Source organism: Bidens hawaiensis, unplaced genomic scaffold (assembly GCF_021521415.1).
Source record: "Bidens hawaiensis isolate Kalapana, Puna unplaced genomic scaffold, B.hawaiensis_p1.1 tig00017353_1, whole genome shotgun sequence".
Lineage (NCBI taxonomy): Eukaryota > Viridiplantae > Streptophyta > Magnoliopsida > Asterales > Asteraceae > Bidens > Bidens hawaiensis.
Window position 1 is genome coordinate 337,175 of NW_027492628.1, and position 143,245 is coordinate 480,419.

A 143,245-nucleotide genomic window follows, 5' to 3' on the forward strand; every position below is an offset into this window, starting at 1 on the left:
TGAAAATTTAGATTGACAATTATGGAACATAAGAATAAATATGGTAACCAATATCACCAATATTATTATTATTGGCCTAAATCCTAGTAGGTGTGGAGAACTTTTTTCTGTGACAGACTAACAAAAATAAGTGTAAAAGTTACATAAATGGGGTGGTTCGGTTATGGCGGATTTGAAACTAACATTAACCAAAACCGATCCATATTTGGCGGTTTTCAAAAATTCATTAAACCGACTCATCAGTTATATCGGTTATCGGTTAAAATCGGTTTTTTTATGTCGGTTATGGTTCGGTTTGCGGTTATGACAGTTAATTTGCTCACCCCTAATATAAATGCACACTTTCTCGATGTGTGATTAATGCAAAAACCAGAAAATAGTTACCAAATAGCCAAGATCTTATCTTTCAAGGAAACATCAATGAATATTTAAAGCATTTTTGTACAACGTCACTAGTTTACAAGAAAGTAGATAAGAAATAAACTATCTTTAGTTTTAAGCCCAAAAGTTCGGCGTAGGTAATGATAGTGATTTTACTTATACATTTAACCAAAAAAGTGTAGAAAAATACAGACTATAATGTGTATTAAAGATAGGGGTGTTCTTCGGGTTCGTTTCTCGGGTTTCGGGTTTTTCGGGTTTCAAAGTTTTAAATCTTGACTCGAAACCTAAATCGAAACATAATAGTTGTAATGACAGCAATTGATTAGGACCATATTTTGATAAAATTAGTTGCTAAGACTAAACCTATTATACCTAAAAATATATTTAATTTCAAAACTAAAAGTTTATTCGGGCTATTCGGGTCGACCCGAAACTTATAAATAAAACCCGAGAACTAACCCGAATTACTTCGGTTCGGGTTCGGGTTCAGGTTAGTCTTTTCTCGGGTTTCGAGTTTCAGGTTAGTTCGGGTTCGGATACGTGTTTTCTCGGGTTGGGTTTCGGGTTTCGAGTAAAAGTGAAGGCCCTAATTAAAGATAACAAACCCTTTGTTTAAGTTTCCTTCTAGAAGGACAATGGCCAAGAGATTGTTGGTCAATATTTACATAAGAGATTAAAAAAACTAAACAATACTTTAAATGATCAAATTGTAGCTCACAACAGACACACATATCATAAACATTTGTTCAAAACTATGATTATACTTGTCTTAATTATAGTACATTCTGTTGATGATGATTGAGTTCTAAAGAAGAAAATTATGAACATTTGGCAAATTCCAAATCACAAGGGTGAGATAATAGGAATGGTAGTTTATAAATGTTTACAAAGACGGGGCATTTATAAGGTTTTACGATAATTACATATAATACTTCATCAAACGATGGAGCAATGATATTAAAAAAAATGGTTAAGGTCCCCATGCTACTGTGGTCAAAGATGGTTTGAACCATTATGTCGACTCGATAAGTACAACTTGATATGCGGCAACTTGTTATGGTATTTAAGATCATCTTATTCCTGGTATCAATGTTTTCAAGAGAGTGTTGGTATCAATGTTTTTCAAGAGAGTGTTGAGAAAAAAAAACGATTGCAAAAAGAAATCGTGTCTCGACGTTTATACTCGGTGGAATTCGACATTTCTAATGTTGGAGACGTTGATTATTTATGAAAGCACATTTGATAGGTATACTTTTGTTTTTAGTATTCTATATGTTTTTTTATTGATAATCTATATGTTGTCTTAACATGCTTTTTTTATGGACTTCAAGATGTAGATTTCAATTAAAGATCTTACTTCCATTTAGAAATTGAAGACGATGAGGGGAGTTCGAGAAAGATAAGAAAGAGCGATATTGTTTTGGGGGCACTTAATGCATTGGGTTGGACTTGGGAGAAAGCAATAAATTTAAATTTATTTTTATTTTCATGTTGATATGTTTTTTAATAGGTCATTTGTGAAGTATTTGACAAACTTTTATCATGTGACTAAGAAAATTTCAAGGTCTAAGTATGTGACCGACTAATCTCTTGTTTGGTGAGCTTTGCATAATGCAAGCCATCAGAGCAAAGATGTCTTTAAAATAGTGATGATAATAAGAACAAGATGACCAAGTTGACGTAAACAAAGTTCGATAAATATTAAGGGGTTGTTTGGTAGTCTCTTAATGGTCATTAAGAGACTACCTTTTAATGGTTCATAACTTCTTATTGGTTAAGAGGTAGTCTTAAGTCTGAATTATTAAGAGGTCACCATTAAGAGGTAGTCTCTTACTGACCATTAAGAGGCTACCAAACAACCCCTAAGCCAATATGGATTTGATACTGTTGTTGGTAATTCTAGACCATGTTCACAAGTTGGTAAATATGAAAGGGTCTAAGTTGATAAGTTGGTCAATTTGGTTTAGTTCTTTAATTGTAATATGATTATTATGGTAATGTCTTGATCACCAAGTTAGGGTCAGATTGTAAATACAGGGTGTGGTTAGATGCTTTCGACATGTGATCAATAGAGAATTATCGTAACAAATTTTTGAGTCAGTTTTCTCTTGTATTATTAAAGTGCTTGATCGATCATGTGCCTTGAACTGTATGTGACTTTAGTTTTGGACTCATAGAATAAAAGGTTTTATCTTAGTGATTGTTTAGGGTTAATGCATGGTGAAGACATCGAGGAAGTTGAGAAATTTATGAAGCTAATTGAAAAAAACATTGGTTGAGTTCTTCAATAATTATAAGTTTAAACACAAACATAAAAGGTTCGGTTTAGTTAAACTCGATTAACGAAGACACATTAACCATAACAATAACCGAATAGTTGCTTAACAAGGTTCACTTAACCACCGGTTTTGTTCGGTTATAGTTAACTTTGGTAAATTTTCAAGTTTGAGTCGAAAAATTTAACCTACTAACCTGACACATGGGAACCGAAACATATTAATGATTTTCGAGGGACAAAATGTAGTGTGGAGGACGGTGGACTTATAGCCAGGAATTTTTTTTTCAGCGTAGAAAATGTTAACTTATATTATTGGTTGGGTTAGCAGAAAAATACTTATTAGTCACTACCGACCAAGCACTGATTGGCTAGTGGAATCCAGGTGGCATAAACATTATTTTTTGAATGATCAAAAATAAATGGACGGTGGCAAGTGAGAGTGATGAGGTTTAACATATGTACAAAATCAATCATCATCACGAACTCAAAATAATAAGAATTCTGAATATGCAATTATATGTTACATCATTAATAATCGCATATAAATTGCTTTCTCCTCTTCTCATTTCCACCACACCAACACCTCTATAACTCTCACACTAAGCTTTTAAAGAGTAATTTTAAAGAGTTAAGTAATGGGCAAAGACGTTGAGGTTGGTGGCCATGACTACGGCGCAAGAGACTACCAAGACCCTCCACCGGCTGACCTATTTGACGCCGAGGAGCTAACCAAATGGTCCTTTTATCGAGCCATCATTGCTGAATTCTTCGCCACCCTTCTCTTCCTTTAAATCACTGTCTTGACTGTTATTGGCTACAAGACACAAACTGACCCCACCCACAGCTCTGACCAATGTGGTGGTGTTGGCATCCTTGGCATCGCTTGGGCGTTTGGTGGGATGATTTTTATGCTCGTCTATTGCACTGCAGGCATCTCAGGTAAATTATAACTTTCCACTTTCAATATTTAACTACGTATTTTAATTTGATAATAATAACGTTCAAATGTTCAATTAGTGGATATGTTGTGACGATAAATTCAATTTGCAGGAGGACACATTAACCCTGCGGTGACATTTGGGTTGTTTTTGGCTAGGAAGTTGACGCTCCCCAGGGCGTTCATGTACATCGTGGCTCAATGCTTGGGTGCCATTTGTGGGTGCGGTCTGGTTAAAGCTTTCCAAAAGACTTACTACAATACTTATGGAGGTGGTGCCAATGAGCTTGCGGATGGCTACAGTAAAGGCACTGGCTTGGGTGCTGAAATCATCGGCACATTTGTCCTTGTATACACCGTATTCTCAGCCACCGATCCCAAAAGAAATGCACGTGATTCCCATGTCCCGGTAAGTACTCATATGATACGTTATATCTTATTTTCGTATGTGTATTTATATATGTTTTGATATTATAAGGTTTTGGCACCTCTTCCTATTGGATTTGCCGTATTCATGGTTCACTTGGCCACCATCCCGATCACTGGCACTGGAATTAACCCGGCTCGTATTTTTGGTGCAGCCGTTATGTACGGAAAAGACAAAGCTTGGGATGATCAAGTAAGTTTGATCATTTATATCATGTCTAGACCATCTTGATAAGTAAGTTCAAATATGCTAACCGTGTTAACGTTTGTGTAGTGGTTATTTTGGGTGGGACCGATGATCGGAGCCGCCATCGCCGCCTTCCACCACCAATACGTACTAAGAGCAAGTGCAACTAAAGGTCTTGGATCCTTCTCGAGCAATGCTTAAGCTATGAGTGCTTTTGGAAGAAATTGCATAAATTTGTCTTGTTTTATGAGTGTGAATTGTGGTCTTGTGGCACTTGGTTTTTTTAACGTGTCCAAAAGACTTTACTTTTAAGTCCTTTGGCCTTTTTTTTTCTGAATTTCATTTTTGAAGAAACACTAATCGACCCCGGGCTGATTACGGATAATCTGGGGGTTAAATAGATGTTTCCCACGAGGGGTTAGATCCGGCGAAGATGGTTCTTCTGATAACCTGCAAAACAGACACCGTGAGCTCGTCACTGAGAAGGGGGGGGGGGTGCCTCCTTGTGACCACCCTCCGGCGTGAGAATCAGACTAGATTGCTCTTGAATATGAGTGTATATTAAGAGAATGACTAGAGCAGATATCAGGTAATATATCAAGATATGAGATATGAGATAATGTAAGATAATGTCCATACCATTCCAAGGTGTTGGAGTATTTATAGCCGAAGGTAGGTTTCCAAGAAGGTACAGCCGGCTGAATAGTATTCCTGTTCTGCCAACTGTGGGCTACGCACATGCCATGCTGGCAGTTGGTGGGTAGGCAGCGGCTGATAGGGACCAGGCCGGCTGTGTACTATTCCTTTTCCACCAACTGCAGGCTATGCACGTGCTACGACAGGTTGGTGAGTAGGCAGCGGCTAATAGTGACAGGGGTTGGTGAGTAGGCAGCGGCTGATAGTGACCAGGCCGGCTGTGTACTATTCCTTTGTCACAGTGAGCTGTCGCAGCTTTGGTCAGACCTTTTGTCCATACCTCGTCAGGTACAGTACAAAAGGTCCTCCAGTAGCGTACGGACTGGCTCATTTGGGCGGGAGTGTTCCCGGCTTGCTCACTCCTTCTTCAGGTGACATTACTGAATTATTTAAGAGTTAAGTGCCTTGTGCGTGTAGCCTTGCTGCGCAGGTAGCCTTCACTGATGGCTTGTATCCGCAGCTGCGGGGACAGGCGGGGTACTTCACCATTGGGAGGCTTTTCCTGCGGGAACAGCTTGCGTACTGCGCGTAAGGACGTTACGTCTCTGAGCATGGTGGGTCCTGCGGATCCAGTTGGTTTCTGCGCAGACGTCCCTCTTCAAGGTGAGTTGCGAGTTTAGCCTTTGCGCAGACGTCCCTGTTGAAGGTGAGTCTTGCGGGTTCAACTGCGCAGACGTCCCTCTTTGAGGTGAGTCTTGCGGGTCCAACTGGGCTCTGCTGGGACCTACCTCTTCAAGTCCCCCCAGTCCAATGTTCTTCTCATGAATTGTTAATAAGTGAGGTGAACTTTTGGACTTAAGCAAAGGGTTTTGAAAAGGGTTTAGTTTTAAGGTTTTCCGTGGGGATTCTTCCCGCGGAAGTCCTAATGTCACGTGCAGAAATTCCCGACTTTTCTGCTTGATCTTTGGGTATGATGCGGGTAGGTCTGTAACCTCCTCGCAAGTCAGGAGCGTTGAGTTCCACTTGTGTAGATTCTCCATGAGGTTTTGGTAGTTTTGAACATAGTGATCAATTATGTTAAAACAACCAATTCCATCTTGGAGCTTCAATCTAGTTCTCGACGTTCCCGCTAAGCGGGGATGTTATTCCCGTTTCCGCAAGTATGGCCCAGAAGATCCTTCTTGGTTTCAATTCCCTGCGGAGTTCTAGGTATGTGAAGGGTTTCGCCTTGACACTGTACCCGCACTCGTCTTATAGTTACTTTACTTCCAATGTATTCCTGGCTTCAATTCCCTGCGGGTGCTAAGTATGTGAAGGGTTTTGCCTTAACACTGTACTCGCACCTGTCTTGTAGTTACTTGGTTGCCAAGGTAAGGGGTATAGTCCCGCTTACTTTTGAATCTTTTTGAATCTTTTTGAAATTCGAAGAGTTGGCGAAAGGATAAGAACAGTCCAAACTGTTGAAACGTCGTCCGACGGTTTCTTCTGACAGTGTCAGGACGTGCAGGAAGTTATGGCGACGTGACAGTATATGGTCATTCCAAACGCTTTTTCAGGCGCGTGGGCGCGAGTTTTCGGGCGCGTGGCCGCGAAGTTTACGGCACGCGTCCTGTCAACAGCTGTTGCCAGCTTGCTTTTTCCACGTGTCATAGTTTCATTTGACCTGCGTTTTCCTCTCTCCTCCGCATTAAATTCATCGCATTCATTGCGATGAGTATATAAAGGGGGAGAGGGTGCAGCTTAATCCACACTTTCACTTCTCTCTTCTTCTTCTAAACGATTTCCGGCGAATACTCTATCGTTTCCGTCAAGCATTCTCCTGAAATCGTTCTTCTTTACATCCCAAACATGTCTTCTCATGATCCTGAGGTTACTGTCGAGGAGTCCGATGCATACCTCGAGAATCTGTCGTCCACGTCGGACAAGGATGACAAGAGTACTGCTGGCGAGTGCCAGTGTGCTCTTCCGGTCGACCTCTATCAGTACGTCGTCAGGAAGTTCATGCTCGAGCCTTTCGAGCCTGAGTTTCCTGCATCTCATCAGACGGTGTACGATGCCCCCAAGGGCAAGATAGGGGTGTACGCTGCATTCTTCGTCTATGGGAATCTCAGGTTCCCATTGACGAAGTTTGTATACCGTGTTCTGGAGAGACACGGTGTGCATCTGACTGAGGTACACCCAATGGCGATCGCCAAGATCCGTCATTTCGAGTGGGTGTGTCTCATTCTGGGTGTGGAGCCCCATGTTGACCGCCTGATGACCTTCTATTCCTGGAGGTGCATCCAGGGGTGGTATACCATGGTCAATCGGATCAAGGGTTTGAAGATCTGCACAACCGAGCGCAGTCTTCGATCTTGGAAGCGGGAGTTCTTCTATATCTCCGCTCGCGTCATCCCCATAGCGATGACGTTCAAGAACGGGAGAGCTCTCCCGAACCTTCACGCCTTCAATTACCAGGAGGCGGAATGGTTCTCCAAGGTTTCCCGGATCCAGTCTCCGGTTTACCGCTTTGCGGAGTCCGGGATGGTGATGCTCGGGATGAGCCGGGTGTGGAAGGAGGCGTCACAGATTCCCATCGTCCTCGAATACGGTTTGAACTCTGTCCCTTACGGTATGCTTCATATTATCCGTTAATTTAGGGTTTTTGTTCTAACCGTTTTTTCTTTTTGTTTTCAGAGGGAAACGACTTGCAGTCTCTCCTGCAGCCGCGGGAGAGTGATGGTCCCGCTAGGATGGGTACTCGTGCTCTAGATGAGAACGAGTTGCCCATCCTTGAGCAAACGGCGGATCGGTTCGTGGAGGTCTACCCGCCGGGCCACCCGATTCTAAGCGCCACGCGGCCAGGTAAGGAGTTATTTAACCCTCGACCTGTCAATGCTCAAACCTCTGCTGGAATTCCTCTAATCTTGTCATCTTCTGATGAGGAATCCGCAGATGGTCCATTCTTCGCGAGGAAAAAGAAGGCTGCCGGCGGGAAGGGCAAGGCGAAGGTTGCTTCCACTGCCGATCAGGAGAATCGGTCAGAGTCGGAGACCGAGAGTGAAGAGGTGGCGGGGAACCCTGGTGGTGATGAGACCACTGTTCCGGAGGTTGAGACAGCTGTCACCTCCGGGCAGCCTAGTACAACGACGGTGACCGGCGTGAAGAGGCCGGCTCCATCGGGTTCGTCCCCGCCTATTCGCACCTTTAAGCTCAAGAGGACTCGTAAGTACTTCCTTTATCTTAACTGCATAACTTTCCGCCACTATACTTATATATCTTCTTTGTGCATGCGTGGATGCTTCCGCATTCCAGGGTGGAGCGGGGAGGAGCACCTCCGGACCCATGATGGTAGGTTTGGTCAACCTACCTGAGGCGATGACCCAGGCGACTGCGCCTGCTTCAGTTGTTGGTTCAGTTGCTCACCCGGTTGAGCCAACTGTTCCAACTGTGACGACGTCTCCGCCGGCTGTCAGTGCCATATTCACTGATTCCTTCACTGAGCCGGCGGTGAGTGTTTCTGTGTATTCTTCCACAGCCACGGCCGCGGTTGTGAGTTCACCTCCGTTGGTTTCTACCACGGCGGCCTCCGCTATGCCTCCTCCGGCGCCGGCGACTACGGCCGGTCCTTCAGGTATGTCCGGGGTTGGGGCGTCAAGCCAATCTCTGCCTCCTTCCCATCTGCCTGACCTCTTGGATGGATATCCGTTAGGTTCGGGTGATGGGTTTGGCGGCTACAGGCCTGTCGTCGACCCTACAGGTGCGTAGGGTTATTTTGGCCTTTTATTATTTATATATTTTTTTTTCTTATCATCTTTTCCTAACTGCTTTTTGCTTTTACAGTGTCGGATTCCAATGAAGTGTATGTTCCACGATGGAACATCCGCCGAGGAACAACCCTTCGGACGCCTGTAGAATGCGTCGAGTGGGCGCGCCACGCCGCCCCAAGGGGGGCGCTGGGGGAAGCAATGTCAAGCTACCAGGAGGGTAGGTTGACAAATAAGCTCCGGATTCTCCTAGCCCGGATGCAGCCGCGCGTCGAGCTGCTTTGTCGTGAAAACGACAAGTTAAAGGCAGCTCGGATCCAAGAAGTAGCTCAGGCGCGGGCTGTCCGAGAGGAGAACAGGAGGCTCTCTGCTGTTGCTGCGGAGAAGGAGAAGGCCTTCAAGGCCCTTGAGGTTGAAGTTCAGGCCCGTCTCGAGGCCCGTTCCAAGGCTGCCCAAGCTGTTAACGAACAGCTTCGGTTGGCTAAGGAAACCGCTCGGAACGCAACTGAGAGGGCCACCAGGGCTGAAGCTGTTGCTGAGCCTCTACGCACCGAGAATGAGGAGCTCAAAGCCAAATTAGAGAGGCTCCAACAGGCTCATGACGCCTTGGCCATGGAAGACGCCAAGAAGCTTCAAGAAATCTTGGACCAGAGGGGTATGCTTGACCATACTGAGCGTAAGCTAAAGGGCGTTGAAGAGGCTGCTGCTAAGGAAGTGTTGCTTGCCAACCTTAACAAAAGTGAAGCCGAACGCGCCCGTAACCAAGCTCAAGCTGCCCTCCAGGAGGCTCTGGTTACCAAGGAATGGCTTCTACGAGAAGCGTTGTCGCAGGTAAGCTTAGCTTCATAATGTCTTCACGCTTTTCTTTATACTTAGAAAAGGTTTTGATACTTGTATTTTGTTTTGTAGGTTGTGCATCGGGTCTTCACGGACACATCAAATGACGATGCCATGAGCGCAGCCCTCAACACTTCTCATGAGGATGGGGAAAAGGCCGGCTTCCTGCTTGGTCTAGGGTTCGTTGAGAAGGGCATCCCGCCTTCCAACTTCCCTTTATATGATGTGGATACTGAAGCTGCTTATGACCAAGCAGTGAACCAGTATGCTGCCTTCCCGCATCCTGTGGTGGAGAAGGTGAACGAAGTTGCTGCTGCTGATGATGGGTTAACCATTCTCAAGACCTTCCTTGAACCGCCACAGCCAACTGATGGTGCGGGTACAAGTGGGTTTGGAGGGAGGGGTCCTGAAGCTTGAACCTTTAGATCCCTTCCCACTGTTAGGATAGGTTTATGTTTTTGTATAGATTTACACTCTTGTAGGCGGGTAGATACCCAGCCATTCTTGTAATACTTGAATATTTATGGAATGTAAATATTTTGTGCGGGTAGGACCGTCACTCTTGCTTTATAAACGTTGTACGACTTGCTCATGCATATTATAGTTTAATTTGGCACTTGTTTTGCCGCATAAACAATGTATGATTCGCTTGTGCATACTTTAGTTTAACTTAGCAATTTCTTAAGTACTTTGAATAAGTTAACCTATCAACGTGGCAGATAATAGGTTAAAGTTTTGCTTCCTCTTTCGTGATTGTGCGGGTAAGACCGTCACTTGCACTTAGTAGGATGGCTAAACTTTACCTACATCTGACCTGCGTGGAGGTTTTCCTCATTTTTTCCTTGAAGATATTTTCTAAGTGTTCTGAATAAGTTAACCGTTCGACGCGCGGTTGTCAATAGGTTAAAGTTCAGTTCCCTCTCATGATTTTTGCGGTTAGGCCCGGCACTTTCATTTAGTGGGATGACCGAAACTCACCTATGACTGACCTGCGTGAAGGTTTGCCGTTTTTTGTGTTTATGCGGGTTTTGCCGCCTTCCACACGCAACGATTTCTTCACACTTATTTATGCGGTGAAAACCGGCATATCAGTGTTTTGAATAAATGAACCGTTCGACGCGCGGTTGTCAATAGGTTAGTTCGGTATCCTCTATCATGATTTGTGCGGTTAGGACCGGCACTTTCATTTAGTAGGATGATCAAACTTTACTTATGACTGACCTGCGTGAAGGCTTTCCTTATAATTTCTTTAAAAATTTGTCGTTTTGTGTTTATGCGGGTTTTGCCGCCTTCCACATGCAACGACTTGTTTTCCCACTTATGTATGCGGTGAAGACCGGCATATCAGTATGGAAAGTTCATTAAGTATAAATGTAAGACCATCAGCGTCAATGTGATAAGGAGAATCATTTCCATTAGAAGTGGCTCTGGGCCTTTTCTTTTACAAGTTTGGAATTGATCTACATGCAGACTGTGTAATTGAGCTCCCTTCCATGTTCTTGGGTGTGTCATCAAGCCTTTCGAGCCGATATGCACTTGGTTCGGAATCTCGTTGTTTACGCAGTATGTAGTCTCCGACATTGAAGCTGCAGTTTTATTCGTGTTTTCCCCAACTGGGGTTCTACACGCATTAGCCTGCTCAGCGTTCATTACGCCACGAGGTGCGTGAGCGTCCCATCTCTGACAAATGCTTCGACGATATCCTTCAAGTCTACGCATTCCTCGGTGTTGTGGCCTCTTGTCCTGTGGAAGTCACAGAATTTGCTCTGATCAGCGTTGTGACGCTCTCGGATTATTGGAGCCTTTGGCCATGGGAGTCTCTCGGTGTCGAATATCTCGGTGACGCTTTTGGTGAGTGGCGTCCATCTGGAGTTCCGGTTTGACGACGGCATGTTATCCTTTCCGCATAACCGAGGGTGCGAGCCGGATGAGGTGTCAAAGTTTACCCTTGACTGCCAAATGCCTAGCTTCCTCTTTTTGTTTAGTCGGGCGGTAAGGACATTGTTTTCTCTTGTTTTCTGGGTGTAGAGGTTTGTGATCTGGGGAAGATCTCTACCCAGTTGCTTTTCCGTTTCCGCGAAGCGTTTAGCTGCTGTTATGATGGCATCCCATGTGGATGGCATGCCATCTTTACCCGTTAAGGTGCGGATGAGCTCTGGGTCTTTTGTGCCCTGGATGAAAGCAGCGCGAACAAGATCTTCGCTAATACTACCCAGACTTAGCTTCTTTGAGTTGAAATGAGTGATGAAGTCTAGCAAAGATTCATCTTCCTCTCGAATGCAATTGAGGATTGTCCATTACTCTTCGGTATACTTTCTTTGTTGGCTGAAGTGTTGGCTAAACTTCTGTTGGAAGTCTGCCCAATCGTAGATGTGGTGGACCGGTAGACGGTCGAAACCATGCTCTGGCTGCTCCAACCAGCGTCATCTGGAACATATAACACCACGTGGGTTCCGTCCAGTTGCTGACGGTTGCCCCCGCTATGAATCTGTTCAAATGATCGTCTGGGTCGGATATACCATCATAAGTGCCGATGTTGGACATCTGTTTGGCACTTCTTGGGGCGATTGCTTCCGCAATGTCCCTTGCAAACTTGGAGGTTCCCGCATTTGCAGCGGTTGGTCTGAAGGTTTTAGAGAAGTCACGTGGGTTTCCACCCGCGTTTTTTGGTTTGAAGGTTTCTCCAAAATTCCTTCTCGGTTGGAAGTCCGTGTCCTTACGCTTCCCTTTCGCCTTATGGCGAGGGTTTACGTCGGTGTCGGATTCCTCCGAATCATCGTCCAAGTATTCGCACTCATTGCTCATGTTGAGCTGTTGAGTGCTTCCGAATTCGTCAGCCTGTTGGAGTGAACGTATGCGTTCATTCAACTCAGCTTGGAATTCCCTTTGACGTTTTTCCGCCCACGCTTTAACTTGTTCAAGTGTTTGGCGGGGGTGCCTCGTCTGTTGTCTTTCCACCTGAATATCAATGAATCCCAGGGGAGGATTGTTTACTGTACTTGCCCCGACTCGGGTAACCGGGGTAGTGTTCGTAAAATTTACTGCACTTGCCCCGGCTTGGGTAACCGGGGTAGTGTTCGTAAAGTGTGTGTATTCGCCGGTGTTACCCCCAGTAGCTGGGGTTGTGGTTACCGGGGTTTCTTGGTTACTCCCTGGCCTGGGGACCGGAGTAACGTTAACTATCTTTTCGGAGGTTTTGAAAAAACTGAGAGAATTAGTTCTAGCTTTTATGCACGGATGGCGCCAATGAAGAAACACTAATAGACCCCGGGCTGATTACGGATAATCTGGGGGTTAAATAGATGTTTCCCACGAGGGGTTAGATCCGGCGAAAATGGTTCTTCTGATAACCAGCAAAACAGACACCGTGAGCTCGTCACTGAGAATGGGGGGGTGCCTCCTTGTGACCACCCTCCGGCGTGAGAATCAGACTAGATTGCTCTTGAATATGAGTGTATATTAAGAGAATGACTAGAGCAGATATCAGGTAATATATCAAGATATGAGATATGAGATAATGTAAGATAATGTCCATACCATTCCAAGGTGTTGGAGTATTTATAGCCGAATGTAGGTTTCCAAGAAGGTACAGCCGGCTGAATAGTATTCCTGTTCTGCCAACTGTGGGCTACGCACATGCCATGCTGGCAGTTGGTGGGTAGGCAGCGGCTGATAGGGACCAGGCCGGCTGTGTACTATTCCTTTTCCACCAACTGCAGGCTATGCACGTGCTACGACAGGTTGGTGAGTAGGCAGCGGATAATAGTGACAGGGGTTGGTGAGTAGGCAGCGGCTGATAGTGACCAGGCCGGCTGTGTACTATTCCTTTGTCACAGTGAGCTGTCGCTGCTTTGGTCAGACCTTTTGTCCATACCTCGTCAAGTACAGTACAAAAGGTCCTCCAGTAGCGTACGGACTGGCTCATTTGGGCGGGAGTATTCCCGGCTTTGGGCGGGAGTGTTCCCGGCTTGCTCACTCCTTCTTCAGGTGACATTACTGAATTATTTAAGAGTTAAGTGCCTTGTGCGTGTAGCCTTGCTGCGCAGGTAGCCTTCCCTGATGGCTTGTATCCGCAGCTGCGGGGACAGGCGGGGTACTTCACCATTGGGAGGCTTTTCCTGCGGGAACAGCTTGCGTACTGCGCGTAAGGACGTCACGTCTCTGAGCATGGTGGGTCCTGCGGATCCAGTTGGTTTCTGCGCAGACGTCCCTCTTCAAGGCGAGTTGCGAGTTTAGCCTTTGCGCAGACGTCCCTGTTGAAGGTGAGTCTTGCGGGTTCAACTGCGCAGACGTCCCTCTTTGAGGTGAGTCTTGCGGGTCCCACTGGGCTCTGCTGGGACATACCTCTTCAATTTTCATTATCTTCTGTTTGTTGTATATAAGGATGAGTGTTTTTCCAACCCTCAAGTAAGGGTGAATAAATAAATAAAATCAAATTTGATACTTTTGCAGTTTTGTTTAAACATTTTAGTTATGTATACATGCTAACTTTTTAGATGAGTTTGATCAACTACATCAAGAAGACAATGACTAAAAGATTAATGCAAAAACCACAAATAGTTACAAAATAGATAAAATTGATTTGTTGATCCTACCTTCAAAGGAAATATGACTTATTTCAGGCCATTGTTCCTTTCCCGATCATCGATAAAGATTATAAAAATGCCTCCAAGGCTACACACATGCTCACTCAACTACCATGTAATCAACACATTGATCTTTACAAACTCTAATATAGTTATATTCTATGTGTTCTAAGACCACACGTAGTGGCTTAGTTGTGTGAGGAAAACGAGCTCTACAGTTTTAGACTATGAAATACGGAAAACAATTCCCTTTACATTGCATGAAATACGGTAAAAAACAATTTGAACGTTACCCTAGTGATTTTAGTCTAGATCCGCCACAGTGATTATGAGCATTCAAATCTAAGGCCGGTAGTTGTGGAGAGGCGCCAAAAGCCACCTCACCCTTTTTTAAAACCTAAGCTACCGTCAAAGCAAAACACCACCATTACCAATGTCGGTGCCTAATGCTCTACCCTTCTTTTAGTAGGTGAGGTTCACTCTTCTCCATCAATCATACGCAAACACGTAAAACACACTCACATTAATTTTTATTTTAGCTTTATTCAAATTTTAGTTAAATCACAACATATGAGTTAAAATTTAATCACAAACATTATATTGGCTTGACGCTTTAACTAGCATTTGCAAGTGAACAAACAACAAATTGCCTAATAAAGTGACAAATTCTTGTGATTGTATTATGGTGGACGGTGGTCTTAAAACTATGAAGTGAAAGATAATGTTAATAAATAATAATTACTTATTAATTAGATGATTGGTTGGGTTAGCAAAACAATTCTCAGTTACCAACTCTAAGCACTGATTGGCTAGTGGAATCCAGGTGGCATAAAGATTAGTTGTTGGATGATCGAAAATGAATGGACGGTTTAACATGTGTACAAACTCAATATGCAATTATTTGTTACATAATTAATAATCGCATATAAATTGCTTTCTCCTCTTCTCAATATCCACTACTCAAATACTTCAATCACTCTAACACTAAGCTTAAGAAGAGTAATTAAGTAATGGGCAAAGACGTTGAGGTTGGCAGCCATGACTACGGCGCCAGAGACTACCAAGACCCTCCACCGGCTGACCTATTTGATGCCGAGGAGCTAACCAAATGGTCCTTTTATCGAGCCATCATTGCTGAATTCATCGCCACACTTCTCTTCCTTTACATCACTGTCTTGACTGTTATTGGTTACAAGTCACAAACCGACCCTGCCCACAGCTCTGACCAATGTGGTGGTGTTGGCATCCTTGGCATCGCTTGGGCCTTTGGTGGCATGATCTTCGTGCTCGTCTATTGCACCGCTGGCATCTCAGGTCAATAACTAAATTATTCATAATAATGAAAAGACGTAAAGTATTTATTTATATTGGTTAACTATTTATAGGAGTACAATGGATACAATAACCATGCATATCGTTTATGGTAATGATATTTCAGAAAACCCTAGTTTATGTATATTCGTTGGATTAAAATGTCCCCTACATTTAACTAATTAATTTGATACTAAGGTTCTAACGGATATATTGTGACGATAAATTCACTTTGCAGGAGGACACATTAACCCTGCGGTGACATTTGGGTTGTTTTTGGCTAGGAAGGTGACGCTCCCTAGGGCGTTCATGTACATCGTGGCTTAATGCTTGGGTGCCATTTGTGAGTGCAGTCTGGTTAAAGCTTTCCAGAAGACTTACTACAATACTTATGGAGGTGGTGCCAACGAGCTTGCAGATGGATATAGTAAAGGCACAGGCTTGGGTGCTGAAATCATCGGCACATTCGTCCTCGTTTGTCTTCTCGGCCACAGACCCCAAGAGAAATGCACGCGATTCCCATGTCCCCGTAAGTACTGCTAATCACACTTCATTATAATTTATACACACATACACACATTTACATAAGAATAACTATGTATTAAGGAAAATGCACACTTAATTAATTAACTCAATACTCAACTATATATAGGGACACAATAAGAGTAACTATAAAGTAAAATGATATAACTATATCTTCTAACTCTAAAAATAATATAAAGAAAAAATATTAATATTTTACATCCAACGGTATATAATTGTTTTGATTTAAGGTTTTGGCACCTCTCCCTATTGGATTTGCTGTATTTATGGTTCACTTGGCCACTATCCCAATCACCGGCACCGGAATCAACCCAGCTCGTAGTTTTGGTGCAGCAGTGATGTACGGAAAAGACAAAGCCTGGGACGATCAAGTAAGTTTTGTTTTTTATATCATGTAAGACTTTTCTTGATCAAGTCTGTCTTAATATACTGACTTTGTGAACTTGGTGTAGTGGTTATTCTGGGTAGGACCGATGATTGGAGCCGCTATCGCAGCCTTGTACCATCAATATGTATTGAGAGCAGGCGTAGCCAAAGGTCTTGGTTCCTTCAGTAGCAACGCTTAAGCTTTGAGTGCTTTAAAAAATAAAAAAAAATTGTACAAATTTGTTAAGATGTCTTTGTTTGATGTGTGTGAATTATGTATGGTCTTGGGGCACTTGTTTTTATAACGTGTCCAAAAGACTTTACTTTTTAATCTCTCTTGTTTGTTGTAATTGATGAATGAGGATTATAAATGTCATCTTTGATGCTTTCACTTCTAAATTATATACATTAGGGTGCTCACGGTATGGGTTAGTCATTTTTGAAGGAACTTATGAACCGAATCAGTAAGTTTAATTTTTGGAAAACTATATTGAACCAACTAGGTTGAGTGAGTTGTCATGACTAGCCAAAACGATACAGTTTTGGATGGTTTTTTGTTAAAAGAAAATCAAACCCTACGTTTTGAGCATTAAAATTTAATCGAAAAAGTGAAAACTATTAGGAGCATTAAAACTTTCATATGGTTCGTAATCGAAAAAACTCCCATGAGATCGCCTTATGATGAATCAGGAAAACTCTCATCTAGCTAGTTTAACATATCACCACTATAACATCATGTGAATGAATCATGCATGAACCATAATTACATCCCTATATATCACTTAAAGATACACTACTAAATCCACAAGTAAAATCACATGGCTTGACTTAATAGATATTAAAAAGAAAAATAGGTTAAGGGATTTGAAAGTATAGGCTCTTGTAGAATACTAGACAACCAAGCAAATTTGTATAATCTCTTCAAACAAACATGGAAATTACTTTAAACTTGATGCTCTCAATCCTAGGTGTTGCTCCTGAAGGACGCAAGAGCTTTGAGTGCGCCTGCTCGCAATACATACTGATGGTAGAAGGCGGCAATGGCAGATCCAATCATCGGTCCCACCCAGTATATCCACTACAAAAAGCTCACATAGTCAGCATATTTAAACTTACTTGACTAACATGGTGCAAGACATAATATTAATACTATGTAACTTACTTGATCGTCCCAAGCTTTGTCTTTCCCATATATGACGGTGGCACCAAAACTACGAGCCGGGTTGATTCCGCTACCAGAGATTGGGATTGTGGCCAAGTGAACCACGAATACAGAAAATCCGATAGGAAGAGGTGCCAAAACCTTAATCAAAACATATATAAAATTATAAATAATCATAAGAATAATATATAATGTAGAGTAAGTTGGAATACTTACGGGGACATGTGAATCTCGTGCGTTTCTCTTGGGATCAGTGGCTGAGAATACGGTGTATACAAGGACAAATGTGCCGATGATTTCAGCACCTAAGCCGGTGCCTTTGCTATATCCATCTGAGAGTGTGTTGGTACCACCACCATACGCGTTATAGTAAGTCTTTTGGAAAGATTTAGCCAAACCACACCCGCATATGGCACCCAAGCATTGAGCCACCATGTACATGAACGCCCTAGGGAGCGTCACCTTCCTAGCCAAAAACAACCCAAATGTCACTGCAGGGTTGATGTGTCCTCCTGCAAGTTCAATTTATCGTGACAACGTAACCAATAGAGCGTTAGTATCAAATTAATTAAGTCAAATGTGGGGAGGAAGTTTACTTGATTCATGAAGATATAAATTATCAAGGTTTACTGTAATAATGTTATCATAATTAGACAATATTGAATTTAAACATAAAAAGACTTAGGATATCTCATGAACTCATCAAGTATAAGTGTGTGTTATACTATATTAGTATTATTATGTTTTTTTAACTACAAGGTTAAGTTAGTCATTAGAGTTACGGCATGAACGATTAAAGTTGTCATGAATTGAAGTCGTGCGTACTTTCAAGGTGCCATACGTTTTATGTTGGTTAGATAGCGTTGATGTGAAACTACTGGGTCGGTCATTTTGTACATTTGTAATCTATTGTTCGATAGTTAGTCAAAGTGCGCTAGTATCTGTATTCTTAATTTTTGTTCGTATCAGCTTGAACGACACACACACCCACTTTAATCTACTCCTAAAATCCACCTAACGTATACTTTGTGAGACTCGAAGTCACGCTACTCTGATGGGCATAAACACATTATGCCACTAGGCAAGGAGGCCATTGGCAAACGATATGTTATGATTTAATTTGGTTTTCTTTCTTTGTTCTCATTGTAATTCTTTAAAAAGTTGGTATCTCATAATTCTATGTAAAACTAAGTTATTAGGGTTTAATATAATATCATTTTTATAATTAGACATGATTTGTTTTAATTTCTTTGTTATTTGTACTTATATAGTAGAAAATTTCATTATTCTATAAAATTAAGTTACTAACCTGATATGCCAGCGGTGCAATAGACGAGGACAAAGATCATGCCACCGAAGGCCCATGAGATTCCAAGAGGGCCAACACAACACCACCACATTGGTCGAAACCATGGGCGGGGTCAGTGTGGGATTTGTACCCAATAACAGTCAGGACACCTATGTAAAGAAAGATGAGGGTGGCGATGAATTCAGCAATGATGGCTCTGTAAAATGACCATTTGGTGAGTTCCTCGGGGTCAAAAAAGGCGGCAGGCGGAGGATCACGGTAATCTTTTGCACGGTGCCCATGGTCACCCGCCTCAACGTCGTTGCTCATTATCTATTCTTCTTGAAGCTTGCTTGTTTTCGTGAGAGATATTGGATGATGAAAATGGAAACTAAGTAGAATTACTTATATGGGTACGACGAGTGTGAAATTGATACAATAAAGAAAGAGTGTGAAGTTGAGACTATAAACGTATCAAAGTTTCGTTGATTTTGGTCAGAATCAAGTAACTCATGGATTAAATAAATCAATTATTTAATGGAGTGGTTATTTGTATAACGTGTGATGTGGATTATTTTCTTGTAAAACCGCTTATTATCAATATTAAACAACTTATAATTTTTGTCTCATTTATAAAACAAAAACGCTTTTTCTAATGAATTATATTTAAAAACATGTGTGACATAGAATTCATTTGTTACAATATTATATGTATAAATCAATTAAAGATACTATTAAAACAGGAAAAGTTAAGTTTAAAGACAAAAATAAGGTGGCTATCTTAATATGAATCAGAAATTTATCTGATTAATTAACTATGTAATTAATTAATTAATTAATCATGTGTGATAGGATGATTAAGAAAAGGAAATAATAATAAAAGTAAAAGACAAAAGAAACTATTGATTGGTAAAAACTAATGCAAATATATTAATTTTTATAATGATTAGTGTAAAATTTATATGAAATCATGTGAATGATTTAATAGTTGATGTAAACTGAAATTTTTGCCCACCTCTAATGAAGGGGTATATATAAATATATATATATATATAGAGAGAGAGAGAGGAGGGTTTAAATAAGAATAAATAGTTTTCTAAGAATAATAGGAACCAATAAATTAATTACACATGAAATAGTTTTTAATTTAAAATAAAGGGTATTTATGTAAATCTGCATATCCATATAATTTGTTTATAATATCAAATAATCGATATAATTCCTACAAATAACCGTTATCAACTTGATTCTTTTGATTATTCCATAACTGGTTCCTCTATGGCTAGTTGGCTACACTTTCTTCTTTGTGAGAGTGATTTTGATGAAAAAATTATAATAATTAAAAGAAACCCTATTTCCATAACTGGTTCCTCTATGGCTAGTTGGCTACACTTTCTTCTATTTATTAATGTCGATTGTTTCTTATTTTCATTTAATTCTCTTTATAGCGTTCAATCATATATATTTGCTTAATAAATTCAATTGTTTCTTAATACAACACAATATTTGTTTATATGCCAATTCTGAAAAAATTATATATATATATTATTTAAGAAAACTCATCTATAGATAAGAAAATCTCTAGCTCATTACAGTCACACCTATATATTATCTCACTTACTGAACCATGGTTTTCCTCTCATATATATGTTTATATGTTAAGTGACTTGAGCATCAGAGTCATCGGGGCTTCGGCCCGTAATCATCTTGCCAACAATGGTATAGTTTTAGTAAAATAAAAATAAATAATAATCAATTAGTTCATATGTCACGCGATTGAACAAACTAATGATTACAAAGAACAAAGATGAATGATTAGAAAAGTTAAAAACCAACTTATATCGTAGACTCATCATTGATTATGTAGAAGAGATTTAAGATTAATTGTGTTAACAATATTGATATTGAGATTCAATTCATTCGTTGACCACTTAACTAACCAAAGTTGAAAAATCATCACCAAAATTCTTTCGTATACTTGTGCTTTTCTCGGCTCAGAGCTAATGGACGGTACATCTTCAATATTCATTGAGTTGTTAGGCTATGCGTAGTGGATGGGTTACGAAATGAAGTGTTTTGTGTCATGTGACGCCCAGTCAACAAAGAATGAGTTTTTATTTAAGCGTTGCAGTGATGCTGTAGCCAAATATATATATATCACACACAACACAATATAATAATAATAATATTCTTGAAAAATCTATATATACCGTACACAACACAATATAATAATAATATTCTTACAAAATCTCCACCTACAAAATACCCCCCCCCCCCTATCGCCCCGTTTATCACACGGGGGGTGTTCACCTGCAAAATCACCCTGTTTGTGAGCATTTGTCGCTCCACTACAAGTGGCCTTAATGGTTTTTGAAATCTTCAAACCGTGCCTCATGTACTTTAGTTTATGTACAGAAGTAATCTTACTTAATCAAAGATTCCATCTTTTGGCTCTATGAAATGTTTATAGAGTTCAACACATAAAACCTATAAGTCTTGAAAAGTTATCATAACCAATGATTATATATACATTCTGTACCTCTTTCACCCAAAGTTATTCTTCGTGATTCAGAAGTCTTACAACAGCTCTACGTCCCCAAACTGTAAGATAACTTAAGTTTGGTGGCTTCTTGTACAAAAGTTCATATGCTGTAGTTTTGTTCCTATTATGTGGAACTCTATTTAAAAGATAACATGCTAACACAGTCTTATCTTTACCTGGCACACGCTAGCGAATTTCTTTATGGGTTAGGCCGCCGTACTCCTTCAATTTTGGAAAGCCGCGTTGCCCCACTACGGCCAACCATGTTATTTTAATCGGGCCCACGCTGACTTCAGAGTTTGGCGTGGGCGCTCCACGGGAAACCATACCGGTCGGCTGCCACTTGGCAGTCGTTGTGTCACCACAAGAGCATAACTTTCTAGTGTAACACACGTTGGGGACTAAACCCGGGTGGGCTCGAGATTCGAACTGACAACATCGCAAGGCCTAGCTCAAATCCTTTATTATCAATATTTATCCAAAGTGACACAAGTGGGGATCGAACTTGAATCTTCACTGGAGAACCCGAGCCTTCCTACCACTTTGGTCTCCACAAAGATTTTTTTTATTAACCCATTTGATGTAACTCTACCTTTTGTTAATATATTTAATAATTATCAAGAGGTTCATCTTTAGCATGTAAACAATAGACCATAAAGGTAATTACATATTTTTTTATTTTCTAGTTAGGGTGTAGGCAATTACATAATTTTTATTTTCTAGTTATGGTGTACCGTGGTAATCACGAAAATCACTATGAATCAATTCTAATCCTTTGGTTTCCTGGTTAACATCTTTAAATGTTTCTAGATATGTCATTGATAAGTCACATGTGTTGCACTTTTCATTAATAATGTCAAAACCAGGTGTCGAACTCATTTTAGACATGCATTTTAATTTAATCTTTTGTAGTGAACATGCCCTAATTTTGCATGCTACATTTTATATTTATTTTTAATTCTACTAGAATTTGTAGAAGGCATGTAAACAGATTCATTATTAAACAAGACATCCAAATTTAACTTAAACACGCCATCACATCAATAACCAAAACCCCATTACATGAATAACCAAAACCAATAAAAACACCCGCCATTTCTAGGACTGACCGACGCCTCACCTGCGCAGGTACCTGCCTAGTGTCGGTCGCACATTCAACATAGCGTTCGGACTCATGTCTTGACAAGATAAACTTGCCACTTTCCAACACAATAACAAACGATAAAGTCTTTCAAAATAAGATGCTAACAAGCAAAGCGTCTCGAAGAAAACCGCATTTTGACTCGTCCATCTTTACAAGATCGTTAATTCAAGCAAACCGTCTCGAATAGAAACATAAGATATTAATTACAAGCATTATTATGTTAGTATCAAAACTCTCTGTATCATTTACATACATTATTATGCTTTATATATGTTAGTATCAAAACTAGACATGAATGACTAAACTAACCATCAAAAACTTTTAGTGGAATTTTTCTTATCAAGTTTAACATCCATAAGATCAGCCAAGAACCCCGGTTTCGAAATCGTCACTCCTTCAACACTCGTTTCATCACTTAACATCTTAATGACTATAGACATTCGAGGCCTAAGCTTTGTGGCTTCTTGAACACATAGTAACCCAACCTTCATGAACCACACTGCTTCGTCTCTTAGCCTCTCATCGTCACCTTTCAACAACACCGGGTCCACTAGCTCCACCAAACGGTCACAATTATACATATCCCATGCCTACATGCCACAAACATATTTGCATAAATCATAAACACATTGAGCACATTAATTAAACCAAAATTTGAGCTTACCTTATCAACCAAGAAATGTTCTCCACGCTCTATATCAAACTCAACAATTGACCGTCCTGTTATTATTTCTAGAAGCAGTACCCCAAAGCTATAAACATCTGATTTTCTAGTCAAACGCCCAGTAATAGCATACTCTGGTGATAGATACCCTCTTGAAACAACATATGTTAGTGACATTTTACAAGAAACAAAAAATTAAAAGAACAAGACATTTATATTTTGGGCTTACAATGTACCCGCAACACGCGTGCTAATATGAGACGTGTCATCATGAAATAATCTTGCAAGTCCGAAATCCGCAACTTTGGGATTGAAATTGTGATCAAGAAGCACATTGCTTGCTTTGATATCTCTATGAACTATATGAGGGGTTTTCTCTTCATGAAGATATGCTAATGCTTTAGCCACTCCTAATGAAACATTCTTCCTCCTTGTCCAACTAAAACTATATCTATTTTGGTCACAACCTATACATCAAACAAACAAAAGTAGTCAATTATTAATTGTCACTACACCATAAAAAACATGTTTTACATTGGTAATTCATACCTAGAAAGCGGTATGCAAGGCTGTTGTATTCCATATAATCGTACACCAAACATCTTTTGGCTCCTTCAACGCAACACCCGTGTAGATTTACAAGATTTTCGTGTTGAACATCACATAATGCCGCGATTTCGGATATGAATTCACGTTCGCCTCTCATTGATTCGAGTTCAATGGATAGCACTTTTATCGCCACGATTGTCCCGTCATTGAGTCGACCCTGTAACTTGTCAAGACATATTAAAACTATAAGGTATAAGTAAATCGTTTGTAACAGGGAGATGATTTATACTATACACAAAGTAAAGTCATACATAAATTTCTTAAGGCTTATGGTACAACTCCGTTATGCATATGCTTTATATACTTTTTTCGTGGAGGTATCATTCATATGCCAGATAATGAATTGATTGCTTTACTTGAAATGGATAACATTATAAATAACATAAAATTTATATATATAACATAATATACAGATATTTGATGTGGATTTACAATTCTAATTAAATATTAAAACGTAAATAAATATATATGAAGTCTCGAGTGATAAACAAATCATAAAATTAGATTTTGAAAAAAAAGATAAAAAAAAGTTGTAAGTTTAGTCTAACCATCTGGTCTGGTTTAATCAGTTCACATGCCCAACCAATAAACCTGCTTTAATAAGTTCACATGTCCAACCAGTAAACTCGTTGGTATAAATGGGAAATGGTTAAATAGGCTTAACCATATCGGCTCCTTGCCCAATTCTTGGTTTGATATTCGTCTATCCAGTCCGACTGTGAAATTAGTGTTAACGAGTAAGACCATCTTTGATGAGACTTTTGAAGCCCACAAATGTAGGAGTGGAAGAGAGTGGAGGATATGGTCCATGTGGAAAGCTAGTGTGTGTGTGTGTGTGTGTGGTGTGTGTGTGGATCGTCGTCTTTTAGGTAAAAAGATAAAAGTAACTATTCTTGTGGTAGTTAGTAGTTACTAGGGCCTTTTGACCTTCTTGCTTTGTAGACACCCTAACTAATGAGTAGTGTACGACTCAATGATGTAGTGGACCTCTTCCCTTCAAGCACTCTTAGTCTCTTAAGGAGATCTCTATATAAGTTGGTCTTGGGCACCTTTCGATGGACACAAAGGACGTGATGAGGAGAGAGAATGAAAAGTTTGCCATCATGGGCACAGAAAAAAAAAACTCATTTAGTGAAACATTTCATATTTTTATTTTTTAGGTTTTCCTTATATTTTGATTTCTATCATATTTTTTTATTTTATTTCTTGACTATTGTCATTTCATATTATTGTATGTAATTACATGCATATATATTAACAAATACAAAAAAAAAATTAAAAATTGTTTGTATCAACTTAAATAAAAACATAAGTAGAAACAATAGATACAAAATCTATGCAAAAGTAATTTAATATCACCACCAGATTAATAAAATAAAAAAAATGAAAACATAAAAGCTAGATACAATCATACAATAGCAAAAGAAGATAGATATAACATAATTCACAAGAAAATAAAGCAAATAGAATATTTGAGTTGAATCTTAGAAAAATAAGTGTAAAATATCTTTATTAAAAAAATAACAACTTAATGGATGTGTCAGGATTAATTTGTTGGTAACAAAAAACCAAATTGGATTTTAGCTTTATATATAAAAAAAACAGGATTTTGACAAGTGAATCATATATAAAAATGAATTAAAGTGACCTTGTAAACAGCCCCAAATCCTCCTTCTCCAACTTTGTTCTTGGAACTGAAACCATCACTAGCAATCATCAACTCATGATATGAAAATAGGCTGAATTTTGTAGCCATTTCTCCATCTATAATATTTCACAATTTCATCATTCATAACCATAATCATTCATCTTGATTCAAGAAAAAAAAATAATATGAAACTAATGCTACTCACCTTTATCATTCTTATGGATCACCAACTTGTCATTTGAATTCGAGCGGAAACATTGCGAACATGTGAATAAAAACATCATGAATGCCTTAAGTTTATCACCAATATTTGACAGGTTATGGGAGATTAAAAATATGTTTGGAAGTGTTGTAAGAAAGACAAGATGATATAAAGGTGTCAAAGAATAGTGATTGACCCCCTGAGAAGACTTTGAATAAAGAAAAATAAAATGGTAGAACGTATTTGGCTGCAGATCATAGACCAAGCAACCAGTTGATTATGATTTAAGTATATATTTATTCATTATTTAATACAAGTTGCTTGAGTTGATACGCATTTAATTGGCATCTCCCATTATTTGACTTTTTTATTTTTTATTTTTTGAACAGCTAAGTTTTATAAAAAAAAAAAAACAAAAGCAAGAAGCAAATGGCCAGAGTATATACAAAAGTACACCCAAAATCTAGAATCAACAACATCATAACGATACTAGATTCCACCCGAAGACGTGACTGCTAGGATCGCAAAAGGGATGAAAAAACTTGCACCAATTACCTTAAGAAGGTGCAAGAAAATCCCCCACACACGGAGGCCGCGCCACCGGTTTTCACTCCGTTGTGTTTTTGATGCAGTCCCAAACCGTACCCGAGGACCCCTTTAACATAAATTACAAAATATTGAAAGTACACCAATGTTCCCAGTCGAGTGCATGCATCTTCGCCCGATTCCTGATCCAAAGAAAACTTGATGTTTTGATTTCCGCCAAAAGTTTCCCGATGTCTACCCGATAACTAGAGAATACCACGTTATTCCGCATCCTCCAAATATTCCAGCAAGATATAAGAATGATTGCCTGCACCATTTTCGTCATCGTAACCGAGCCGGGGTTATTATAATGTACCTGCAAAAGATCATGAACAGAGAAAGCATATATAGGAGGAATCAAGAGCCAACTAGAGACCATTTGCCACACCAAAGTGCTAACATAACAAGAAGTGAAGATGTGTTCCACGTTCTCATCCCGGTCGCCACATAGTGGGCAACATAAGGAGGACACACTGATGTTTCTCCTCTCAAGTGTCGTTCTTGTTGGAAGACGATCGAGATTCATTCGCCACCCGAAAATGTTTACCTTACGTGGCCACCCATTTATTCCACATGTATTTGATTGTATGACCCTGAGGTTGTTGCATGGAGTCATGAATTAATTTCTTGATTTCCTTGACTGAAAAATCACCCGAGTTACCTGACATCCACTGCCATTTATCGAGTAAACCTGTCAGGGTCGTTTGAGAAATGAGATTACTGAGCTCGGCAAGTTCCTCAATTTCCTGCGGAGTAGATGGTTGACGGTACCAACACCATTTAGGAATGTTGGAGACACTCGCGTCAGAAGCACTAAATCTATCTCGTACAGTGCAACCTTTAAACTTTTCCAACAGGAAGAGAGCTGGAAAAAGAATTTTAAACGGTACTGTAGAAGCCTACACATCAGTCCAAAACTGAGTATTGGACCCGTTACCCACAATACTTTTAGTAAGCAGGCTTAGGTTGATGTTCTTGTTACTCATTGACACTTCTTTTTTGCAAATGTTACTCCAGACACTAGAGAGGCCTTTTTTTTATGGGATGAAGTTTCCATGTTTCGGATTAAAATGAATGCTCCTTACAATCACTCTCCAAAGCCTGTTCGGTTCCGTTTTGTACCTCCACACCCATTTTGCAAGCAAGCTTGAATTAATGTCTTGGAGAGATCCCAGTCCGAGCCCCCCATCATCCACCGGTTGAGTGATAATATCCCAACGAACCCAATGCATCCTCCTCCTTCCGTCCGTGTCTCCCCATAAAAATTTACGTCTCATGCCTTCAAGTTTGTTAATGACATTCCCAGGTGCTTGATAGAGAGAAAAGTAGTAAATTGGTAAAGAGTTTAGAACCGATTTAATTAAAGTGGTTCTACCCCCAATGGATAAACTGGTAGCCTTCCACAGAGAAAGCCGCGCTTCAAAAGTATCGATAACTGGGGCCCAATTATTATACCGATTCATATTACCCCCAACCTTTAGTCCTAAATACATGAACGGAAGAGAGCCATACTTGCATCCAATTAGATCGGCCATGCTTTTATTTTCCTCCAGAGATGTCTTCACACCATAAAGGCATGACTTATTTAGGTTTATTTTAAGGCCCGACACGAGGAAAAAACAATTCATAAGTCGTCTAATATTAATTAGATCTGTCTCCTCCCATGTGCCCAAAAACATTACATCATCTGCAAATACAAGATGCGACACCTTCGGACCTCCGTTTGGAAGTGAAATCCCGTTAAAAATGCCCGCCGAAGTTGCACTATTCAAGAAGCTTGAAAGAGCTTCCATGGCCAGTATGAAGATAAATGGTGATAACGGGTCGCCTTGCCTTACCCCCTATAGCATTGGAACTCAAGAGTGGGGGACCCGTTAACCAAAACCGAGGCACGCGTTGAGGCGAATATTCCTTGAATCCAGCATCTCCATAAGGTAGGGAAGTTCATTTGTTGGAAAACCATATCAATAAAGTTCCAATTTATGGTGTCAAAAGCCTTTTCGAAGTCTATTTTGAAGAAGAAGGCACGAGATTTGGAGCGTTTGACCCAGGAGATAATTTCGTTTGCAATTAATGGTCCATCCAAGATGTTGCGATCAGATAGATACGCTGATTGCTCTTCCGATATAACAGTGCCTATAACCTTTTTCAGTCGATTGGCGAGGACCTTGGAAATAACTTTGCTGATACACCCGATAAGATTAATAGGACGGAAGTCGTTTAAGCTTTCTGGATCGTTTACTTTAGGGATTAAGGTAATGAAAGAAGAGCTACAACCTTTAGAATTTTTCCCGGTATCATGAAAGCGTAACATGATCTTGAAAAAATCATCTCCAAAGAGATCCCAATAGTGCTTTATGAAAGTGAATGTAAAACCATCAGGCCCCGGGGCTTTGTCCCCGCCACAATCCCACACCGCATTTTTAACTTCATCAAGAGAGAACGGAGATATAAGGAAAGAACCTTGCTCTCCCGATAGTTTTTTAACGTGATGACATGTGAAAGTTGGCCGTGATTAAACCGGCTCACTAAATTTGAGCTCGAAAAAATCCTTGACCTCGTTCTTCACCCGAGACGGTTCAGCACACCAAGCTCCATCAATCATGAGACCATTCAACCTGCTTTTTGCCACTCGACTATTTATAAATCCATGGAAAAAAGCTGAGTTTTCATCCCCTTCCACGGCCCATTTGACCCTTGATTTTTGTTGGAGTTTTTTCATTCGGTTGTCATTGATCGTAGCCACTATGTTTTTGTGCTCGGTGTATTCAGTTGCTTCAGCGTTAGACAAGTCGTGGGTTTCACTTAGTAGATCCAGTCTTTCTAGGGCAGCCATGGAGTTGGTAAGATTTGCATCCTCCACTTGTTTAGTTGTCTTGTTCCATTCTTTAATTGCTTCTTTAATGCATCTTAGTTTTCCAGCCAAAGCTACGTCCGGAGCGCCTACAAAAGTAAAGGAACTGACAGAGGAACGAACAACGTTGTCTAGACCAGGTTTGTGAAGCCAAGCATTAAAAAAATTAAAAGGAATGGGACCGTAATTTGAAGACGTGGTGCTCAGAAGTAGAGGACAGTGATCCGAGAGATTTTTCGGGAGAGCACGTAGAGTGGCGGTTGGCCAAAGCCCCCAAAACTTATCACATACTAGCATCTGGTCCAATTTGCTTAGCTTGTTATCCCCATCGAGCCATCTTGTGAATTTAAAACCGTTCATGATATACTCGGAGAGGTTTGTATCGTAAATGAAAGAGTTGAAATCAGCAGCCTGTGTAGAATCAAAAATGCAGTTTCTTCTTTCTTCCGCCGATCATACTTGATTAAAGTCACCGAGAAAGATCCAAACACCCTCACGTGATACTTTTAAATCTTTGAGTTGTTCCCATAAAACCCTTTTTGCCGAGCATATACATTTATCACATGAACCCGCTCACTAACCCCTTTAACTGTACCGCATATTAAAAGGAAATAGCGGTCTTTAATTGTGTCTATTCTTGAAAAAATTCCAGGGTCCCAAAGACAGGCAATCCCCCCTGACCTGCCCTCCGAGTTTACCCAATCAACCTCAATAGGCGAGTTCCCCCAGAATTTTGAGAATTTTATTTTTGTACCATCTGAAAACATGGTTTCCTGTATTGCAATGAAACCGACCCCGTGTTCTTTCTTTATATTTTTAATCCACATTGCTTTGTGAGCGTTGCCCACTCCCCTAATATTTATTGTGAGAAAATTCATTGATTCATCAAGTCATTCCCCGATCCCCTGACTAGACTTGCTAATTGATTTGAGTAGTTTTCCACATGCATACCCACAAGACTCCCTACCATAATAGTTGCATTAATTTCAGTAGCTAAGTCGTGTGCCTCGTTATTTGCCCCTGCTTCGACCTGCACTAGGCCATGATTAGAGAGGTTTTCCCTGGATTGATTATTGACATTCTGCTCAGGTAACACGATGTTGGTATTGCTTCCAACTCCATTATTTTCAAAAGGAATATTAGAATCATCAATCACATGAGGAGAAGACTGGATGGTGTTATCTCGAAGGTGCTCAGGATAAGATGGAAGAGGAAAGTCAAAACCCGTATGGTGTTTTTTTATTTAGTTTTTTAAGTAAATTCAAAGGCCTTTTTATGTTGTGTGAAAATAAGAAATAAGAAGGTTCAAAGGGAAAAACATCAAGTGTGTTACTTGAGTATCAAATGCATATATTCCGTATAGGGGTAAAAGGTTGGGTAAGTTGTCACTTCTTTGCCTAGATAAGAAAGTCGTGCTTAACTCGTTAGTGTTTTAAGTTCTTTGCATAGGACGAAAAGAAAAAGGTGGTTGTCATCTTCTTACGAAAGCTATATTTGAATCAGACTTGAAAAACTAAAAATATTCAATATTCAAATCTCAATATTGAACCAATTAGCCATCTCCCTACAATATTATGAACATTTTTTTAAAAAGTTTAGGAAACTATGGTACCTCAATGAAAAAGACGAAAATGTTATTTTTGGACTTCGTAGCTTTCTAGATGGTTAAGAAAATTGTAAGAATAATATGTTTCATAATGATCATAGTCATCTAACAAATGGTAAGATCGAGGGGCGGTCACGATGTTTCGACTAATGCTATAACTATTGGCATGATCATCCTAACAATTTCTTGTAAATGCTTAGAATGATCCATGTTTGAATCTAAGCCTAAATCTAGATCCAGATAAAACCACTCTTTACAAATAACATGTTTCTATTCTTAATAACTGTCATTTATGCATGGTTTCGACTTTTAGTTATGTAACTTCTTTTTTCATCATACGTTACTAAAATACGTAATATACTAATAAATAAACCTTTGTTTCTATGGGTTTCTAAGGCTGATGTATGTGTTTCCTTAATCATAAACGTACAAACAAATCCCCAATTATTAGTTTATTTCTCTTAGATTATCACCAATCTTAATATCTTATGTTGGGACCCGTCAACAGCCATGTAATAAATTCGTTTTAATCTTGTTTTTCCAACGGGCCATGGCAAATGGCGTATGTAATACGGTCACACACTCTAAAGTCAAATGAAAGTAAGGCCCAACACAACACATGTATTGTATTTCTTGGTTAAGCCCTTTAATTTGGATAAATTGTATATATCTTCCCTCAATTATTGCTCATTCTTTTTCTCTTCATCCACCAACTTCTTAAGTTTTCTCATTTTTCAAACGAGAATGATACCCAATTCACTGTGTTACTCATGCAGATGGCTTAGGAACAGTTGATTATATTCATGCAATCCGAACTGAATGATTTATTCGGCAAGCTTCTCGCTTAAACATTTCTTCTTTAAAACATAAATTAACTGATTCTAAACAATCCTATAGCTAGTAACTCTATTTATGCAAAACAATGAAAAGATAAACTAAAATAATAATTAAAATAAGAATTTGAAATTTAAAGTAATAATAAAAGATACTTTTCTTGGTCTTGTATAAGAGAATCATTCATGGATTCCAATTTCATTCTTTGCCATCTCAAACGTCGTACTAATAGTATTTCAAAGAGTTTAATATAATATATATTCTCATTTGTCACAAATCAAACAATGTAGCATTGGAATACTCTAGAACAACTAAAAGGTGTTATTTGTTATGTATGAGTCATGTGTTAGCATAAAAACTAAATGAAGCAAGTTAAAATATTGAGTTGATACGGCAATATGTTTTTTTATATTCTTTTTTTAAAAGTACTGTTAAAATAACTAAAAGTAACAAATAATCAAAGAAAATAACATATTATCATGTCAATTTAACATTTTGACATGCTAACCAAATTTCATGTTATATTGTAATCACATAAGATATAGAGGATAACCAACCATACTTTAAATTAACAAACTAACGTCCATATGATACTATGATGGAAAGACATGTAAATACTAAAATACCTACAAGTTGCTTCAAGAAATGCAACTGTTTCTGGGAGATTCATAAAACAATAGTATATGTTACATAGGTAAGCATAGGATTATCAACAACATATATTCCCACTTATTTATACAACTTTACATGATGATAACTAAGTTCTTCGAGTGTCTCACTAAAGTCGGTAGATATTTTATGTTGCTTTAATTACTCATTTTCATGAGGTGTGTAAATCTTGTATATCTTTTTTGTAATTGTTTTTCTTTTTTTCCCTTTTCTTTTATTTACTTTTTTTTGTTATAAAGGAAACAAACATACATAAACTTAGTGTTTTCTTTCTAGTTTGACTGAAGTTAAATAGTTATGAAAGTATATTATTATAGTTAAAAAAAATTTACCTAAAAAAGATAATCACAAATACTAATCAAAATATTTCAAGTTACTTTAAAAACATAATCACAAAAAGTAATTAATAATTTATATACGTTTTATTTACCTCATTTGATTTTTACCAAAATTAACATTTAAAAGTAATCATACAAGATTGAAACACTTAACAAAAGTTTAAGTAATTTTAAAGAAAAAAGAAACCTTAAGTGACTTTAATTAAATATTTAAAACTTGTGTTATTAACGTATCATTGAGAGAAGTATTCCCTTATATGCGTTATAAAAATCAAAAGCCAAAAGATAACTAAATATATAAAATTACTGAATCAACTAGTATTGCTACAAAAGACCTCCTGGTTGGGCGTGAGTGATCCGTAACGATGGAGAATCGGAAGAACGTCAATTCAAGATCTTTTCAAATTGTTGCACAAAAAGGCAGTTGTTAACGTCATAGCAAGAGGATATTTCTTCATATGACCGGATTCCGTCATGAGAATATGTATTGACTTTTGAGAGATTAAGCACAAGATTATTGATAGTCAAAGTATAGATAATAAGATGTGTTGAATTTTTCTACCAATGTGGCATATACCTGCCAAACCTACAAGATACCATGTCGAAGCTTCTAACCGGCATGCATTATTAATCGATGATAAAGGTTATCCTTGTCACCTACTTGTCAATGTCGGGTCATAATGTAATTTTTTGTCAACTTGAGTTAGTGCTGATATCTAAAGTTCAGGACTCCCGATATATTTCACACGACCCAGACCTCTTGGTTTCGTATACCAAAGTACTGAACCATGGTTCCATGCTCCAGAGTTATTTTGGAGAGCCGAAACTCATGATTCCACGTGACGATTTAGGGGTTAGCCTTCCAAACTGCTTCATGAAGTGACCGTATTATCAATCAAAGTACATAATATGGTTGAAGACAATACTAGAGGGACTAGTTTTGTAGTTTAGCCGTTTATGTTCTACTGAAAGACGAATAGGTCAAGTCTAAGGGGACCAAGTTGTAAATAAAAGCAGCCGCAGCCCTGTTTACTTTGATTCTATTCATTTTTTTTGTTTTTCTTTTTCATTATTATTTTTTGAATGGTAATGATCCATCGCTTTTATTTGGAATATAAATTAAAGGTCAACTCTTTTCTAATCAGCAAACGAATCTTTTAAATGAATTATTGAATAAATTTATTTCGGGATACATTTTTCTTTTGATTATGGGAAAATCTTTACCTAAGGACTAAGGCCAACACTCATAATACTCGTTTGAAGGCATGACAGTGCGGTGAGATAAAACCCGTTCAATTTAAGGATCCAACTAGTGAATGCCGCATACTTATCTGGTCTCCCATTGTGTCACCGAAACTAAATGATGGCGGGCCTGAGTTACATAGAACATAAAATCTCTTTCTTATTACTCTACCACTAGCTTATTAAAGATTAAAAAGTCAACTATCATTTGATTTTTATAATTTACAATAATTGATTAACATTATACTCATTTAAGATGATTTTGGAGATCGTAAAGATCTATTATATATTTTAAAAATTAAGCTATTGATGTCATAATATAATAAATACTTTTGTCTGGTTAATCAAACATGAAATGACACATTGATTAAGACTTTTTATTGTCATCAATAACCATTATTTTTGCCTTTTTTTCTTTTAACTTGTACCCCGAAAAATTGTATTTTTTTCATCGACAAATAACGAAGTATTACTGGGGTTGGTATTCCATTGACAAAAGGCAAAGCCTTGAGGAGCCCGCCATGGAGCCATTTACATCATTACATGTGAAATATATCAACTTCAAAATCAACCTCTAAGTTACTTTCCTTGTTAGTTTCGGTTTTTTAGTGTAATTCCTAAGCATGCATATTACCACATGCCCGTAAAATCAATAATAATTTATTCTATAATGAACTCACACTCCCTTTAAAACCAAAGGATGATGGTGATGAGGATATCAGCATTATCTACTTAAGGCAGCTAAACAATTCAACAAAATCAGTAAAAATTAATTTTAAAGCTTACCAAGATTGCATCCCGTGGATTAAATGGTATTATTACTTTTATACGCATATTGCATACATACAAAAATCAATTGGTTACAATTCTGGATTTATATGTTAGTGAAGACACAGTCACACACTATTTGAATCCCTCATTATTTTAATAACAATAAAAAAATACGAGCATTTGATACAAATGGTTCATAAAATTACTCACATGTTCATACCAACATGCCATACAGTTCCTTATTAGAGTTGTTACTAAGAAGATGTCCATATGGCCGAAACATCAAAGCAAAAATGCTAACAAATCATGGACAAAACAACTATGGTTGATGTTATTGTCGTACCATGCATGTTTCGACCATAGAAGGTAGACAAAGGTTTGAATAGAGTCGAGCAATAGGACTATCGTGTATAATATTACATATATTTAAATAAGCTTATCATCACTCAAAAATGACTAAGTTATTTATAAAAAATCTTTCATAGTCTAAACCAAAGCCTAGCATAATTGGTTGTGTAGACAATGGTTGATGTTTGTAACAACTCGGACTTTTCATAATTAATATATTTATTTAAACCTGACCCGTTTTACGTTCGATAAATTTCACCAATATAATATCGCGCTTATCAAGTAATTATTATTTTATTTGGTATTATAATCATTTAATAAGTTAAAAACAACTTTGAGATGTATTCACTTTTAACCCAAACTAAACTTTAAACCATTTCTGTTTCCCTCTTCATTTTCTAAGGACTAAAGTGCAATTTATATATATTTTAACCCCCCAAATCCGTTTACCCATGAATCAAACCCAAACCTGTGACCCGTTAATGAACCCGCATACCAAATCTTTAACTTGTGCCTTAATTCTCGTTGTTAATTTGGAAATGTCATCAGAGATATTATTCTCCTTGCCCAAATCGGCCTAACCGCATATTTTGATTAAGAAACCAGATCGTTTTTGATTCGTATTGCTTGATAAACAAGTCTGTCCTTAACCCGTTTCTTATTATATGATATAACAAACATTATATTACAATTAAACCTGCATTCACAATCTTTATTCCAGCGAAAACCATAGCCCTAACGCTAATCGTATTATATCTTTCTGTAACGATCATTTACGATACTTATTCAAAAAGATATATTTAATAAGAATATATATAAGCATTAAATGTATTTTTAGTTTAAAATAATTAATTAAAACAAATCTCTTTATATAAATATAAAGTTTTATAAATATTTAATTAAGTATTTTTTTTATGTATTTTATATAATTAAAATCATATTAGTTATGATAAAACATTAATAAGTAAAAGTGATATTAATATAATAAAGTTAAATTATAAATTAAAACAATAAATGTTTTCGTAAGATCATGCTCGATCATAAATTTCTAGTCTCTCTCTAGTTATAGCTTTGTTATACCATCCATATTCATTTCCTCAATTATTCTAACTAGGACATCTTGTCGGTATTTTCTCGAAGGGCTTGATCCATCATCAACATTTTTATCATATTGTTTTTCCCGTTCGCTCGTGTGCTAAGGTGAGTACCACATTCCCCTATTTTACTTGTTTTCCACGTTTTGGGGACATATGCGTAAATATACTTTTCATATATACTTATACACAAAATTGCAACTTTGTCTTATGTGTTAACAACTTACACCTTACTTGTTTATGTGCTTATTTGCTTTGTATGCTTTCGCATTCGGAGAGGTCCAACATAATCTCAGTCTAGTATGATTATACGCCAGTCGTTATAGCCTTGTGCTTCTCGACATCTCAGTTATACTTTATACTTGCTCATTTGTTTATTTTGTTATTCTCATATGACTTGTTGCAGCTACATATTTTTGTTATATATACTATATGTACAACTAAACTGGTGTGTTGCTCACTCAACATGCGTTGTTGACAAAACTTTATTTTATACGCATATGCAGGTTGGTGAAGACTTAGTGAAGAATTAAGCTAGAAGAATATTTTAATCAAGAAATATAAAATTTGTATTGTTGTATGAATTATGTACTTGTTTGTATTTGATTTATTTGATAATTGAATTCAATTAATAGATATTGTCATTTAAATATTTTGCATGATAGTAACCTTGAGAGCTGTGACAATCAGTTCGCGCCCCGGCATTTCCGCCGTAGTTTGGGGTGTGACAATGTTTGGACCGCGTGTTCATATTCTTCTTGTGTTCCTGGAAACCTTCTGTCACGATATGCTGATATCTTGTTCGGATAATACACTCATATCATGATTGGCAAAGACTGTATAACTATAGATATAATATTATGGGAAAAGTCCCTTGAACCGTTGAACGACAAGGCCATATGGCGTTATCTGGAAAATGAGAAGAAATATTGTGTGTTACATTCGTCTTAGTATTTGCAACATATAAATGAGGCAATGAGTTTACCAACACCTAAAAATGTGATTACTACAAAATGCAATTATCCATATGCCATTGCACATTTGCACATGAGCAAATGCAATATTATTAGTAGAGGTGAAGAGGTAGGTCCCAGCAGAGCCCAGTTGGACCCGCAAGACTCACCTTAAACAGGGACGTCTGCGCAGAGACCAACTGGATCCGCAGGACCAACCATGCTCAGAGACGTGACGTCCTTACGCGCAGTACGCAAGCTGGTCCCGCAGGAAATGCCTCCCAATGGTGAAGGACTCCGCCTGTCCCCGCAGCCTCGGATACAAGCCATTAGGGAAGGCCACCCGCGCAGCATGGCTACACGCACAAGGCACTTAGCTCTCGATCATTCAGTGTCACCTGAAGGAATGAGCCAAGCCGGGAGCAATCCCGCACAGAGGCGGGAGGGGGAATACTCCCGCCCAAATAAGCCAGTCCGTATACTAAGGATCTTTTACTGTACCTGACGAGGTATGGGCGAAAGATCTGATCAGAGATACGACAGCTCACTGATACAGTATGGCGAGCAGCATGCTCCTGTACTGTATCACTATTAGCCGCTGCCTACTCACCAACTACTGTCATACCACGTGCGTAGCCGGCAGTTGGTGGAAAGGGAATAGTACACAGCAGGCCTGGTCACTATCAGCCGCTGCCTACCCATCAACTACCAACAGGGCACGTGCGTAGGCAACTGTTGATGAACAGGAACACTGTAGCAGCCGGCCATACCTCCTTGGAAACCTACCTTCGGCTATAAATACCCCAAATGGTATGATCATCTCAACATTACATTATCACATTATCATCATAATATACCTGATATCTGCTCTAGCAATCTCTTAATATACTTTTATATTTAAAGAGCAATCTAGTCTGATTCTCACGCCGGAGGGTGGTCACAAGGAGGAACCCCCCCCCCCCTTCTCAGTGACGAGCTCACGGTGTCTGTTTTGCAGGTTATCAGAAGAACCATCTTCCAAGGGTCTAACCCCTCGTGGGAAACAGCTATCCAACCCCCAGGTTACCAGTAATCTGTCAGGGGTCCGGTTAGTGTTTCTTCATTGGCGCCATCCGTTCATAAAGCTAGAACTACAATTTTCTCCAGTTTTTTCAAACTTCTACAAAGATGGTTAGAGAAATTCCGGTAACCACAACCCCAGCTACTGGGATGAACACCGGCAACACAGTTTTTACGAACACTACCCCGGCTACCGAAGCCGGGGCAAGTGAAGTAAATTTTACGAACACTACCCCACTTACCAAAGCTGGGGCAAGTGCAGTAAATGATCGCCTACTGGGATCCACCGATACCCAGTTTGAGAAACGAAGACTCCCCCGCCAGACTCTCGATGAAGTTAAGGCATGGGCGGAGGCACGACAAAAGGAATTCCAGGCTGAGTTGGACGAACGCTTGCGTTCCGTGCAACAGGCCGACGAATTCGAGTACTGGGAGGATGACTCGGAGGAATCCGACTCCGACGCGAACCCTCGCCATAGGGCAAAAGGGAAGCGTAAGGAAACGGAATCCCAACCGAAAAGGCATTTTGGACAAGCCTTCAAACCAAAAAGCACAGGTGGAAGTCCACGAGACTTCTCTAAAACGTTCAGACCAAACGTTGCAAAGGCAGGAACGTCCAAATTTGCAAGGGACATTGCTGAAGCAATCGCCCCAAAGAGTGCCAAACAAATGCCCAACATAGGCACATATGACGGTATATCTGATCCAGACGATCATTTGAACAGGTTCATAGCAGGGGCAACCGTCAGCAATTGGACGGAACCCACGTGGTGTTACATGTTCCAATGACGCTGGTTGGGGCTGCTAGAGCATGGTTCGATCGTCTACCGGTCAACCACATCTACGACTGGGCAGACTTCCAACAGAAGTTTAGCCAACACTTCAGCCAGCAACGAAAGTATACCGAGGAGCAATGGACAATCCTCAAATGCATACGAGAAGAAGATGAATCTCTGCCAAACTTCATCACTCGCTTCAACTCAAAGAAGCTAAGTTTGGGCAATATCAGCGAAGATCTTGTTCGCGCTGCCTTCATCCAGGGCGCACATGACCCAGAGCTCATCCGCACCCTAACGGGTAAAGATGGCATGCCATCCACATGGGATGGCATCATGACAGCAGCAAAACGCTATGCGGAAACAGAGAAGCAACTGGGTAGAGATCTCCCACAGAGCACAAACCTCTACACCCAGAGGACGAGAGAAGACAACGTCCTCACCGCCCGACTAAATAAAAAACGAAAGCTAGGCATTTGGCAGTCAAGGGTAAACTTTGACACCTCATCCGGCTTGCAACATCGGTTGGGCGGAAGGGATAATGTACAGTCGCACCGGAACTCCAGATGGACGCCACTCACCAAAAGCGTCACTGAGATATTCGCCACTGAAGAGCTCCCATGGCCAAAGCCTCCAATAATCCGACATCGTCACGATGCTGATCGGAGCAAATACTGTGACTTTCACAAGACAAAGGGCCACAACACTGAAGAATGCATAGATGTAAAAGATATGGTCGAAGCATTTGTCAGAGATGGGACGCTCGCGCACCTCGTGGCGTAATAAAGGCTGAGCAGGCGAGTGCGTATAGAACCCCAGCTGGGGAAAACACGAATCAATTCCAGCTTCAAAATCGAGACTACATGCTGCGTAAAGAACGAGATCCCGAACCAGGTGCGTATCGGCTCGATGACACTCCCATCCCAACATGGAAGGGAGCTCATTTACACAGTCTGCATGTAAATCAATTCCAATTTGTAAAGAAAAGGCCAAGAGCCACTTCTAATGGAAATGATTCTCTTTAAGAACACCGAAGCTGATGATTTTACATTTATACTTTTCTGAACTAATATGCCGGTTTTCACCGCATAATTACGTCGTCATTGCATGGGAAGGCGGTCCTACCCGCACGAACCCAGCAACGTGACAAACCTTCACGCAGGTCAGTTGAAGGGGAAAAAGTTCAGCACCCAAAAATGAAAGTGCCGGTCTATCCGCATGAATCATTAAGGAAACTGAATAATAACCTATCAACAAACGCGCGTCGAACGGTTAAACTATCCAACACTGGTGACAGCATTCACATTACGTGAAGTCGTTGCGTGGGAAGGCGGTCTTACCCGCACGAACCCAATAACGTGGCAAACCTTCACGCAGGTCAGTTGAAGGAGAAGAGTTCAATTATCCCATTAAATGAAAGTGCCGGTCTATCCGCATGAATCATGAAAGGAAAATGAACACTAACCTATCGACAACCGCGCGTCGAACGGTTCAAAACAAAATTCTTAAAAAAGATGAGAAAAACCTACACGCAGGTCAGATATGGGTAAAGTTTTGCCATCCTACTAAGTGCAAGTGACGGTTCTACCCGCACAATCACGAAAGAGGAAGCAAAACTTCACACCTATCAACCACGTTCAAAGGTTAACTTATCCTCAAAAGATGTGGAAAACCTACACGCAGGTCAGATATGGGTAAAGTTTTGCCATCCTAAGTGCAAGTGACGGTTCTACCCGCACAATCACGAAAGAGGAAGCAAAACTTCACACCTACTATCAACCACGTTCAAAGGTTAACTTATCCTAAAAAGATGAGGAAAACCTACACGCAGGTCAGATATGGGTAAAGTTTTGCCATCCTACTAAGTGCAAGTGACGGTTCTACCCGCACAATCACGAAAGAGGAAGCAAAACTTCACACCTACTATCAACCACGTTCAAAGGTTAACTTATCCTCAAAAGATGAGGAAAACCTACACGCAGGTCAGATATGGGTAAAGTTTTGCCATCCTACTAAGTGCAAGTGACGGTTCTATCCGCACAATCACGAAAGAGGAAGCGAAACTTTAACCCATTATCAACCACGTTCAAAGGTTAACTTATTCTAAACACTTGGAAAATTGCTAATTTAAACTAAGTATGCAAGTCATAAGTTTATAAAGCAAGGAACCCAAGGAAGGAAATAACAATCTTAGCAAAAAGATTAATATTTCAAGAATATATTACAAGAATGGCCGGGTAACTACCCGCCTAAAAAAAAATAAAAATAAAAAAATAAAACTATACAAGTCTATCTTAGCAATGGGAAGGGATCTTCAGGATCAAGCTTCAGGGCCGCTTCCACTTGGACCCGCTCCGTCAGAAGAACGGGGTGGTTCGAGGAACGCTTTGAGGACAGCTAACCCATCATCAGCAGCAGCTACTTCGTCCACCTTCTCCACCACTGGATGCGGGAAGGCGGCGTATTGGTTCAATACTTGGTCATAAATGGCTTCGGTATCCACATCGAACAAAGGGAAGTTGGAAGGCGGGACGCCTTTCTCAACAAACCCTAGACCAAGCAGGAAGCCGGCCTTTTCCCCATCCTCATGAGAAGCGTTGAGGGCTGCGGTCATAGCATCATCGTAAGAGGTCTCTGAAAAGACCCGACGCACAACCTACAAAGAAAACACAAGTATTAGAACCTTTTCTTACAAAAGAAAAGCGTGAAGATAAAACTAAACATACCTGAGGCAACGCTTCTCGAAGAAGCCATTGGAGGGCAGCTTGAGCTTCGTTATGGGCGCGTTCGGCTTCGCTCTTGTTAAGGTTGGCAAGTAAAACTTCCTTTGCGGCAGCCTCTTCGACGCCCTTAAGTTTCCGCTCGGTGTGGTCAAGCACCCCCCTCTGGTCCAGGATTTCCTGGAGTTTCTTGGCATCTTCCATTGCCAAGGCATCATGAGCGCGTTGGAGAGCCTCTAATTTGGCCTTGAGCTCCTCATTCTCCACACGCAAAGGCTCAGCAACGGCTTCAGCCTTTGCAGCCCTCTCGGTTGCGTTTCGCGCAGTCTCCCTGGCCAGCCGAAGCTGTTCATTCACAGCTTGGGCAGCCTTGGAGCGGGCCTCGAGTCGCGCCTGAACTTCAACCTCGAGGGCCTTGAAGGCCTTCTCCTTGTCGGCGGCAGCTGCCGCCAGCTGTTGGTTCTCCTCCCGGAGAGCACGCGCCTCAGATACGTCCTTGGCGCGAGCTGCTTTCAACTTGTCGTTTTCACGACAAAGCAGCTCGACGCGCGGCTGCATCCGGGCTTGGAGAACCCGAAGCTCATTGGTTAGCCTACCCTCCTGGTAGCTAGCCATGGCTTCCCCCAACGCACCATGAGGAGCAGCGTGGCGAGCCCAGTCCACGCACTCCACAGGGGTACGAAGGGTTGTTCCTCGGCGTATGTTCCATCGCGGAACATACACTTCATTGGAATCCGACACTGCAAAAGAAACAAAGGCAGTAAGGAAAAGATGATAAAAAACATAAGGGAAAAAGAAAGGAACCCTACGCACCTGTAGGGTCAATGACAGGCCGATAGCCGCCAAACCCATCACCTGAACCTAAAGGAAATCCATCCAACAGGTCAGGCAGACGGGAAGGGGGCAAAGATCGGCGGGAAGCCCTGCGCGTACCTGATGGTCCGGCCGTAGGTGCCGGTGGCGCGGGCATGGTGGCAGCCGCCGTGGTCGCCGTTGAGGTCGCCGCCTCCTCAGCAGCAGCAGTAACCGCCGGCTCCGTGAAGGATGCGGTAAAAATCGCACTCACGGCCGGCGGTGACGTCATCTCGGCAGGAACAGTTGGCTCAAAGGAACGAGCAACTGGACCAGCGGATGCAGGTGCAGGCACCTGGGTCGACGCCTCAGGAAGGCTGACCGAGCCTACCGTCATTGGCGGGGAGGTACTCCCCTGCGCTTCACCCCGGAATGCGTCAACATCCACACCTGCACAAAGAAGAAAGTGTTAAATTTATGAAGTAATAAATCTGCAAAGACATTATGATTGTACTTACGGGTTTTCTTGACCCTGAACGTACGGACGGGCGGGGAGGAACCCGATGGAGCCGGCCTCTTGGTACCGGTCACCGTCGTCTTCGTTGGTTCTCCGGAGGTAACGGTCGTAGCCTCCGGAACAGTGGTCTTCTCACCACCGGGCTTCCCCGCCACCTCTTCACTATCTGACTCCGAGTCAGATAGAACCACCGGACCAGCCGTGGAGGCCTTTTCCTTCCCTTTCCCGCCGGCAGCAGCTTTCTTCTTACGCACCAATGGAGGAGCATCTGAGGATTCCTCAGAAGAAGACAGGTCAAGAATTCCAACAGCGGGTACAGCATTAAGGGGTTGAGGAAAGAATATCGCCTTACCTGGCCGCCGGTGGCTCAGGATCTCGTGGCCCAGCGGATAGACCTCCACAAAACGATCCGCCGTTTGCTCCAGGATGGGCAACTCGCCCTCGTCCAGAGCACGAGTACCCATCCGCGCGGGACCGTCGGTTTCCCGCGGGAACAGAAGCGACTCCAAATTATTTCCCTCTGAAAGAAAAGAAACAGTTAGAAGACAAACTTGTATCAAAAAGAAAGACAAGACATACCATAGGGAATAGAGTTCAAACCGTATTCGAGAAGGATGGGAACCTGAGACGCATCCTTCCACACCCGGCTCATCCCTAACATGACCATCCCGGACTCCGCAAACCGGTAAACCGGAGATTGGATCCGGGATATCTTCGAAAACCATTCCGCCTCCTGGTAGTTGGGGGCGTGAAGGCTCGGTATCGCTTGGCCATTTTTAAACTTCATGGCAAGGGGGATGGCGCGGGCAGAAATGTAGAAGAATTCCTGCTTCCACGCGCGAAGACTGCTCTCGGTGTCGCAAATCTTCAGACCCTTAATACGGGTCGTCAAGGTGTACCACCCTTGGATGCACCTCCAGGTATAGAAGGTCATCAGGCGGTCCACATGGGGCTCGATGCCCAAAATCCGGCACACCCACTCAAAATGGCGAATCTTGGCGATCGCCATGGGGTGCAGCTCGGTCAAATGAACACCGTGCCTCTCGAGGACACGGTAAACAAATTTTGTCAACGGGAATCTAAGATTCCCATAGACAAAAAATGCAGCATAAACCCCGATCTTGCCTCTGGAGGCATCATACACGGTCTGGTGGGATTCAGGAAACTCAGGCTCGAGATGATCGAGCATGAACTTCCTGACAACATACCGGTACTGATCGCCGGGCAGAGCACACTGGCACTCGCCAGCAGTACCCCTGTCGTCAGATATAGCTTCAGCATCACGAGAAGACATCTTGCAGAGAAAGAAGAGAACGATTTCGAGAGAATGCTCGATTGAATAAAGGAGTATTCGCCGGAAATCGCCTTAAAGATGAAGAGAAGTGAAAAGTGTGAATTGCAAATAACCCTCTACCCCTTTATATAGTAATCGCAATTAATGCGGTGAATTTAATGCGGAGGAGAGAGAAATCGAATGTGCAATGAAACTATGACACGTGGCAAAAAGCAAGCTGGCAACAGCTGTTGAAAGGACGTGTGCCAGTAATTTCGCGGCCACGCGCCCGAAAAATCGCGCCCACGCGCCTGAAAAAGCGACTGGAATGACCATGTTCTGTCACGTCACCATAACTTCCTGCACGTCCTGACACAGTCAGAAGAAACCGTCGCACGACGTTTCAGAGGTTTGGACTGTTCTGATCTTTTCACCAACTCTTCGAATTTCAAAATTCAAAATTCGAAAATATTAAAAAGTAAGCGGGAAAATACCCCTTTACCCCTTGGCAAACAAGTAACCGTAAGACGGATGCGGGTACAGTGTAAAGGCAAAACCCTTCACATACCTAGCACCCGCAGGGAATTGAAGCCAAATAAACCTTGGCAAACAAGTAACCGTAAGACGGATGCGGGTACAGTGTAAAGGCAAAACCCTTCACATACCTAGCACCCGCAGGGAATTGAAGCCAAATAAACCTTGGCAAACAAGTAACCGTAAGACGGATGCGGGTACAGTGTAAAGGCAAAACCCTTCACATACCTAGCACCCGCAGGGAATTGAAGCCAAATAAACCTTGGCAAACAAGTAACCGTAAGACGGATGCGGGTACAGTGTAAAGGCAAAACCCTTCACATACCTAGCACCCGCAGGGAATTGAAGCCAAATAAACCTTGGCAAACAAGTAACCGTAAGACGGATGCGGGTACAGTGTAAAGGCAAAACCCTTCACATACCTAGCACCCGCAGGGAATTGAAGCCAAGTACCTCGGCAACCAAGTAACTATAAGACGGCTGCGGGTACAGTGTTCAGGCAAAACCCTTCACATACCTAGCACCCGCAGGGAATTGACGCCAGGAATACCTTGGAAGTAAAGTAACCGTAAGACGAGCGCAGGTACAGTGTTAAGGCAAAACCCTTCACATACCTAGCGCTCCGCTGGGAATTGAAACCAAGAAGGATCTTCTGGGCAATGCTTGCGGAAACGGAAATAACATCCCCGCATAGCGGGAACGTCGAGAACTACGTTGTTTGAAGCTCCAGGATGGAATTGGTGGTCTTAACATAATTGATCACTATGTTCAAAACTACCAAAACCTCATGGAAAATCCATACAACTGGGACTCAATGCTCCTGACTTGCGAGGAGGTTACAGACCTACCCGCATCATACCCAAAGACCAAGCAGGAAACTCGGGCATTTCTGCAAGTGACAAGGACTTCCGCGGAAAGAATCCCCATGGAAAACCTTACAAAACCCTTTTCAAAACCCTTTGCTCAAGTCCAAAAGTTCACCTCACTTTATTAAACACTCAGGAGAAGAACATTGGACTGGGGGGACTTGAAGAGGTAGGTCCCAGCAGAGCCCAGTTGGACCCGCAAGACTCACCTTAAACAGGGACGTCTGCGCAGAGACCAACTGGATCCGCAGGACCAACCATGCTCAGAGACGTGACGTCCTTACGCGCAGTACGCAAGCTGGTCCCGCAGGAAATGCCTCCCAATGGTGAAGGACTCCGCCTGTCCCCGCAGCCTCGGATACAAGCCATTAGGGAAGGCCACCCGCGCAGCATGGCTACACGCACAAGGCACTTAGCTCTCGATCATTCAGTGTCACCTGAAGGAATGAGCCAAGCCGGGAGCAATCCCGCACAGAGGCGGGAGGGGGAATACTCCCGCCCAAATAAGCCAGTCCGTATACTGAAGGATCTTTTACTGTACCTGACGAGGTATGGGCGAAAGATCTGATCAGAGATACGACAGCTCACTGATACAGTATGGCGAGCAGCATGCTCCTGTACTGTATCACTATTAGCCGCTGCCTACTCACCAACTACTGTCATACCACGTGCGTAGCCGGCAGTTGGTGGAAAGGGAATAGTACACAGCAGGCCTGGTCACTATCAGCCGCTGCCTACCCATCAACTACCAACAGGGCACGTGCGTAGGCAACTGTTGATGAACAGGAACACTGTAGCAGCCGGCCATACCTCCTTGGAAACCTACATTCGGCTATAAATACCCCAAATGGTATGATCATCTCAACATTACATTATCACATTATCATCATAATATACCTGATATCTGCTCTAGCAATCTCTTAATATACTTTTATATTTAAAGAGCAATCTAGTCTGATTCTCACGCCGGAGGGTGGTCACAAGGAGGAACCCCCCCCCCCTTCTCAGTGACGAGCTCACGGTGTCTGTTTTGCAGGTTATCAGAAGAACCATCTTCCAAGGGTCTAACCCCTCGTGGGAAACAGCTATCCAACCCCCAGGTTACCAGTAATCTGTCAGGGGTCCGGTTAGTGTTTCTTCAAGAGGTAAGCAAACATCGAGTTGGTTCAGTTTTACTATAAACGAAACAGATTGTTGTGTATTCAAATTAACACAACGAAAGAGAGAACGAATTATGCAATAACTATTGTGATACGATTGATTCAATAGAACGATTACAATGAGAAATCAAACAATGACAAAGAAGGAGATGAGAAATAGATTCAAAGAAAGAGAGATGAGAAGACTAGAGACAACCATTTTCTAACATTTTTCATAAACCTTTACTTTCCTTCACTTTAGTCTTTATATGCGATGAGGGTTCATCAATCCCGCAGGCTTGTTCACTCGTTGGGCTTTCTTGGATTGGGCCGTCCAATTGGTCCATCACATTCATAACACAGATAACCAAAATTGGAGTTTGGTTATTTCGGTTAGTATGTCGGTTTTCGGCTCGGTTCGGTTAATAACCAAATCATAACTTGAGCTAAAATTTTATACTTAACATTACAAGCCAACCAACTTTTTACTTACAAATACATGAAATAGAGGTATAAAAGCTAGGAATGTACGCAAATATAAATGGTTCGGTTCAGTTTAGGTTAATTCGGGTAACGAGGGCACACAAACAAAACTGATAACCATTTTCGGTTAATTTAGTTTTCGGTTAGATATGCAGCCATCTACAGGCCGTTGAGCTTGAGCACAGCTTATTTTAACAATCAATTTCATCAAACAATAACTTCATCACAAAACTGGAGTTGATTTCAATTTTCAACAATTTGATCTCAGAATTGACCTTGCGTATTACTGACCAACCGTGTTTGTTATTTGTGGTAGCCCAACCCAAATGATAACGGTAACGGGCCGGCCCAATGTAATTTTATACTCAAGTTAACCTTTTTATCCTTCAAATTAAGTAACACAGATTGTAATTAAATATTTGATTATTACCAAAGGGCATGGTCGAAGGTGTGTGCACGGATCGGTTTGGGTCAGTTTTAGGTTAAAATTGAATAAAAAACCAAGTCTTTGGTTTTGAATTTTGAAAGCTGTTTGGCTTCGGTTTTGCCATCCGTGTTTGTCATGCTCTGTTTTTTTAGTTCATACACACCCCTACCAAAGGGCTTCTAGCTTCGTGGCATTTAGGTATGTACCAAGATAGTGATGTTTTCTCACGAAGTGGTAAAGAGCTTTAGTTTCATGATGGGCAAAAGTGTAAATCTATGTGTACAATTAGTAGGTGTGTGTGGGCTGACATCTAGTACACAACATAATATATTATAGATGAGAAAAGAGTCAAACACGTAATCAAGTCTAGTCGTCTAGACCATGTTTACTCATAATCACATCGATTCATTTGCGTTGTACAAATAGACCATACTTGCAACATAAGTCTCACTAGTGACAAAAGTTAAGTAATTAATTATACCAAACATATCATAATACACTCTTCTTAAGCACAATCAATTCATAAACTCTTTGGTCTTGTTTTTTTATAATTAGACGTAAAGGTATTCAGAGTCCACCCCGCTCACCAGTTTGGGACGAGGGTCCACGTTGGACAAATTCTAGGATCGAGGTGAAGGCCTGGAAGGCTTGCGGTGCGGGAACACTACCCTCACCATGCGGGACTTGCAACTTTTTTTTTTTTCATAAAGTGGATTCCCCGTGTCCACTCCGAATACCCTAACAAATGATTAATTTTCTAGAACAGGCATGACTTGTAACATAAGATAATAACTTTCTTTCACTTTCAATATACCTGTCTTTTCTTCATTCTTATCATGGATATCTTTTTATCTTATCACTATCAGCATATCCCCTAATATCAATTCATCATTATGAAACCTTCTTCATCTTTATTTATTCTCTTTATGTCATATTCTAGGTAGGCAAATCATGTGAGAGTAGCCAACATAAAGCATTCTATCATCGGCGTTTGTTGTCTCCGCCCACAATAAACAATATTTTACGTATGTGGCTAATGGCGTATGTATTTAATCGGATATTACAACTATGTATCGATCTATACTGTAAGCTTTAAAAATCCAGTTCGCACGTACATGTCCAATTGTACAAACATAACATGCTCAATGTATGATTGTTGCATCGAGTAGTCGAGGTTGACTAGGTACTTGGTGATATGACGTAACGCATTCTAGCGGGAAACGATACTTTAACCCAACAAAATCCAGTATTTTATCTATCATATATCTAAATACACAATCGAAAATAGCTTATTTGCCCTCTCAAATAGCAAATTCAAAATGTCTTAGAATTTAAAAAGATTAACTTCACTATTTTTGTTTTCCTTTTCATATTTAACACATATTATTTTGAAGGAAAAAAAACAAAATATGCAACTATATTATGTGCTACAAGAAAGTTATTATTGGGAAAACATTTGGTCCAACCAATTTTATTATTTGGGAATATAAATAATCTTGTTCCTAGTAACACTTAGAATTGGTCTTTCTACAACAGGGATCCATATGATATGATTTAGGATGGTGGAAACCACTTTACCATATGTTATTCATACCCTCTTTATAGGGTGTATGTATAGATATGGTGTGTGTTAAGAGGGTGTGTGAATAACCAAAAAGGGTGAATGAATAATCATTGCCTGTTTGATAATGTAAACAAGAAGTATGGGTCCAACTTTTTTAATGTAAACAAGAAGTATGGGTCCAACTTTTTTAGCAACTTCAATGGTACATGTTTTCCGGTACGATTCTTCTACTTTTCTTAGATATTTTCATTGCAGGGTGCGAATAAATATATAGCTTCATTTAACTTTGATTCTGATTTTCATCAATGTATTTCTAATTCGCTTACAGCCTAAATCATAATTTGTGTTCATCTTAACCGAAGTTGCCTGTCTTAATAACTAACCCCTTCTCACAATTTTATAATGCGGCTTATGAAATTAACCCTACTATAGTTAACGGCTTAACGCTACATTAGGCCATGGGCATACGCATTCAAGCCTTTTAACTTCAAGTATGTATTACATCACTTACTTTACCTATTTTCACTCCACCTCACCCTAATAAAACAGGTTTAACTTAGCTTAACACCCCCACCGCTTAATTTACTTTTAAAACAATTATTAAATTATTGTGTGTAAGTGTATAGTATTTAAAACCCTTTTAACACTTTAATCCATCTTACATTTATTGTCATTGACTCATGAAAGGAATGATGTCTCACTCGTTAACCTTGTCAAATCAACCTTAATGCATTAGGCATTAAGGTATACCCGCAACCTTCTTTTAAATATATATCAATGGTCGGCAACACATAACAACTTTTTGATTATTTTTATGTTTTCCTTTCTTGCTCTGATTATGTAAACTCTTTGTTTTAGTTTTGTTACCGAACAATTCACGTTAACTCGATGCTACAACGTCTGAGTTTTACCAACCAAATTAACATCATTTTATATATATATTTTTATCATAAGTTGCACGAGTGTTTTTCTTTATTTCCTACACTATAACGAATGTAGCCAAAACCGACCAAATTCACGTTGACTCGCCGCCACAACGTCCAAATCTTACCGACTAAATATACGCCATTTTAATCATATTTTCTTTATTTGTATAACTTATACGAGTATGTTGATCGTTTACTAATTCAATTTTTGAGTTTAGGACCAAAATCGTAATATCAACTTACCCTCCTTAAGTCCTTAGACCTACCATAGTTTTGTTATTGGTGGGATATATTGAGTACGATGATGATGATATATAACCGCTTAATATTATATTATATGATATTTTTTTAACGTAACTTTAGTGAAACCTACACACTACATACATGTTTTACGATAATGGCGATCCGTTTCTTTACGTGACCAATATCACCACCCACCCAAAGTAAACACACTCACCGATTTAATCTTCCTTCATCTTCATCACTTTATTTTCTTCCATTATATCATAACTTTTTATTTTTTAATTAATTTTTAATTCCATGGGTAACGTCGGTAGTAACACCTCCACCGGCCACCGCCGGAGACACGCCGCCGATCAAAGTCCTACACCGCCACCAACCGTTACGTATTCGCCGCAGCCTCACCTTATTACGAGTACCCGCCACCGACGCCTGGTGGGGCACCGTTGGCCGTGCAGGCGTGTGTCGGCGGGAGGTACCCTTGTGGGCCCGTGATGCATACTCCGATGCCGTATGTTGATCATCAGAAGGGGTGACTATAAGGAATGATGTTAATGTTAAGAAGGAGAGTTTGAAGGTTGAAGTTGATGGTGAAAACCCAGGGAAATTTGTTGTTGAGTTTACTTATGATGCTAATGTTGCTGGCAGGTAAATTATATAATTTGTTTAGTGTAATGGGTATGATTGATAATTCTATAATATAGAAATTTGTTGTAGTATGTTGGTAACTATGAAACATGTCTAAGACCAAGCCATGGTCGAATATTTTGATTCAAAACGTCGGGGCACACCGCTCCAGAGTTTTGGGGTTTTTTTTTGCTCCAAAAACTCTCCCAACAGAGCGTTGTGGACATTGTCCACTACGCACGGCTTAATAACATGTTTGGCTAAAGAACCATTGTCCACGCATCATTGACAAGCAAGAGCAAAGATGATCGTATGGGGCCGTATGATGTGGTTTTCCCCAAATCATACGGCCCGTATGATGTGCTTGGCTAAAAGGCTATAGAGTTGCACAAAAACCTGTTCCTCGAACCTAACCATAACTGGTTTGGACTCGATATGATAGAAACTGGTTCCGACCCGACTGAACATGTATGTTCCGAACCAGTTCATAAATTGAAACCGGTTAACCCGAACCAGCCCGGCCAAAAGCCGGTCAAACCTAGTCAAAAACCTAAACTGGTTTTGACTTTATGTTGACCAGCGTGAATTAGGTTTGACTTTGGAACCATTTTGTGCACCTCTGCTTGGCTGATACAGAAATGACTTATGTAATTATGGACAAACTCATACAACCCATGTGACCAGTTTCGCCATATCATACGGCCCATATGATGTTATTTGATAGTCTTTGGTCTGCAGACTTGATTTGACATCATACGGGCCGTATGATGTGACACACACTGGTGTACAGTTTTTGAGGTGGTATCTTTTTAGCATCACCCCTAACTTCAGATTTAATGTTTTCGTGTTATAATATTGGCAGCATTACTCTATATTTCTTTGCAAAAGAAGGTGAAGACTGCAACATGACTCCAACAAAAGACAACACGCTTCCACCGATTACAGTAACCTTCCAACAAGGTTTGGGACAAAAATTCAGACAAGAATCCGGGACCAGTATAAACCTCTCAACCTTTGACGAATCCGAGCTTACAAAAGTCAGTGAAACCGGGGTGTATCCTCTAGCAATCAAAGCAGAAGCAACACCATACACATCAGAAGACGGGACCGCAAACTCTAAATCCACTAATTCCCAAATAACACAAGCGGTGTTAGAGTAGTGAAACAAATTTTACGAGTAAATGGTATGATGTATGAATTACAAGAGATTTATGGAATTGGTAATTCAGTAGATGGGGATGATTTTGATAGTAATGATCCGGGTAAAGAATGCGTTATATGTTTATCAGAACCGCGTGACACTACAGTTTTACCGTGTCGTCACATGGTAGTACTAATTTTAATAATATCATTTTATCTATGTTTTATATGTTAGGATGTAAGATCTGTTAATGATATTAATTTGGTTTTGTTTGGTTATAGTGTTTGTGTAGTGGATGTGCTAAGGTGTTGAGGTTCCAGACGAACCGATGTCCAATATGCAGGCAGCCGGTGGAGAGGCTTTTGGAAATCAAGGTGAGCAGTGAAAGTGGAGGTGAAGATTGAAGATAAATAGATAATCATGTATAGATCATACTTATGTTAAAATGTTTGTTTTGTTTATGAAATATGTTTGTATGTTTTGAGTGGTTCAAGTATATTGTTTTTAACACTTCACGAAATGCCTCTCTAGATTTATGTATATCATGAAATGCCTCTTAAAATAAAACTCGGGCTCTAGCTAATCAAAGATTAACTTTTAGAATGAAAGAGTTAAAGAGACAAAAACAGGCGGACCAAAACCGTAATTTACTCAAATAAAATGATCATATGTTTTTTACATATTTAGTCATCCGTCAATATGTTTAACTCATTACAAACACTATAGAATTTGTACACGTATAAACCACTTACAACTTTATTACAATACATCTACAACTTGTGAGTATGTTTTTAGCATTAAGTTGTCAACTCATTTTATTCATTCATATAAACAAGTTTTTATTTTCTTGGATGACTTTTTATTCTACTTATTTTTGTCAATCATGGGATTTGAACTCTTACATGCTCTAAAACGTATAAATCTTTAATACCACAAGGACAAAAGCCTTTGGTAGATAAACAATTAAATAGATAATATTCAAGATACTTATTTTTTAGAGGTGTTATGTTAATTAACTTGGATAGGATACAAATAAATATGTGTGTATACTTATTTATTTCTGAGTATACATAAATATGGGAAAGTTAACGTGCGTACAAACTAAAAAACTGTACTAAACATGCGAATCTAATAGTTTAATTATATATATAAGTGGTGTAATTATGTAATTACATCGTAGTGTAATTACACTACTTGATTATCACAGTTAGTATGTTAATTTAATTTGTATTCGATTGAAACCATACATAAATATTCGTATCAAATAACCTGCGGGAGTCCTCTTTCGGGTTTTTAATATGATTTGGCCATTCATAAAAAAAATAATTAATGTCTAAGCGAAGGTCTCACTATAATTGCCAAATGTTATGAGAGGTAATTATTACGTCATCTAACGATATAATGATGTCTTTATGTGTTTATTTATAAGATTTTGAAAGAATTAAAATAAAGAAAACGAGTTCCCAACACGAATGAATAATAGTTGGACCATTGACATCCACTCACCATTAATTCCCATCATGTTATCAAGAACTCATTGCTTTATATTGTGGAAATGGAACTAAAACATTCATTTCTTGAGTGCGACAAAAATCAAAATAATCAAGATTTGATATATGTATACACACACTAACAAATGTTCACGCACGTTGTGATGGATATTATTGTAACGATTATCATTATATATTTAGCATGCAACCTTAGACATTCACATTAATATATGTACAAAAGCAGCCATCAATAGTTAAAGTACAAACCACTGAGTTTGTTTACAAAGTCAGTGGTTCTTCCTTATCGATTATCAAGTTTTGTTTTTATCGATTCTTGTTAAGCTTTTGATCCGATTTGGCTCTGACTGATTCGTGCATACTCTTTTGTTTTTGTTTTCTTTTTTGATTCGAAGTTTCTAGATTGCTGATTTGAATTGTTCGTTTTGGTTTATGGATTATGATGATTGATATGGATGGTACATTCTAATTTTGGATTTCTAGATCAATCAGCTACAAAGATTAAACTAGGAATGAGCTCGGTACGTACCAATATTCACCATTACCAATCTCAAACTTTTCAAAAAGTTGATACCGATAACAAAAATACTCGGTTCGATACCATAGGCAAAAATTCGATAAATACGGGTACCTGTATCAATCCCGATTTTCTTAAAAACTCGGTACCGGTTTGATACCGAGTACCATTTTCTCATCCCAAAATTAATTAAACTACAGCAATGCTAGTTTTTATGATTTTATAAAGTTTTTATGACTTGCAGTCTTGCACATGTAAGCATTCTAACTAGTCATTGCCTTCGGTATTTTAAAATTTGTTACAATTTAGGAAAAACAAATTAACCGTAAAATTTGACTCATAAAATCAAAGTCAATAATATTAGTATAACTACCGATAAATATAGTAAATTTATAAACCAAACTTAAATATAATCTTTAAACTTCTTATGGATAAGTCCATGTGACAGGACCTCTCAAAATTTGAAACATGTCATGTGATGTAAAAGGTATGGGACCATATATTGTAAGTTATACACATACACACACGTATGCGTGCAGTTGTACACAAATGTATATTTTAAGAATAAAACAAGTATAAAGAACTAAAGGTCACTGTAGGAAAATACAAGTATCAAGTTAAAAGAGACTATAGAACCCTTGTGATATTTAGTACAACAAGGTGTAACTTGTTTTAAACTAGAAACATGACAAAATCGACCCAAAGTTTAATTTTTACTAGTTTGTATTAGAGTCATCCCCACTAGTGACTACGAGTCCATCCAAATCAAGTTTCTTGTTTGTTTCCTAAACTTCTTAAGAACTAAAACTTACAATCTTTAAATCTTAAGTTTTCAATAATAAATCTAAAGTAATTATCGCCACTTCATTGCAAATTAAAAAGTAAGAACTTATCTTTTAAATAAACAGACTAAAATATTTTTTTTTTTTTCAAAACTGAATTTTATTAACATTTAACACAAACCAAATTACATCTGGATAATGGGCAAGCGAGCAACAAGCTGCGCCGCTATCCCCTTTTGGATCGCAAAGTCTATTCTACTAAATATAAAACCTTGGTTCCTCGGGCTCTGCGAGTCACTGTGGACCACCTTCTGCACCCGCTTCAATTTAAGAACTACAACTTTTAATTTATTTTTTTATTTTTTATTTTAATTTAACAGAAAAAATAATTGATGTTAGATAGTTAGATTTAAGAATCAACAAATTACAATTACAATGTGCCTTAGGCAAAAATAGAAAAGATAATGTAAGTGACAATTTAAGCAAACCACATCACCCATAAAACAAACATTTATTAATACAACTATTTGTTGTTGGCTTTGGACCCTTGACAAAATTTTATTATTGTAATATTTTTAAACATAAAAGGTCAAAAGTGCATGACTACAAGTCTACAAAGCACTTTCTAGACAAGATTTCATTAATTTTAAAAATTCAATTGTTATTTTCCGCCGATCTTTCCTTTTCTAATATCATTTTATAAGTTTTGTCTCACCGATGACGCAAATTTTTTTAGCAATTTAAGTTTATCATATTATCAATGTAGATATGTCGTCTAATAAATTACAACAAAGAGCTTCGAATCACGAATTAGAAAATCACAACTAAAATGTATTTTGAGATAAGAATGTTGGTAAACTTGAAACAATGCGATTTGGGTTTGTGTCGAATCACTTTTCAAAATACAACGAAACAACATCTAATAGATGTTATAAATCTTGTATAGGTGATGATAAGTCTGTCGAACCATGAATTTTCAGAGATATGTGATAACTAGAAATGATGTTTGCCGTTACAAAGAGTCGAGAACTTATGGTTGATGTTGCCCTTCAAGTATACATTTTTATTAAGAGTCATAATGGTTCACTGGTTCACTAGTAATTATCAACCATAAGTTCTCGGCCATTTGAACCATCATCTTTTGACCACAACCTAAAACTCCGTGACTAATTTAACTAGTTTGTCTCAACAACTAACACATGTTAGGGCATCTCCAATGGGGTGTTTTGAAACCCATGTGGAGGTGTTTTGAAATTCAACACAAGTGCATTATACCATTGGAGGTGGGTGCAAGAATTGAAATGTATTGAAAACACAAACCGGTTTTTGAAGATGAAATAATTCACTATGGAGGGAAAAGTAGGTGATGAGGTGGCAGTTTGAAACACAAACCAGTAATAACCATTGGAGTAGAAATAAAGATTTTTGTAGGTTGGTTTAAAATATGATGTGGCATGCTGAGTTGGCGGTTTGAAACATAAACCGGTAATAACTATTGGAGATGCTCTTAGTACAATTTGTTTTTGATAATTTTGGATTCCTTTCACATGAGGTCATGGGGTTACTTTGTCTGGTCGAACTGGTCGTGCATAGTAATGTTATGACCCTAAGATCTATGAATAGGCTCTTCAAAAGACTTAGTTTTTCTATTTAAAAGAGCTAGTGGTGCAGATTATATGCCCGTTAAAAATCCATTTGAGAACATATCATTTGAAACAATATCGCATTGTATTAAAATTGGTTTCAAACCAAGCCGAGTTATTTCCTTCAAAAACCAGCTTCAAATCCAAATTGGTTTGGGTAGATCCGGTTTTTAGTTTCTTTGACCAAACCTTAACTGGTTTTAAAACCAATCCAGCTTCGTTTTGTGCACCTCTAGATATCTCATGTAATTGCACTCTTTTAGGATTACCTATTTCTAAAAGAATGAGTTTTTGCATCTTTCTTTACTTTAAAGTGTATAATAGTCATTCCATGAAAAATAAAGAATAATACCAATATAACCTTCATAACAAAGATATACCACAAGTTTAGGGTGTTTACGGTTCAGCTTTCATGGTTAGTACAAACCTTGAACCAAACTGTCAAACCGTTGAACTTTTAAGCCAAACCGTTAGTAATTGTTAGGTTCTTGATTTGATTTCACGGTTTAGGCTTGTTGGAATGTGGGGTCTTCAATCCATACAAGATGCTCAAGCACTAGGCTATGCGTACTAGAGGGGCTACAAATTGGAGCAAATTGCGACACATGGCGTCCAGTAAGCAATGGGTGAGAATTTGGTTTTGGGATGTAATTGTGTAGGGAATACAAATAGTAATATATATATATATATAACACATAGTAATATAATAATAATATTATTTTCCTCCTTCCGGCGACAAAACCCTCCCGCCCCCGCCCCATTTCACCCCAATATCACCCGGAGGCGGTGTCCCCCCCCCCCCCCCAAAAAAAATCGCCCCAGTCGCCCCATCAAAATCGTCCACTACATTAATCCTTATGGTCATGTGTAATTTGGTAAACAAAAAGGTGTGGGTAGGCTTTTGAGCATTTTGATGGTGGTGTCTGCCGGGTACGAGGTGGATGTAAAATGTAATGTTGTTGGTGTCTTTCAATTATCCAAACCCATTCTCACTGCCACTTGTCTCTCAGTTTCTTCCCAATATTATATTACTATTTCTCATCATATCATATTATATATATACATATGTATAACATTCACATATTGAAGCTACAATCATTATTATTATTAATCCATGGCTACAGATAAAGAATCTCCCAGTAACATTTCAACTGATCTTCCACCTCATATTATTCACCAGGTATATATCTTCAACTGCACACACTCTCTCTCTCTTTTTAAAAATACATTACTAAATGTTGTCCACTAATCTTGGAGTTCTTGTAAATTTTCTTGATTTTGCAAAATTATCCTAAAAACTGATTCTTTTTCATTTTGATGAGTATTGTTTTTCTGCAAGATTTAATTTTATTAATAGGGGTTTTCAGATCTTTGAAGAATAACTCTTAATATGTTCATGAGATTGAATTATATGATCTGGGTTGGGTTTTTTTTTATTCTTTGGATTTTTTTTTTCTATTTCTGCAAAATTACCTGCTGTACATGTACAATGTGGTGGGGCCCTTGTAGCACTCACAATGGTACCTGAAATCTTGGAATTTGTGTTGATGCAACCTCATATGTTTCTTGGAAATTGGTGTTCTATATTTTATGATCTTTTGGATATTTAACAAAAGTCTTGAAATTTCTTCAACTTATGTCATTTGAGTCTTTACACAACTCCATGGGCTTAGGACATGGTATAGATCAAGAATTGTAAACATTGTTGTATGCTAATTTCATTGTTATACAACCTTGTTGCTTTCTTTAGTAAAAACAAGGATGAAGATAACACTATCTAGACACCACTGACGTGTCATATGACAGGGAAAAATACGTTACACGAAAAGTGACCTTTTGGGTCATAAAAGGGGCAAATCGTACAACCCATACAATGTTTTTAATTTACAAAGAAATGACTTATGTGGCAACTAACAAAGTCATACGAGTCGTATAAGTATAACCATTTTCGGCCTGTCATACAGTTGTATGATGTGACAGACTCTGGTGTACAGATTCGATTTAACATCATACGACCCGTATGATGTGAAACGCATACTGGTCTATGTTTTAGGGAGTGATTTGTCTGGCAACACCTAAAAACAAAAGGATGTACAGTAGACTTTTGAAAGTCAAACATGATACTTTTCAGTTTTCAATTTTCATACTACAAAATTCATATGGTTATTGGCATATGCTAGATTGGACAAGCTAGTGAAATAAGTGAAGTTACAACAAGTGAAATCACTGAAGTCAACACAACCAGTCAACACCTAGCACTGGAGATATCAGATATTACATTTGATACATCTACCAAAAATGATGCAAGAATAAACACACCAATAACACCACAACAAACTCCTAAAAGAGTAAACTTTTCTCCATTATGCAGCCCTACATATACATATGCAAAATATGCCGAATCGCCATCAAGTCCATCGTCATCAAGAGGAATGTCATCAATCAAAAGCCTATTAAGTTTCAAACTCAAGAGCACAACTTCAGAGATTGAAAAGGCTGCAATTTTGGCACTTGGTGACTCGCCATCAGATGTTACAAACAAGGCTAAAATGTCAAGATCATTATCTTTAACAAAACTATTTGCACTTAAATCCAAAATAACATCATCCTTACCCGTAACTCCAATCGCTCACTCGACACCAGAGTCTATGCATGCTAGAAACACCACTGAAGTAAATGCATATTTATTCAAGATTTTATGAGATCATAACTTACATTTAATAACTTATAATATCATATTTTTATAGAAAGACTGGATCCAACATCCAATGCATCGTTCACGTTCGGTTCCTGATTTGGTTAAAGATGGTGTATTCCGCATCGTTCCAACGACGCCAAAAGCTGCACAAGGAACTCATCCCACCGATAATGTGAATCCTACAACGAATGCTGGTAATTTCTGATATCCGAACTGAATAATCATGTATAATACACACACGCACTAACGCAAAGCGAAAACAAGAAAACGACAGAGAAAATAATTCTGAAAAGTCGATCATATTCTAAATGTCTAAATCGGAAAACGATTACAAAAGTTACCATTTATAGGTTTGTTCTAAATTTGGCATAATTTTTAAATTACATGATCAACTATTGGATATTGATATAAGAGTATAAGACCTAAAAACATAAAATAAAGGCGTAAGTTATGCAGTTCAATGAGAAAACGCGTGAATCTAAATGAGGAAAGATTTTACGATTTCAAAAAATGGGAAAAACGGAACGCCCTAGATGATGGAATTTTGATCTGACAGCAAGGTCTTGCTAGTTGACCATTCTGTCACTTCGTAGTTCGTACTGGGCCCTGTAACTCCACTCATAGTCCAAGTTATGTCCTTTTTTAAGTTTGGGCCTTTTATGCATTGTTTTCGCATATCAAGTTGGCCCATGTAAGAGTACGCTGACTGCTGCGTACACGCGCATTTTCTTGTTTTAAAATTTAAACAACCAATGTAAACATTCAGATGGAAATGATGACGAAGAAGAGGGTGATGATATTGAAGAACAAGAAGCTGTTTGTAGAATATGTTTGGTTGAATTAAGGGAAGGTGCTGATGATACTCTCAAAATGGAGTGTAGTTGCAAAGGAGAGTTAGCCCTGGCCCACCAAGATTGTGCCATAAAGTGGTTTAGTATTAAAGGAAACAAAACTTGTGAAGTTTGCAAGCAAGAAGTCAAGAACTTGCCTGTTACTCTTTTAAGAATTTCAAGAACTCAAAGCCGAATTCTTCGCGCAAATGGAGCTTTGCATTTGTTAGAAGTTCCTAGATACAGGTAGTTAGCACATCTATACAATACATAAAAGACATTTGAATATTTGATTAATAACTAATTTTTGTTATATATTTTTATCAGGGTATGGCAAGATGTACCGGTTCTTGTGATCGTTAGCATGCTCGCATACTTTTGTTTCTTGGAACAGCTTTTGGTTTGTCAAGAATCTTAAGTTTTAATCTTTTTTAAGATCAGCATGGATTTACACTCATGTTGTTTTGTTTTGTTTAAGGTAAGCAAAATGGGTTCTGGTGCAATTGCTATATCCCTACCTTTTTCTTGCATTTTGGGGTTACTTGCATCAATGACATCAACAACAATGGGTATTTAACTGTTTTCGGTTTTCGTCACTCACTTTATATAATTAATGAGCTTGTTAACTTATTATCTTGTTACACAATTTTTGTGTAGTGAGAAGACGGTATGCGTGGATTTACGCATCAGTTCAGTACGTTTTAGTAGTCGGTTTTGCACATGTTTTCTACTCAAAGGTAAGCGATTTCATGTGAATTTAGCGAAATACTCCATGTTTGACTTTTGAAATCATACTCGTGAAAACTGAGAACCAGTGTGTAATTTACAGCTTAAGGTGACGGGGCTGCTATCGGTTTTGCTTGCTACATTTGCGGGATTCGGTGGTGCAATGTGCTTTACTTCTATTATTTATGAATTTTTGAAATGGAGAAGAAGATGGCACAATTGGTCAAACCAACGTCAAGAGTCGACAGAACCGGCTCAAGCACCACAAGACGAGCCTCAAGAAGGTGGTTCAGCCGAGACAGTTCAGCCACATCAGCCTACATGAATCTGACCCACACGGAAGCCAAACTCGGGAACCTGGTCGACAACCTGACCCATGAGTAGAAATAGGTTGAACCCACAATGTATATGCAAATATGCAATAATATGTAGTCACTAGTCATTCCAAAATGTAATTTTGTGCACAAAAAGAAGGGCATTTTGGTAATAACCATGAGCATCTATAACACATAAAATGTTTTCAGTATAACATCACAGCAAAAATGTTTAACCAATTGCATATATCTTATCAAAAGAAACAAGTGAATCATTAATCATAACAATTTAAACTCGAGTAACCGAAAATAAAATACCTAAAACTTCTGCTATTAAGTTGGAGTAAAGTTAGTCGGGCCGGTTGACCTGGTCAACACAAGTACAAACCTCATAACTTACATGTGGAAACCACCAAATCCACCACCACCAGGAAAATTGCCTTCAAAATGAAACGTATAGCCACCGCCCCCACCAAAACCACCAGCACCAAACGGGTTAAACCCACCGCCGCCACCCATATTCATACCCTCCTCAATATCTTCACCGTTATCAAACTTTGAACGCTTTTCATCATCTCCAAGAATCTGAAATTGAAATTTAATTTAACATTTGGTCAATCCAACCCATTTTGACCCGTAACAGAAAAACCGTTTTGAACCGAAAGGATAAAGAAAGAACCTCATATGCAGCAGCTATTTCTCTGAATTTGTTCTCTGCTTCTTCTCTATTATCAACATTCTTATCCGGATGCCATTGTAAAGCAAGCTTTTTATACGCTCGTTTTATCTCTGATATCGATGCGGTTTTTGACACGCCCAAAATCTTGTACCAGTCTTTTCTTTGACTTAATTTCAAAGCTTTTTCAGCCTTCATAAGCGACTCCCGAATGCTCATATCCTTTAAAAGATGTAATATCAATAATTAGATACATACACACACACGGGATATTAATATTAAAATCAAGTTCAAACCATTTAACCACCTGAGGAGATTTTTCTGCAGCTGCTTTGATATCTGCAACAGCTCCTTCAAAATCTTCTAACAATAATTTAGCTTCACCCCTCTTAGAAAATAAATTCAAATAAGCTATAACCAAACATTTATAAATTTTTATATAATCTTGAAATTGACTGTGACATTAAAGACCTGAACCAACGCTTCAGTATGTTCTTCATCGATGGTGAGAACTTCTGTGCAAGAATCCAGGGCGTCTTTTCCTCTACCAAGTTTGACCAAAAGCTTACATAATCCAAAATGAAGATGCACGTTATGTGCCACGTGGTCAGGGTCTAATGCAAGGGCGGCCTTGTAATCCTCAACCGCAACACGCAGTTTCCCCTTCTTTTCATTCTCTTCCGCCTGCATAAAAATGTCAACTTTTGACTTCTTGACTAAAAGTCAAAGACCAAGATGTATACAAAACTTAAAAAACAAGCATACATTTTTTGTCTTTTTCAGTAAATTCTTTAATCCAAAATATGCTTTCTTTAACTCACTATGCTCTGGATCCGAACGGAGCCCTTTCTGGTAATGCCTGAGATATAAATTATTAACTTAAGTATTTCAGAATCAATTTATATTATGCTTTGTGAAAGAAATAATAAAAGGGTAGTAAATAAAACCTGATAGCAACATCATGATCGGCTAAATAATAATATGCACGACCACGAAGCAACAACGCGTCTAAATCATCCTCATTTTCTTTAAGTATAAATCCCGCTTCTGAAATGACTCCTGAATAATCTTTAGTGGCTATTAATAACTTCACTTTTAGTATCTTAGCCTGAAATTTAAACAATATATTGAATATAATGAAATATTCAAGGTGTGGATATAAAGAAACATAGAAAACAGAAATAAGTTGAAACAATTGGTTTAGACTTTAGAATGTACCTGTGAACATGCAGGAGAAAAAATAAGAACCACTTTCTCTATGAAATCCAAAGCTTTTGTATAATCGCCTGAATCAAAGAGGTTATTAGCCGAATCTAAAGCACTTCGGGCTTGATGCAATTGTGAAAGCTCCTTTTCAGCAACCGAGTTTCCAGGTTTCATTTCAAGGAACTTTTTGTAACTCTTCTCGGATTCCTCATATCTACATTAGCCAAAAACCGCCTGAATAATATAAGTTTCTAATCAGGAACTATGTGTAATTAACTAACTATCTTTAGATTTAGCTGTCCTTAAGAATGGTTTAGTGATCAATGCGACAAAAATATCATAAATTTACTGAAAGGTTAATAAAGAACCTGCATAAGTCACGAAGAGCCGAAGCTCGGCGCCAATATGCCTCTGAAAGTGACGGGTCAGCTTCTATAGCAGCATTAAGATCATTAATTGCCTCGCTGTAACGCTTCACCTTTATACTGTGTGAAACTCTTTCAAACAATGCAGCAGTATCACCTGATTTTCCATCTGCATGACCATAAACATAAGAACAATCTTCGATACATACTTCCAGTCAAACAACAAAAAACCAGATAAAGCACATATGAAAGCCGATAAAAATCAACTAAAGCAGCTCAAATGCTCAACCACTATCTTTCAACTCCCAAAACCTAAGGGGATGAAGTCTATTATAGCGATGCTCATCGGCCCGAATATCAGTTTATTCAGTTTTGAACTTTTTTAGCCCTAACCAAAAACCGAACCAAATTCATAATTTGGACACGGTTAGGAACCAAACCAAATTCACAATTCGGTTCGGTTTTTCGGGCTTTTTTGTGCATCCCTAGTGCATTAGTTCATACATAATTCCGAGGGATAGATACAAGTTTATCGCCTAATTGAATAGCCATACCTCATATGCCTATTGTCTAAACCCTAAATGCCATAATCACAAGCCCAAAATAAAATTCATAAATTATTAATTATTCTAACCTCATTCCGGCAAAAAAAATAATATATAATAATTTTAACATAAATTTAAACTAAAATGTTTCTTTTAAATCTCAAAATACAATCTTGCAAACAAAAAGCTAAACATTTATTCAATGTAAACCTAAATTTAGACAAACAAGAAACCAATATCATAACTTATAAAAACCTAACAAAACAAACCATCAAAATTAATAGCTAGCTAAATATGTCACAAGAGTAATACTCTAATTCCAAGAATTTTAGATCCCTAAAACCAACAATATCAGATCAAATTAATTGTGATCTGATCAAATTGAAATAATAATAATAATAATACCTAGGGCAGAAACAAGGGGTTGAAGAAGAAGGAGCTGACAAAGGAAGACAAAGTGGAGAATGAAGAGAGTGTAACCGAAGCCTCTCCATGCCAACAAATCCATCGAAGATATCATCTTCAATATGTTCATCATTTGATAAACTATAAAACTGTGTGTGTTTGTTTAATAAGATTTTGGAAGTGTTGTTGTTACACGTATCATTAACCAATTGTGGACTGACACGTGGAAGTTATGTGGGAAACTATTGGCTCATAGAACCCTTTGTTTGTCACTAGAGTTAAGGGTTATGTTTTGTTGATTTCTCAAACTTTTTAAACAACGATTCTTTCGTGTCAAAAATTTGTGTAAATTATTTTGTTACAAGTTAAAACTAGTTAATATGATAACCAAAGAACTCGAACATGACGAACCTGATTCTGATATGGGTTGGTTATGGGATTCGATATCATGTGCAGAATGCCCGCATAACCTGATCTGAACTACCCGCAACCGAATAATAAAAATGATTAACGCCCCTAGCATTTATAGATTTGTCTACCAACTAAATTGACTTAAATTGGTGAGATTCGGCATGCCTAATGTAGTGGGACGTATAACAAAGACGGCGATGGTGATTATATATTAAAAAAATAAGATGTGTTCGTGGTTTTCTTAGTTTTATATATTTACTTATTTATTTTTATTGAAGTTATGTTCTATTTAATCTAAAATTTCAAAAAATAAAGAAAAGAGATATTTATTGAGTTTGTTTTAAATATTTAGTATTTTTTTTTCAAATTTTTGTTTAATTTAAGTTAATTAAAAAACCCAGTTATTTCGGTTATTGGATTCGGTTAATAACCCAATCGGTTTTATATGTTAGGGTTTTAGACATCCTCGAACCGGTTATTTCCATAACCGTTTTTACCTTGTTGAATGTTGACTAATAACCGGTTCAGTTAATAAGCAATATTTTTTTTAACCGGTTAACCGCGCACCTCTAAACCACACACAAGTACACAACCCACAAATGGCCTTTGATAATATTTCACAAATATCCGATTATAACAAAGTACAAACAGTCAAACACTGCTTTTAACCCGTGATCACCCACAAAATGGCCCTTTTGCAACGAGCTAGGCCCATGCTGCATTGATGGGTTTGTTCTCTTTTGCAAAGAACCGGGCCGACATGGGTTTATTATCTTTTTAACCAACCAGTCCACCAGGCCCATGATATATAACTCATTCCTCTCTTATCTATCTATATCTATACTATATATAATGAATGAGTAAATGACCTCTTAAATTTTAAAAGGTACAAACACCATTGCATAAATTACTATCCTTAATGCATACAAATTTGAAAATGTAGGGGTACTATAGTATTTTAGACATCTTGAACGGTTAAGAATATTTAGTTTAGAAAATAATTACAATTATGATCCTTTAACTTCAACAAAACTTTGTCAATTTATGAAGTAGTTACAAATAAACCCCTTGACTTAATCCAATTATTTGACATATTCATTTAAAATTTTTATTTCTTCAATAACTTTTAATATATTATGTTTTAAAAACACCCGAATTTACCATTGCAACGTGCTTAATTTTGTCGACGTTTCAATGTAAATTTTATTTTATTTTGAGACGTTTATGATAATGTACAAGTCAATTAAGCATAAGAGTACAACTCATATATGCACTTATAAACCTAAAATATAATTACAAATTTAACCCTTCATTTATATTCAATTTTTGCAAGTTTAATTTATAATTACCCTTCCACTCCCTTAAGTTTAATTCATCTTTATTTTCTTTTTTCTTTGTTTTTCTTTTATATCTTATAATATATAAATTTTAATAAATTTCAACCTTACAATCACGACGTGTTTATTTTTGTGGGCGCTCTGATGTAAGATTTACTAAATAGACGTGCATTTCGTGTCACTTTAAAAGAAGTATAGAATTTGGTGAGTTTTGATTATTTTTTTAAAATATTTTTTGTTGTTTTGGGTCAACGATCAATAACATTGATAGGTCAAAACGCGTTCGAATTATCACGGGTTGTAAGCCAAATGGGTTTAGGCCATTATAAAAAAAAGTTTTAACAATTTGTTCAGGTCAAAACAAGTACTAAGTAAAATGAGTTCGACCATTTAAAAAACTAACAATTTTGGTTATGGTTAAACCATGTTATGATCCTATCGAATTCAAGTCATTTTAAAAAAAAAATGGTTTTGGTTTGCGTTAAAATAGTTATATGCAAAATGAATTTTGACATTTAAAAATATCAATTTTGGCTCTGAGTGAACATTAGGTTTACCCGTATATTCATACTAGTTGCGTGACCGCGCGATGCGGCGAGGTTGCACGCAGACATGACATCGGAAGCGTAACCGGTGTTACTGTTACTGTTTATGTATGTGCGTGACTTAACAATAGTATGCGCATAATACGACGATAGTATGCTCGTATTGCGGCATTGGAATCTTAACCGGTGTTAGTAAGCACGTCACACAACGATTGTGTACGCTCAGTCAGGTGTTGGTGCGTACGTAACGCTACATTGAACTCGTTTTGACCCACAACCCGTTCCGCTTAACAATGTTCTAACCGAAATTCGTATGACTTGACCCCTTTCAAGTTTCAACCCAAACTCGTCCCGACCCAAACCAAATTAACCTTTTTGTATCGACTCATTCCAACCTTAACCTGTTAGACCCATGACCCGAACGACCGAACCGCCTGATTCGTTTGTCGGTCTTTAATGGTAATCACGTAACACGTTTAGTTTTTAAAATGAAAAAACTATAGCAATACCATACTCAAATTAAAGAGAATAAAATACTCATTTTTATGGTATACTGTTTTTAAAAAAATATTAACGTGTGAAAAAGTTATAAACGTTTAAACTTCGTCAGGGTAGTTGGTTTAAAATAAAAGGTATATATGTAACTATTATATAAATTAAGAAAATGTGATTAAAGTTAATGGACCAAACTTGTAATTTTTTGTAACATCCTACTTTCAGTTATTATAATAAAAATAAATTTCGTTATTTCATAGTGGGTCGTTATCGGTTTAGATAAATAGAATACGAGTTGGGTCAGTGCTGGGTAAATGAATATGGGTTATGGACTTGGGTTAGGAAAGAAAGAAGGAAAGACCATGGGCTTAAGCCCATGATCCATAAATATATAAACCCTTAATATCCATTTAATCCTCATTCACACATATTCCATACACCACCCAAAACACACACTTAAGATTTCTCTCTAGTTCTTCCTTATCTCTATCCGAAATCAAGAAGGAAACCGAGCACCGATCCGAGGTAACGATAGTTTAATATTGTATGAGCTTAACCCGTTAGATAAAGTTGCGAAACAACGAGCCGACACCGTTAAACCGTTTAAACACGAGATCCGGGTAGAATCGGGTAAAACCGAACCTATGATGAGCTTAAGGATCACCCTAGCTTAGATCTGAATCAAACGGGGCGAAAAACAGTGAAAAACGAGTTAAGAATCGTTTTTCCGGTGAGTTCACGTTTTTCCGGCGGCTTTCCGGCAATGACGGCGCCGGAAAAGTAATACGAGGTTAAGGGTATGTCAGGGAATGTTCTGACATTCCCTGACCTAACCTTAGTTCGCTAACGGGAGTTTAGCGAATTAAGGGTGATTCGTTAAGTAGATTCGCTGAAGAAAGATAACGAACTAGCCTTAGTTCGTGTCCTGATTCGTTAAGTAGATTCGCTGAGGAAAGATAACGAACTAGCCTTAGTTCGTGTCCTGATTCGTTAAGGAAAAGATAACGAATTAACCCCCCCATTTCGTTATAGCCATTCGTTAAAGGAGATAACGAATTAGAAAGTCCAATTCGTTACTTGAACTGATTCGCTATGTGGACTGGTTCGTACAAGGACGGATTCGTCAGAGGTCCAGTTCGTTGGAGGGTTCAGTTTGTTAAGAATGACCAGTTCGCTAAGATAAGTCAATTCGTTAAAGACTGAATAACGAACTAGAAAGTTTAATAAAATGACAGAACAGTCCCTGGACTTAGAAAAAGAATGAATTAATTACAATTCATCCCTTGAACTTTTAAGTAACATATTATTAATGATTCAAAATGCTAATGGAAAATGTGTTAAGACAGTTAATGGAAATAAAATTTTTCCAAGCTGACCTGCCAGCTCGACCCCAGCCAGGGGCTCTGCCCCTTGGACCCTGCTAGGGGCTGCCGCCCCTAGACCCCGCTGCCCCCAGACCCCCGTTCGTCGTGGGTTATATAAAGATAGATATACAACATGAGTAGTAGTAGTTAATTGATACATGTAAATATTATACAGTTAGCCGTGCACAGCTCAAGAAGGGAATAACGATTAACGGAGAGCGTAACAGGATTCAGGTGAGTTTCTAGCCCCATTTACGTGTTATGTTTTCGGGGCTGTGTGCATACTCAATATGTTTGTTAATACGCTTATCCTAAGAGATAAGTGTATGTCTTATACGAATAATGTGAAATGTATGAATGATTGCTTGATGGTACGTGAACGATCTTCGGATATTGCACGTACTGTCGGGTTGTAACGCTATGTATGAGGTAAGTATGATATGTATGCTTATATGTATGAACGTGATAAAGTTAATAAAAGAAGGAAATGATGGTTGTATGGTTACGAAAAGGGTACCGAGCCCTAATAATGCTCGAGGTATGATGTATGGTTGTATGGTAACGAAGAGGGAATCGAACCCTACTAATATTCGAGGAAAGAGGGTACCAGGCCCTAATAATACTCGAGGAAAGAGGGTACCGAGCCCTAATAATACTCGAGGAAGGAGGGTACCGAGCCCTAATAATACTCGAGGAAGGAGGGTACCGAGCCCTAATAATACTCGAGGAATGTAGGGCATAATGCTCTTTATAACGTAAGATATGAAAGTAAGTTAATACAAAAGAAAGTATGAAAGTATGAAAGTATGAATGAAAGAATATAAGTTTATGTGTATTGTATAATGTATGATTAACTATAACTCACTCCGCGTAGCTGACTTTTAGTATGCACGCAGGTGAGTAGGATGAGGCAGCTCGCTTGAGAAGACACGTGGCATTGAATAAGAGGCTGGCATCGGAAGACTCAAGACGTTTAAGTTTAATGTTTTGTTTATTTTGAAAGACAAGATGACGTTTTAAGACAAGATGTGTTTTGTTATGAAATGTTTTATGAAAGCTTTTATATTCCGCGAATGTTTTAATTAACTCTGATATTTAGAACTGCGTTTATGAGTAAATCCAACAGGAAAGTAGGCTTACCGGTAACGGGGCCTTACATTTTTTTAATAAATTAAAAATAAACCGTACATGATTTTGGTTATGCTAAAAGACAAAATTGTCAAAATACAAAATTACCCCTAAAATGCCTTAATCTTGTGCATTTTAGTTTGTACTAAAAGCAATAAGTTTGGTACCTCTTAAAAATTAAGAGGTCCCTCACTCATGCTTTATATATAGTATATATATATATATTTTTTCTTTGTTTTTCTTTTATATATTTGAATATATAAATTTAAATTAATTTCAACCTTACAATCACGAGTTGTAAGCCAAATGGGTTTAGGTTATTATAAAAAAAAGTTTAAAACTTTGTTCAGGTCAAAACGGGTGCTAAGTAAAATGAGTCTGGTCCATTAAAAAAAACTAACAATTTTGGTTATAGTTAACATGCTATGAGCCTGTCGAATTCAAGTCATTTAAAAAAATAGTTTTGGTTTGCGTCAAAATAATTATATGCAAAATGAATTTTGGTCATTTTAAAAAAATATCAGTTTTGGCTCTGGGTGGACATTAAGTTACCCGTATATTAATTTATATTTTCTTTTTTCTTTGTTTTTCTTTTGTATATTCGAATATATAAATTTTAACAAATTTCAACCTTATAATCACGAGTTGTAAGCCAAATGGGTTTAGGTTATTATTAAAAAAAAAGTTTAAAACTTTATTCAGGTCAAAACAGGTGCTAAGTAAAATGAGTTTGGGCCATTTAAAAAAACTAACACATGGTTAAACCATGTTCTGAGCATATCAAGTTCAAGTCATCTGTAATAAATTTTGTTTTTGGTTCGCATCAAAACAATTATACGCAAAATGAATTTAGTCATTTAAAAAATATCAATTTGGCTCTGAGTGGACATTAATCTTTGGTTTACGACGATTGCAAACACAAGTCTTGGGAAAGTTGATTTCAGAGGCTGATCTGGATCTACGATGTAAATAGTGAGGTCGCGCGCGAACAGTGAATCTTATGGAAGAAAAATTATTGACCGTCACTGGTTGATGTTTCATTTACACACACAATGAAGGTAATGAAACCATTTTTCCAAGTTTATTGTCTACTATGTTCTTAAGAGAGGTATTCATATAGTATTATTGCACTATATGCTATCTCATTTTAAAGGTTTTTAAGAGTTTAACTTATTCTTATATTTATTTATATATGTCAATACAATGGCTAAAGCGTCACTCAATTGGTATACAAAAAAAGGTACATTTGATTATATGTTCAAAAAAGAACATGTTTTTTTAATCATTTGTTAATGTTGGTTTGCTATTTGTTATCTTTATGATCAGATCATTACATGTCTTGTAACTACTAACAATCGTTTGAACATATTATTATCGCCGCAGCATCGCGCGGGTTTATTGCTAGTGTTTCTAAATATATAAGTGTAATAAATATGATTATAAAACTTTAATTAATAACATTTTAGCAGGGTAAAAATTTACATTTTAAACGTATCTCCATATCATCTAACAAAGATATTTCAAAGGCATGGATAAGATTGAAGGTTCAAGTCTTGTATAAGTAAAAATATAAATTTAGAAGTAAAATTAGATGGTGCATGTTAACCATTTAAAAAATATAAGAAAACAACTTTATCATGAAAAGAATACAATAATGGTTCTAAATATCCATAGGCAACTAATGTAAATGATATAATGTGTCCCCAAGAATATGTAATGAAATATTAGTCCTTGACTAAATATTACAAATAGTTTTTATATCGATATATTAATTATCAAGCGTCCTTAACTTTACATAAGCCGGTTCTCATAAAAAAAGTTCTTCTAAAAAACGTACGAAGCTTAAAAAAAAGGATACGCGTACATGTTGAGCTTTATGAACGACAGGGTCACAACACGAATCACTTTCGCATCCATTTTTTGTCACACATTCGCATCATGTAAATGAGGTCAACGTAACGTGTATTACAGCATTGTATAATCAGAACTCATTACATGCTTGGAGACACATGGTTAAACGCGCAATGTAAACACGTTTGTACACGCCATTTGTCGCACACTGCATTTAAATGTCTTTTCTAAACAAAATTAATGAAAATATTATACATTTATTCCAATTATTATGAAATTATTATCAAGTTACTTTAACCATTGAATTAACAAGATTAAGTTGTGTACTCAATTCGTTAAATACATATTATGTTTACTAGTATCCAAGGTATTTGTTATACATATACGCATTGATAAGCTCATTCTAAATTTAAAAATGACTAAAAGGACATGGGTCTACACCCTCCCTTGGATCCAAGTCTTGAAAAGGTGAACCTTTTAGAAAGGGTAAAATGAGAGACAAGTCTTGAAAGGTGGGTACTAACAAGTACCAAAGCTAATTGATTCATCCAATTTCAATAAAGTGAGTTTAATTGAAAGTTAAACCTAAAAATATATAGTCTTTTTTATCATATATTTTTTTTACCTTTGGATATTGACCTACACATATAGCTCAGGCCTTCCTAAAAGTAATACTAGTAAGAACTGAATTAGAAAGTCAATGAATAACTTTCTCACAAGTCCACAAATGGTGCCTAAACTTATGGTAACTTCTTTTCTTTATGAAAAAAGTAAGATATTATTCTGATTCTGGAGATTAAGTAAGAATGCAACTTAAAGATGGAGGGATCTGACCAAGATGAAAGAAGCATATCAATATGATTGTTTGAGGAAACAAATGAGAACAGCTTTGACACAATTGTGGAAGCCTGACAATTATCTTTTAACAGTATAACTGAGAAGCAAGTTAGAATAAAAAATCAAAAAGAAACTTTTGGAGTTGGAAGCAATAAGCCAGTAAAATCAAAGACTTAAAGCTACGTAGGTAATTACTAATTAGTGGTTTTAAAAACAAATTTGAAGCGCCAAATATTAGTATACCAAGCTTACGAGGAGATGGTTTAAGCTTATGCGTGTGTAGATCTCACATGGGTTTATTCTATTGTAGGCTTGTGGAGTAGTGTTTTTACGGGTGGGTCAGGCCTCGTTAAATGTTGTTTCATGCAAAGACGGTTGTTACCAACATCCCTAACCCTGAAAACGATGCTTGATCATATGACGTTCTCTGGTTCAACAAAAACTCTCTCAATATCATACTCGAATTCTCACTCAATTCAATCTGAGATTTATCTGATCAAATCATTTGGGAAACACAAATAGTTTTGATTTGAAAATGCAAACCACGACTCTCAAATATCCAAGATAATCCGTTTTCATTAATTTTCCCAATAGTTGCTAGCCAAGTGGCTAGTGGATCAATAAGAAAACCGGTTTGACACATTATAATTATGTTATGATGTTTGATTTTAACCTTTATATACTTATATGTTGTGATTCAATTGAAAGTTTGTAGGCAACACCTACACTAGTACTGATGTTATGTTTAGCGTCTAGATCTTTGAATATGTTGTCTAGTCTATCCGAATTTGTTAAAAGTGTAGTAAAAAGTTGAGTTTCCTAATGGCATATTGTTGTAACGGTAACTTGCATCTATAGTATATTCATGTTCTTCAAATTCGTCATCCATGAGCCATGGCATCGTAAAAATATACATGGCGTCGTGAACATAATACATATTGCCGGTGTAGTTAGAAACCAGGGTTGATTGGTGAATGAATTCAAGGTTAACACCTTAGAACAACATATGTAAAACATAAAATATACAACACGTGTGTATAACAAATGTTATACAATTTGTTTATATTTAAAGCTAATGAATTGTTTTATTTAAAACCTTGTATATTTTTTCAAGCTAGGACGTAACACTTTGAATAATGTTTTTGTGGGTCATACAGAAAATTCAAAACGCGTGTTGCCTTTTGTATTTTCATTTAAAATTAATTGTCAAAGCATGGGACTATAAAATATTTGAGAACAAGCTAGTTAATAACGATACATGTGTGAATAATATAGACACAAAGTCACAAAATGTTCCTAGATATATATGTATTGGTTCTAGTAGTAAAGGACATCTGCCAAAATCTTTTAGGGTACCTTAAATATAAGGAAATAGCTAGAAAAGATGAAATCTGAAAACCAAGTTTTGTAACATTTTCTAGTATCATCTTTCTCGTTGAAACTGCGTAGTGGAAGTTCTACGTTTCAAAGCTTGACTTGAATGAAGCTAACAATGTGCATATTGATCATACCTTAGCTTGCATTAGCACGCATATAAAACCCCAAAATAGTTAATGTCAATGTCGTATCAATACACTTTATTGTGATCATAGATGTGACTTCGTGTTACTTTTATGCATCTTATTTCATTAACTCTTTTTCTTACAGCACCACTAGTCGTTTCACCATGTTATATTCGCCATATAAGATGATCTTGCATTTGTAGTGAGGTTTTGGAGGACATTGCTTGGGACTCTTATTATTAAAGGTGATCATTGATTAATGTTCTTAGTCGTTAACCCATTAACGATGTAGTGTGACTGTGTCTAAACTAGTTATATTATAAAGTTGACAACAAATTTGTCATGGCTCTTCTAACTCTATGTATGTTTCTATATGTTGGTTATGTTCTAAAAGAGTCGTTATTTAATATGTTTGGTTCTAACATAGCCCATCAACTATTATTGGATAGCATACAAACTTACGCATATAATTTAATGCTTATAACTTATTGAAGTACAGAAAAGAAACACCAATTATCCATAGGTTTCTTTTTATAATTTGCCAAAGAGAAAAAAAGAAAAACAAGTAACACCCCTCAAAACTCAAAAGTTAACACAAAAAGAAAAGAACCCACAAACGTTGACTAAACAGCCCAAGATTAATAACCTTGACTTTATGTCAGCAAGAAAGTTGCATTTCTATTTTCTTTAGTAACTTTAGAGAAAAATAAAATATTATTAAAAGACAGAATATTAGCATGGCTACAAGCATTCTTTTGACTATCGGACCGGACATTTTTTTTAAGACGAATTTTTGTTATTATGGAGATTTGAATCCAAAATCTTTAAATTTTTTAATGTTTTAAAAAGCTGGACCAGTTTAATTGTTAGGGTTCACTATAAAGCCCTCACATTAAACGTTATTTTTATTTGTTTTTTTAAAAAATACCGTTGTTTTTAATTGTTAGGATTCACTATAAATTAAAGCCCTCACATAAACGAGAGAATAATATCTGCAAATTCTAATAGATTGATATTAGTTAATGTAATAATTTTATATATATAAGTTTTTTATTAGTTTATCAGTGTCGCGTAAATGAGATTTTATTTTATATAATATAATATAAACATTTGGTATAAGATAATCGCCACACGACACCATGAAAAACAAAAGGTGGTACATAAAAACATCCCATGAGTGAGAGTGAAAATGACTTTCTTTTGTTTAGTCCATTTCCAACACATTTGGGTCCCACAATAATTCTACTAGTGGTCCCACTTCAAGGACAAAAAATAACCCATCTCATATATTTATAGAATAAGTCATTTAAATAGTGTTTAAACTATATATGTATAATCATAGATTTAAAATGTTTGTTTTAAAAGAAAAACCAAACAATAACATACAAGGAAAAAACTTACGTGGAATTTTAAGGAAAAGTTAACTGAAAAAGGATTAGACTTTGTTTTTAAATAGAATGTTATCAACCGTATATATAAAAACAAAATAACCATTTTGTTTCCAAATAGAAGTGCAACCATTGGCAAAATTAAGTCTATAAATACATAAAACAATTATTATGCTACATCAAACACACATGATCGATCATGAGGACATGCAAATTAATTAAGCAACAAATTTAAACATCTAGTTATTACTAGCAAATTGCCTCATTGATCCCATAGTTGGACCATAAGATGCAAACTTCATTATATCTTGAGGCAACAATGGCCGGCCACCCTCACCTCCCATTCCCAAAAAATCTCTTGTTAATCCATTATCAACCCCGCTAAAGCTCCGGTGCATCATCTTCATCGGTGCCATCGTTTCATTTCTTGACATGACCATTTGTTGATGGTCAAGATCGCGCGATTGAGGACTCGAATTCGAAGAATTATTGTTGATGTTCATTGCGGTTGAAACTTGTAGTTGATTGGTGATGTTATTGTTGTTGTTCACCAATGTGACTGCATTGTTTGATGTAGTGTTGGATGAGTTCATGAGCCCAAAACTAGTTCCAAAGATTGACGGGTTGCTTCGGGTTGAACCCATTTGAGCCGCTTTTTGAAGAAGTGCGGTCGCAGACATTGGACCCGTGGGCTCGGTTTGATGAGCCGAGTTCATTGAGTATAAAGAAGCTAGGGTTTCCTCTTTTAGACCATCTCCCAATGGTGCTAATGAAGATGAACCATAACCATTAACCATATCGGCTAAACCAGCCGAGCTTGATGGCATGTAGAGATTCGAATTCATAGTCATTTGATCCATTGCAGAAAGATTCACTTGTGAATTCGCTTGGTCTAACCAAAGTGACAATCTTGGCTTGTTTTGGTCCCCGAAATCCGTCCCAAAACCCGACCCAAAATTTGTTATCCCGGAAAACCCATGGGGGAAATTAGGGTTTGTCATGTGCTCGTTCATACCTTCATGTTTCAAGCCTAGACCATTCGTTGTCACCGAGCTTAGTCTAACACTTTCTTCCGCCAACGCGTCACAAAACGCCCTATGAGTTATGAAACTATCCTTCCTACACCAAAACATTTGTAACATTAAACATTAATGTCACTAGTTAAACATTAAACATTAAAACAATAATAAAAATATCACTTATCCATGTCACATTTAATGTTGAAGTGCATTACTGTCCAAGCATTTATTTCATGATTTTAAACCAAAAAACCAAGATTCACGTCAAAGATATTAATAATAATCATGAAGTGTAATAATAACTAGCAAGTACATTCACACCTGGAGAAAAGTGTGCCACAATCACACTTGTACTCTCTAGTACCACAAGTCTTGGAATGAGCTTTCCAGTCAGATTGAACCGCATACTTCTTGGAACATTTTTCACACTTCCATTTCTTCTCTCCATGTTTCCGGCTAAAGTGTTTCTTGATTCCGGTGAGATCTCCGAGTGCTCGAGATGGGTCATGGTGGACACAAGTTTTTTCTGGACAAATGTACACTTTCTTCTTAATTGGTTCTTTGTTGTTTCTTTGCTTTAGCTTCCATGGAAGATTGTGACCTCTCCTGTGAAGTTGAAGGTTTTGGTCTCGTTGGAACCCTTTGTTGCATATTTCGCATACGAATCGGTTTGTTGCCATTAAGGATTTTGGTGATAGTGCCATAACTTCAGCATCTGGATCTGTTAATTAATTAATCATGTTTATTTAGCATAAGGACAACATATATAATCATAAGTCATAACTTAAAGTTACATCCATACAAAATTATTCATCTTTTTGAAGATTAAAATGTTTGATAGCTGCTTAATGATTTTCCATTAAGAGGCTACATCTGAACGGTCACGGGCAAGGTAGAGTATGTTTGGTTCACTTAAAAGACACATCTTAATGGTTTAAAAAGCCTATGATTTAGAGGTTTACTCTTAATCTGTCTGACCTCCTAATTGAGATTGGTAAGTTTTTTTTTATCAACTTATTGTTGTATAGTCAACATGGCAATACCAAAGTCCTAAAGTTGAACTTGAAATGTCCAAATTATCAAAAACTAAAGAAATCATGATACCAAGTTAACCCGTCTAGAAATTTTTAAATAATTACTAACTTATAAAAATAAAAGAAAGAAAGGCAGACAAGATAAATATGTTATAAATATATATATACCTGGAGTTCCTGGTAAGTTTCTTTTCTTCTTGAGATTGGATACAGGTTTAGAGTTAGGGTTTGGTTCAAGAGGTTGTTGAGGACGATGATGATCTTGAAGAGGAATAGGAAACATGTCACCTGACATCATGGTTGGTATCCTTTGTAGCAAAGATTAAGATTGAAAGCAAGTTTTGGTTGTAGTTTAGCAAGCAAGCAAGCAGTGTGAAATACAAAGAAGAAGATTTTGAAAACAAAAGTAGCAAACAAAAACAAATTAGTAAACAGGTAAGGATATGATTTGGTTTTATGTATTGAAACAAGGAGTATATGTAGGATTGTGCCAAAAAAGAAGTAAAAAACAGTTTACTTTTGAACACAAACAATAATCTAAAGAGAGACTCTTGTTGTTGTTGTTGTTAGGACAGAAAGAGAGAACTGGTAGAGTTTACTAACAAAACAACCAAATTGTTGTGTTTTTATCACCAACAAAACACCAAAAACAAGAAAACTTTTATATATATATATATATATATCTCTCTCTAGGATGCTTAGTTTGACTACTCTTTCTTCGTCTTCTATCCTTTTATCTTTAGCCCTCAATTTAAAATATGGTCAGCTATAGAATTAGCTTCATGGGCCCCACATACCTCTCTCTCTCTAGATAAATATATATAAATATAGATATAGTGTGTACATATACATATATATGATGTGTGTGTATTGGCTGTTAGCTGCTTGTAAGTAGAATGTGTAGAGTTGTGTGTCATTTGTAGCTTTTTTGCACCTCAAATAATTCCTATTATCAATAAATATTAAACACCATGTACCTACAAAACAATATAATATTATAATACACACATTTGCATGCACATAACTAGAGAAAGTCTAGCTACAGCTTGGGAAATGAAACTTACTTTATTAGAAAAAAGACCATGGGAAAAATAATGTGGTCTAAAAAGGTAGACAATTTCGTCTCGATAATACAATACTAGAAGTAGAATTCTGTAGTTGACTAAATCATACATACTTTACAAAGTCGTTTTGAAAATTTTCTAGTATTCGTGTGTACAATATTTTTATATTCATATTTCTTAAAAAACTACTTGGGAGAAGTTAAACTTTACAAAACATTATAAAAGCAAATAACCGAAATGCCTAATTAATCTACTTACTATAACCAAATAACAACTTTAAAACTAAACTAAATAACCGTTGAATTTATCATTTAACTAATGAACCAAATTCTTGTTAATGAGGTTACTTGCGGGTAAGTGTGGGGCTTGAATAGGCTTTACCGCTTTAAAAATAAAACACTTTCGAACTCGTAAGAGACTCAAGAGTCATGGAGGACTTAATTATCATTGAAATCAACCTATGATATATGAATAAATATTACGGAAAACAGAAGAATACAACATAAGCGAAAGTTGGATGATTCATTAATATAACATTTGCTTCTCATGATTATCCAGACTTAGTGCGGGATAGTAAATTAATGCCCATGATGTTGCCCCGGTGATATGGGTAACTGATTAACTATCAAACTTCAGTAACTTTTCACCCGTGTAGTTAACAGGTGCCGTGTTTTCTTTTTTATCATGTATTTGGGCTCCTAATTTCTTGCTTTGGAGGTCCTTTTTTTTAATATATTCGGCTTTTCAAAAAAAAATGTTAATTGGTGTTGAATGCTCACATGACCCATGTTTTCTCACTAGTCACTACCCAACAATCCGGTTTCTGAGCTAGATCCGAATAGTTGTGCGATATAGGCCATTATTTGGAACCATAACTCTTATTAACAATTTAACTAAAATATATACCATATAATTAGAAAACATTGATGAAAACTGAATGCTTTTGTTTGGAGCATTGAGGCGGTGGTCGAACAATATTAGAGGAAGAGGGTGGCTGCCCAATTAGTGGAGGTTATATGGCTTTCACTAACCAGCATTTTTGTTTAGTTATCCAACGTGTTTGATAAATATATGGCCTAAACAATTATAAACCCAAAAAGGAAGTCGGTGTGTTAGAAAGTATAATGATTGGGCGTGAGTTCGATCTCTGGGAGGGCCGATTCTAAGGTTTTATTTTTTTCAAGGCATGTACTTTAACGTAAATTACAATGCGACCCTTAAATTGTAATTTTAATAATTTTTATATATGTTATCAACTCGCCCGTGTAACATCAGGATTATATTTTGCTTGCACGAGACAGTTTTCCCGCGACAACAAAGAGTAAAAGAAACTAAGAAAAGTTTAGTACATACATTATCAACCATAATATAAATGTTAATACTTATATTTGATTACTTATTTAATAATTTAGTAACCAAAATGTCTTTGCAAATGTAGGACAATGAAGTCAAACTTAAAGTTCTACACGGGCCAATTTAAATAAGATCAAAAAGGTTAAAGCTTAACTTTATGAAAAGAAGAAACTTAATTGTATATTTTACTCATAATCCATGCAATCACATTAAATTATACCAAAAATGGTAGATTAATTGATGGGATGTTCACTTTTTTGACATCGGTTTGAAAAAAAGTGATGTGCCTTTATAAAATGATTACAACATAATTAAAGATTGGACATCTAAAGTCTTGTATTTAGGGTTTGAAGGTCCCAAGGAGAGATCGAGTCCGTGATACCTGTGTCTGTGTGGGGTCTTCAATGGCTTCTTATGGTCTGATGATACCATTCTGACTCCATACAATTGTTATCTCCTTAAAGCTTTATGCATGCATGTGTTTGATGTGATGATGAGTGATAAGTCATCATGAACAGGGTCCTACTTGTTAATGTAGCTAGTCCTCTTGATTTACATCTTATATAGTGTTCTTAAACTATAATTAATCAACATGTTTATGTGGTTGTTAAACTTTAGACATGTGAATCAAGAACACGAACACAAGATTTTTAGAACTCTTTACGACTCTTTTATTAAGTAAACGAAAAACAAGAAAAACTTAATATATAATAACTAACACATTGAACCTAGGGTATAAATAAACCCAATGCAGGGCCGGCTCCGAGAAGACGAAATATTTTTGAGCCAAAGGCGAAAATTTTTTTTGGGCTTTAAGTAAAAGAAACATTTTGTTTAGTTTAAATAATTTAATTTTAAGTGAGCTTACTTGATTATGATTTGAGTTGTGTAAAAACTTTTGTATAAAAACTTAACTGAGTTAGGACCAAAGGACAAACACTGTGAGATTTGTAAACGTAAAGGATAAAACACGTTAATTTTAAAGATAAAGGACAATGAGTGAAATCTGGTGTAAACATAAATGACAATTTCTGTAATTTTGTCTAAAAATAAACTTAAAAATGTTTCAAATAAGACTTGAACCCACAACCTCTTGGTTAGACCAAACTAGTGTTTGTGTAATTGTGTAGAACATTGATTATACATACTTTTTTTTTTCATAAAATACATATAATTTTTTTAAAAAAAAAGTTCGGGCCTAGCGGGGTGTCGGGCCTATGGCCGTCGACTACCCTACCTCACCCTTGGGCCGGCCCTGACCCAATGTTCCAATCCTACGTAAACTCAAATACATAATTTTAATCCAAAAAAAAATATGATTAAATAAAATAAGACTAACTAATTATATTATAAAAAAATTAATTATTATATTAAATATTCTTTAAGATTCTAAAGGTTTTAATCTGATTTGGTGTTTGACACATTTAACAGTTGATTAATTACTAAAATGAAATTTTTTATTTTATATATAATGCATTGGATGGTGATAAAGACATATATAGGGCGTTTATATTCTAGAATGACAATAATGGTATAAAAACTAACAAGAACCTAGCAAAGTTAATACAAAATACAATTTAAAAACAAGCTACTAATTAATTTTACACATGTTTTAGTTCAATTATACGAAGAAGTTTAATATCTTCCATGGCTTTCAAAGACGAACATATATATACCCGATCTAAAGATTAATGTGTTTCTTATTTCCAAATTAACCAAATAACAAAATTGATCAAGGTTCGTCTAAGCTTAATGCATCTTTTAAGTTTTGAATAAACATACGACTAACTTAGGAGATTCAACCAATTTTGAAGAGTTGAGGGTAAAAGGCCACTTCAAGAAAGAACTCAATTATAAAGTGAAGATGAGAAATCATATCAAAAGAAACATGATCCATTTCCTCATTAGCATAATCACAAAATAGGCAAATGATAGAACAGACGACCACCCTCTATGCTAGAGATTTCCGAAAAATGGGATCCCAACTTTTTAACACTTTACATAAAATAGTTAGCGTTCAAAGGAATCTGTAACATCCTCAAAATTTCGATCCAAATTTGACAACTAAGTAAAGTTGAAGGATCAAAATTCCCTAAATAAGTGTTGGGAAAAATTTAAATAAAGAAAACAAGATCATTCTATAAGGAAATAAAAATATCACATAAAAAAAGTTATCTTATGTTAAGGATATAGAATAAGGAAATTTCATCCTACATGGAAAGTGGTAAAGAAATGGAAGCTCTTTATAAGGAATATATTTTCCATAATAATATTCTTATATGCCTAGCATGCACCCAGTGGTCCTAGCGGAGAGTGCGAAGCACCCGACGCGCACAGGCTCGGGGTCGGGCGATGGGCGCAATGTGGCGCTTTGATGGCGCACTTTGCACGCTCGCATCGCCGCGGGCCGCTTAAGAGCTGCCTTAATATTTTTAGATAACGAGATTTAGACCTGGAAATGACAAGCTATCAAAGACAAGGGACTTAAAATGAAAAATGGTATATAGTGACCCATCGCGCTACCCGATGAGTCCAAGAAGACGGCCATCGCGTACCGCGATGGGCCGTGATGACTCAGGGACACGTGTCACACTCAGGTGACACGTGGCAGCAGGGTAGGACACGTGGCAGGCCACGTGTCAGTCATGCATAAGTGGTGGCGTCGCGCTACGCGACGGCCACATGGAAGACTCCATCGCGTACCGCGATGGAGTGCAAAATCAGCTATAAAAGAGGGGTGAACGGCATCTCATTTTCTCACTGTCACACCCCCATCTAAGCCCTAGGAGTATAACCCATAAGTTGGTATCGTAATTGTAAATAAATCAGAGTTATGTTTAGTTTGCGGAAGACTTATAAATTTTAAGGATCGAAATATAATACATAAAAGGCGGGATAATAAAATACCCGTTTGAGTTAACAAAAGATTACTTGTTTATGTTACAAAACCACCATATATTAAGTTTTACAAAATAAAATCCGAGTCATCGGATATATAAGCACTTCATCACTCCAAGTGCTAAACTTGTTCACCTGCAAAATGTAATAAAATACGTCAGCAACGAATGCTGATGAACACGCTGACGCATAAATACTTTGTTTAACTTTATTACCCCTCGAGACTACGCCTGCCTCGGCCCAACATGGCTTAGGAATAACAAAATCAAATAACACATTATAAACTAGAGTCTCTACACTAGGTCACCTCACAAACAACGCAGTGTTTGACTTAGTTAAGTACCCGTAAATATACACAACGGTCGTACTCCCTGCAGGAGAGCGTCCTACGACTAAGGGTGGTGCGATCATGCCCATACATCGCATAGTACCACCTATGTAAGGATCCAGACATATGTATACCACAGCCTGAGGGCTAGGTTCATACCCATAGTTATAACGGTTTTAGGAACACATAGTTCCTTGTAAACAATTTCATATAACAAGTTGACTCATTTTGAAAACAAGTTTAAAATTTTGGCGGCGTATTCACCTTATCTCTTTAGGATCGGCTTCACTCACCGTCCAAGGGTCTTTCCCTTTCTTTATCTCGAACCTATAGTTACAAGTATAAATATTTGTTAGTCGGATACACGATCCGGCTTAAGACCTTTAGTCTTATATCTCAATCCTCGATTGAACTTTTAGTTCAATTCTTATTTACTTAAAAACCTCTTGTTTAAAAGTAAATTATAAACCTTTAGTTTATATGAAAACCCGACGTTTCTTCTTCTCTAAGAAACGTAATCTTTTCTTTTATTATTTAAGAATACTCTTTATTCATTAAATAATATTTTCATAACAAAGAATATATACATATATACTTACACACATATATATGTTATCACATATTCAACATTCAATATTTCATTCATTTCTTTGTTATGTTTTCTTTTCTTTTCTTTTATCAAGGTATCGAGTATAACCTCGAATTAAAGCCAAAGCCTTGAATATAATGTTCAATTATATTGAATTCGATATTACGCCTAACCTTAATGGCGTACCGAAATCCTAGGGACTTGAGCAGCACTCCGACGCCGCTTTACTTCTCGATCGTCAAACGATTACTCCAAACTTCGGTACTCGTTGACACGTTTATCGAGATTCATTGCCATTTCAACAACACCTTCTTGGTATGTGGGTGGAGGGTGGTATGAACTTTCAAGCAAAGGATGATACACAAACGAGATTCGAGGCACGCTTATCGAGGAAATCGTTTATATGATTATCGGGTTTTAGAGAGAAGTTAGAGAGAGACTTGAGAGCAGGTTTTGGTGTGAAGAATGATCCACCCCTTGGCTGCTATTTATAGACGAAATTGGATGTCCCATCGCGGTACGCGATGGGCTCCTGGGCACCCGTCGCGTACCGCGACGTAGCCCAGGTGAGACACAACGTAGGTTTGCCACGTGTCGGGACACGTGGCGACCGATGTGCCACGTGTGGACACGTGGCATACCACGTGTCTCGTTGTCAGACACCCCATCGCTGTACGCGATGGGTTTCTCTGATGACCTATCGCGTAGCGCGTTGAGTAGAAAAATCAGAATTTTCATTTTAACCCTCAAGTTTGGAATTTGGCAATTTTAGTCCCTAGACTTTGGAAAGTTGATACTTTGAACTCGAAATTTTCACATTGTTACATCCTCCCCACCTTGAAACAAATCTCGTCCACGAGATTGCTTTACTCGAACAAGTGTGGGTATTTTCTTTTCATTTCCGATTCGAGTTCCCAAGTATATTCGGGCCCTCTACGCGAGTCCCATTTAACTTTCACAATTTTCAAAGTTTTTCTTTTCAATTTCTTTATTTTCGAAACTTCAATTTGTATTGGACGTTCTACGAATTTTAAGTTTTCGTTTATTTTTACGTCTTTTAATGACATAGCCAAAGATTCGTCGGTCAAGCACTTACACTGTATTCTTGAGTTTTTTTTCCATAGGATAAGAAAGGAAATGATAAGATTTTAGTTTGAATCTTCATTCTTAAGTTTTTTTTATAAAAGAAATGATAGGAAATGATAGAAAAACTTGGGTGTTTTAAGTCCCAAAGTTTTCTTGCCAATTTGGCATGATTTGGAAAGAAAGGAAATGATAAATATTTAGAATTACCACTTTACTCTTCAATCTACATCTAATAATTGTTTTAAAAAGGCTATATTTGTAAAACTGCACATTTTTTTCTTTTCCTTTCCTTTGATTTAAACTAAAGAATGTAATTAACAATTTCTTTTCTTCCCCTTTCTTTCATTTTTCATTAAACTTGAGAATGGATTATGTGCATGTACTTTCTTTTCTTCTCCCATCCTATCCAATCTTATACTTTCCTTTCTTTTAATTAAAAACTCGAGAACGCAGTGTTACGCAGATTCGAAACATGGAATACATCATGTATCCCTTGCATTTCCTCTGGTAATCGCAAACGGTATGCAACATTACCGATTCGTTCGAGTACCTCAAAAGGTCCAACGAATCGAGGACTTAACTTTCCTTTCTTACCGAATTGAACAACGCCTTTCCAAGGCGAGACTTTCAACAGAACCTTGTCACCGACATTAAATTCTAATGGCTTACGACGAACATCGGCGTAGCTCTTTTGGCGTTCATGCGCCGTCTTAAGTCGTTCTCGGATTTTGAGAACTTTGTCGGTAGTTTCTTTGACTATCTCAAGTCCAGACAATTGATTATCTCCAGTTTCAGACCAACACACGGGCGTTCTACACTTACGAACATATAACGCCTCAAATGGTGTGGCTTGAATACTTGTGTGATAACTATTATTGTACGAGAATTCCATTAGGGGTAAGTGGTCATCCCAACTTCCACCTAAATCGATCACACAAGCTCGGAGCATATCTTCCAATGTTTGAATTGTCCTTTCACTTTGCCCATCGGTTTGTGGATGATAGGCAGTGCTAAGGTTTTACTTCGTACCAAGAGCTTGTTGGAAGCTTTTCCAGAAATGAGACGTAAAACGACTGTCTCGATCAGATATTATAGACAGCGGTACTCCATGCAAAGCGAAAATGGTGTTTACATAGATACGCGCTAGTCTATCCATAGAGCACGATTCATTGATGGGTATAAAGTGTGCGGATTTCGTCAATCGGTCCACAATCACCCAAATAGCATTGTGTTGTCGAGTCGTCTTCGGGAGTCTGGTAATGAAGTCCATAGTAATTAACTCCCAGTTCCAAACGGAAAGTTCGGGTTGCTGAAGCAATCCCGAAGGCTTTTGGTGTTCAGCCTTGACTTTCAAACACGTCAAACATTTCGCAACGTGCGAAGCGACATCTCTTTTCATTCCATTCCACCAATAATTCTCCTTGAGATTATGGTACATTTTATCACTTCCGGGATGCATCATATACTTCGACTTGTGAGCTTCGTTCAAGATTTTCTCACGCAATCCTCCAACAATTGGTACCCAAATCCTATTGCCGAGTCTAAGGATACTATCGTCACCTTTGACTAACGAGTCAATGGTGCCGTTGCGTTTTTCATCGGCAATTTTGTTTTCCTTAATTGCTTGAGCTTGAGCTTGAGCGGACTTGATTTGTTCAATGAGATCAATTTGAATTTCTAGACGCAACGCTTGGACTCTTTTGGGTTTCTCATGTTCCTTGCGACTTAAGGCATCAGCCACAACGTTGGCCTTACCTTCATGATAAACGATTTCATAGTCGTAGTCGTTGAGCGTTTCCATCCATCGCCGTTGGCGCATGTTCAACTCTTTTTGATCAAAGATATGTTTCAAGCTCTTATGATCAGTGTACACGGTGAATCTTACTCCATAGAGATAGTGCCTCCATATCTTAAGTGCAAAGATTATGGCGCCTAACTCTAGATCGTGAGTCGTGTAGTTCTTCTCGTGTACTTTGAGTTGACGAGAGGCGTAAGCGATTAATTTCTTGCGTTGCATTAGTACACATCCCTGTTGGGTTTTATACAAGATTATCAAAGTTCAAGTTAACCATATTTAACTAGAAAACGCAACGGAAGCTTAGATTTTATAACTTGTTATGAACATACCATTATGTTAAATCTAAAACCCAATGAACAAGGATCAAAATTACAAGAACAAGATGCTCACAAAATGTAAATTGTACCTTCTTCTACCTTTAGAAGAACAAGTAAGTTGTTGAAGATGATGGTGGATGAATGGCAAGCCTCCAAAGAAGAAGACCTCAAGAGTGTGATACCCCAAGCTATTTGTGACAACACCAAGTAGTTTGCTAGGATTTATGAACACTTTAACAAGCTCACAAAGCTCTCAAAATTCTGCTCAAGTGAGCCGTGAATATTGAGAGAGAGATGGATGATTTTCTTGATTCAAAATTTTTAATAATAATGCCCAAGTCAAGACCCAAATGCATGTAATCTTATTGGAGATGTATAAAGTTGTCATCACATGGAGACAAAGTTTTTTATTGGACCAAAACCCCCACCCACATGGGTGGCCGGTTATGCTTATTATTATTATTTTTTTTTTGTTTTGTGTTTTAACATTTAAAACATCTCCATCTCTTATTTTATAAAACTAATTTTATAAAACATACATGCTATATTAATTATTTAACCAATTAAATAATTAATTTATATAAATAAATTATCCAGATAATTTATTTAAATTATCAAGTGTGTTTGTTTAGAAAACCAATTCTCTAAACACTTAGTGTTCGGTATTCGTTTAAATGATCAAATCATTAAAAGAATACATTTGGTGTTGTCTAGCTTGTTATTGGGTATGACCCGACTTGGATCAAACACAGTTAGCCACATTAGTATAAGTATGTGTCTCGGGCATACTTAATTTCAACAATCTCCCACTTGCACGAGATACATAGAAAATTAATGCAAGTGGTGAATACTGCCTAACAACAGTTCACCACCCCTAATGTGTTTGACGAAGTGCCATTCAATAACATCATCCCTTCAAGTCCCTTACTTGATATGATTTAGGTGAATCTATCATTATATCCCTTTGTTGCTAGATGTCATGTTGGATCTAAGAGACATAGGCGATCATTCTCTTTACAATTCAACTTTATCAGGCCTTAGACATCTAAACTCTCAACACATAAGAGGAACAAATTCCATCTTGACTGTATACGCCTCTCACTATCACTTTTATACTCCACCTGAGCTCATCCTTATGTACCATCTTTTACGAATAGCGAAGGGGAGAGTCAAAGTGTAATACTTGGTGAAAATCAAGACCCAATATACATCTCAGGTCTAAGGATAATATGAAATTCTCCTTTACTCAAGATTACTAATGATCAAGTCAATCGACTCCATGTAGTAATATTGAGAGCGGGTCAGTCCAATATTTGTATCCCACAAATATCTATGAACTTTGGCAGCAAACCTATGCTCCATATTCATTTCTTATGAATATCCACCAAACCTAGTTCATAATAGTCTTGCTTCATATTTGTTCCCACAAATGTGATTGACTACGGACTTTTAGAATAAGATAACTTATTCATGGATTAAACATGCAAAATTAGAATTTAACTCAAGATTCCATAATCATATAAAAGAGTTAAATTACAAAAGTCTTTTAAACTTTAATACAAAATAGATCAAATCCAATTACTAGAATATCGAAGTCCTAAGCCACTCGCATGACGCTCATGTTTCGGTCTTTCTAGGAGCTTCGTGAATGGATCCGCAAGATTTTGATCAGTTCCAACTTTGCGAATACATATCTTTCCCTTTTCAACTTCATCCCTTATGTAGTTGAATCTCCGCTCTATGTGCCTTGTCTTTTGGTGCGAACGAGGTTCCTTGATTTGTGCAATCGCACCCTCGTTGTCACAAAAGATTTCTAGGGGGTCTTGAATGGAAGAGACTACCCCTAGATCAGTAATGAATTTCTTCAACCATGCAGCTTCCTGAGCTGCCAATGAAGCGGCGATGTATTCTGATTCTGTAGTGGACAATGCTACCACTTCCTGTTTTGAGCTCTTCCAAGAGACAGCTCCTCCATTAAGAGTGAACACATACCCAGACTGTGATCGAGAATCATCTCGATCAGTTTGGAAGCTCGCATCCGTGTAACCTTTTATAGCGAGTTCCTCCTCACCAGATCCATATATCAGAAACATATCCTTAGTTCTCCTAAGGTATTTCAATATGTTCTTAACAGCCATCCAATGACTGTTTCCTGGATTCTGTTGATATCTGCTTGTCATGCTCAAAGCGCATGACACATCCGGTCTAGTACATATCATCGCATACATGATGGATCCTATAGCAGAAGCATATGGGATTTGTTTCATCATCTCTTGCTCACCCTTTGAGTTTGGACATTGAGCTGAACTCAATATGGTCCCTCTTTGAATAGGTACAAAACCTTTCTTGGAGTTTTCCATCTTGAACCTTTTCAAGATCTTATCAATGTATGTACTTTGGTTCAAACCTATCAAGCGCCTTGACCTATCCCTATAGATCTTTATTCCCAAAATATAGGCAGCTTCACCAAGATCCTTGATGGAAAATCTACTTCCAAGCCAAGCCTTAACGCTTTCCATGGTTGGAATGTCATTTCCAAATAGTAGAATGTCATCGACATACAATACTAAGAATGTAATTATACTCCCACTAGCCTTTTTATACACACAAGCCTCATCAGCGTTTTTGATGAACCCAAAACTTTTGATTTCTTCATCAAAACGATGATTCCAAGTTCTAGATGCTTGTTTCAATCCATAGATTGATTTCTTTAACTTGCATACTTTATTAGGATGTTTTGGATCGACAAAACCTTCAGGCTGAACCATATAGACATCTTCCTCAAGATATCCATTTAGGAAAGCGGTCTTGACATCCATTTGCCAAATTTCATAATCATAATGTGCAGCTATGGCAAATAATATCCTAATAGACTTTAGCATTGCCACAGGCGAAAAAGTTTCATCATAATCAACCCCTTGAGTTTGAGTGAAACCCTTAGCTACAAGTCTTGCTTTATAAGTATCCAAGTTTCCATGCATATCAGTTTTCCTTTTGAAAACCCACTTACTTCCAACAGCTTTGGAGTTGAGTGGTAGTTCAACCAATTCCCAAACTTGGTTGTCATACATGGATTGCATCTCAACGTTCATGGCTTCAAGCCATTTGTCACAATCATTCTTGGACATTGCATCACGGTATGTGGTTGGTTCATCCGAATCTACCACGTAGCAACCTTCTACAAAAAATCCATATCTTTCAGGTGGATTGCTAACTCTACCAGATCTGCGAACGTTTTGTGTGTTTTGATCAACCACTTGATCACTTTCAACAACCTCTTGTTGAGTGCTAGTATCAACCAATTGTGTATCATCTTGTGATTCTTGATCCTCATCAAATTTCACTGTTCTATTATTAGTTCCTTCCTCAAGGAACTTAGTTTCCAAGAACTTACCCTTTCGAGCAATAAAAACATTTTGCTCACTAGGATCGTAAAAGTAATATCCTAAATCATCTTTAGGATAACCTATAAAGATACACTTAGTGGATCGGACTTCTAATTTGTTTGGGGTGTATTGCTTTACATAAGCTTCACAACCCCAAACTCTTAAGAATGATAGCGATGGAGCCTTTCCATGCCATACTTCAAAAGGTGTCTTCTCCACTTTCTTGGTTGGAGCCATATTCAATATGCGAACAGCGGAAAGTAAAGCATAGCCCCAAAATGATAGAGGTAAAGTGCTTCTAGCCATCATCGATCGAACCATATCTAATAGGGTACGATTTCTCCTTTCAGACACACCATTATGTTGTGGTGTTCCAGGTGGAGTAAGTTGTGAAATAATTCCACAACTCTTAAGATGATCTTGAAAAACACCACTTAGGTATTCACCTCCTCTATCACTACGAAGTACTTTGATTGTGGTCTTGAGTTGTCTTTCTACTTCAGTTTTGAAGTCTTTGAACATTTCAAAAGCTTCATCTTTGTGTTTCATTAAGTACACATAACCATATCGACTATAATCGTCAATAAAGGTAATGAAGTATCTTTCACCATTCCTAGTCATTGGTCTAAAAGGACCACATACATCCGAATGTATGATACCCAATAATTCTTTTGACCTTTCAAAAGTTTTATTAAAGGGTTGCTTTGTCATTTTGCCTTGTAAACAAGATTCACATACATCAAATGAATCATACTCATTTGTTTCTAGAATACCACTCTTGCGAAGAGTTTGCATGCGATTCTTGCTTATATGTCCAAGGCGACAATGCCAAAGATAGGAATCACCCAAGTCCTTCTTGAGTTTCTTGGTGTTGACATTGTACATTGAACTACTATGTGACATACCACTTTGATCTATTTCATATATACCATTCATGGGTATAGCTTTAAAATAAAACATGCCATTCATCAAAACATGAATATCACAATTTATAAATTTAAGATCAAAGCCACATTGTTTTAAAAGGGACACGGAAATAATGTTTCTCCTTAACTTAGGAGCATACAAAACATTCTTCAAAATTACTTCCAAACCACTTGGAAGCTTTAACAAGTAGTCTCCTTGGGCTTGGACTTCAACTCTTGCTCCATTGCCCATAAAGAGACTAATGTCCCCTTTGTTGAGTTGTTTACTTCTTTTGAACCCCTGCAACAAATTGCAAATGTGAGTTCCACATCCGGTATCAAGTACCCATGTATTTGAAGAAATAACATTTAGTTCAATATGTATAGTAAAGATAATACCTGAGGTATGCCCCGCATCCCTCTTATCTTTTAACGCATTGAGATAGGTCGGACAATTCCTTTTCCAATGACCTATCTCTCCACACTCAAAGCATGGATCTTGCGCCGCAACCTTTTGCTTTTTTTCCTTCGGTTTGATGGGCGTGATGGCTTTCCTCTTTCCCTTTCCTTGGACGTGGCCCTTGCCCTTAGCAACACTTGCTTTGGGGTTGGAGTTATGTCCCCTTTTCCCTTCATTGATTGTTAGAACGGGTAAAACCCTTTTACCCATTCCCGCTTCGGCCGTTCTTAGCATTGCGTGAAGCTCACCAATGCTTTTGTCCCACCCGTTCATGTTATAGTTCATGACAAAGGTTTCAAACCTTTTGGTCAAAGAGTTGAGGATCAAATCCGTAGCCAACTCATTTGAGACGGGACAATTCAACCTACGAAGCTTTTCAATGTAGCTTTTCATCTTTAGGACATAAGATGAGACGCTTTGGGTTTCCTCCATACGACATGCATGAAACGCTCGAACCGTTTCGAAACGTTCCGCTCTAGCTTGTTGAAGGAACATTTCCTTCAATTGAGTTATCATGTCGTATGCCCCATGATGCTCGAAATCCTTTTGGATTTCGGGAATCATAGTCCCCAACATGAGGCAAGAGGCTTGCACCGAATCTTTGGTGTACTTGACCCAATCGTTATACGCCTCCTCATCTTCCACGTTAGGCTCATCGGGAATGGGATCGTCTAAGACATATGATATCTCTTCTTGTTTGAGAACTATTCTTAAGTTGCGATACCAATCCATAAAGTTATTATGGTTTAGACGATCCTTTTCAAGGATGGTTCTTAAGGATAGGTTACGGGTGTTATGGGTAGAGGTGTTTGCATTGTTAGCGGCCATCTACAAAATTTAACAAAGTTTTATTTTAGTATTATAAACAATTTAATTATTAATACCCTTTTATTCCAAATTTTAAAATAATAATTAAATTCTAGAATCCAACGATAAATCAAATTTCGGTTAGGTGACCTTTATCCCGTTATTTGATTTAACAAGGTAGTCAATCTTGACAATTGCAACCTTTTGCAACTTCTAGAGGTATGGGACCATTCGAAATCCTTATTTCGTGTTGGCATGTTTATCCCATCAACACCATTAGATCCCCATGCTTAGGTGACCTTTATCACATGGTTTCCAATTCAAGTCGTCCTACTTGTATAAACATGTAAGATTAACATACAAGTGGTTAGGTGACCTTTATCCCACAAATATGTTAATATTACCCTAAGTATATTAGTTTGCTCAAAATGGTTAGGTGACCTTTATCCCATTTAAAGTTCCCTAATACGTTAAGTGTCATACAAAAGGATGGTGTAAGACTTGTTTCCTTGGTAATTATGAAAAAGGGATTTTAAGTTTTCCAATATTCTAGTTTGAAAAACATTATGCCATATCCTAACATGCATTTAGTAATATGGCGATTTTGAAAACCAATTTTCAAGGTTCAAGTTATAATAAAACCAATTTTATTATATGTGAGTAATCGCTTAGTTTTAATAAACCCATTTAATTAAACTAATTGACGCGATATTACCAAATATATATTAGAACCCGTTTTATGCTTGTTGTCGTTCCTATGTGACGGTTTGGATATCCTAATATCTATCAACCACACATTACAATAAGTAAAACAAACAACCAAGCAAACACATGCAAAATATAGTCATAACCGAGAACCGCTAAGTTTGACCATACTTGTTAGCCGAAACAAGTATAGGTCATAAGTCACACCTAAGGGACAAAACATGACACAAGGATGGAATGTTGACTCCCACTTGATCTTGCATCCAAATGCTTCAAGTATCCTTTCCAAGTTGTTGTGTTCTTGTTGGGCTTGTAAATGGGCTCCAAACTTCCAAAAGTCTTCTTGGGCCCAAGAGTGAAATTTATGGGCCTAATGGGCTTGAATCCCATGATGGGCCGGTGAGGCCCAACAAGCCCAAAATTTCGGTCCAAGGCCCAAATCCACCAATTCTTGCATCTTCAATTTTTACAAAATGTATCCTAATACATATTTTTCTAAAAAAAAGAAAATGCAACTAATCTATTTATTACATACCAACTTATGAATAAATAAATTACACAAGCCTAAGATTATGAATTATTACAACCATATTGAATAATAAACATAATCAACATACACAAACAACAATCAACACATCCAAGGTCTAGGTTTCGGTTATGACACAATCAAACATACCAAATGTTCTAAGCATGCAACCTAAGCAACCAATGCCCAAAAACACCAAATAAAACCGCCCCCCCCCCCCAAGAGGCTACGGCCCAAATTTTTTTTTATTTTTTTTTTATTTATTTTTTTATTTATTTTCAACATCCAAATGTTAATAATGGTTTCCTAAGATCTTTTCATGCATGTCAAGATCTTACAAAACCATGAGGGGTAAAATCCACCAAAATTTCGGACCCCTTTTTCACCCATGAAAAACCCGAAATCTATGAACATGTAAGGAGCATAAGTCCTTGTAACCGGCTCTTGATGCCATTGTTGGGTTTTATACAAGATTATCAAAGTTCAAGTTAACCATATTTAACTAGAAAACGCAACGGAAGCTTAGATTTTATAACTTGTTATGAACATACCATTATGTTAAATCTAAAACCCAATGAACAAGGATCAAAATTACAAGAACAAGATGCTCACAAAATGTAAATTGTACCTTCTTCTACCTTTAGAAGAACAAGTAAGTTGTTGAAGATGATGGTGGATGAATGGCAAGCCTCCAAAGAAGAAGACCTCAAGAGTGTGATACCCCAAGCTATTTGTGACAACACCAAGTAGTTTGCTAGGATTTATGAACACTTTAACAAGCTCACAAAGCTCTCAAAATTCTGCTCAAGTGAGCCGTGAATATTGAGAGAGAGATGGATGATTTTCTTGATTCAAAATTTTTAATAATAATGCCCAAGTCAAGACCCAAATGCATGTAATCTTATTGGAGATGTATAAAGTTGTCATCACATGGAGACAAAGTTTTTTATTGGACCAAAACCCCCACCCACATGGGTGGCCGGTTATGCTTATTATTATTATTTTTTTTTTGTTTTGTGTTTTAACATTTAAAACATCTCCATCTCTTATTTTATAAAACTAATTTTATAAAACATACATGCTATATTAATTATTTAACCAATTAAATAATTAATTTATATAAATAAATTATCCAGATAATTTATTTAAATTATCAAGTGTGTTTGTTTAGAAAACCAATTCTCTAAACACTTAGTGTTCGGTATTCGTTTAAATGATCAAATCATTAAAAGAATACATTTGGTGTTGTCTAGCTTGTTATTGGGTATGACCCGACTTGGATCAAACACAGTTAGCCACATTAGTATAAGTATGTGTCTCGGGCATACTTAATTTCAACAATCCCAAACCCGAATGAGATGCATCACTAAAGACTACAAAATCTTCAGTACCTTCTGGAAAAGCCAAGATAGGTGCTTGGGTGAGCTTTTGTTTAAGTATATCGAACACCTCTTGTTGCTTCGTTCCCCATTCATACTTGATATTCTTACGAGTCAAGGAAGTTAGGGGAACGGCGATTCGAGAAAAGTTCTCGATGAATCTACGGTAGTAGCCGGCCAAACCTAAGAAACTTCGGATCTCGGTTGGCGACTTTGGTACTTCCCACTTAGAGATAGCTTTAATCTTAGCGGGGTCCACTTGAATACCGTTAACGTTAATGTCGTGACCAAGAAATTGCACCTCTTGCAACCAGAACTCGCATTTCGAGAACTTAGCGTACAGTTTCTTGGTCCTAAGAATTTCAAGTAACGTTCGAAGATGAATTTCATGATCAGCCTTAGACTTAGAGTAAATAAGTATGTCGTCGATGAATACGATAACAAATTTATCCAAGTAAGGTTTGCATATACGATTCATCATGTCCATGAACGCAACTGGGGCATTAGTAAGTCCGAACGGCATGACCGTGAACTCATAATGTCCATACCTTGTTCGAAACGCGGTCTTTGGAATATCTTCGGATTGGACTTTAAGTTGGTGCTAGGCGGAACGAAGATCGATTTTAGAAAAATAGCTAGTACCTTGAAGTTGGTTGAAAAGATCATCGAAACGAGGGAGTGGATATCAGTTTTTGATTGTGACTTTGTTTAACGCACGATAATCAATACACATTCGCATGGAACCATCCTTCTTCTTGACGAATAGAATTGGCGCTTCCCAAGGCGATGAACTTGGCCGAATGAAACCTTTCTCCAATAACTCAACGAGTTGTTTCTTCAATTCCTTCATCTCGGTTGGCGCTAAGCGATACGGAGCTTTAGCGATCGGAGCAGTACTGGGAATGAGATCGATCCTAAACTCTACTTCACGATCGGGAGGGATACAAGGAAGTTCATCAGGAAAGACGTTAGAAAAGTCAGAAACGATAGGAACGTCTTTGATTTCATTTGGCTTTGATTCTTCAGTGACGTAGGCCATGAATGTGAGGCATCCTTGATTTAAACATTTGTTAGCTCTAATCATAGAGATTATGCTAACTTGGCCAGCGTCTTTGTCCCCTTCAATTCGAATCGTTCGTTTATCAGGGGCTTGAAGTTCAATGGTTTTGCTATTGCAGATGATACGTGCATGGTTATCGGATAACCAATCCATTCCAAGTACAATATCAAAACCAGCCAAACTCATGGGTAACAACCAAATAGGCAGAATATATCCAGCTAGAAATATTTTTCCGTTTTCAAGGGCTTCGGAGATGTTAACGATTTCGCCACTAGCAGTCTCGACGCTTAGAGTTTTATTTAATTTTATTAATGGTTCGTTTAATAGACTACAGAATTTATAATCTATTAAACTTAAATTCGCACTCGAATCAAATAAAACTCTAGCATAGGTGTCGTTGACTAGAAACGTACCGGTTATGGTTTCCGGCACATCAGCGGCCTTCTTTGTGTCGAGTACGAAGACTCGAGTGTTTCCTTTCTTGTTCTGGCCATTTCCACCCGCACCACCAGCAGCAGGTTTGTTCTTTGGGCACTCAAAACTTAAATGGCCCATCTCATTGCAGTTAAATCAAGTCATCTTTTTCTTCCAACAATTCGTAGCATCATGTCCTGTACGATTACAGGACTCGCAGACTTTAGGAGATGGGGCGAAATTGCATCGGCCCTTATGGTATCTCCTACAAGTCTTGCATGGCGTAGAGTTGTTTCGGTTTACGCCTTTGCTTCTAATGTTGGAACCTCCTCCAGCTCTCCCTTGAGCAGTTGTTGGAGTCACCTTCTTGTCCTCTTCCTTGTTGCGGACCATGCCGCCCATCAAGTACCCAGCAAACTCCATCGCAGAGTCGGCAGTTTAAGGCAAATGTGACCTCACCATGTCGCGGATTTCCCGCGGCAATCCCCATATGTATCTTGTGACCTTGCTGGACTCACGGTTAACCAGTTGGGAACAAGGCGACAATACTCAAGAAATTTCGTATTGTATTCTCGAAGATTTGTCCCCACGACCTTATGATTAAGAAACTTTGTTTGGACTTGGTCGGTTTCATGCATTGGACAAAACTTCGCCATAACCATGGCCTTAAACTCTTCCCACGTTAAACTATACATCTTGTCTCTTTCCTTACTCATCAACAGCGCATTCCACCACTCGTGCGCTTCACCTTTAAACATGAGGGCGGAGTACTGAATTTTCTCCTCCTCGGAACACTTGCTTGTGATAACAAGAGTTTCCATCTCCTCGAGCCACCTCACAGTTGTGATGGCTCCCTTATCACCATGGAACTCTTTCGGTCCATAGTACTTAAAATCTTTGAATGTACACCCGCTAACTTTCATCCTTTTAAACTTTTGCCTAACACCTTCATCGGCATTAGACCCATAATCGCTCTCTTCATCACGGAATGGTTTAGGACGAGATTTAACAGATTTCAATGGATGAACAGAAGGGTTAAAAGTTCAGGAATGTCTAGATTGTCAAGATTGAGATCTAAACGCGGATTCTTCTCTAACCGCATCTTTAATCATCTTTTGGATCCTATTCTTGTATTTCTCAGGAATTTCTTCCTCTCGCTCGTTCTCAGGGCCTTTCCCCTTATCTCTCATTTCTTTTTCTTTTCGAGCGTTATCATTGTTGCTTTGTTCAGACATTTTTCTATTTCTTTTTCAATTAAGTCTGAAATTTTAACAACATTTCTTTATTAAACACACTTTTTATTTATTTCACATTTATATATATATCCTAAGGATATATATATCTTATATTACACACATATATATCGTTTCCATGATATATATAGTTGGTCCTATCATTTACATAAGAACGTTTCATACGTTCTTTTATTCATACTTATATTACACATAACAGACAAGGTCCTATTACACAAACAACTTCATGTTGCATCTTTTTCCACCATCTCTAATCTTTCATAAACTTCTTCACGACTTTCGTCAACTTATTGCATTTGTGAAGAAGTTTCTCCCCCATTGTCTTCTTCTTCTTTCCTTCCTCATGCACCTTCTTCCTCCAATCATCGGTTTCATGCAGTGCACGATCCAGATGTTCTTCATACGATTGTGGGACTACATTGGGGTATCCATACTGCGGAGGTGGGTCGCGGTAACCCAGGGTCACCATCTCGTAGTGATTCCTCGGCTCTGGATACGGAACATAGTCCATGTCAAATGAAAGGTAGAGGTAGGACTTGGCAGCTTGATTCTGCTCTCGGATCTCGTCGGCTTGTTCTTGGATTGATGGAATCTCTCCTTGGAATGGTGGGAATCTTGACGAAGCTTGATTCCTCAATTTCTCAATGTGCTGGACATACGGATCCACAGAACCATAGCTTGCGTTTTGGGAAGTGAGTGATCCGTTCATTGAGCTTGACATCTCGTTGGGATTTTCAGGATGCTCTTCTTCCGTTTCTTCCTCAATTTCTTCCTCATGGTCCTCCTCTTCGGATTCCTCCTCTTCTTCTGGTTCCTCTTCTTCCGGTTCATCTTCCTCCATGGGTTGTGTGGTTTCATTGTTTATTGGTATCATCTGAAAAGTCTCAGTGGGCATCATAACCCTCATCTTGGGTCTATGGGATGTTCCTTCATGATTGGTTGGTTGGGAGTTAACTTCATTGAAAGTGGAGCTTCCGGCATGCCACTCTTGCTGTTCGGAGAGATATTTCATCCACTAGGAGGATGGTTGAGAGTTTGGTAAGTATCCGGCTGGATAACATTGTGGTATCTCCAAGGGTTGGTAAGTTGGGATTTCTGTTGGATGGTACATCGGTATTTCGGAGGGATTATACATCGATATTGCTGATGGATGATAGCTTGAGTGTCTTGGTGGTTCAATTCCTTGTTTTGGTGGACTATCGGGAACATCTATTGGGTAATGCCTGCTTCCAGGATAATACAAAGGTTTGGACAAGTCGTGTTCTACGTCTTGGTTGAAGTATGCTTCATAATAACCCTCGCTCATGTTGTCTTCGGGGTAGGGTTCGACAATTCCAGCTTCCTTTGCCTTGCGCACAAAGTCTTCGGTGTGAGCTTTGAATGACATCTAATATTATGGGTGGTTTAGAATGTAGAGTGGGAAAAGAAAGGTTACCAGCCTATCTTATCCCTAAAACACATAAACAATTATTTCCTATACTTGGATCGAAGCTTGGGTATTGTTTTATGATACCCAATTCGCTAATCGATGGCTCTAATACCAACCTGTCACACCCCCATCTAAGGCCTAGGAGTATATCCCATAAGTTGGTATCGTAATTGTAAATAAATCAGAGTTACGTTTAGTTTGCGGAAAACTTATAAATTTTAAGGATCGAAATATAATATTTACATAAAATGCGGGATTATAAAATACCCGTTTGAGTTAACAAAAGATTACTTGTTTATGTTACAAAACCACCATATATTAAGTTTTACAAAATAAAATCCGAGCCATCGGATATATAAGCACTTCATCACTCCAAGTGCTAAACTTGTTCACCTGCAAAATGTAATAAAATACGTCAGCAACGAATGCTGGTGAACACGCTGACGCATAAATACTTTCTTTTACTTTATTACCCCTCGAGACTACGCCTGCCTCGGCCCAACGTGGCTTAGGAATAACAAAATCAAATAACACATTATAAACTAGAGCCTCTACACTAGGTCACCTTACAAACACCGCAATGTTTGACTTAGTTAAGTACCCGTAAATATACACAACGGTCGTACTCCCTGCAGGAGAGCGTCCTACGACCAAGGGTGGTGCGATCATGCCCATACATCGCATAGTACCACCTATGTAGGGATCCAGACATATGTATACCACAGCCTGAGGGCTAGGTTCATACCCATAGTTATAACGGTTTTAGGAACACATAGTTCCTTGTAAACAATTTCATATAACAAGTTGACTCATTTTGAAAACAAGTTTAAAAGTTTGGCGGCGTATTCACCTTATCTCTTTAGGATCGGCTTCACTCACCGTCCAAGGGTCTTTCCCTTTCTTTATCTCGAACCTATAGTTACGAGTATAAATATTTGTTAGTCGGATACACGATCCGGCTTAAGACCTTTAGTCTTATATCTCAATCCTCGATTGAACCTTTAGTTCAATTCTTATTTACTTAAAAACCTCTTGTTTAAAAGTAAATTATAAACCTTTAGTTTATATGAAAACCCGAAGTTTCTTCTTCTCTAAGAAACGTAATCTTTTCTTTTATTATTTAAGAATACTCTTTATTCATTAAATAATATTTTCATAACAAAGAATATATACATATATACTTACACACATATATATGTTATCACATATTCAACATTCAAACTTTCATTCATTTTTTTGTTATGTTTTCTTTTCTTTTCTTTTATCGAGGTATCGAGTATAACCTCGACTTAAGGCCAAAGCCTTGAATATAATATTAAATTATATTGAATTCGATATTACGCCTAACCTTAATGGCGTACCGAAATCCTAGGGACTTGAGCAGCACTCCGACGCCGCTTTACTTCTCGATTGTCAAATGATTACTCCAAACTTCAGTACTCGTTGACACGTTTATCGAGATTCATTGTCATTTCAACAACACCTTCTTGGTATGTGGGTGGAGGGTGGTATGAACTTTCAAGGAAACGATGATACACAAACGAGATTCGAGGAACGCTTATCGAGGAAATCGTTTTTATGATTGTCGGGTTTTAGAGAGAAGTTAGAGAGAGACTTGAGAGCTGGTTTTGGTGTGAAGAATGATCCACCCCTTGGCTGCTATTTATAGACGAAATTGGATGTCCCATCGCGGTCCGCGATGGGCTCCTGGGCACCCGTCGCGTACCGCGACGTAGCCCAGGTGAGACACAACGTAGGTCTGCCACGTGTGGCCACGTGTCGGGACACGTGGCGACCGATGTGCCACGTGTGGACACGTGGCATACCACGTGTCTCGTTGTCAGACTCCCCATCGCGGTACGCGATGGGTTTCTCTGATGACCTATCGCGTAGCGCGATGAGTAGAAAAATCAGAATTTTCATTTTAACCCTCAAGTTTGGAATTTGGCAATTTCAGTCCCTAGACTTTGGAAAGTTGATATTTTGAACTCAAAATTTTCACGTTGTTACACTCACACCAAACTTTCTCTCTCTAGACTCTCTCTCTAGAAATTACTCTCTACCTCGGTTTCCGTGCCAAACACTAACGAAACCTTGAAGTGCGTGCTACATGAGAATAACCCGACATCCTATCTCGAAGTACGTGCACGTCACGACGGCCACCATATGTTGCCTCGTTTTGCGTGCCAACCTCGAAGTTCGTGCAAAACCCCAAAGTTCTGAGAATCTGAGCACCAATACGCGACATAGAGTAGAAGTGTTGCTCGTACAAACTTAGGTATCTATCTTCGAATACCCGTGTAAGGTAAGGGTTCTGAACTAAGTCATTATGGTATTATTATTATATGGCTTAGACCATAGTCAGGGGTATAGCCCAAACCTTGATCACAATTATGTTTACATAAGCTTTAAACATACAAAGGATTATAATAGTGTTTATTTACAACTAGAAACATCAGTTTTACATTCATAAGGAAATATAGTTTCTTCACGATTAAGAAACATAGCATTCGTATACAAAGAATATATTTAAAACATTGTTTCTTCATGCGTAAGAAACATAAGGTTTTACATGCATAGCAGTCAATGAATGTTTCTTCTTGAAGAAGAAACGGATTATAGATGTCTCTTCATGAGAAAGAAACTCATCATATGATTTGGTAAATAAACAGAAAGACTACGGATCTAAATATTTTATTCAAACAAATGATCAATCAAGGTTTAAAGCTATCTAAACCAGACTAAAGGTCTATAGCCGGATCAAGAAACGATCCGGATATTTATATACCTATTTTATTATAGGTCAATCAATCAATCAATCAGTCAGTCAGTCAATCAATCATTCATTCACAGTCAAGGTTTCAAACGCACACCGACGGTACAGGTGAATACGTTAACCTTTTAATCAGTTAAAATACATTTATACTCAATGGGATGAACGGGTGTTTGTCTTAGCGAGTCAATCAATGTTTACATGAGATTACGTGATCTCTAAAACGTTATAATACAAAGTAGAAAATAAAATCAACTCAGGCCGAATACACATGTGTTTGGATCCAAACATAACCATTCAGCCTAAATCATTCTAAGGCTACGTGGGCGTGGGCTAATGGTCATAACTAGTCTCCCGGTAAGGGCTACGTGGCTCGGGAACAATTGTGTGTGTAGGGCAGTGGTACATAGACCAGAAGTAGAAATGCTTCTGCTGAGTTTGTAGATAAAACTATATTTGTATTGTAATGTCATTCAAATGTTTTATAGAGTCATACGTGTTCACCAGCATATCGCTGACGTATTTTTTCCCACATTTCAGGAAAACTTATTAACACAGGTAGCAATGAATATAATCATTCATAAAGATAGATGCTCGCAAGGTATAGATGGCTCAGTTTAAAATTATCAACATATTATAAATAAGATTGAAACATGATTTATAAATCAAATACTCGAGTATTTATTATTCGACAAGCTTTCAAATAAATTAATATTTTATTCTAACTAAAGTCTTCTACTAAAATAAATTACAACTCTGATGTAATTACAAAACAGGTACCAATTATTGGTCATACGCCTACACCCTAAGCTGAGGTGTGACAAAATTCAATTCACTCATTTGAATATGTTTACCTAATTACCATCCAGTGTCGGCCCCAGTCATGATTTTTCTTAGTTATTGAACCTAACTATAACTCAAAGCATCACCTTTCCACCTCTAATAATACTCTTTGAATAAAGATAGCGATGTCAATGATGTTCTTAAGAATGGCGGTCAATTCCTTAGGGTAGAAGGAGTGTAACCCTAAGAATTGTAACTACCCTAAGACCCGATCAATCATGCACTACTAACTCAGTTTTACCCTAGACTAACCTAAGGGGTGGCGTCACTCCTTTCAATAATCAATACCCAAAAAAATTTACTAAATTAGGAATGGTAATTAATGGAAGTGATGGTTGATGTGAGCAGGTAGTTAAACCCGGAAATGGAAATCAGGGGGTGGCGGTGGTACGTGTTCCCACTCAACCCGGGGTACCCGAGGGTACTATCTGCTCTCCGACCAACCCTTCTAGGGATGCTCATTAGATCGGATAACGGATTATTCGTTTAGTCGGTTCGGGTTATTCGGATTTGAAAATTTTAGAACTCTATCTGAAATCCGATCCGATCCGAATTAGCAATATACCTATCCGATCCGAATCTATCCGAATTGGATAATATCCAAATAATCTAAAATTATCCGAAAAATCCGAATTAACCTAATTTTTTTTTAATTTTTTGTTCCCAACATTTAATAGTTTAGGATCATAATAAATACACAACCCGTAAAATACAAATTAGTCTTGAACACAAATTTAAAGTTCAAACTTAAAATAATAGTCTAATAGATATCAAACCGGAAAACACAACTGAAAACATGTTATTTATTATGATTAAACGGATATCCGAATAATCCGAATAATCCGAATTTGTTTTTCGGATATTCGGATTGATCCGATCCGAATATTCAAATTAAGAATTTGAATCGGTTTATTTCAGTTTCGATTTTGAGTTTCAACTTTCTTTGGATTTTGGATTTCGGATTTCTTAAACACCCCTTCCACCTTCCACCCTTAATTAGCTTCCTTACCCCTTACAGAATTAGATATATTTTTTAAAGGGACGTATATTGATGAATCAGTGCATAGGTGCACAGTAGCAACATGCAACCCCACTCTAGTCTACACTACACGTACGTATAGATTATTAGGTTAGTACCGCTTGATCCGTCGACAACATCAACTTGATTGGTCAATGCACATGTAACTCTTGCATCACATGATTGTACCATTTGCTCTGATTCTTGCTATCTTGAGGTTTGATCATATACATGTTAAATCAATAATGTTCCACTAAATAAACTTTTTTTTTCTTTCTTTTTTTAAATAAGCACAACAATGTTTCATTTACAAAAGATGTTGTGTAGCCACTAACTAACATAGTCTATAAAATTTATTGTATACCACGCCAGGCGTTGAATTGGACTCCGTACCGGTTTACTGGTTGTACAATTCAGATTGACTAGCTTAATTGAAAGTTATTCGAATTGGCACAATTGGACTAGTTATGTGTTTGGTAATCGATCTGACCTATTCGATTTCTAAAACATTAGTTGCTATACACTTGTGGGGTTTGAGCTTGCTTAGACACTTGGTATAACAGAATGACGGCCTATAGTATTAGGGAGGAGGCTAGACAGGACGACTAGGAAGGACAGGCTAAGGTGTAGATGCATGATGTGGCGAGATGCGGGATGGAGACGAAGGTTGAGTGGGAGCGACATCTCGAATGGAAAAAGAACAAAGAAGGACCGGAAGAGGAATACATGATAGAGAGGGGATGCGTGAGCAGTGGCGAAATTTGGATGAAAACATGGTGGGGGCAGACGAAAATACGTATAAAATTTTTCATAAACAGAGAAGGTCAGGCTCAAATTTTCGGACGAAAACAGGTAAATTTACACTACATACATTAATTTTCGGGTGAGGACCAGGTAAGTTTAACATATTGCAAAAAAAAAACGGAGGAGGTCGGGCGCCGCCGGGGGTGAGAGGGGAAGCACCACCACCTAGATCATATATCGGGACCTAAGGTATGAAAACATTCCCTCTGGCATCTACCCTCTGAACAAGATAAGATTAAATGTAATGGTAAATGCATTTGACTAAAATGAGGCCATAAAAATGTAATATCATATGTAAGAACTAATCGATATGGTGATAGGAAAAAGCATTGTTGTTAAAGTTTAACAAGTATGAGATTCATAATGCCAAAAGAGACGTGACAAAAATAAAAGATCACTTGTGTCCATTGTTAGACACAAAACACCAAGACATCAATCAAAATCTAGATCTCCCTCACTGCCATATAAGCCTAATATGACAATAGTTTTTGACACGGCATTTTATTTACTTTTTTATTACAAAAGAAATCATATAGCTAGTTATTTTGTTGTTATATGATACAAAAACACTCTTATAGTTATATTAGAGATGAAGTATGTATTTAGTCAATAGTTGGGTCACATACTAAAGTTGTTTCATACAATCCACTTATTATGTTTGCTAGCTATTCTAATTTCCATTTAACTTGTATTCTCTTATTTCACCTTTTAATCGTGTTTAATTAGTAAAACGTATGCCTTGCTTATGAGTTATGAAATTCAATTCAATTCGTATGCGGATCTGACTCAAGTATTCTACGTAATATTCGTGTATATAGATATTAGTATTCCTTGCAAGTTGCATGAAGCTTAGAAACATCTATAAAACTGATTTCATAACTAATCAATAAAACATACAAATAAACTTCAATATGAATCGGTGGTAATTTGTTAATATATATAATTCCAACATATTATAGCTCATTAAAATCAAAAGATTAATCATTGTTTCATGTTGACTTGTAACGTCAATTATGTGAGCATTGTTGTGCAATGTTATCGACTTATCATAAGGTTAGAGCACACCAATGTCACTTCAACGCTACATGTTTTGTTGCTTGTTTATAAAATGGTTGAGTTCTTTTGAGTCTTTTAAATAATTTAAAGTTGAGTCTTTGATGTTTGTAGATGAAGAGGTAGGTCCCAGCAGAGCCCAGTTGGACCCGCAAGACTCACCTTAAACAGGGACGTCTGCGCAGAGACCAACTGGATCCGCAGGACCAACCATGCTCAGAGACGTGACGTCCTTACGCGCAGTATGCAAGCTGGTCCCGCAGGAAATGCCTCCCATGGTGAAGGACTCCGCCTGTTCCCGCAGCCTCGGATACAAGCCATGAGGGAAGGCCACCCGCGCAGCATGGCTACACGCACTAGGTACTTAGCTCTCGATCATTCAGTGTCACCTGAAGGAATGAGCAAAGCCGGGAGCAATCCCGCACAGAGGCGGGAGGGGGAATACTCCCGCCCAAATAAGCCAGTCTATACTGAAGGACCTTTCACTGTACCTGACGAGGTATGGGCGAAAGATCTGATCAGGGATACGACAGCTCACTGATACAGTATGGCGAGCAGCATGCTCCTGTACTGTATCACTATTAAGTCGCTGCCTACTCACCAACTACTGTCATACCACGTGCGTAGCCGGCAGTTGGTGGAAAGGGAATAGTATACAGCAGGCCTGGTCGCTATCAGCCGCTGCCTACCCACCAACTACCAGCAGGGCACGTGCGTAGGCTACTGTTGATGAACAGGAACACTGTTGCAGCCGGCCATACCTCCTTGGAAACCTACCTTCGGCTATAAATACCCCAAATGGTATGATCATCAAAGGACATCATATCTTACTACATTATCATCATATTATACCTGATATCTGCTCTAGCAATCTCTTAATATACTTTTATATTTAAAGAGCAATCTAGTCTGATTCTCACGCCGGAGGGTGGTCACAAGGAGGAACCCCCCCCCTTCTCAGTGACGAGCTCACGGTGTCTGTTTTGCAGGTTATCAGAAGAACCATCTTCCAAGGGTCTAACCCCTCGTGGGAAACATCTCTCCAACCCCCAGGTTACCAGTAATCTGTCCGGGGTCCGGTTAGTGTTTCTTCATTGGCGCCATCCGTGCATAAAGCTAGAACTTTATTTTTCTCACAGTTTTTTCAAACTTCTACAAAGATGGTTAGAGAAATTCCGGTAACCATAACCCCTGCTACTAGGGGGAATACCGGCAACACAGTTTTTACGAACACTACCCCGGCTACCGAAGCCGGGACAAGCGAAGTAAATTTTACGAACACTACCCCACTTACCAAAGCTGGGGCAAGTGCAGTAAATGAGCGCCTACTGGGATCCACTGATACCCAGGTTGAGAAACGAAGACTCCCCCGCCAGACTCTCGATGAAGTTAAGGCATGGGCGGAGGCACGACAAAAGAAATTCCAGGCTGAGTTGGACGAACGCTTGCGTTCCGTACAACAGGCCGACGAATTCGAATACTGGGAGGATGACTCGGAGGAATCCGACTCTGACGCGAACCCTCGCCATAGGGCAAAAGGGAAGCGTAAGGAAACGGAATCCCAACCGAAAAGGCATTTTGGACAAGCCTTCAAACCAAAAAGCACAGGAGGAAGTCCACGAGACTTCTCTAAAACGTTCAGACCAAACGTTGCAAATGCAGGAACGTCCAAATTTGCAAGGGACATTGCTGAAGCAATCGCCCCAAAGAGTGCCAAACAAATGCCCAACATAGGCACATATGACGGTATATCTGATCCAGACGATCATTTGAACAGGTTCATAGCAGGGGCAACCGTCAGCAATTGGACGGAACCCACGTGGTGTTACATGTTCCAAATGACGCTGGTTGGGGCTGCTAGAGCATGGTTCGATCGTCTACCGGTCAACCACATCTACGACTGGGCAGACTTCCAACAAAAGTTTAGCCAACACTTCAGCCAGCAACGGAAGTATACCGAGGAGCAATGGACAATCCTCAAATGCATACGAGAGGAAGACGAATCTCTGCCAAACTTCATCACTCGCTTCAACTCAAAGAAGTTAAGTTTGGGCAATATCAGTGAAGATCTTGTTCGCGCTGCCTTCATCCAGGGCGCACATGACCCAGAGCTCATCCGCACCCTAACGGGTAAAGATGGCATGCCATCCACATGGGATGGCATCATGACAGCAGCAAAACGCTATGCGGAAACAGAGAAGCAACTGGGTAGAGATCTCCCACAGAGCACAAACCTCTACACCCAGAGGACGAGAGAAGACAACGTCCTCACCGCCCGATTAAATAAAAAACGAAAGCTAGGCATCTGGCAGTCAAGGGTAAACTTTGACACCTCATCCGGCTTGCAAAATCGGTTGGGCGGAAGGGATAATGTACAGTCGCACCGGAACTCCAGATGGACGCCACTCACCAAAAGCGTCACTGAGATATTCGCCACTAAAGGGCTCCCATGGCCAAAACCGCCAATAATCCGACATCGTCACGATGCAGATCGGAGCAAATACTGTGACTTTCACAAGACAAAGGGCCACAACACTGAAGAATGCATAGATGTAAAAGATATGGTCGAAGCATTTGTCAGAGATGGGACGCTCGCGCACCTCGTGGCGTAATAAAGGCTGAGCAGGCGGGTGCGTATAGAACCCCAGCTGGGGAAAACACGAATCAATTCCAGCTTCAAAATCGAGACTACATGCTGCGTAAAGAACGAGATCCCGAACCAGGTGCGTATCGGCTCGATGGCACTCCCATCCCAACAAGGAAGGGAGCTCATTTACACATTTTGCATGTAAATCAATTCCAATTTGTAAAGAAAAGGCCAAGAGCCACTTCTAATGGAAATGATTCTCTTTTAAGAATATCGAAGCTGATGATTTTACATTTAATACTTTTCTGGACACTAATATGCCGGTTTTCACCGCATAATTACGTGAAGTCATTGCATGGGAAGGCGGTCCTACCCGCACGAACCCAATAACGTGACAAACCTTCACGCAGGTTAGTTGAAGGGGAAAAAGTTCAGCACCCAAAAATGAAATTGCCGGTCTATCCGCATGAATCATTAACGAAACTGAATAATAACCTATCAACAACCGCGCGTCGAACGGTTAAAACTATCCAACACTGGTGACGGCATTCACATTACGTGAAGTCGTTGCGTGGGAAGGCGGTCTTACCCGCACGAACCCAATAACGTGGCAAACCTTCACGCAGGTCAGTTGAAGGAGAAGAGTTCAATTATTCCATTAAATGAAAGTGCCGGTCTATCCGCATGAATCATGAAAGGAAAATGAACACTAACCTATCGACAACCGCGCGTCGAACGGTTCAAAACAAAATTCTTAGAAAGGTAAGAAAAACCTACACGCAGGTCAGGTATGGGTAAATTTTTGCCATCCTACTAAGTGCAAGTGACGGTTCTACCCGCACAATCACGAAAGAGGAAGCAAAACTTCACACCTATTATCAACCACGTTCAAAGGTTAACTTATCCTCAAAAGGCAAGAAAAACCTACACGCAGGTCAGGTATGGGTAAAGTTTTGCCATCCTACTAAGTGCAAGTGACGGTTCTACCCGCACAATCACGAAAGAGGAAGCAAAACTTCACACCTATTATCAACCACGTTCAAAGGTTAACTTATCCTCAAAAGGCAAGAAAAACCTACACGCAGGTTAGATAAAAGTTAAAGTTTAGCCATCCTACCAAGTGCAAGTGACGGTTCTACCCGCACAATCACGAAGGAGGAAGCGAAACTTTAACCCACTATCAACCACGTTCAAAGGTTCTTATTCTAAACACTTGGAAAATTGCTAATTTAAACTAAGTATGCAAGTCATAAGTTTATAAAGCAAGGAACCCAAAGAAGGAAATAACAATCTTATACGCAAAAAGATTAATATTTCAAGAATATATTACAAGAATGGCCGGGTAACTACCCGCCTAAAAGAAAATAAAAAACTATACAAGTCTTAGCAATGGGAAGGGATCTTCAGGATCAAGCCTCAGGGCCGCTACCACTTGGACCCGCTCCGTCAGAGCGGGGTGGTTCGAGGAACGCTTTGAGGACAGCTAACCCATCATCAGCAGCAGCTACTTCGTCCACCTTCTCCACCACTGGATGCGGGAAGGCGGCGTATTGGTTCAATGCTTGGTCATAAATGGCTTCAGTATCCACATTGAACAAAGGGAAGTTGGAAGGCGGGACGCCTTTCTCAACAAACCCTAGACCAAGCATGAAGCCGGCCTTTTCCCCATCATCATGAGAAGCGTTGAGGGCTGCGGTCATAGCATCATCGTAAGAGGTCTCTGAAAAGACCCGACGCACAACCTACAAAGAAAACACAAGTATTAGAACCTTTTCTTACAAAAGAAATGCGTGAAGATAAATCTAAACATACCTGAGGCAACGCTTCTCGAAGAAGCCATCGGAGGGCAGCTTGAGCTTCGGTATGGGCGCGTTCGGCTTCGCTCTTGTTAAGGTTGGCAAGTAAAACTTCCTTAGCGGCAGCCTCTTCGACGCCCTTAAACTTCCGCTGGGTCTGGTCAAGCACCCCCCTTTGGTCCAGGATTTCCTGGAGTTTCTTGGCATCTTCCATTGCCAAGGCATCATGAGCGCGTTGGAGAGCCTCTAATTTGGCCTTGAGCTCCTCATTCTCCACACGCAAAGGCTCAGCAACGGCTTCAGCCTTGGCAGCCCTCTCGGTTGCGTTTCGCGCAGTCTCCCTGGCCAACCGAAGCTGTTCATTCACAGCTTGGGCAGCCTTGGAGCGGGCCTCGAGTCGCGCCTGAACTTCAACCTCGAGAGCCTTGAAGGCCTTCTCCTTGTCGGCGGCAGCTGCCGCCAGCTGTTGGTTCTCCTCCCGAAGAGCACGCGCCTCAGATATGTCCTTGGCGTGAGCTGCTTTCAACTTGTCGTTTTCACGACAAAGCAGCTCGACGCGCGGCTGCATCCAGGCCTGGAGAACCCGAAGCTCATTAGTTAGCCTACCCTCCTGGTAGCTAACCATGGCTTCACCCAACGCGCCCAGAGGAGCAGCGTGGCGAGCCCAGTCCACGCACTCCACGGGTGTGCGAAGGGTTGTTCCTCGGCGTATGTTCCATCGAGGAACATACACTTCATTGGAATCCGACACTGCAAAAGAAACAAAAGCAGTAAGGAAAAGATGATGAAAAACATAAGGGAAAAAGAAAGGAACCCTACGCACCTGTAGGGTCAATGACAGGCCGATAGCCGCCAAACCCATCACCTGAACCTAAAGGAAATCCATCCAACAGGTCAGGCAGACGGGAAGGTGGCAAAGATCGGCGTGAAGCCCTGCGCGTACCTGATGGTCCGGCCATTGGTGCCGGTGGCGCGGGCATGGTGGCAGCCGCCGTGGTCGCCGTCGTTGTCTCCGCCGCGGTCGCCGCCTCCTTAAAAGCAGCAGTAACCGCCGGTTCCGTGAAGGATGCTGTAAAAATCGCACTCACGGCCGGCGGTGACGTCATCGAGGCCGGAACAGTTGGCTCGACGGAACGAGCAACTGGACCAGCGGATGCAGGCGCAGGCGACTGGGTCGACGCCTCAGGAAGGCTGACCGAGCCTACCGTCATTGGCGAGGAGGTACTCCCCTGCGTTTCACCCAGGATTGCGTCAACATCCACGCCTGCACAAAGAAGAAAGTGTTAAGAAAATTATGAAGTGACAAATCTACAAAGGAATTATGATTATACTTACGGGTTTTCTTGACCCTGAACGTACGGACGGGCGGGGAGGAACCCGATGGAGCCGGCCTCTTGGTACCGGTCACCGTCGTCTTCGTTGGTTCTCCGGAGGTAACGGTCGTAGCCTCCGGAGCAGTGGTCTTCTCACCACCGGGCTTCCCCGCCACCTCTTCACTATCTGACTCCGTGTCAGAGAGAACCACTGGATCAGCTGTGGCCTTCTCCTTCCCCTTCACGCCGGCAGCAGTCTTCTTCTTCCGCACAAGGAGAGGACCATCTGCGGATTCCTCAGAAGACAGGATGTAAGGATTTTCAGCAACGGGTACAGCATTGAGGGGTTCAGGATAGAATATCTCCTTACCTGGCCGCCGGTGGCTCAGGATCTCTTGGCCCGGCGGATAGACCTCCACAAACCTATCCGCCGTTTGCTCCAGGATGGGCAACTCATTGTCATCCAGAGCACGAGTGCCCACCCGCACAGGACTGTCAGCTTCCCGCGGGAACAGGAGCGACTCCAAATTATTCCCCTCTGAAAGAAAAAGAAACAGTTAGAAAATTAACTAATATCAGCAAGAAAGACAAGACATACCATAAGGAATAGAGTTCAAACCATATTCAAGAAGGATGGGAAACCGGGACGCATCCTTCCATACCCGGCTCATCCCCAGCAGCACCATCCCGGACTCCGCAAACCGGTAAACCGGAGATTGGACCCGGGATATCTTCGCGAACCATTCCGCCTCCTGGTAGCTGGAAGCGTGAAGGCTCGGAAGCGCTTGACCCTTCTTGAACTTCATAGCAATGGGGATGGCGCGGGCAGAGATGTAGAAGAACTCCCGCTTCCACGATCGGAGACTGCGCTCGGTCACGCAGATCTTCAAACCCTTAATACGGGTTGTTAGGGTGTACCACCCCTGGACGCACCTCCAAGTATAGAAGGTCATCAGGCGGTCCACGTAGGGCTCAATACCCAGAATCCGGCACACCCACTCGAAGTGCCGGACCTTGGCAATCGCCATCGGATGCACCTCGGTCAGGTGCACACCGTGCCTCTCCAGGACACGATACATAAACTTTGTCAATGGAAACCTAAGGTTCCCATAAACAAAGAATGCAGCATATACCCCGATCTTGCCACTGGGGGCATCGTACACAGTCTGGTGGGATTCAGGAAACTCAGGCTCGAGAGACTCGAGCATGAACTTCCTGACTATGTACTGGTACTGATCGAGAGGTAGAGCACACTGGCACTCGCCAGCAGTACTCCTATCGTCGGCTACAGCTTCAGCATCATGAGAAGACATTTTTGCAGAAAGAAGAGTGATTTCGGGAAAATGCTTGCCTGAAAAAGGGGAGTATTTGCCGGAAATCACTAAGAAGAAGAAGAGAGGTGAAAGTGTGGATTACAAAGGGGCCTCTCCCCCTTTATATACTAATCGCAATTAATGCGGTGAATTTAATGCGGAGGAGAGAGAAATCGAAGGTGCAATGAAACTATGACACGTGGCAAAAAGCAGGCTGGCAACAGCTGTTGACAGGACGCGTGCCAGTAATTTCGCGGCCACGCGCCCGAAAAATCGTGCCCACGCGCCAGGAAAAGCGTCTGGAATGACCATGTTCTGTCACGTCACCATAACTTCCTGCACGTCCTGACACAGTCAGAAGAAACCGTCGCACGACGTTTCAGAGGTTTGGACTGTTCTTATCTTTCCACCAACTCTTCGAATTTCAAAATTCAAAATTTAAAAAATATTAAAAAGTAAGCGGGAAAATACCCCTTACCCCTTGGCGAACAAGTAACCGTTAGACGGATGCGGGTACAGTGTAAAGGCAAAATCCTTCACATACCTAGCACCCGCAGGGAATTGAAGCCAAGTAAACCTTGGCGAACAAGTAACCGTTAGACGGATGCGGGTACAGTGTAAAGGCAAAATCCTTCACATACCTAGCACCCGCAGGGAATTGAAGCCAAGTAAACCTTGGCGAACAAGTAACCGTTAGACGGATGCGGGTACAGTGAAAAGGCAAAATCCTTCACATACCTAGCACCCGCAGGGAATTGAAGCCAAGTAAACCTTGGCGAACAAGTAACCGTTAGACGGATGCGGGTACAGTGTAAAGGCAAAACCCTTCACATACCTAGCACCTGCAGGGAATTGACGCTAGGAATACCTTGGAAGTAAAGTAACCGTAAGACGAGCGCTGGTACAGTGTTAAGGCAAAACCCTTCACATACCTAGCGCTCCGCTGGGAATTGAAACCAGGAAGGATCTTCTGGGCAATGCTTGCGGAAACGGAAATAACATCCCCGCATAGCGGGAACGTTGAGAACTACGTTGTTTGAAGTTCCAGGATGGAATTGGTGGTTTTAACATAATTGATCACTATGTTCAAAACTACCAAAACCTCATGGAGAATCCACACAACTGGGACTCAATGCTCCTGACTTGCGAGGAGGTTACAGACCTACCCGCATCATACCCAAAGACCAAGCAGGAAACTCGGGCATTTCTGCAAGTGACAAGGACTTCCCATGGAAAACCTTACAAAACCCTTTTCAAAACCCTTTGCTTAAGTCCAAAAGTTCACCTCACTTTATTAAACACGCATGAGAAGAACATTGGACTGGGGGGACTTGAAGAGGTAGGTCCCAGCAGAGCCCAGTTGGACCCGCAAGACTCACCTTAAACAGGGACGTCTGCGCAGAGACCAACTGGATCCGCAGGACCAACCATGCTCAGAGACGTGACGTCCTTACGCGCAGTATGCAAGCTGGTCCCGCAGGAAATGCCTCCCATGGTGAAGGACTCCGCCTGTTCCCGCAGCCTCGGATACAAGCCATGAGGGAAGGCCACCCGCGCAGCATGGCTACACGCACTAGGTACTTAGCTCTCGATCATTCAGTGTCACCTGAAGGAATGAGCAAAGCCGGGAGCAATCCCGCACAGAGGCGGGAGGGGGAATACTCCCGCCCAAATAAGCCAGTCTATACTGAAGGACCTTTCACTGTACCTGACGAGGTATGGGCGAAAGATCTGATCAGGGATACGACAGCTCACTGATACAGTATGGCGAGCAGCATGCTCCTGTACTGTATCACTATTAAGCCGCTGCCTACTCACCAACTACTGTCATACCACGTGCGTAGCCGGCAGTTGGTGGAAAGGGAATAGTATACAGCAGGCCTGGTCGCTATCAGCCGCTGCCTACCCACCAACTACCAGCAGGGCACGTGCGTAGGCTACTGTTGATGAACAGGAACACTGTTGCAGCCGGCCATACCTCCTTGGAAACCTACCTTCGGCTATAAATACCCCAAATGGTATGATCATCAAAGGACATCATATCTTACTACATTATCATCATATTATACCTGATATCTGCTCTAGCAATCTCTTAATATACTTTTATATTTAAAGAGCAATCTAGTCTGATTCTCACGCCGGAGGGTGGTCACAAGGAGGAACCCCCCCCCCTTCTCAGTGACGAGCTCACGGTGTCTGTTTTGCAGGTTATCAGAAGAACCATCTTCCAAGGGTCTAACCCCTCGTGGGAAACATCTCTCCAACCCCCAGGTTACCAGTAATCTGTCCGGGGTCCGGTTAGTGTTTCTTCAGTAGACCTCTCATCACTGCATTAAACACATATAACCGATTATCTTATAGCAGTGGCGTACATTTAAATTGGCTAACAATTTATTTGAACGAACATTCATTGTGGTTTATACATTTTAACATTTTTATGTTGGCAATTATGTCTTACATCCTCCCTTTCGCTAGGTTGGCAACGTTTATATATTGTTTCTTTTGGTTGTGCTACAAATGTCGTATTAGTACATTGAATCTATATCTCTAAGTGTTAGGAGAACAATTTATAGGCGTTATGAACCTAAAATTGTTTTATGTTGAATAATAACAGAACTATTATACGTTATTATGACATTAAGTTTTTACTTAAACTACATAAAAGATTCGAACTTTATCATCAAAAGAACTATTTATACGAGCCAAAATTGATACTCATGGTTTCGTGTATGAGCTCTCCAAATATAATTCTATTATATATGATAGATATATGGGCTAAAGTTAATACACGATCATGTTGTCATGTAAGTTCAAAAGAGGCAAAGATCCAAAAAAATGCTAGTATTTATAAATGTTCTCATTAAAAAAACACAAAGAATCGAATGAAAGCCTGCATTTGGCAAACTGTAAAACAGCCATTTTCGGGGAAAATGCCAATCAAGTATAATATTCTTTTTAAGCTCAATTAATAGTAAAACAAGTTAAGGGGACTGATATGTGGGCCTTGTGGCCCAAGGCCATTTTGACCACAGTGTCCTCATTAGCTGACTTGTATGGTCCCACCTCTCACCCTCTCCTCATATCTTCAATTTATAATTTCAGAACGTTCATAAATAAAATATAAAGTTACATTTGTTTAATAATATTATTTCAACTACCTTTGTCACAATATGTTTGGATCTAGCAACCAAATCTATTCACCCGTATAACAATAATATATATTTTTTTATTACTATTGATAACATATACTTTTTAAAACATGATACGTCACATGTAGCATTAAAATCAATTCCCAACACTCACCTTTTATAATATGTGTATATTAAGTAAAGCCATTCAATACCAGATAAACCCAATCTACAAATTTGTAACCCGGCTAAAAATATTAGTTTTCTTCGGTCTATTGATTGATCTTTTTAATTTTTTTTAACTCGATTTGGCTAAAACTTTGTAACCCGATTACAAGCAATTAATCATTCAAATCAAACCGATGAACTTGCTTGCTCATAATCCTATTGAATGATCTTTTTATTTTTTGAATGGTAAAGTTACAATATTCTTAATATTCTCAAAACACTTATATAAATATGCTAATTGTCTGGGTTATAACCCAGGACCCGTTAAGAAGCAAGAACATCTAAAAGTTGAGCTAGCATCGCATTAACATCTTATTGGTTGATCCATCGAGTCGGATCAACAATGACATAAACTTGGACTTTCAAAACCCGAAACTTAGATGCTGCCAGTGCCAAGGTCAATCACAATCCTTACCAAAACAATGACATGCTCATCAACAATCAAATAGGGGTCATAAAAATAGTAAGGAAATAACTAACATGTCTATTTCATATACTTAGTTATATGTACGGATCATGCATCTACCCGTCTTATTTATCTTTATTTTTTTACCAAGGCCGCCTTAATCTTTTCAAGGGTTTAATAATAAGGTTGAGGTTTTTTTCTTAAGAAAAAATGTTTTAGACGTGAAAATTAATATCTCAATTTTCTTTCTTAAAACAAAGGTTAAACCTAACGTCACAATAATAAAAGCGGCTTAAATGATAACCTGAGGGAAGGGGTACTCATGGATATTACCCATACATCGCTCAATCATGCACTGTTACCTTATTTCTACCCTCAAGTACACACAAACAATGAAATTACTGTCAACATCTACCCACAAGTATCCTAGAACTCTTTGTTTATTTTTTAGTTCTCCAAGTATATAAATGTAACAAAATAAACCAATTTAATGTGGCAAACATTTGCCATGGAGGGAAGTAATGCACCCTATCCACATGAGATGTCAACGGTGCAACCATGTTATTTGGAAACCATACACTCTACCCATGTAGGTGCCTCGTCCTCTCTTATTGTATTTCGTATATAGTTAGAAACCAAAGGAAACGTCTAAATTGATACAAATCGACTAAGCCGGGTTGAAATTTGCATGATGTAAAATTTAAAAAGACATTGTATGATTGACACACTATAAAGTTCTATATTATATTTATATATTTATAGAATAAATAGTTATGTATATGTATTTCATTCGTCATTGTTTAAAATTTTTAATAAAAAACTCGATCATAGAATGAACAAAAGATTGATTCAAAACAGGGGCGGATCTATATAGGTATATACGGGTTTACGGGAACCCATTGTGTTTCGAAATTTATATAGAATTTAGGTATAATTTATGAGAGTGAACTCATATACAATCTGGAACTTTGGTTTAGTGGCAAAACTCCTCCTTTAAATCGCGACAACCCTGCTATCCACCCAGGTTTGACTCTCATCCGCAACACTTTACCTTTTTTATTTCCAATTTTTCTTTTTTTTTATCCAGCAAGTTAGGTTATAAGGTTAATTATTTATTTTTACACAGCAGCGCTAACACAAAAAACATCACAGGACTTAACTTCCCCACCACAAGTCCACAGCGCAGGTCAAACCCTAACACCCCACCGCTGCCGCAGTCCACCGCCGGCCGCTGCTCTTTCCGCCACACCGTTCTCGGCCTTCCTCTCCATCCCTAGTCTCTATCTCTCCTACACTCCGGTTTTCACAGTAAGGTAAGTTTTGATGTTTTGCTTCAATTAGTTTTTTTTGTTTACTAAAATTACAATTAGAAAGAATGATTATGTTGAAGTTTGTTAAATGATTATGTTGAAGTTTGTTGATTGAATTAGAAAATTAGTGATGTTTAAATTTGATTTGTAGGCATTATGAATATTAAAAGATATTTCTCAAGTGAACCATCAAATATTCAATCATCATCTTCAATAAACAACCCTTAAGAATAGATTTGAATAACCGTCCGTGGGATCTTTATTATGTATGTTATCCTTTCTATGACGATGTTTGCTTTTTGTTAATTTATCGTATTTATGTTATGTAATGAACCTTACGGCCTTACCCGACCCGAACCGTTGAACCGACCTAAACCTTCGAATCGACCGAAATTTTTATGACCGGTCGTAAAAAATTATAGCATTTAAAAACAGTGAACCCATTGGAAAAAAATCTTGGATCCTCCACTGATTCAAAACGTTAAACCGATACAGCCGGTATCACTAAACTCAGTCGGTTTAATCCTATCAATTAGCCACTAATTATTACAATAAACATGCATGCAAATAAAAATTATATATAAAATAATAATAATTATAGTAGTCGTAGTACAAGAAAATTACTTATTTGCCCGACAATGTAAAGACATCACTTCCATCCATCTGTTGGATTTATATGTGATATTTTATTCCCAAAGCATACGTAGATAAAATTCCATAATATTCTCTCTTATATATTTATTTAATTATCTACAAAATATATACATAAATAAATATTATCAAATAATAACATTAATATAAAATTAACCATGTTTGGTCTTGTTGGATAACATGACAATATAATATTTAATTTGATAAAGAATAATTCAATAAAATAGTTCCATAAATCACGTTTTAAGTGTAACATTTTTCAAGAACCCTACATACGTAGCTTTAACAACTCTAATATAATTGTAACTTTTAACAAATATTTAACTGTTTTGTTGATCAAGCGTATCTATTTTCAAATTTAAATAGAACAAATCTTTTTAATTGCTCTATAAATCCAAATCAAAGTATGTATTATGTAAATTGTGTTTTCTGTAATTAAAAAATCTCAACTGATAAGTAGTGAAGAAACCATAAAATTTTACTCCGTCATTTAGAACACGAAGTAACCTTTTACATTCAATTATATTACTAGACGTGTGAGAGTTGTAGTGTTCGGATATATATAGAAAATTTACAATGTTGGATGCTATTATTAATACAAAAGAAATGCTCATCTGAATGGTCAGTGAGTACTCTACTATATGAAGATAATACATAACTTTTATGTCTCAATACATGTTTTAAGGTAACGGTATAAATTATGAGTTATAACTATTTATATGTTTTTTTCTCATTATATTATAAGTAAATTATATTTATTTTATGGTATCCTAGAAAACCGTTATATATAAAATTTAATTATAACACTGTGTATGCACAACCGTTGTTTGGATTCTTTGGAAGTTGTACATTAACAAAACACAATACATTCCTAGCATATAAAAACTTGGCTTTTTATTGTTTTGTTAATTTGCTGATTTTATAATATCAATCAATCATATAATAAATAAAGAATTTAATTGAGGAATAATTCAACATATAAAATCCATTTATTTATTGAAATCAATAATCATTTATTTATTGAAATCAATAATTAATACACGGCAAAGACCAAACAATTTCCATCTTCGGATATATATAGAAAATTTACAATGTTGGATGCTATTATTAATACAAAAGAAATGCTCATCTGAATGGTCAGTGAGTACTCTACTATATGAAGATAATACATAACTTTTATGTCTCAATACATGTTTTAAGGTAACGGTATAAATTATGAGTTATAACTATTTATATGTTTTTTTCTCATTATATTATAAGTAAATTATATTTATTTTATGGTATCCTAGAAAACCGTTATATATAAAATTTAATTATAACACTGTGTATGCACAACCGTTGTTTGGATTCTTTGGAAGTTGTACATTAACAAAACACAATACATTCCTAGCATATAAAAACTTGGCTTTTTATTGTTTTGTTAATTTGCTGATTTTATAATATCAATCAATCATATAATAAATAAAGAATTTAATTGAGGAATAATTCAACATATAAAATCCATTTATTTATTGAAATCAATAATCATTTATTTATTGAAATCAATAATTAATACACGGCAAAGACCAAACAATTTCCATCTTTGGGAATATCCAACACATGGGTTCGTCACACTCTTACATGCTCCTAAAATAGCATCCAATGCAATTTAATTATTTATTATTTCTTGTCAATTAATGGTGTAAACTTGAACTTAGAACCATGAAAGGCTTGGAAGGTGTGTGGGCCGTTTCATTGACTGGGGCAAATAAGTTTCGGGGGCACAAACTTTTTATATATATATATATAACATATATATATAAATATATTGAGTTAAAAATAAGTTATTTGCACTGGTTTATAAAATAATTACATGTTCAGAATAGTTTCTACTTATAATAAATCGGTAAATAAAAGTTTATCCATGTACGCTAGTGAATAAAAAATTTCGTTAAGGCCTCGGGCTTTTTTTTTTTACTCGGCCGAGGTATTAAAATTCTCGAAGACGGCCTGCTTATAACATATGTTGTTTTCTTTAACTAACTTATTTTCACAATGTCTTAAATAAAACTATAACTCATTTTTGTCATTAAACTAAATTAGTGGTTGTGAAAGTAAAACATATATCATTTGTCATTTTCAAAATCCTTTTGTGTTCCATACCATAATAATTTTCTAGGACTAATTTCTTATTCTTAATAGTATGCTTTAATACTAATTTTAATAATGGAAAATTATATTTTAATAATCCCTATTAAATGGTATTGGCCGATAATAATCCATATTCGTTTTATCACCACTAGCGGTCCCAAATTTAAAAATGTTGGCCCCCAATGGTCCCCCGTTAAAAATGACTTAACGACGTTATAGTTTTTTCTGAATTTCAAACCAACGTTTTAGGGCTTTTGATCGTTAGGAGGATACGAGTCGATTGATGTAAAATTTAGTTTGAAATAGTGCTTCAAAATGACGAAACAATGCTTTAATTCGGGTGTTTGAACTTACAATTAACCAAAATCGAGTCGTTTGGATCATTGTTTCGAGCTAAGTTTTACACCAATCAACTCGTATCCTCCTAACGATCAAAAGCTCTAAAACATTGGTTTGAAATTCAGAAAAAACTAAAACGCCGTTAAGTCATTTTTAACGGGGGACCATTGGGGGCCAACTTTTTTGAATTTAGGACCGCCAGTGACGATAAAACGAATATGGATTATTATCGGTCAATATCATTTAATAGGGATTATTAAAATCCAATTTTCCTTTATTAAATGCTAAAAGAATCAAAACTCAACATTGTATATTCTAGAACATAGATACACGCGGTTGCCGTGCCCCTTGTTGCGTATGAATCATTTTTCCAGTCCACGTGATCCGAAATATAATATAACGAGTCACACAAGTTGATTTAACAATTAATAAATGCTAAAAGAATCAAAACTCAACATGGTCTTGACTAACTTGGCATGGAGCTGTCGGCTATATTTATATCTAAATTATTAAAAGCGTATTTGAGTATGTATTTCAAACAAAACGAACAAAATATATTAAAAAAATCAAGTATATTGCTTTATGAGGAAATATACTTGATCTTTGTATTCTTTAGGTTGTCTTTGGAATTGTTCGTTTTATGCGTAGGAAGGTCAACATTCTTGCTTTAGAGAAGGTTAATGAATTAAACTTCATATTAACTTGGAGAAGAGACTTGGACTTGCACTCGGTGTTATGTTCTTTGGGTGAAGTGGAGATTTGCATGGGCGGCTCAGCCTATTTGGTGGCTTAAAACGGTATCTAAAAACGAGATTTCTTTTCCATGTTATAGAATATACAATGTAGTGGTGTTTTAGTTGTTTTCTTTACTTTTTTTTCTTTATATTATATAGAAAACATTGATATAGAGGCTCTAACGTGAATGATGGTTGAAGCTATCATTTTATCTACTTGATGGGTCATATGAGGTTTCAAAAATGATGATGTTTTCAAGATTGGTCGCAAACCGAAAGAGTTGATTGTTGAAGCTACCGTTGATGTTTTGTTCTTGTGGCTTGTCAATCTAAAGTGAATTGATTGGTTGACCCCCAACCACCCCCCCCCCCCCCCCCAATATTGTTTTGTGATGTTTATACAACTTTCATTTTGCAAACTCTTTCGTATACGTCAGTAGTCCATTGATCAGAAAGGGCTTGAGAAAGCTTTAACTCAATTCCTCACCGAAGCAATTACGTGTCTCCCATTCGCCTTTGAATGCTTCACACGTTAACAACTATTTGTACATCAACCCATCTTAATTTTATATGTATAATTATTAGAAGTATGGCGACACAATATTCTTTGAACAATTAAAGAATTATGCATGTGTCATGAAATTGTACTCGGGCAATGAAAAAGACTCCAAGAAGAAAAAAACACAAACCCACCTAAGGGCTAAGGCCCAGTGTGGAAGCTAGATCTTTGGGTATATATCGACCCACAAGGTCCCCCATTTACGTATATGTCGACATTATTATTATTATTATTATTATTATTATTATTATTATTATTATTATTATTATTATTATTATTATTATTATTATTATTATTTACTTTCAGTTTGATTTAATTCAACAATAAACTTAATAATAATAATAATAATAGGTAAGATAATTCCACATCCTTAGAGCATCTCCAACAAATGCTATTACAAATGAAGTTACGCTAACAACATCTATACACACCCTCTCTTTTCCTCCTCACCCTTTCCCGTAGGTGTTCGTCCTCCCAAATTTCTTTCTCCCTCTCTCCAACTAGATAACCATCAGCCACAAACATCACAGTACGGCAACGTCAAGCATGATGTTAGTCTGTCGACACTCTACAAAAGACGACATACATTGAAGGGTCAGCTACATGTGGAGTGGGGTGACCCAAGTATTCCAAAATCCAAATAAGTAGCCTAGGTTATTAATATAATTTGGTTCATCTCATAGTAATTAATTTGACCATCCCAAAACAATACGATGTTTGAACCTAGCAAATCGATCAATCAATATCGACGGTCACATTTTACCTCTTCACCAAAATCAGAAAATGTGATGATTGGATTCTTGAGTACATGTATGCTTCACATATTTTTTATCTACCCGTGTGACTCTTTTTCAATTATTATTGTACTATAAGTTGTTTGGTCCCCCTAAAAGAATACTTCTGACTAGGCCAACTTTATTCATTATTACATGAATACTTACAAAATGAATTTAGAATTACATCAATCTTTTTAGTTGTATTAAAATCTCGCAAATATCAGTCTATGATCTTGAGAGTTTAGCATGTATCCAAATCGACCTTTTACGTGTATAACGTTTTGTTGGAAGTCAGGCCAAAAGACACGAACATGAAACATGACCTCAACCAAAATCGATTCTTTTTGTTTATGATAATACTTGACACTAGTTTTATTACTTTAAATCACTAACCATCTATTTATATTGAATAACTGCTAAACATATTCAAACTCCTAATATATAGTAATTCAAACAACTAGATAAAGGTTGCATAACATTCAAAAACTAAACATATACTTTATTTAAACTTTCAAACTGTTAATAAAATTTTATTTAACTAAACTCTTTCGAATTACTCCTTTAACTTTCACTTTCTTTCAGAATCAACTATTTAACTTTTTTAATAACCCGTTTCAGAAATTATTTCCAATACTTTTGTTAGATTATAAGCAAGAATCATGCACGTCATGGTGACGACAAGTGGTTTAAAGGTAAAGACTATGCCATATCACATATTAAGTTTGTTTTGAGCTTTATATTTTTGACCACTTGTTTCCGGAAGCAGCCTCTCTATCCCTATGGGATAGAGGTAAGACTGTCTACATCTTACCCTCATCAGACCCTGCCATAGCATTGCTATTGGTGGGATATACTGAGTACGATGATGATGATGATGTTTCCATCATATTAAAGCAAATTGCTATCATCCTTTAAAATATTTCATCATGTCATGGTGACCACAAAGGCAACGAGCTCAACTGTCAGTGGCATCCATATCATAAGGGACCATTGGCGTAAAGGTTGTTTTGAGTCTCACACGTTTTACTAAACCGAAAATAACGTTTGTGCATATCACTATCGAAATTATGGACATGTTAGTTGGATAAACCGATGTACTTTCTTGTCGACGGTCATTGTACTCAGCATTCAAGATGAGATAATATAAACTACGATGTATTGCTTTGAAGTAAAACGTTAATATCTTGAAACTCTTGCTTTGTCTCCTCCATCCCCAGTTAAATCTACCACCACCCAATCATATAGTTTGATGAAACTCTTGCAAGTCAACTAATTGTTTTAATTAATCTATTGTCTAGTTATAATAGGTTTCTTATTCCTTAAGTTTTCTTATTTGTTTTTCCTATAAATTGTACCTTCCGTTTAAGAAATAAAATATTAAAACTTTGTCACAACTCCTCCTTCTTCTCTTGGGCTTAACCCACTCAGCGGATCTCTATCAGTAGGGTTTTTCATGGGCAGAGAGTCAGAGTCAACTCGAACATGGCTCCTTTTTCAAAATGAGCCAAGCGAGGTCTTTCAGCACCAAGTCTATTTCAAGAGAGCTCTTTTTAAGTGAGCTTCAGGCTATTTGAACAAAAATAACTAAACATGATTATTACTAGGAGTCTCAATTATTTGTGAGAGACATTTTATATTATCAACATAATACAAAACATATAAGTCTCAAGGTTCAACAAATTATTTGAGAAATAGATTAAATAAACAATAGAGGACATCATGGTATCAATCTTCACATTAAAACACATGAGCATTGAGTAATCAATCGAATACTAGGTCACCAAATCAGTAAAAGAATTAATATAAAAACAATTTATCTGTCACCTAATCATTTACCGGTATGGTAGTATTGGGGTTGGCATTTGGGCTGTAAAATGAGGGTGAGAAAGACTAGGAATGGACCAGGGGTTATTACACATGGTCTTAGGATTATGTTCCACATATTTCATATAAATAAAAGTCTTTTGCTATTATTATATGTTAAACGAAACACAAAAGACATTAAGGAAACAAAAACTTTAGATTCTAATATGGAAGATAATGATGTAGAAAACTAGACATGAATTCTCTAAAATTATATTGTAGACAATGGAAGGTATGTAAATAAAAGAGAAGGGTTTAAAGTAAATGTTTTTGAGATTTGGGAGGTTTTTTTTGGACTCAACTAATGGGCTTAAAGTAAATAAATTGATGGGTTTAGATACTTCGCCTAACCTACATGGGCTGATGGGCTTAGGTATCTTTTGTTATATAAATTATCTTGTACTCTTGTAGTTAGAGGTGCACAAATCGGGTTTTTTTCTAGTACCCGGGTTCGGGTATGAACAGGTTTTGGGTATGATCCGGTATTGGAAAATCGGGTATTGAGAAAAATCGGGTAGGGTATTGGGGAGAAAAACTCAACCCTATGCACCCGGGTAGGGTATGATCGGGTTCGGGTATTGGAACCGGGTACGACCGGGTATTAATACCGGGTTTTGAATTTATAATTTTTTTATACATTTTTAAATTTGTTTAAAAATTAAATTTGCTTTGTAATTTATAAAAATAATTAAACTATATTACAAAAACCGTAAATCCACTTAAGTACAAATTATTTACTTAATAATATGCATTTTTAAAAAACTTAAACATAAAAGTTGTGAAGTAAACATAAAAATATATTATAAAAACTCATGTATTATTTCGGGTATTAGAAAATTGGTATCGGGTATCGGGTATAACCGGGTATGGGTATAGGGTATGACCGGGTATTTACGGGTATAAATCGGGTACGGTTCCGGGTATTGAGCTCAAAATGCATACCCTATCCATACCCTACGGGTAGGGTCGGTTCCGGTTTCGGGTATAGAATACGCGGGTATTAAAAAAACCGGTTTCGGGTATTTTTTTCGGGTCCGGTTCTGAGTACGGGTTTTTTTGTACACCTCTACTTGTAGTGATGTCTTTTTGTTACACGAAAACCTTGTTTGAAAGGACAAAACATGTTATGTGCTTATTGAGTCTCCAAGTTAAAAGATAAAATGAAAAGGAAAATCATCTTAAAGAATAATGAAACACAACTTGGTAAACTGTCCCGAGGGCAAATGGGAAAATGTGTGCATCTTGTATGTAGAACCCTGAAATTATAGATAGTGTTGCAAAATATCAAAAAATGTGTTGTCAGGTTATCAATATCATAATAGTTGTGTTTCACAATGTAGCGAAAAAAATTGTGAAAGCGAAATCGTGAAATAGGTCTGAAAAAGGTGAACTAGCCAATGAATCACATAATTTGTTAAAATTGTGTGCAAGTTTAACTAACGAATTGTAACAACGTGAAAATTTCGAGTTCAAAATATCAACTTTTCAAAGTCTAGGTACTAAAATTGTCAAAATCCAGGCTGGAGGGTTAAAAATGAAAATTTGATTTTCCTGACCCATCGCGCTACACGATGAATCAGAAGAGACACCCATCGCGTACCGCGATGGGGTGTCTGACAAAGTGTGACACGTGTGCCACGTGGCACACGGTGGCACTAGGTGCTAACACGTCTCACCACGTGGTAACACTGCTGCCACGTGGAGCGGTGCCTGCCACGTGTCGACACGTGGCAGGTCTACGCTGTGCGTCAGCAGACCTATATCGCGGTTCGCGATGGGTCTGCTGAAGGACCCATCGCGTACCGCGATGGGAGCCAATTTGAAGTCTATAAATTGCGGCCAAGGGCAGCTCATTTCTGCACACCAAAACCGCTTTCACCTCTCTCTACTCTCTCTAGAATACCTCGAAATTCGTACCTCGTTTCCTCGATAAGCTTGCCCCGATCCTTTGCTTGTGTACGACATTTCCTCCACCCTCATACATCAAGAAGGCGTTGTTGTAATGGCAATGAATCTCGATAAGCGTAACGACGAGTGTTGAAGCTTGATGTTTGACGATCGAGAAGATAAAGCGGCGTTGGAGTGCTTCTCAAGTCCCTAGGATTTCTATACGCCAACGAGGTTAGGCGTAATGATGAATTCAATATAATTCAGTATTATATTAAAGGCTTATGCCTTAAGTCGAAGTTATACTCGATGCCTCGATAAAAGAAATACAAACATAGCAAAGAAATGAATGAAAGAATAAGTATTGAATATTGTGGATACATATATATGTGTGTAAGTATATATGATTATATTCTTTTTATGAAAATATTATTTAATGAATAAAGAGTATTCTTAAATAATAAAAGAAAATATTACGTTTCTTGGAGAAGAAGAAACGTCGGGTTTTCAATATAAACTAAAGGTTTATAATTTACTTTTAAACTGGAAGTTTTTAAGTAAATAAAGAATTGAACTAAAGGTTCAATCGAGGATTGAGATATAAGACTAAAGGTCTTAAGTCGGATCGTGTATCCGACTAACAAATATTTATACTCGTACTATAGGTACGAGATAAAGAAAGGGAAAGACCCTTGGACGGTGAGTAAAGCCGATCCTAAAGAGACAAGGTGAATACGCCCCCAAACTTTTAAACTTGTTTTCAAATGAGTCAAACTTGTTATATGAAATTGTTTACAAGGAACTATGTGTTCCTAAAACCGTTATAACTATGGGTATGAACCTAGCCCTCAGGCTGTAGTATACATATGTCTGGATCCTTACATAGGTGGTACTATACAATGTATGGGCATGATCGCACCACCCTTGGTCGTAGGACGCTCTCCTGCAGAGAGTACGACCGTTGTGTATATTAACAAGTACTTAACTAAGTCGAACGCTGAAGTGTTTGCTGAGGTGACCTAGTGTAGAGGCTCTAGTTTATAATGTGTTATTTGACTTTGTTATTCCTAAGCCACGATGGGCCGAGGCAGGCGTAGTCTCGAGGGGTAATAAAGTAAAAAGAAGTTATTTTGCGTCAGCGTGTTCACCAGCATTCGTTGCTGACGTATTTTATTACATTTTGCAGGTGAACAAGTTTAGCGCTTGAAGTGTCGAGGCACTATTGATATATCCGATGGCTCGGATTCTTTTTGTGAACTTAAAATGTATGGTGGTTTGTAAATTATAAAATGTAAACATTTTGTTAACTCGAACGGGGGTTATATGATTCCCGTCTTTTGAATATATATATATATAAAAATATTACATTTTCGATCATTAAAGAATTATAAGTCTTCCGCAAATAAACGTAACTCTGATTTAATTACAATTACGATACCAACTTATGGGTCACGCTCCTAGGCCTTAGATGAGGGTGTGACACGAATGAGTTACAATGGATACGGTGCTCTAAACATTGTGATTTATGGTGAAGGAGAATCGCATATGATAATATAATAACTTTCTTTTTGTTGTGAAACAAGCCAAATAGCCAAACATGTGAGAAAGAGATGTAGGGAGAAAGATGGAGATTTCATTAATATGGTGTTTTATACTATATGATACAATGATATGTATATATAGGAGAAGATAACTTGGAGAAAAAGCCTAACTATATTTGATATTGATAACCACAATAATATATATTCATAACACTCCCCCTTGGTTATCAACTCAATACGCATGGAGATTTTGCCTCATTAAAAACCTTGCTATGAAAACCCAGTGGGACAAAACCATAGCTAAGGGAAAAAGAGTGCAACGCGTATTGTCTACCCCTGATTTATATATCCTTTAAAATGGTAAATATCGATCTTCTGTGAAATTTACCCAAAGCTTTTGTAGTCAATCATATGCGTCTTCGTCCCTTGACATTTGAATCCTTAAGTTGAATAATGTTGTATGATCTTCACGTGAAAACTTCTATTGCTTCATCTGGTAAACACTATGATCCTGTTGTGTTTCTCTACATCAACAAGACTAACCAAACTTGTTTTGATGAGTTAGTGAATTATAAACACATACATTTCATACCTGAAATATATGTTTTAACCCATTCTGATGTCTCCTAGCAGGACACATGCCAATAAATATAAATAAATAAAAGAATAATCATATATAGCTAACAGGACAACATAATGCACATACTCATTTAATTATGGTATTTCGGAACCAATAACATTTCATATTCAGATAGACAATGATATAGAGTCATTGTTAGACATCCTTTAACATGCTAAATATGATTAAACTTGTCCACGGTAAAATGTATCAACTTTTCTAGATGCACTTTTATGGATTTATAAGCATATAATTACACATCTACTCGAACTATAAGTCGAACAATAATCACACTATGTCAAGATCTTTCAAAAATAATTTTCTCTTTAAAAGCTTATAAGTTTCTTTTTGTGATATGTACATCATTGTAAAATGTGATTATAATGACCTTTTAAGAGTGAAATTTTGATAAAAGTATGACTAATTATATCCAACTTATCTCTCTCTCTATCAAAATATCTCTAGAGTTGTGTCAAGCTCAATCCAAATAATTTAGTCCATACGTAATAAGCATAAATCTATGTATTTACCAATCCATCATGGACTCTTTCAACTTGACAAATAATGCATATGCATTCACTTTTTCAGGATTTTTTTTACATAAAATTACTCATTAACACATCATTTTGTATCACATATCAAAAATCCATATTGTACGATTTATTTGTTTATTGAGATATTATACTCATCACGTACAATCTCTTCTATGTATATGCTTGTTGATGCACATAATCAATTAATTTTTCAAGTATTCAATTACCTTAAGAAACTCTTCAGGAGTTCCATTTATGTTCAACATATTCAATAATTGTAAAGTATTGAAAATATGAATCTATACACAACAATCATTGTGTTCTCGAGAACTTACTTTACATGATTTGATAATTCAAATCCTTCATAGATTTTATTGTAAACTCTCAGTATCAACTAAATAACAATATTTATTGGACGCATGTCAATTCTCTCTTTATATTACCAGACTGTTTAGTTATCGGAAAATCATTGCTTCCACCATTGGAGAATGTGTCTCCTCGTATTTAATCATGGGTCTTGGCAAAATCCTTGTGCCATCAGTTTTGCCTTATATCACTTGATGTATTTTCATAACTTATATACAAGACCGTTTGTATCTAACATATTTTACAACTTTAGTTGTACGGACTGCTGGTCCAACAAACTTTTCGTTTTTTAGAGAATTCAACTCTGCCCTGTTTGCGTCTTTCCACTTTGGCCAATCATTTTTCATAGGCAGATTTAGAATCTTGATCCTCATCGTCATTTCAAGCGCTAATTATATATATAAATAAAATTATAATGGCGTCGACTTTATTTCGATTCCGTATATCTTTGTAGACATGATACAATATAATTTATTAAGAGCTCTTTGTTTTCAGGTACCTAAGGTTCTTCAAGAACCATCATGTCTAATCTCTTTCAAGAGACCTTTTACTGCGCCTCGACTTGACCATCTTTATTACTTGCTCCAATTTTCGAGGAAATTTTAACTTTGGAACCGATCAATCTACCACGCTACAAGCGTGCATTAGAATTATTATCAATTTGCGTTTGTCCTTCCAGGACATTTATTAATTGGAGCATTAGCAGTTCGTATATGTATCTTAGCTAGACACTCTCTTTTGGTCAGTGAATCGTCTGGTAATTCATTCGTTGATCTTTATTCATGAATTATCCTTTGAACTTTTAGTTCATATAATTTAGTTTGAGGATCAATGATAATTCATTCCAACTGCTTTATATCTCCCCCTAATGTTGGGAATGTTGATTCACTAAAGTGAAAACTAATGTGCCATATGCAAATATCTCATTAGTGGCTCTAAGTATATAATCATAAATAATATTTAATACCGACATAAATTCCTAACTTCCTTTGTGACCTCATCTTTGTGTTTTATGGTGGATTAATTTCACTATATAACACACACGAAATATTAGATGAGAATTGCTTGGTTACTGACCAAAAACCAATTATAATGGGAAGGAAGTATCATAATGTGTTGGCTTGATGTGGATTAGTTTTTAAGACATGTAAAATCATATGTACTCAAATACAAACATGAACATTTGCTCTCGTGATAATTGTCTTTGCGACCAATTATAGACATTGAATAATCGTCTTTAACAAAACAATTTATGTAAGAACATAATCTGTTATAAAGTTCAACACTTATTCCAATGATCATTATTAACTTGGGAATCAAATTCATTATTATAATCGAATGTAAATATATCAACCTGGAATAATATGCTTACTATCTTATTAGCTAAGCCATAGATCATGCAAACATGAAGTTGCGATCTTGATAACCATTTAGACGATGCATCGATTTTCAAAACACTAAATGGTATCATGTTAGGATACGTGTATCTTTTTCTCAATTCCATAACATCTACGGATTCACACTCTCCTTCAGTTGTAAAAATGACTTCCCTTGAGAGCAATATTACATGTATAATTATTATGAACAATCTTTTGGTTCCTCAATTAATATCACATCATTGACTCAGTGTGGTCTAACTGGTCACGCCATAAGATAATCATGATCCATAAACTTTAGGTTTATGATCGTATATGCATCATGCTTCTTTAGTACAAGATTGTAAATATGAGTGAACATTGTATTATCGTTTCAAACGATCATGTGATTTCACTTTTGTATTCTAGATTTTGTTCTCATATATGATCAATCTCTTTTCCACTTCTGGTGGTCGATCTTATTATTAGCATGACCATCATTATGATGGTCGATCTCATTACTGATATAATCATCGTTACAAGTTTCTCAATTTTGTCCATGATTGCAATGATCAATACATTATCACATTCACTTCGGGGAATGTATTTATTCAAAATTTTCTCGAACACGGATACTAAATCACCTCAAATGTTTCATATGTTTTAATGATATGCTACTTCAGGAGCATATTTGAGGTTTGACAAATGAAAAATAGCCGTGTCCGGTTTTTCTCATAATTAGTCTTCTCTTCATATAACAAATCGAGAAGTAATTACATGAATAAGTAATGTAAGATAATCGAGCTAATATTTATATCTTTTAATAATGAAATTTAGGAAGCATGAAACTTTGGGTATCATATCAAAGTATATTCACACTCTGTCATGAGAATGATATATCTTTAATAACAACTTCGATTTAGTTGTTTTGTATATAAATAAATAATGAAATACAAAGTACAAAGTAAGCATATTGTCAAATTGTACAATACATGATTATATAAGATTTCATCATATAACATGAGTTATAATAAAACTTTATGAAATAATGTTATTTACTTTTCACCACTTAAAAGAAAAATAGTTAATAATTATCATTGTATAACCAAGCACACTCATATAGATAACACACAATACAAAATTATACACTCGTACTTCATATTAAAGCTACTGTTAAACTTACAATAACTATAAACGTTGATGATAGTACATACATATCATCAATTGAACAATAACTATAATAAGGAATTAATATTGTGTATACTTAGCTTTGACAATACATTTGTATTTTAACTTAATGTTACAAGTTAACAAAATTTTATTACTATATTCACATGTACATGTAAACGCAATAAACAACAAAATAATCATAATATGTGACACGATTATGTTAACTTATTAACATATATATATATATATATATATATATATATATATATATATAACTGATGTATAAAATCAAATATTATTATTAATGTAATACCAATATTATGAAATCAAATTACAAATAAAACTAATACCAATATTAGTTTGAACTTACATATGTATTGTAACAATAACTCTTATTATGCATGTAATCTAATACTCTATTAAAAAGTATCCATTTATATATAATATCATTACCAGCAATAACACGTAATATATAACTTTTGGTTATAAGGTTTACATGCTAAATATAAAATTAGCAGAAGATTTACAATTGTTACTTTGAATACCATAATGTCTTAAGATAAGACAAACAAGAATTTTATATTGCAATTGTGAAGTTATTCTCTCTTAAATTAAATCAATATAATAAAACAATATATTTCTAGGATATGCGAACTGAAGCAAACCAAATATTATCTTTACGTATGGTTTAACAAAAGAAGAATGAAAAAGACTAAACTCTAACATATTAATTTGCATTTGATTGCTAAAATATTTTCGCTTGATAAGAGACTTAATTTACTTTTAACAGCATGTATACTCAATTAAAAGGAATAAGTATACTTACAATATCATTACTAATTAGCATATGCAAGCGGTACTTATGTTATGATATTAATCAAAACTAAAGCATAGAAAATAACATAGCAAAATAATTGTAAATGGTTTGACCCTCTCTCATTACCTTTGAGGCTTTGACATGATAATCTTAATATTAATCATTAATCAACTCCCCATTATTTACTCAAAATTTTTGTATAAATTCGTATAAAATTTATGTGGGAGTCACATGGTTTGATTTTTATTTTGATAGATAATTCTGTATTGTAAAAAATGTCAACAAATATTCTAACTATTATTGTAATATCGTATTAGTAATTACCAACAGTTAACTAGAATTATTGTAAATCATTCATTTAGAGATAAAAACAAATCTCTAACACAACCCACTATTGTATGAATTACAATATGACTTACGTTTGAGTAATAAACAAGGAAAAATTAATTACCTTATGATACCCAGACCAAACCCAAAAGCAATTCGTGCTGATAACGTGTTGTAAAACAAGCCAAATAGCCAAACATGTGAGAAAGAGATGTAGGGAGAAAGATGGAGATTTCATTAATATGACGTTTTATACAATATGATACAATGATATGTATATATAAGAGAAGATAACTTGAAGAAAAAGCCTAACTATATTTGGTATTGATAACCACAATAATATATATATATATATAACACTTTTATATGACTTGACTATACCTTTCTTTTAAAATCACCTAACTCAAACATATAACATTTTTTACCCCTAGTTTTCAAACGTTTTTACTATTTATGTAATTAAGTCAATAGCTTTCTTTCAAGGCTTCTTAAATTTGTCATCATTAATTCATCACCACACACATCCATCAGAATATCTTAACCACCCATCCATTAACCACAAGAACGTAATTAGATCAATAATACATAGAGTAATATCGTAGCAAATTATTTGGTGCATTTTTCATTTATTAAAGAGTTTTGTTTTATTGAAATAGAAAGCAAGCAGACAATAAAGAGATTATATAAACGTAAAAAGTTTGAATATCTTGAGTATTCACTTTATTAAATATGAGCGTATTCACTTTATTCAATGCAAGGCATATTTTAGCGTTGAAATAAGAAAATATATAGAATATAGTGGTTCTAAAAACATAAACTTAACGGACGTTAAAAGCAATAGTTAAAAATAATGTAGTTTATAGATGATTACAATTATTTGATTTTATTTTATGTGCTTTGAAATTATGTCTCTTCTTTTTCTCAATTATGTTTTCTATAATGCCTCCATTATGGTTTCGCAATTATAACGCTCGCTTATTATTTAAGTAAACATAGTTTTGTTTTTTATTAAATACAAATTTCATGTTTTTTATATTAACAAAAGAAGGAAACTGTCAAACTGAATATAAACTTTTACCAAATTAACTTACTGGTAATAAGTAAATTTCGAGAAGGCATGTTAGATTTTGTTTTTTTTGTTTTTTTTTTGTTTTTGTTTTTTTGTCAATTCTAGAGATCTACTCTCTCATTTCCTATTTATAATTGCCATGGAGGCCTTGGAGGTGTTAATAATCAAAGCAAGAAATTTAGGGATCTTTAAAGGTATTAAACTATCGAAACACAGGCTGGAGACTTCTTTTATGGTATAAAACGGTGTTCGTTTTCTTGGAGAATGGTTTGTGGAACACTTCTAGATTCGACTTTAAGGTGAGGGAGAAGAGGAGAGTGATGTTCCAAACTTTGCGGGTCTGGTGATGGTGGGGGATGACAATGAAGAGAATCTAACTCTTCAAATTAAGTGAAAGTAAAGTGTGCTATGATGTGTGATATGAAGTGTGTTAACAAAGAGGATTCAAACATGTTGCTAAGAGAGGGTATGGACTTAGAATGATATATGCTTATAGTTGGCTAAAATTAAATAATTCGTGTGAGTTGGCGAGAGATACACCCTTGGCTTGAGCTTGGATTATTTACAAGTCGAGCCGATTTTAAGTGAGCTTCCAGCAGTACACAATGAGGTTGCGTGTGAAACGTTTGTACTTAAACAGATGCAAATATCACTCACACATAAAAAAACCCACATACATATGTCGTCTTCTCATAACTTATGATTTTAAAAAATAATTTTATGGAATAGATCCTCTGTAGATATACAAAAAGGAAAACCTTTACTCTAGATTACTTAAATAGTTATAGAGTTAAATACACAAAGAGTTGACTAATCTACCCTTGCATTATTTGGAAGGGGGTAACTATCGGAGAAAAATAAAACAAATCGTAACCTTGGTAGCAAACCTTAACATGGGGCCGATATTATTTATTTATTTATGTGATATGTAATCAAAGTATGCTATGTCATAAGATCAGTAGTGGATGGAGCTCATATGATGGCGTTATATGTCATGTGACGTCACGACATTATATGGGTTTTATGGTTAAAATGAGAGTTGTGGATGGAGCGCCTTCAAACCATTACCCTATTATTATTTTATTATTATATTTTATTAAATAAATAAACAAAAAACAAACCCACCAATCACATCCACCCATCCCCCTCCCCACCCACCCACCTAGCGCTATGTAGGAAGCGCTCACCCTTTCTATAGCGCCCGGGGGGGGGGGGGGGGGGCGGTGTTCCCAGTGCTATGGGACTCCATGGGTAGGGATGACCCCCCACTACACATGGTCTAATAATAATGATTAAATAATGATGTGGCATCATAATTTGGTTCAAAAGAAAAATTACACATCAAACCATCCTTGGTTGTGTCACTGGTGGTTGGTTATATGGGTTTATAGTTTTCGATGAGAGATCTTATTTGATGATACAAGATTTAGGGTTAAGGCAAATCTCACATTGTTTTCTTGTGTCCATGAGAGAAATACTAAGCTATAAAAATGTTCCACCTAAAATATCACTAGCACATTTTGGGTTTTTTTTTATAAAATGAGAACTTCACGGTTTAGTATGCTCGAGTGAAAACAATCATAGGAAGGGTGATTTCATGGGAAATTCCTATTTCTTAAACCAAAAACACATTAACCAGCCATAGTGGGTAAACACGTAAAATAATGGTCAGTATATAAGTTCCGATGTTACAAATGGTATAAGTGTCACGCTTTTTTGTTTTGTTTATAATGAGCTTACAATGGACAAAACTTACAATGTTGGTCTTTTTGATTTGTATAAGTTCTCATCCGAAACTTTTATCCCGAAGGATAGAATGATTTTGAAGTAATGGCTTCGAAAATTGTATGGTTACTTCGGAGTCATAGCTCCGAAAGCTATATGGCTAGTCTGAAGTTGTAGCTTAAGGGAGTGTATGATTGGGAGTGGATCACAACTATGGTGTACCCTATAATTAGAGCCGGGGCTTCAAAGGTATATATGATGTGAGATTGTAGCTACTAAAAGATGCACCTTGTTGAAGATGATCATATACTACATGGCAAACATTTCCGGACTTGGAGATTTAATTAGGGAGTTACCCTTCTAATATGATGTTTATTTGCATTTATAAGTTTATCACAGTGAAATGCCATGAAATTAATAAAAAAACAAAGGATTATAAAATAAAAAGTATCTTTGTTATTAGTAATATTGATATATTTTGAAGGGGTTAGAAAGTTGTTTTAAGTTCACCTAAAAGCACTGAGGAGTAACTAAACAACACAAATGCAGTTTAAAAGCTATCATTGTCTCAACAACTAACCAATACACATATAAATTTTTTGTTAACCTTTTTGGAAAAATAAACCCACCATTACCTAAGTCCATAGTTGGTTGAAACAAAATGAATAATTTTTTTCTTTTTAATAAAACAAACAAAAACCATGTCACCCTTTTCTATATGTACGTTATAAAATATTCCAAATAAATAGCCTGTATGTCAAAATCATTTTTCATATTACAACGGCTATCTCATATAATAGAATATTTATTTAATATTTAGAAGTTAATAAATGTCCCTTCCATAGTTCCATTTCTTCGGGGCCCTACAATTTGACAAAAACAAATGCGTGCCTCCTACTCTTTCAAGATTCACCCCAAACATATTATAAGGCTTTTTATTATAATAATGTAGAATATAGATTTTATATAAAACAAACATAAAATCTATATTTTACGGTGGGTAGTCTAGATCCACCATTTTCTTTGAGACCTTGATGTCTTTAACCCAAATTTTCAATTCATTTTCAATGTCACTTGAGCTATAGCCCGCTGACATAGCACATATTATATAATACAAGATTTCAGTATATTTAAGGTAACAAAAGAGGTTTTAAGATAAATCATTAAATAAAATATCTAAAGTAAGTTTAGCTTATTTAAAAACAAATTAAATTTATAAACTAATTACATAAAAGTTGGCAAATATACAAAAACAACATATAAAAGGCAAAAGGACTGTGGTAAGCAACACTTTACAGGATAATAATCATTTGGTTTACCAAACAAATTGACAGGGAAGAGATGATTGGCCAAAGAAATTTTGTATGAAACTTAAATTTTTATTTTTCCTTAGAGAAAGATTTAGATTTTGTGAAATTTAATTATTTGTTAGTTTTCTTAGAAAATCTAAAGAATGTTTGTTATTGAGCTCGAAACCTATTAGAAAATGTTCTAAAATGGAGCTCATTGTTGAGGCTATATCAGGATTTTGTGATGCAACAGATGGAAGATCAACATTCATGTAAGTTTAATGTCATTTTACGGTGAGTTAATTATAGAAGTTGTTCATGGGTTTTTGTAACCTAAAAGATGTATTATCATATTTTGTCCCAACTAATTTTGTAAGACTATATGTAATGGTACATGAGCTTGATGATACTAGCTCCATATAAAAAGATTTTGCAAAAATAAACTCCATCTAATCCACCATATTTTACTTATATAACCTTAAATTTTAAAAAGTTGCTACAACTTTTCCTATATTAAAAGCTACTATTCATTCTTCATCATGTTTATGCTAGTATATAAAAACGAGAAAAAATAATAAAACATACATTTGTAAGAAAGACGAAGACAGAAATAGGGAATGAGATGTGTTTTTTTTAAATAGAAATAAATCTTGAAAAATATGATTTTTAGTTAAATTATAAGGTAGACTATGGTGAAAGGGATGCGAATGCTATGAGATGTTTTTCAAAAATAATCAAAGTTTAGAGAAAAAATGTGTGTTTTTAGTTAAATTATATTTGTGAATATGAAGAATCGTATGAGAATGCTCTAAGATTATTCACATGAGATCTAATGTCTCAATAATTTAACTAAAAACATATATTTCTTTAAATTTTGTTTACTTTTCAAAAAATATCTCGAATTCAACTCTTCTTTTCTATATTTATCATACTCATAAAAAGTTATTTTATTATTTTTCATATTTTTTATAAATTCACAAGAACATAGAAGATTGAATATGAGTTTCTAGATATAAATGTGTACTTTAGTTTTCACCATGTGTCCAAAGTTGACATCAAACATTAGTAATGCGTAACTAAATAATCACAACTATTATTTGTGAACCTTAAAAGTTGTTTACTAGTCACTAGCACTTTCCTTATACCATTTCAAGCAATCTATATTTTTTTCTAAAAAAATCTATACATCTATAAAAACCTTAGAAAAACACTAAATACTTACAAACAGTTAAACGTGTGTAATTGTGATATTTTATTATTGAATTAATAATATTCTATACAAGAGTGTTTATATACAAGAGTGTTTAATGCGTAACTAAACGTGTGTAATTGTGATATTTTACAATTAGATCCCTCTACTATAATTAGTGTAATATCTAATCTAATATGTCTAATATTCCCCCCGCAAGCTAAGGCCGGGAAATGACCTGCAGCTTGGATCTTAAAAACAAAAATCGATCTGTCGGCAACGACTTAGTGAAGATGTCAGCAATCTGATCACGAGTTGAGATGAATTGTACACGCAACCCCCCTCGAGCAACTTTTTCCCGGACAAAATGAAAATCTACTTCAACATGTTTCGTTCGGGCATGAAAAATCAGGTTAGCCGAGAGATAAATAGCACCAAGATTGTCGCACCAAAGTGTAGGAGCGGACTTAACATAAATACCAAGCTCACGTAATAAGGCTTTAAGCCATGTAAGTTCAGCGACAGTGTCAGGGATAGCTTTGTATTCTGATTCGGTAGATGACCGAGAAACGGTACGTTGTTTGCGAGCCGTCCAAGAAATCAGATTAGACCCTAGGTAAACAGCAAAACCCCCGGTTGAGCGTCGATCACTGGACACCCTGCCCAGTCAGCATCAGAGTAAGCCTGAAGATTATTCCAATGGGCATCAGCAAATGCATGAAGAGTAGACCCAGAAGCATGCCGAATAAGGAGACCATAAGCACAAGTACCGAGAAGATATCTGAGAATACGTTTAACCGCTGACCAATGGTTCTCAGTAGGAGCATGCATGAACTGACATACGCGATTAACAGCAATGCGATATCTGGCCTGGACAAAGTAACATATTGCAGTGCTCCAACTAACTGTCTGTATTTGACCGGATTAGAAAAAAAAGGAGCTGTCGTCTAAAGATAACGGAACAGATGTGCTCATCGGGGAAGAAGCCGGTTTAGCTGTGGATAGACCAGCTCGTTGTAAAAGTTCCAGAATGTATTTCTTTTGTGAAAGAATGATATCTGAACCTTGTTTAACAATTTCCACTCCCAAAAAATAATCGAGGTCACCTAGGTCTTTAAGAGCAAACTCGGCACTAAGTTTAGCAACAATCTTATTAATGTGTAACATCCTAAAATTTATAATGTTGAATAAAGAAAGTTACGTTTAGTGATTTCGCGTTATTAATTAATTAATACCGAGTAAAGAACGGATCATGGATTTAGATTAATTGAGATGGGTTAAATGAGAATGGGCCTTAGGTCCATGGGCTTTAAGGGACATAAATATCCCCTAAACCAACCTAAAACCCTAAACCCTCATTTCATTTCCATCATAATCTCTACACACTTCAAACACACACACACACACCATAAACGAGCAAGATCCGAGAGAGAGTAAACGTTAGTTGGTATTAGATCTTATTACACGAGATCTAGAGTGCATAAACAAGCTAACCAAGATCGAACGAGCGCTAAAGGTATGTTCTTGACCTTTAAAGTTTACGTTTTATTGAACGTTTAGCCTTTTGAATGCCCTTAAGCTTAAAGATCCAAGCTTTATAGTATATACGGGATATATATACGACCGAAAATGGTTAGGGAACGTTAGTGGGTGATGTCGAACCATAACAAGGGTATTAAAATCGCCAAAATGCGTGATAAAAACCAAACCCGTAGCTGAACTGGGCAACTTCGCCTGCAAAAGCTTAACTTCGCCTTCAAAGCTTAACTTCGCCTACGGCCAAGTTCGCCTAACTGGTAACTTCGCCTAAGGCCAAGTTCGCCTAACTGATAACTTCACCTACGGCCAAGTTCGCCTAACTGGTAACTTCGCCTACTGCCAAGTTCGCCTAACTGATAACTTCGCCTAAAGCTAAGTTCGCTTAAGGTCTAACTTCGCCTAAAGTTAAGTTCGCTTAGAAAATAAATTAAAAACCTAATGGAAAATGTGTTAAGACAGTTAATGTAAATAAAATTTTTCCAAGCTGACCTGGCCGCTCGACCCCAGCCAGGGGCTCTGCCCCTTGGACCCTGCTAGGGGCTGCCGCCCCTAGACCCCGCTGCCAGGGGCGCTGCCCCCGGACCCCCGTTCGTTGTGGGTCATATAAAGATAGAAATACAACATGAGTAGTAGTAGTTAATTGATACGTATACTTGTTATACAGTCAGCCGTGCACAACTGAAGAAAGGGATAACTATTAACGGAGAGCGTAACAGGATTCAGGTGAGTTTCTAGCCCCATTTATGTGTTATGTTTTCGGGGCTGTGTGCATACTCAATATGTTTGTTAATACGCTTATCCTAAGAGATAAGTGTATGCCTTATGTGGATAATGTGAAATGTATGAATGATTGCTTGATGGTACGTGAACGATCTTCGGATATTGCACGTACTGTCAGGTTGTAACGCTATGTATAAGGTAAGTATGATATGTATGCTTATGTGTATGAACGTGATAAAGTTAATAAAAGAAGGAAATGATGGTTGTATGGTTGTATGGATACGAAAAGAGTACCGAGCCCTAATAATACTCGAGGTATGATGTATGGTTGTATGGTAACGAAGAGGGAATCGAACCCTACTAATATCCGAGAACTAGGGAACTGAACCCTACTAATATTCAAGGAAAGAGGGTACCGAGCCCTAATAATACTCGAGGAAAGAGGGTACCGAGCCCTAATAATACTCGAGGTATGATGTATGGTTGTATGGTAACGAAGAGGGAATCGAACCCTACTAATATTCGAGAACTAGGGAACCGAACCCTACTAATATTCGAGGAAAGAGGGTACCGAGCCCTAATAATACTCGAGGAAAGAGGGTACCGAGCCCTAATAATACTCGAGGAAGGAGGGTACCGAGCCCTAATAATACTCGAGGAAGGAGGGTACCGAGCCCTAATAATACTCGAGGAAGGAGGGTACCGAGCCCTAATAATACTCGAGGAATGTAGGGCGTAATGCTCTTTATAACGTAAGATATGAAAGCAAGTTAATACAAAAAAAAAAAGAAAGTAAGAAAGTATGAAATTATGAATGAAAGAATATAAGTTTATGTGTATTGTATAATGTATGATTAACTAGAACTCACTCAGCGTAGCTGACTTTTAGTATGCACGCAGGTGAGTAGGATGAGGCAGCTCGCTTGAGGAGACACGTGGCACTGAATAAGAGGTTGGCATCGGAAGACTCAAGACGTTTAAGTTTAATGTTTCGTTTATTTTGAAAGACAAAATGATGTTTTAAGACAAGACGTGTTTTGTTATGAAATGTTTTATGAAAGCTTTTATATTCCGCGAATGTTTTAATTAATTCTGATATTTAGAACTGCGTTTATGAGTAAATCCAACCCGAAAGTAGGGCTACCGGTAACGGGGCCTTACATAATGGCATCCGAGTTGTTCCCAGTCACAATTATGTCATCCACATAAACTAGAAAATAGATAAGCGTACCACGATAGTTGTATATAAAAAGAGAAGGATCTGTTTTAGAACCCATGAACCCTAGCCGTTTTAAGGCAGTCGAGAGACGAGTAAACCAAGCCCGTGGAGTTTGTTTTAAGCCATAAAGAGACTTGTGAAGCTTACAAACATGAGTAGCTCTTGTCTTATCAATGAAGCCTTGTGGTTGTCGAATGTAAATTGTTTCTTCAAGGTGCCCATGAAGGAACGCATTTTGAACGTCCAGTTGTCGGAGGGACCACTTGTGGGTAACAGCTAAGGATAACACAACTCGGATAGTAGCGGATTTTATTACCGGACTGAAAGTTTCATGAAAATCAACACCTGGTTGCTGATTGAATCCTTTTGCTACGAGTCTGGCTTTATATCGAGAAGGAGCCCCATGTTTGTCTCGCTTTATCCTGTAAACCCACTTGCAATCAATAACGTTAGCACCAGAAACTGGTGGAACAAGAGACCATGTTCCGTTCTTAACTAGAGCTGAGTACTCTTCAGCCATGGCGTGACGCCATTCAGCGTATTTGTTGGCAGCGGTAAAGGTGGCGGGTTCGGTGTCGGGTGGTGAGCTGATGGTGTGAAAGGCAGATGGATCGAATCGGACACGCTGTTTCGGATTGGGCCGAAGATTAGGTGGACGGGTACGGGAAGGTGGAGGTGGAGGTGGTGGTGTCGGAATTGAATTAGAGTTTAGTGCTGGCAGTGGGTTTTGTAACGGTGTTTGGTGGGTGGGTATAGGGCTGTTGGAGGAGGTAGAGGAAGACGAGTGATCGGATGATTGTTCAATAGTCATAGGTGGGGTCGGTGGGCTAGAGTTTGTTGGTTGGTCGGAAGCCATAGAGGTGGTCGGTGGGCTGGGGTTGGCTGGTTTTTCAGCGGATATATGGGTGATAGATGGGTTGGATTGTGATGTTGGTTCGGTTGTCGGAGGTGGTGGAGATGGGATACATGCGGTATATGGAGTAGAGTTGGTAACCGAAGGTTTAGGTGATGGTTGTGGCTGGAAAGGAAAGTAGTTTTCATTGAACCGCACATAGCGAGAGATATAGAGGCGATCGGTTGTAGGATCTAAACAACGATACCCATGGTGAACAGGGCTGTAACCGAGAAAAAATGCATGGCATCGACCGAAAATCCATTTTATGGGGATTATACGGTCGAAGATACGGGAAACATTGACACCCAAAAACCCGTAAAAAGGAATAATCAGGTGGACGGTCGTGGACCGTTTCAAATGGTGACTTGCTAGAATTGGAACGAGATGGCATGCAGTTAATGAGATAGACGGCTGTGTCAAATGCAAAATGCCAAAAACGTTGTGGGACAAACGATTGAGCAAGAAGGGAAAGACCCGTCTCGACCACATGACGATTTCGACGTTCGACTATGCCATGTTGCTCACTCGTGTGGGGGCAAGACCGACGATGAATGATACCGAGCGAGGTAAAAAAGGTGGAAAGATTGCGAAACTCGCCACCCCC

At 37.7% G+C, this 143,245-nt stretch overlaps 5 protein-coding genes and 3 pseudogenes across 8 annotated transcripts; 4 read left to right on the forward strand and 4 right to left on the reverse strand.

The window, feature by feature from the left end:
- Positions 1-3,297: 3,297 nt before the first annotated feature.
- LOC143553722 (aquaporin PIP2-1-like) lies at positions 3,298-4,477 on the forward strand. Its single transcript, XM_077043651.1, has 4 exons — positions 3,298-3,601; positions 3,713-4,008; positions 4,078-4,218; positions 4,300-4,477. The coding sequence occupies exons 1-4, from the start codon at positions 3,562-3,564 to the stop codon at positions 4,411-4,413; spliced, it is 591 nt and encodes a 196-aa protein (XP_076899766.1). The 5' UTR covers positions 3,298-3,561; the 3' UTR covers positions 4,414-4,477.
- Positions 4,478-15,027: 10,550 nt separating this feature from the next.
- LOC143553721 (aquaporin PIP2-4-like) lies at positions 15,028-16,437 on the forward strand (annotated as a pseudogene). Its single transcript, XR_013138884.1, has 4 exons — positions 15,028-15,331; positions 15,567-15,857; positions 16,102-16,242; positions 16,324-16,437. The product of XR_013138884.1 is annotated as an aquaporin PIP2-4-like (transcript).
- A 646-nt stretch (positions 16,438-17,083) lies between these two features.
- LOC143553697 (aquaporin PIP2-2-like) lies at positions 17,084-19,220 on the reverse strand (annotated as a pseudogene). The gene is made up of 4 exons (XR_013138877.1): positions 18,709-19,220; positions 17,616-17,911; positions 17,400-17,540; positions 17,084-17,315 (listed from the first exon to the last, which is right to left on the reverse strand). The product of XR_013138877.1 is annotated as an aquaporin PIP2-2-like (transcript).
- A 3,260-nt stretch (positions 19,221-22,480) lies between these two features.
- LOC143553698 (putative serine/threonine-protein kinase) lies at positions 22,481-25,857 on the reverse strand. The gene is made up of 6 exons (XM_077043633.1): positions 25,500-25,857; positions 25,295-25,410; positions 23,587-23,803; positions 23,267-23,504; positions 23,038-23,188; positions 22,481-22,963 (listed from the first exon to the last, which is right to left on the reverse strand). The coding sequence occupies exons 1-6, from the start codon at positions 25,576-25,578 to the stop codon at positions 22,685-22,687; spliced, it is 1,080 nt and encodes a 359-aa protein (XP_076899748.1). The 5' UTR covers positions 25,579-25,857; the 3' UTR covers positions 22,481-22,684.
- A 24,549-nt stretch (positions 25,858-50,406) lies between these two features.
- LOC143553704 (putative E3 ubiquitin-protein ligase LOG2) lies at positions 50,407-52,353 on the forward strand (annotated as a pseudogene). The gene is made up of 4 exons (XR_013138879.1): positions 50,407-50,419; positions 50,506-50,754; positions 51,596-52,060; positions 52,156-52,353. The product of XR_013138879.1 is annotated as a putative E3 ubiquitin-protein ligase LOG2 (transcript).
- A 5,022-nt stretch (positions 52,354-57,375) lies between these two features.
- Positions 57,376-60,903, forward strand: LOC143553705 (uncharacterized). The gene is made up of 8 exons (XM_077043637.1): positions 57,376-57,504; positions 58,505-58,996; positions 59,072-59,216; positions 59,789-60,098; positions 60,180-60,252; positions 60,331-60,421; positions 60,510-60,589; positions 60,682-60,903. Exons 1-8 carry the CDS (start codon positions 57,439-57,441, stop codon positions 60,901-60,903), a joined length of 1,479 nt encoding a protein of 492 aa, XP_076899752.1. The 5' UTR covers positions 57,376-57,438.
- LOC143553723 (dnaJ protein P58IPK homolog) lies at positions 60,736-64,237 on the reverse strand. The gene is made up of 10 exons (XM_077043652.1): positions 64,090-64,237; positions 63,143-63,308; positions 62,787-62,988; positions 62,516-62,676; positions 62,334-62,427; positions 62,040-62,252; positions 61,876-61,956; positions 61,572-61,790; positions 60,948-61,477; positions 60,736-60,905 (listed from the first exon to the last, which is right to left on the reverse strand). Exons 1-9 carry the CDS (start codon positions 64,220-64,222, stop codon positions 61,289-61,291), a joined length of 1,458 nt encoding a protein of 485 aa, XP_076899767.1. The 5' UTR covers positions 64,223-64,237; the 3' UTR covers positions 60,736-60,905; positions 60,948-61,288.
- Positions 64,238-75,045: 10,808 nt separating this feature from the next.
- Positions 75,046-77,686, reverse strand: LOC143553724 (zinc finger protein JACKDAW-like). The gene is made up of 3 exons (XM_077043653.1): positions 77,169-77,686; positions 76,288-76,687; positions 75,046-76,066 (listed from the first exon to the last, which is right to left on the reverse strand). Exons 1-3 carry the CDS (start codon positions 77,296-77,298, stop codon positions 75,187-75,189), a joined length of 1,410 nt encoding a protein of 469 aa, XP_076899768.1. The 5' UTR covers positions 77,299-77,686; the 3' UTR covers positions 75,046-75,186.
- Between the last annotated feature and the right edge of the window lie 65,559 nt (positions 77,687-143,245).

Excerpts from the sequence above, each read along its gene's own strand:
- LOC143553724 (XM_077043653.1), bottom strand. The coding sequence starts at position 77,298 with ATGATGTCAGGTGACATGTTTCCTATTCCTCTTCAAGATCATCATCGT. Across the intron at positions 76,688-77,168 it reads AAACTTACCAGGAACTCCAG|ATCCAGATGCTGAAGTTATG; the intron begins GTATATATATAT and ends ATTAATTAACAG. Across the intron at positions 76,067-76,287 it reads TGTGGCACACTTTTCTCCAG|GAAGGATAGTTTCATAACTC; the intron begins GTGTGAATGTAC and ends GTTTTGGTGTAG.
- LOC143553705 (XM_077043637.1), top strand. The coding sequence starts at position 57,439 with ATGGCTACAGATAAAGAATCTCCCAGTAACATTTCAACTGATCTTCCA. Across the intron at positions 57,505-58,504 it reads CACCTCATATTATTCACCAG|ATTGGACAAGCTAGTGAAAT; the intron begins GTATATATCTTC and ends GGCATATGCTAG. Across the intron at positions 58,997-59,071 it reads ATGCTAGAAACACCACTGAA|AAAGACTGGATCCAACATCC; the intron begins GTAAATGCATAT and ends ATATTTTTATAG.
- LOC143553723 (XM_077043652.1), bottom strand. The coding sequence starts at position 64,222 with ATGATGAACATATTGAAGATGATATCTTCGATGGATTTGTTGGCATGG. Across the intron at positions 62,677-62,786 it reads TTTCTCCTGCATGTTCACAG|GCTAAGATACTAAAAGTGAA; the intron begins GTACATTCTAAA and ends TTTAAATTTCAG. Across the intron at positions 61,791-61,875 it reads CTGCAGAAAAATCTCCTCAG|GATATGAGCATTCGGGAGTC; the intron begins GTGGTTAAATGG and ends CATCTTTTAAAG.
- LOC143553698 (XM_077043633.1), bottom strand. The coding sequence starts at position 25,578 with ATGATGTTTTTATTCACATGTTCGCAATGTTTCCGCTCGAATTCAAAT. Across the intron at positions 23,505-23,586 it reads CCTTGCATACCGCTTTCTAG|GTTGTGACCAAAATAGATAT; the intron begins GTATGAATTACC and ends TTTGATGTATAG. Across the intron at positions 23,189-23,266 it reads ACGCGTGTTGCGGGTACATT|AGGGTATCTATCACCAGAGT; the intron begins GTAAGCCCAAAA and ends TGTTGTTTCAAG.
- LOC143553722 (XM_077043651.1), top strand. The coding sequence starts at position 3,562 with ATGATTTTTATGCTCGTCTATTGCACTGCAGGCATCTCAG. Across the intron at positions 4,009-4,077 it reads CACGTGATTCCCATGTCCCG|GTTTTGGCACCTCTTCCTAT; the intron begins GTAAGTACTCAT and ends TGATATTATAAG. Across the intron at positions 4,219-4,299 it reads ACAAAGCTTGGGATGATCAA|TGGTTATTTTGGGTGGGACC; the intron begins GTAAGTTTGATC and ends ACGTTTGTGTAG.